Raw genomic sequence first — 143,793 nt, forward strand, 5'->3', positions numbered from 1 at the left:
GCACAGGCTCTGGACGCGCAGGCTCAGTGGCCATGGCTCATGGGCCCAGCCGTTCCGCGGCATGTGGGATCTTCCCGGACCGGGGCACGAACCCGTGTCTCCTGCATCGGCAAGCGGACTCTCAACCACTGCGCCACCAGGGAAGCCCCAGAATGTGGGGCGCCATTTTTAAAGTCTTTATTGAATCTGTTACAATATTGCTTCCGTTTTATGTTTTGTCTTTTTTTGGCTGTGAGGCATGTGGGATATTAGGTCCCCGACCAGGGATCGAACCGGCACCCCCTGCATTGGAAGGTGAAGTCTGAACCACTGGAGTACCAGGGAAGTCCCTAATTTAACTTTTAATTACATTCACTTAACAAGACTATCCAGCTGAGGTTAAAAAAAGTCTGCTTCCCAGATGAAAAAGGCCCTCTCTTTATCTATTTATATCCACTATATACATAACCAGAAACAAATATTTCTTTATGGACCATTAAAGATTTCATGTTTACTTTATAGCCACTTTCTCTGGCAGGGTGTCTAGGTACAATGTCAACATTGTTAATTAAATGAAAAAAAAATTTTTTTTATCACAAAGAAAGATATATATATTTAAAAAGCCACATTTGAACCAGTTGGCAATAGTCCCGATTTGCTGCCCTGGGATGTGTTGCTGGAGCTGGGGGGACATCTCTGGAATTTCATATCACAGGCCCTGTGGTTTGTGTCCAGCTGGGTAGGTAGTTGCTGCCATAAGAGCCCAGCCATGTGGCTGAGCACGGGAGGCTCCAGGATGTTCACTGAACACCTACTGTGTGCCAGGCACTCTCCAGGTGGTTTACACGCTCATACAACTTCAATTCTCCCAGCTATGGTACAGGAGGCAGGGCAGGGTTGGGGGGCGGTATTATCATCAACGAAGCTCTGTGAAGTAGAGCAACCTGCCTGAGGTCACACAGCAGGAGTAGCTGGATGAGGAACCCACATGTGGATCCAGATCAGATTCCCAAACCCAAGCTCTTTCTCCTCCCCACATAGCCCCTGAGAACAAACTCAGGAAGCAGCCTTCTGCCCACTGTGTGTCCGGACTTCTGCTGAGTCATTAGTAACTAAAGGAAATGTCCCAGGTGCCCGCCGGGCGTAAGCATGCAGCTATGCCATCGGGACTGGGTCACTGTTGGGTCCCGAACACCCAGGCTCAGTGGGCTCCCAGCAATCATTCAGGGAGTTTTAAAGTTCATGAGAGTGAGGGCGACTTTCCAGGAGGGCTTGGGTATCCTGGAGTCAAGGAGCAGGGACCCTGAGGTCTGGAGGAGGCCAGTTGCTGCCCAGCACTGATCCCTCCTCTTCACAGCCCTGTCCCTTGGTGGCAGCAGGTAAGGAGTGCCCCTTGCTCTCAGGGGCCCCCTGCCATAGCAGGCCCCTCCCCTCAATCTGGGACACATGGCCCTGGGGTCCAGCTTCACAGCCGGACTCGTGCGTGCTGACCTCGGATGTAGATCCAGGGAGGGCCCCCTAGCTGTCAAGCCCATCCATCGCCCTATCTGAGGGTCCTGGGGATAGAGACAGAACTTCAGGAAGCTGGGTCCTGAAACATCAGTAGTGCCCAGGGCGAGCTCTCAGGGCACCGCCCTCCTGTCCTGGGAAGACTCATAGCTGCCACCAGGGGCCACTGGTCTGCTGTCACCAGGGGCCACTCCTGAGCCCTTTCAGCAGTTCTAGGACTTGGGCCCCGTGCAGTGTCGGTCCAGGCCATGGGCAGCAATGTACCAGCCGTGTCCCTGTGAAGCCAGCCATCCCTGCATGGTTTCCGCATACTGACAAGGCCACTGTTTGACTGGACCTGATGCTCGGATGTGCCCATTGCCCAGGCAATGTCCACTCTGGGTCTCGCCATGGGCTAGACATTCTGGGGAAATGGTTGGGCTTACAGGCTGATGTGGTGGAAGGGGTAACACCTGCTCCTGGGCCCTACCTTACCCTGTTCCAGCTCCAGGTAGGGCCTGGACAAGACCTGTGTGCCCAGAGCCTTCCACCCTGGGCAGGGACCATCCGCCATGCTGGAGGGCAGGTGGCCTTTTCTGAGGGCCCAGAGTGGACTTTGCTGACTTCCCTGTCCCTGTGCTGCATCTGCCTGACCCTCCCCTTCTTAGCTGACCCTTCTGAAACTTGACCTCTTGCCAGGTCTTTCCCTGTAGATCCTTCCCGGGCCCACACGCTTCCCAACCATTCTGGTCACGGTCCTGTCCCCAGAACAGGAAACGGGCAGTCAGGTGGCTGTGTGGTCACGTGTGTGTGTGTGTGGGGGGGGGTGAGTGTGTGTTGGGGGTGGGTGTAAGGGGAGCACAGAGTAGTCATGGAGGGGGCATCTAGGGTGACAGTGCCCCAGGCCCACATGGTGAGGCCCCGCCCAGCCAGGGCCGGAGGACACTAATGACACCACGAGGAGCACTGGGACACTCCAACATCTATCCTGCCACAGCTGTTCAAAGAAGTAGCCCTCGCCACACTCCCCCATTTTTCACTCCAGAGTGCTGTCCCTGCCAGCTGGACTCAGGGGTAAGGCCCTGTTAATTTGAACCAAGGGGGGAAATTAGAGGCAGCAGAAGCTGAGGCCGACAGAAGCCAGCGGCCTTTAATGGGCTTCTCCACCTTCCCCTGGTGATGGCACCTCCCGGGGCAGACTCGGGGAGGTGCTGAGTCGGCACCTGGATGGCAGGGGCCGCCCGAGGTCAGCAGCTGACAGTTGGCTTGGCCGCCTAGGCTTGCTGGTTTCCACCCTCAGTGGCACTGCAGCTCAGGGCCAGTGTCCCTCGCTCTCTCCCTCTCCCTTCCTGCAACGCTCTTTCCCAGGGCCCTGGGAGAGGGAGACCCTGCACATCCCAGGACAGTGGTGCTGCTGGGATTGGCACTAAGTCCAAACCAAACACAAGACTTCCATCTTCTGCTTCGGTGTAGAGCTCCACGCCATGCTTGCTGGGGCCAAGGAGCCCAGCCACCACCCCTGCTGACTCCCCGGCTTCCTCCTGCCTGGGGGGGCCTAGGTCCTGTCACCCAACAAACTCCTGGTCACAGTCCTCTAAGAATGTGGGGAGCTACCTTCCAAAGCCATGAACTACATGGTCCAGAGGAAATGGTCTTGCTGATGGGCCGGCAACGGTGGTCCACCTTTAGCCCTCCCCAGCCCCCCAGGGATACTCCCCTCCCCTCCTGCCTCGACCTCCATTAGCCGCTGAGGTGAGACACATACTAGCTCTGTTCTTTCCTGCAGGGAGGCAGACATGCTCATCTCTGGAGCTCCTATTCCCATAAACTGACCCTCCATTTCTCCTGTGGATCCACTTTAATTACAAAGGTAAATAACAAGAAGAAATATTAAAATAATAAAAAAAAAATCTCTACACAAAGCAAGTTTGCTTGTGCCGGCCACCGGCTCCCAGAGCCAAGGCACAGAGCAAGGATGGCACCACGCCACTCACTAAAAGCATGAGTGTCACTAAATCAATAATTCATTTACTTTAATGAGATAAGTACTTTGAAAACTAATTGCAAACCTGCTCCATTTACTCCGACCCGTTACAGCCCTTAATGTAAATCGCAGAACCATTGCTGCAGGAAGGAGAAAGTCTTTAGGTGGAAGACACCGTGTCATCTTCCCCTCTTTCTTCTAAGGAAGAGAAAGAAGTTCTCAGTGGGGGAGGGAGAAATGTGGGGAACCGATGAACTCCATCTCTCCACCAGCCCAGCAGCGGCCTGCCACCCCCTTCCACCGCCAGAGGGGAAATCACCGGGAAAGCGGATGATAATGATGGACTCCAGGAAGTGACTGTCCTAAGGCCTCCAAAGAATGGATAGTCCTAAGCCTGGGCCCTCAGCCCGCGGGAGCTTCAAGCCGCTTCTCCCCAAACCCCAAGCCGCAGGCAGGACGCTCAGCCCCAGAGAAACCTGTGCAGGGCTGAGCGTCCTCAGGAGAGTTTTCGGTTCATACTTGGCAAGTGAAGTCCCGAAGGGTTCAAGCGGCTTCCCCAGCACAGAAGCGGGGGAGCAGAAAGGTGCTCCGACTAGCAGGTGCTGCCGAGTCAGCTAGCGCAGCCTGTGCCGAGCTGCTCGCACCATTAGCAGAACCCTGAGGTTTATCACCTACGGGGCGGGGTGGGGGGTGGGGTGGGGGGGAGCTGAAGAGCCACAAAGCCCCTGGGGTCGGGAAGAGATACCCAGTTCTCCTCACTGTCCTTTGCTGTTGTTTTGGGCAAAGAAAAGCAATGATGGCATTTTTTTTTTTTCCAGCCTTTTATGTTAGGGGAGTCCCATATCCTTCTCTCTCTTTCTGTTTTCTGGCCTTACTGGAAATCTATTCTAATTCCTCAACATAAGTCCAAGGGTACTTCTTGACATTTTCAGGAAGAGCCCATATAGTTTAGAGATTATGTCTCTAAACGTCTTGGAGAATGCAGAAGAACCTACTTTTGCTTTGTGGCTGGGTGCTGGTCTGGTCCAGCTCTTAGAGCTGACCTGGTGCGGGGAAGCACTGTGCCTGCAGGCAAAGTTGAAGCACTGGAGAGCGGCCTGCAATGACACCCCCAGGCTCGAGGAGGAAGAACCCAAGACTGTGCCCCTGAGTCTCACAGCCCACTCAGCCCTTCTGTACCAGGGCAAGAGCAGAGGATAGAATCTCCATCGTTCGAAACCACTGTACGTACAGCTGCCGATCACCATCAAGGTTGCTGCTGGTATGATTTTTACATTTACTGAGCACCGAGAATGTGCTAGACCAGCCCTGTCTCCCTGGGGTCCCTGGAAATGGAACATAGTTTCCCCAAGCTGCAATGGAGCCAGGAGCACAAATGATACTCGGGGGCAGATCCTGGCAGATTAAAAGGAGCGGTAGGTTCTGGGGGCCGAGGGGGACAAGTGGGAACTCAATTCTTCTCAGCTGTGGCAAAGCAGAAGCTGGGCGGGCCCTTTGGAAGACGAAAGCGTGGTAGCCCAGAGCTATGGGGAGGACCCTGCGGCTTCCCGGTGAAGGCTCACCCCTGGCGGCGTCCCACCTGCTCATCCTCTTGCTCTGCTGGTCGCAAAGAAGGGGCCGATGCCCGAGATATCTTGAACTTGACCAGCTGTCACAACCTACTTGTGTGGGGGAGGGGAGAGCCACCGCTCCAGGTCATGTTCAAAGACACTGTCCCAGAAGGCGTATCCTCAAAGACTCCCTGTATCCTCAGCACTGTGGCCCGAGCAAAGGGCCAGCTCTTTCTAAGTGGCTGCAACTGGTTTTGCAATTCTAGCTCGAAAGTCATTGCTCACAACCAGAAATGTCAGAATTCTTTCCCTTGTAAACTTTGCACATCAGGCTGAACTGTGTGTAGGAGCGGAGAGAGCAGGGTGCGTACCGAATGCTGTTTCTCTGTAGTTGCATTGTCCTCCTCCCCCAAACATTGACCTTACACCCAGAGTGAGCCAGACACAACCTGACATCTACGGACTCTACCCCAGAGGCTGCACTCTCCCTGGGGTGAGGGGGGTGTGGGACATATGGGTGCAGTACTTATCCCAGGCGGAACTGGCCCCGCAGGACCTGCCATCCATACGGTGAGATGTTCTGGGTGCCCAGCCCCTCTGGGTCGAGGGTAGCTGCCCACAATGCAGAGGCTAATGAGAAAGGCCCTGGGGGTGGGGCTACAGAGAAGGGTCATCACCTAGAAAGATCCTCTTCTATTTTTCCCTTCCAGATTGCACATCAGTCTTGCTTGGGGGGCATTGTGTGAGGGGAAGGGCAGGGGATGGGACTTTTGGGGGCCGAGGAAGGACTGCTTTGCAACCCGGGAGGGAAGTGCGCTCAGCTGGCACACGAGGAGTGGGAGGGGCAGCGCAGGGGCTCAGTAGCAGCAGACATACTTCCCTTTGCTGAAGTGGCAATCCTGCGCCCCCTCGGAAGTGAGCGATCCCAAGCCTGGACCATCTGTGTACACTAGCAACTCGGCATTTACACGTAACCCAGCCCGGACGGCTCCACTCATGTCAGTCTGGGCCCTCGGGGGCCCTTCTTGCAGCCTGCCAGCTCTTTCTGAAGCTGCAGCTGCCCTAAGCTGGGGTCCAGGGGTCAACGAGGCAGGTAGCCTGAGTGGCCACAGGCTTTGGGAGGGGAGAGCAAACCTTCCCAGCTGGGCAGTGCTGGGGTCAACCCACAGGGGCCTTGGCTAATGGCTGCCACTCTGAGGAACTCATTAGGAAGAGGAAGGCTGCCAGCTACACACGCAGCTACTGGAGATGGCGAAGGAGCCAGCAGGATTATACCAACCCTTTGGCTGAATTGGGAGTGTCAGTGGCTGGGAGATCTGAGCAAGCAGGTGAGGCAGACCCATCGCCCATCCCATCTTGCCAGTGCCCTGGGGCAGGGTTCATCCCCAGACATCGACCCAGGCCTGCCGCTCAGTGAGGCCTCTGGATAGAACTCTACAGCCCGGAGCTCGAACCCAGGCCCCCCCAACACTGGCTGCACAACCCTGACCAGATAACAGCCTCTCCTGAACATCAGGGCACGTGGCAGCTGTGTGTCCTTGGCACCAGCTGCCATTCTAAGCGCTTTGCCCCTTTCTCTCTCATTCAATCCATGGGGAGGCCCCAAAGGCTGGTCTGGGCTCAGAAATGCTAAGTCAACCGTGAGGAAAAGGAGAGCGTGAAGCCAGGTGGGTGTGCCTCAGCCCCCGCATACCCTGTACCCCAGATGGAACCCCACCGTGAGCTTTTCCCTGAGATAAGCCCCAGAAAGAGCACCCACGGTGGGCGATAAGTAGAGCTACAGGGGCCCACAGGCCACCTCCAAGGGCCAGAGGTCAGCTGCATGGCCGGGCCTGAGACCCTGACTCAGAGGGAATGGCCACCTGCCGTGGCCGGAGGCAGTGCCCCAGGGTCCAGTCCTCTGCCTAGAGAGGCTTGATCAGGCCAGGCTGCAGCCAAGGTGGAGCCAGCATCTGGACCTGAGGGGTGTCCCATGCCCCCTCCACTGGGAAGGGAAGAATTGGCCCGTCAGGAAGTTGAGCAGGGAAAGCCTGGATGTAAGAGAGGATTTTCAGTCTAGATCACAGATTCAAACAAAGTTCTTCCCCGGCTCTGAGGCCCCGCCTGCTCTGGCCTGTCCACTGCCAGAACTCATCACCCTCCTGCTTTCTCTTCAGCGTGCACTGGGCTCCTTGCTGGCTATGGAGCCCTCCAGGAACACTCCACACCAGGGCCTCTGCCCCTGCCCCAGCTGTTCCTCACTCCCCTAGGTCTCTGCTCAAATAAAAGGATTAACATCGTAACCTTCACTCCTGCCCCCACTTCCCATCCCCACTGCATGGCACGTGGCTCTTGCAGGCTCACTGCAACTTCCTTATGAGTACGGTCCCTTGACTGTCCCTCTTCCGCAGCACAACGTAAGCTCCACGAAAGATTCTTATGTGTTTTGTCCGCGATGTAGACACTGACGTGTCTCTACAGTCCAGGACAAGACCTGGCTCAGAAGTGACACTTCATAAATGTGTCTGTGTAAATGAGGGAAGAGGTGTGAGAACCCACGAAATTACACGCACAAAATCCCTTCCTCCCTCCCTTGCTTCCTTTTTCCTTTCCTCCAGCTCCCCCCACCCCCGCCTTCTCTGACAGAGTGGTATCATAGACAGCAGAGAGCAAGGTGGGAAAGGGACTGGAGGCCAGAGGGTGTAGGTGGAGATGCTCCTGCCAGATTCCACAAAGAGTCCATCCAGGACTGTGCGCACACAACTCTACCGGGGAATCTCTTGAAACGGAGATTCGATTCAGCAGGTCTGGGGGGGTGGTGGGAGGGATCAGAGCTGAGAGCCTCTATTTCTCAGGAGGTCCCAGGTGAGACTTAATGGCCCCAGGTGGTGTGGATGCTGCTGGAGCAGGGACCACAGTCTGAGTCAGAGCTCAAACACCAAGCAGGTGGAGAGCAGAGTTCTGTTTCGTTCTGTTCTATGCTAATCCCCACAGCGACCTCAAGGCCTGCACACCCCCAGGCTTCCCCTGCTCATCAAAGACATGCCCAGAGTGGCCCTTCTCTGCCATCAAGGTCTTGCTTTCTGGTGGAGTCTGCCAAGGGGAGGGAGCAGGAGTGGAGGCTGCCCGGGACCAGAGTAACTGTTGGCTTGTTTTTCTGGGACTTGGAGAGGCCAGAGGTATAAGAACACCTATGTTCACCCAGCACAGCTGGGGATTCTGCGCCTCTCACAGCACTCAAAAACTGAGTTATTGACACTCCTTGTCTCTGCCTGGGCTGCATTCTAAACTGGAATAAACACTTCGGAAGGGCTCCTTGTCGTCACGGCATTGTGTGGCGAAGCCAAGAACCCAAGCCTGGAACCCTGCACGCCCAGACCCTGCCCACGCCCCACACCCCTCCCCTCCCCTTGCCTGAGGCGGGGCGCAGCCCCTCGTCTCCAGTCCCTGCTGCAGGGGTGTGCAGGCGTTTACACGTTTCTCTCTGAACTCCACCCCGGCAGTTCTCCGCTGAAGGAAAATCAATGGGAAGATCTCAATTAATAACACAGGGGCCAACTGATCCGGATCCTAAATTAGGTCTGTGCTTCTGCCTGCTCAGAGGCTAGAACCCCTTAATCATCGTTCCATTCTTGAGAGGTGGACCGCAGGCTGAGTGGAACGCCGGAATGGATTCCTATGTGGAACACCAAGGGAACAGGCCAAGCCCGGTACAGAAGAATCAGTCTCTTACCATCGACTAGAAACCAGCGTATACACCTTCAGTCATGAGCGCGGGGGCAGCCCAGACGCGACGATGTGCCTTCTAACCCTTGGCCGTGAGCTTCTCTCTGATCGCCTCCTCTTCTTTCCATTTCGGGTGGCCTGGCTGCTGGAGCTGTGGGAGCACATGCCAGCTGGGCCGATGAGTTCTCCAGGTAGGGCTGGAACAGGTGAGGCGTCAGACTCCACGCCCTGAGATCTTGCCCGTGGCTATTCTGGATGGCTGCCACTTGGCTGAGTGGGCTTGGGGCCTTGAGCTCAGGTGGGGTAACCCCGCCAGGGCTAACGAGGCATTCCAGAGTCCCAAGGGCTCTGAGAAGCTCAGTGAGAGCCCTCCCTCTCTGATCCAAATGGACACTGGAGCCGTCCACTGGCTGGGCTTCATCCTGCCTTGACTCCTCCCGGCTTTGGAAGCATTTATGGCTCTGGAAACACTCAGGCTGGAGTGAGAACCACAGCAAAGGCGACCTTTTGCATGATTTCTTTTCTATTCTCCCAGCCCAGCATTTTGGATGGTGGCCAGCACTTTTAAGGAGCAATCCAAGAGAATGTTGGTATTTTATAGGTACTTTGTAAATTCTGTAGCACTTTAAATTTATGCTATTCGCTCAGAACACTGGAAAGGCACACAAACTTTCTGCTGACACCAATGCCTCCTTCGCTGGTGAGGCGTTACGGGTCGTGGCGGGGCCCTGGGGCCTGGCCGGAGAATCCTGCTCTGGTCTGTGGCTGCCCTGTGAGTAGCCAGGAGAGGAGGTGAGAGGCAGGAGGCCGCTCTGACTCCTCCTGAACGACCCCTTCCTTCTTTCTAGGCTGGTTTGCTGAGATTCACCTGGATGGCAGACCCAATGTGTCAAAGCTACCGTGCCCCTTGACTGGAACCAAAGCTCCAGGAGATCTAGGACATTGTCGGTGGTTGTCCAAATCTCCAGTGCCTGGAACAGTGCCTGGCACACAGCAGAACCTAGCAAGTATTTTTTGGATGAATGCATGCACGCACACCGTAGGGTGAACTGTGTCCCCCGTATGGCTTGGTCCTAACCCCCAGAACCTGTGTGTGATCTCGACACCGAGCCCTGTGGGGCTCCTGGGCACAAAGCCTTTCTGTGTCCCCTATTTCTTTGATTACAGGAAATAGCCTTCAATCAGCCTCAGCGACCTTCTGTGACTTGCAACTGGCAGATTCAAGCAGTTGTTCATTTAGGGAAGGGAGGGGATGCGAGACAAGGGAGAAACAAAGAGAAACAATATTTCAGCCTTGGGGCAAGGTCCTGGTTCCCCATCTACTGGACACACACAGCAATATCTTTGAGCTGTTTTGCAGATACTGAAACCCCCTCCAGGTTGGAAAAGTTAACGATTAACTGATTAACCCTGATTAACCCTCACAAGCATGTCGACCCCAGACCAGTTGGAACCAGAAGGTTGATGATGCTAACTCTCACTTACCTCACCACCAACCAATCAGAAAAATGTCCACGAGCTGATTACGCCTTCTTTGAACCATTACTATAAAAACTTCTCACTACCCTCTCCAAGGGGGGCACAGTTTTTGGAGGTGCTAGCCTGCTGTGTTCCCTATTTGCCTGGCAAAGACGTAAAGCTACTCTTCTTCTTTCCTCCTAACTTCTGTTTCCATATTTCTATTCGGCACCGCTGTACAGAAGCTGAGATGCTGGCAACAATCTTACATGGAGAAAGGGTCTTTGCAGATGTGATTAGGTTAAGTATCTGGAGACGAGCTTATCTTGGGTTTAACGAGGGCCCTAAATCCAATGACATGCGTTTTCACAAGAGAAGGGAGAGAGATTTGGACATAGACGCACAGGGGAGAAGGGCCACATGAAGACGAAGACAGAGATTGGGGTGATGCATCTACATATCACCAAAAAACTCCTGGGGCTGAAAGAGGCAAGGGACATCCCCCCCGCCCCCACAGAGCCTTTGGAGGAAGCACAGCTCAGCTGACACCTTGACTTCAGAGCTCTGGCCCCCAGAACTGAAATAGGAGGGAAGGGGGCAGGGCACAACCGTTAAAAGAATGACATAGCCTGAGGACACAACATAACCTGATTAGAACCAAATGGGTCCAAGATGGCGGACAAGTTGGCTTCCACTAGACCTTGAGCCTCAGTATACGCTCACTGTAACACGTCAGCACGCTAAATGACACACCCACAGGCGCCAGGACAGTTCCAAGACCCACCACAAAGATCAAAAAGTGGGCGGTGGCCCACTTCCTGGAAATCCCCGCCCCTTCCTGAAATAGCTGGAATACTCCTCCCACTCATTAGCCTATGAAATGACCCACCCCTATAAAAACCGACAACCCCCACACCCTGGTGCCTTTCTCACCGTCTGAGACGGTCCACACTCTGTCTGTGGAGTGTGTTTCTAAATGAATCCACTTCTTACCTATCACTTTGTCTCGCACTGAATTCTTTCTGCGATGAGACATCAAGAACCTGAGCTTCATTAAGTCCTGAGACCAGGCGTGTGATCTCAGTTGGAAGACTGTGGGTTTTGGCCGGGTTCGAGTCCCGGCACGTGGGTTCAAGTCCCAATCTGAGGTGCACGGTTTCCGAACTGTTAGACACTTCTATTGTGTAAAGCCACCCAGTTTGTGAACATTTGTTATAGCCGCCACAGGAAACTCGGACACATGCTGTGGTCTGGAGCTTAATTCTGGCAATGTCACCTCTTCCGTGTACCTCGTACACGTATCACGTCTCCCAGCTCATCCCTCCCAGTTCTTTCTGTCTTACCCCCTGCTGCTGGAGGGGGCGCGCTCTGAGGGCGGGCTGGGGTCTGTACCTCCCTGCTTTGTTCCTGTCAGCTGGCCCCAGGAGAAGAATCTGCCCAGGAGGAGGGAGGGAGATTGTCACCTCGGCCTCAGTCCAGAAGGCAGATTTGGGGCCATAAATAACAACAGCTCTGAACCTGCCCAGAAAGCAGCCGGGCAGCACCCTCCAGAGCCGACTCTCCACAAGCTTCTCTGCAGGCCCAGCATCCAGCACTGGGCAATATGGGGGGTGGGGTGGGGTGTGGGGTGTGATCCTTGACCCCCACTTCAAAGGACCAAAAGCAGAAAGCAAACAGTTCTGACAAACAAAACTCGTACTGCTCCTTTGCCTGTAGGAATGCTTTCAGTGAAACTCAGCTTCTTAAGCTCCTATTACATTTTAAAATTTAACAGTGGTCTCCTCCCCAAAGCCAGCCCTGGGGGTCCACAATTATTAACTGTCTTCATGCAGTTCTGGGGAGCAGCTGGCCCCAGGACCCAGAGCCTCTCACTTAACGAGGGTTTAACCTGCAGCGAGACTCTGTCCTCTCTCCCTGGTTCCCCGTCCCTAATCGTCTCTCATGAAGGACTCATCAAAAGCTTTTTGAAACTCAAGTAAATTATGTCCACTGGGCTGCTGGGATGCCTGCCATTTTATTAACTTTTTAGAGTGCTCTGGTGAGTCCAAGAGCCCGCTTTCCTTGTGGATGTGTGGAGCCGTTTGACCTCATTACCTCTGGGCACAGAGGTCTGTAATTTCCAGGGTCTCCCTGGCCAATGTTAGTGACTTTCCAATTTCCAGAAAGGGCTTAGTTTCCGAATCCCTTTCAAGATCACCGCTATTTTAAACTTGCTAATTCCATTAGGTGAATCCGTTCCCATTCCGGAGATTTACTGGGCTGGGATTTCGCAGGTAAGCTTATAAACTGCTTCCCGAGAGCCCGTGGCCGGGGAAGCCTGCCAACCCCCGAGCGGGTCGTGCACACCCAAGGCTCCAGGTGACTCTGGGCAGGTGACTCAGAACTGGCTTAGGGTGGGGACCCCCACGTGGCTTGAGTCAGAAAGGCGCTCAGCAGCCTTGGGCAGCAGGAATTTAAATTCGTTGGTCATACAAACACTGCACAAATCCGTTGGCGCTGTAACGCTCACACCAGCGTGGAGATTCCAACGGGGCTGCTCACCCGTGACTGCAGAGGTGAGGCTGTCTGTGCAGACCTCCGTTGGATGTCCCTGCCCTCCTGCCTGCAGCATCGAACCTCATTTCAACGTGAAGAGCACCCTGGACAGAGCAGCCTGCTGTCGGAGCAGAAACAACCCTGAATAAGGTTAATGAGTTCCCTGTGCTCTGCTGTCCTGGCCTCTGACCCCACCCCCCCTGCCCACCCCCCCGCTGCTGTGGGAGCCTGGACGTGCTGGCTGCCATCTTCTTTTGAGGACCTCACTGTCTTGGTCTGACCAGCACCTTGCCTTGTTGTCCTGGGTTTTACTGACCTGCTAAGTCGGTCTCATCCCGGTGCTTTCTGTGTTTTGGTGTGATTGTTCTGAGTGGATCTCTTCCAGTTCTGTCCTTAAGGGATATTACTTGTCATCTGCACGAATGGAATTGTTTGACTACGTTCACGTTACCTGTGACCAACGGCTTGCCTTGAAGGGGATACTACTGAGCTGGGAGCTTCTGAACCCTCGGAATTTCCTGAGTGATGGGAGGTTCTTTGTTATGCTAATGAGATGACTCAGGGAGAGCCCTGGCTGGCTGCGGAATGGGGGCTGGTAACCAAACTCGGATCAGTCGGTTGGGACGTTGGACCAGCATCTCTAACCTTCTTTCGATTTTCACCCCCCCAGTGACAGAATTCAACATGCACAGGTCAGAAATGCCCTCAGTCTCACCACAAATTCCCCTTTGCTCCAGGTAGTTTTTAATCCCTCTACTCCCCTCTACCCCATCATCCATTTTTCTCTCCCAGTTCTTGAAAAGCCCAGTAAACGCGTTTTCTGGCTGCACGTGAATTACGAACAGCTGAGGTCTCAGCTTCTCTACACCGGCATCCACAGCGGGGCAGATGCTCGGGGTAGGCAGGCTTCTCCAGGCCATCCTGCCCAACCTGCTGCCGACCCCCACATCGCCTTTATCATGACCCGTAGTGCCTCTGGCCCACAAAGCCTCACCTCCCATCCCTTCCAGACTTCTTTTTATTTAGAACTTTTTAAAAATTAATTTATTTTCTTTTATTTATTTTTGGCTGTGTTGGGTCTTTGTTGCTGTGCACAGACTTTCTCTAGTTGTTGCGAGCGGGGGCCGCTCTTCGTTGCGGTGCGCGGGCCTCTCACTGCGGTGGCTTCTTTTGTTGCGGAACACAGGCTCTAGGCGCACGGGCTTCAGTAGTTGTGGCTCGCGGGCTCTAGAGCACAGGCTCAGTAGTTGTGGCGCACGGTCTTAGCTGCTCCGCAGCATGTGGGATCTTCTGGGACCAGGGCTCAAACCCATGTCCCCCACATTGGCAGGTGGATTCTTTTTATTTTTTTTTAATGGCTGTGTTGGGTCTTCGTTGCTGTGCGTGGGCTTTCTCTCTAGTTGCAGCGAGCGGGGGCTGCTCTTCGTTGTGGTGCACGTGCTCCTCATTGTGGTGGCTTCTCTTCTTGCGGAGCACGGGCTCTAGGCACGCGGGCTCAGTAGTTGTGGCTCATGGGCTCTAGAGCACAGGCTCAGTAGTTGTGGTGAATGGGCTTAGTTGCTCCACAGCATGTGGTATCTTCCCGGACCAGGGCTCGAACCCGTGACCCCTGCATTGGCAGGAGGATTCTTAACCACTGTGCCACCAGGGAAGTCCTGGCAGGTAGATTCTTAATCACTGGGCCACCAGGGAAACCCTCAGACTTCTGTTATTAGAAAGTTCTTCCCCAGGAATGACTGACATTTGCCTCTGAAGATTTCCCCATTGGTCCAAGCTCCGCCCTCTGGACCACAAAGGTCAAGTTCTACCCCTTCCTCCAAGACTGACCTCTTATGTTTTGTCCAGCTGGGGGCTGGCTGCTCATCCTCCCACCTCCCTACCCTGCAGGGTCATCCTCTGAGCTCCCTACTCCAGTTTCCATGTCAGGCCTGCTCCACCTTCCTGGGAAAATAAAACCAACCTGCTTCTTTGTGTCCTCAACCACCTGGCTGCGCCCTATTCTACGTCTGCCCCCTCCTGGACACAAGGGCTCACTCGTGGCCTGGCCAACTCTAGCCACTGCGATGACCTGTCAGATGGCCTCCCTCTCCCTCTCTTCACCTCTCCCCAGCAGCCTGTGACCTAGACCCCACCGTGCTGCCACCTTGCCTCCAGGCTACACTCTCCCCTCTTTCCAGCCTTCCTGCTCCCTTCGTCCCACGGGGCATGCTGATCTCCAGCCTCCTTAGGACAGCTTGCCCCCTGAAATTTCTCCTTCTCCCCTCAGGATTCACACCCTGCCTTGTCCAGCTTAGATGCTGCTCTGGGATGAATAATGTCCCCCCAAATTCATGTCCACTGAAAACCTCAGCATGTGCCCTTTTTGGAAATAGGGTCTTTGCAGATGGAATTAGCTAAGACAAGGTCATACTGGATTAGGGTGGGCCCTAAATCCAATGACTGGGGTCCTTGTAAGAAGGGGAAATTTGTAGAGAGATACAGGCACGCAGACACACGGCGGAGACAGCCCCGTGAAGACAGAGCAGAGATCGCAGTGATGCAGCAGCAAGCCAAGCAATGGTGCTTTGTTCCAGGACACAGCACCCAAGGGGGTGTCCAGAGATGTTCCCTTCCGAGGGCAGGGCTGGGGGAGAGTGTTGTTAGGTGGGGACTGAGGAGGCGACCGAGCTGGCTGTGATGGGGCCCAAGGAGGTGGCGGGGAAGCGGAGTTACTTTGACCCATAGAATCTGAGGCAAATCTACAAACTGGAGGCACCAGTGACAATGGCCTTTCTCCACTGGATTGACTGTGAGAGCGGCCTTGCTCTGAGGGTGCCTCATCTTCAGCCCCAGGTTGCCGGTGAGGAAACAAGGCACGAAGTTTAAGTGATTCAGGCAAGGTCACGCAACAAGATGTCAGGCCCGCAATTCAGACCCATGTTTTTTCTGGACTCCAAACCCAAGACCAACTTAGTTTTCGGGGCTCAGTGCAGCCTGAAAATGCAGCCCTTGTTAAAAGAGTACTAAGACTTTCAAGACAGCAACAAAACACCACTAAAGCCAAGTTTGGGAACCTGAAGCCACCCTGCCAGGGCTCAAGCTTGCAATCACTGTCCACACTGTACCTCTCCACGGGCGGGGGCTTCCCTCCTGCCATCGGCTCCATCCCAAAGCCCCCTCCAAGGATGGATGATGCCTGGGCCATGTATCTCCCAACCAAGTCCCTCTCTTAATTTTCCTTCCTCCTACATCATTCTGTCCGAAAGCTCTGAGCCCTGGGCAAACCACCAATCCTCGCCAGAGCCCTGTCTCCTCGTTAAAAACAGTAAGGGTGTGGTCCACCATAGAAAGCGTCACCTGTCTGGTCAAAGAAAAGGGGCGGGCCCACGCCACGACTTCACAGGGAGGCCATGCCAGAGGCTCAGGAGCCCCCCACCCAGCCCCACGCAGGCACTGGGCCCACATCGGCCACCAGCTGGCCGGGCTTGCCGCCTCCAGGCACCCTCAGGCCCTTCACTCCGATATCTCCTTTTGTCCTCAAAAGAGCCCTCCAGGCAGCGGTCAGGATGTCTCCCTTTTCCAGGTGAGAGCACTGAGGCTGAGGTGAAGGAAGCAGCTGGAGCCACCTGGCCTGTGGGCGGGGTGAGCGAGGGGTGGGGGGTGGGGTGGGGGGAGCGCCAGCTCTGGGGGCACGTGGAGCTCCTGCCTGAGAGAATGAACCGGCACAGACTGTGGAAGTGAGCCTTCAGGGTAGCCTCGATGGGCAGCCACAGGTGAAAGGCCCTGTTGATCTCTGGGGGGCTTCGAGTGAGACCCTGGTGTCACATCTGTGGGAGATTTTACCTGGCTGTCCTGTCCCTAGTGATGCCTGCATTGCTCAGCTGAGTTGAGACCTGGATTCCACTGGTAACTATTGGCAATACCATCACTTAATTGAAATCATAAGACAATGAGAATAATCATTAGCATTTTCTCCCAAACAGGTCCCTCTGCCCAGTGTTCTCCTGGGCTGCCCGCCTGAGGTGGAACCTCGGGCCCCACCTGTCCCCCAACCCCAGGGGCCCTCTCCTGAGAGGCAATCCCCTCCCTTCCTCTGCTGGGAGCTGAGAGCAGGTCGCCTCATGCAGAGGCTTTCCTACTATTGATGAAATCGATGCAGTTGGGTATTTTGTTCCGTTCGGGCTCTGCTATAGCAGCTGATTTTGTCACCTGACTTGTCTCTGTTGAAGTTAGTCCCCTGAGCTGTGGGAGAGGCCCTGGCTGTAGGAAATCAGGGTGCACACCCCAGCCCCAGCTCTGCCCTGCCCTCCTGACATCCTTCTCCAGGAAGATTGTCCTTCAGATGAGCTGATCCCCTTCCACCCGCCCCCTTGTCCCCTTCTCCAGACTCACCCCTGAGCCAGGAAACCCCAAGTGCAGTGGCCGCAGAGGAAGTCCTAGCCCAGCCAGAAATGAAAAGTGCTACCAAGTTTCAAGGGGCTCTGCCTCCAAAGGGTAGGAAGAATCAGGACTGACACCCTCAGGGGCTTGGGGCCAAAGAACAGAGAGGTGACCCGAGGGCCGCTGCCCACAGCAGGGCCCCCAACTCACTGGGGCTGCACGGGTGGGCAGGGGTTTCCCTGACTATGAGAGTGGATCTAGAATGTTCTCTGAGCATCCTCTGCTGTGCTTTGGGTCGACCCTTCTACGGCCGGGCTGCAAAGCCACTGGCAGGGACCAGGGGTTGAGGGCCGCCCGCACTTTTGTCCTCTGTCTTGGTCGTAGGGCTGCTTTGGGACCAGGATGAGTCTGTGTTCAGATCACTCTGCCTGAAATCTGGTGGCTCCAGAATCATTCAGAATGCTTGGGCTCTAGGGCCCTGACAGGGGCAGAGAGCATTTTGGTGTTGGAGGGGGATGTGCAAAGGCCCACACAGGGGAGCCTGCCTCGTGCCCTAAATCCCCAAGACTGCCAGTGAACCAGCTAAGCCAGGCTCAGCTTAGGTGCTAAACGGCCTCTGGGCGGGGGAGGGAGTGGGGTTTGGCCTGCGGCCCCGGTCCTGAGGCATGTGGTAGCCTGGGGAAGGGCAGTGGCACCACGTTGCTCAGCCCCGTTGGGACTGACGCTGGTGTGGCACAGGTGCGGGGAACCAGCTTCAGAGCAAAAGTGCTTAGAGCCACAGGCCCAGAAGACAGAAAGAGCCGGGCGGTAGGGGTGCCCCCGCCACGTGACGGGGCAGCACTTGAAGTAGGGAGCGAGACACCTTCTGCCACGGAGGAGCCTGGCCTGGCCCGGCCATGGGGGAGCAGATCCAGGTCTCCTGCTGCACCACAGTCTCTTCCCGGGTTGGCGGCTCAGCACAGGGGTGTCCCCAGATTAGCATCCAGCAACACCGTAGCCACACGAAGAGACAGTCAGGTATCAGTAGGACAGCTGAGCCGGGGCAGGGGTGGGCGCTGACCCCGCACACACAGATGGCCAAATGAAGGCCTCCTGCCCACCTCTCCCAACCCCCTTCCCCACAGCCCCCAATCAGCATCCATCTGCCTGGGCACTGTTACTCCACCTACAAATCCTTCTCAGGTTGTGCCTTTGGGCTGGAGACCCGGGGTCTTGGGTACCAGGATGCTGTGGAGGGTCACTGCCTATGAGGCCAGGGGCAGGCATCTGGAGTTCACTGCCTCAGTTTCCTCATCTGTAAGATGGGGGCAAGTTTGAGTGAAGACCTTTAATACTCAGCATGGGGTCCTCAGTAGACATGAGGCATCACAGCTCTTTCCTCCACCTTTAGAGGGGAGTCGGACCCCGGGAGGTGGGGGATTATCTGGGAGGGAGCAGGTCTGGCCTCTCTCCTCCCTACGGGGAGGCTGCTCCCAGTTGTGGGGCTCAGGGAGCCCCAGTGACACCCTGGAAATGCCCATGTCATCAGCGTGGCTTGGGGGTCTATTTGTTCTCAATAAGCCTGGGGGCATAGTTACAGGTGTCTCCACATGTCTGATTCCCTGGTCTACTTGTCCCCCAGACACCCGTAGCCCAAGAAACGGCCCCACCGTCCTCCCAGTTGCTCAGCTCAGAGCCCAGGAATCTTTCCTAATCCTTCTCCATCTCCCACCGTTCCCCCGGTCTCTCCAATCCAAGCATCAGTGAGTCTCTCAGGGCTTCCTTCAAAACAGGTCTCCATTCCCTCCTCTCCAGGTCCTGCTAGCTTCCGGCCAGGTCCAGGCTTCCATCGTGTCATCCATGCCCTGGGATCCCACCTCGCCCCTGCATGATCTCACAGACCTGAGAGCAAGGGCCGGAATCTCCCGCCTTGCATTCTCAGCTCTGCCTGACTGGCCCTCCTGAGCCAGACCTCCTGTTTCTGTCTCTCTCTGTCTCTCCTTCTCTGCCTCTGCCTCTCCCCTCCTCCCCTCTGGGGGTTTCCTCCCAAAGATCTCATCCCCCCTTCCCAGCTCCTTCCTGCCCTCGGGCCCTCTGTCCAGCACATTTTGTCCCCTGACTCCACCCGGTCAGCTAGATTTCAGAGATGCCCTGACCTCCAGGTTTGAGGTGTGGCCGGGCCTTGTCACAGCTGCCCAGTTCTCTGCATAGCAGGGGTTTCCCCTTTGGTTACTTTATCTGTGGACTAACTCCCCCTCCACCCCGACTCTTGGCTCCGTGAGCTCAGGGGCTGTGTCTGTCTTCCCCTTTGCTCGTCTGCTTCCCAGCTCCTGGACAGTGCTGACCACAGAGTATGTGCTCACTCAAGTGGGCTGAGTGGAGCGAACAGATGAGGTGCGCTGTGCCCCTCACCCCGCCACCGCCGTGGGCGTCCAGCAGGCCCTCTCATGGATGCACAGTCATCTTAGCATTTGCCCAGCCCTTGCCGTGTGCCTAGGTTCGGACGGATGAGCAGATGTAGCATCAGCCACCCTGAAGATAAGCTCTTGTTACGCCCCCACCTCCATCCCCAACACACCCATTAACACCATGCAACCAAGGGACACACCGTGAGTTTGGGTGAGAAGCGATGAGCGCATTGAGAAAGCACTGGGGAGAGCAGTGGGACGGCCATGAAGGAAGTGGCCCTTGGTCCGGCCTGGACCTAGAATAGGAGAGTGAACATTTTCTTTAAGTACAGAGTTAGCACAGGACCTGGGCACTCCACCCTGAGGTGCTGACCCGGGAGAAATGAGAACTGGTACAAATAAGTACCCGTGCACACGTGTTCACGGCAGCGCTGTCCCCAGGAACCAAAAGGTGGAAACAACCCAAGTGTTACAAATGGATGAACAGATAAACACAATGTGGCCCATCTACACAATGGAATATCACTCAGCCACAAACAGGAGTGAAGCGCTGACACCTGCTACAATACGGACGAACCCAGAAAACATTCTGCGGGGTGAAATCAGCTGGACACAAAGGCCATGTCGTGTACGATTCCACTGATGTGAAATGTCCAGAGTAGGTAAATCCATAGAGACGGAAAGATTAGTGGCTGCCTAGGGCTGGGGGGTGTGGGGAAACAGGGCATCACTGGTACTGGGTGCTAGATTTCTTTTGGGGGTGATAACAGTGTTTTGGGGACTTCCCTGGTGGTGCAGTCGTTAAGAATCCGCCTGCCAGTGCAAGGGACACGGGTTTGAGCCCTGCTCTGGGAAGATCCCACATACCGTGGAGCAACTAAGCCCGTGCGCCACAACTACTAAGCTTGCACTCTAGACCCCGAGAGCCACAACTACTGAGCCTGAGCGCCACAACTACTAAAGCCCTCATGCCTAGAGCCCGTGCTCCACAACAAGAGAAGCCACTGCAATGAGAAGCCCGCACACCGCAATGAAGAGTAGCCCCCACTCGCCGCAGCTAGAGAAAGCCTGGGCGCAGCAACGAAGACCTAACGCAGCCAAAAATAAATAAATTTGTTTTTTAAAAAAAGTGTTTTGGAATTGATCATGGTGACGGCTGTATAACTCTGTGAATGCACAAAATATCCTTGTATTGTACACTTAATTTTGGGGGGCATTCAAGATGTTTTTATTTTCAGAGCCTTGTGCCCTTTAAATGGGTGAATTGTATGATATATGAATTGTTATCTCAATAACGCTGCTATTTAAAAAAAAAAAAGAGGTAGTGTTTCTGGAGCCGACACCTGCCAGGCGTGTCCTGAGCACGTGTGTGCAGCGGCACGCCTTGCCCACCATACCCTGTGCCTTGGGGACGGCTGCTGCCTCTCTTACAGATGGGAAACTGAGGCTCAGACAGGGCGCTTGCCCAAGCTCGCAGGGTCTGCTGCGGGTGGTGAGGACTCACACGCAGTGTGTGTGGCTCTAGACCCTGCACACTCAACCACCACCGTGTCCGCCGCTAGCACAAGGTGAGCCCGTGATGAGGTCAGCCATCGCCTTGCACGTGCTCTGGGGGTCGGGACTCTGTTAGGTTGGGCTGAAAGCGATGGTGCTGCCAGCTCAAGCTTTGTCCACAGGACGGGAGGGGGGACACTGGGAAGACTGAGCTTCACATCTTACCAGGGACCAGAGGAAGCCGAGAGTGTGGCCAGGCTGCCCCGCACCCTCCATGCACAGCGCACCTGGCTCTCTGCCTGCCCCCACCTCGAGGCCCCTGAACTTAGGTCTGGTTCTCTCCCCTACACTCTGCTTTGCCCTGCCCAGCTCTGCCCGAACCCTTCAATGCTCTGAGGCCTCCTAGGACTCCATGGCGGTGGTGGGGGGACTGCAGCTCATCCTGTACCTTGTACTGTAAATACAGATACAAGTATTACAATTTGGTTGAATATTTAATATCATTGGGTTAATACGCATTCCAAACTCCATAAATAATCATTAGCTGAGGGTTCTAATTGCGCTGGTGGGATCCGACTTCATGACTAATTTAAAGACCAAAGACATTCCCAGATTCAGCTTCCCGAAACACCATAAATCAACCTGCAGCCCCATCTCTGTAGTTAGAACCACTGGGCTAAGCCGAGGAGAGGGCAGGCTGCTGTGGGCCTTTGCCCAAGCCGTCACAAGCATGCTGCCTGGCTGGGCAGGGGGCTGGCAGGCTGCCACTGTGGGGCTTGGAAGCCCCACAGGTCAAGGGGCAATGTCATCTGCGAGGGTCGCGTCTTGGGAGGGGGCCGGCATGGTGGGGGAGGCAGTGTTGGAGGCTGAAGAAATGATCTGCTTGCAAAGGAAAGTAGAGGATGGTGGGCAAGCCTACTGGAAAATTCTGTGGGCTCAGGGGATGCCGTATACAAATCGAAAAGCCCTGGAACAGTCAACTTGGCAGCCTCCAGGCCCTGCTCACCCCGTGCAGGATGCTCCGGGAGGTGAAAGGTTGTCTCAGCAGTGTTCTGGGTACAGCAACCCATGTGGGCCCTGGGGTTTCTGCCCAAGCAAAACCCTAAGGGCTTCATGCGTGGGGAGTAGGTTTCCCAAGACTACGTACCCCAAATCAGGGCACATAGTCTGGCTAAAGAGTTTTGTTTGGTATGAGAAGGGAGCCTGAAAACGATAGACTGCAAATACATACAAAATCCCACTTTCAGGGTTGTATAGTGATAGTGAGGTGCCACACCTGGAATTGGGATCAGCCCAGAAGATCTAAGACATGGGTTGGCTGTAGGGCAGGCAGCAGCATCCCCTCTCTTGGCCCTCATCCTCGGGATTCCCTCTCCAGCCCTGGGAGGTCGGCAGCACCAGGGGTCCCGATGGCTGTCCCTGGTTCCAGGCTGCCTGCAAAAACAGCATCAGAGGAAAGAGGTCTCCTTCCTCAGGAAAGCCGAGGACCCAGCTGCTGGTACCCCAGTGGAGGGGCGAGACCCCCAATGCTGAGCTGTAGGCGTCACCCCAGTCTTGGGGGGTGGCTCAGGTGTTGCCACATAACACCTGTTTCCAGAAGGTGGGAGCTGACGCCCTTCCTGAGCCTACCTCTTGGCTGTTTCAGGCTGGCAGGAGCCCCCTGACCAGCAGGACCCCACCAGGAAGTTGCCTGTCCAGCAGGCTGGGAACCAGGGGGTGTGCCAGGCCCATCCTGACCTGTGTGCTGCTCACATTCACCCCCGCACTGGTCGGGCCTAAGCCTCAGCCTGGTGCTCTGCCAACTACAGCCTCACACTGAAGGTGCTGCCAGGTTAGCCCTCCTGTCCCTGCTCTGGACGGAGGCTGCAGGGCCCCATGTCTGCTTGGCTGGAGTAACCAGGGTGCATGATACTGGAATGGGAGGAGCCTAAGCCCAGCCCCTCTGGGACAGATGAGGGCATGGAAACCTGGAGAGGACAGGGCTTGCCCGGGTCTCATGGCCAGTAAGTGCAGGGCCGGCATCTGGACCCGCTCCAGACACCATCCCTTCCTGGAGGAAGTGACGCCAACAACAGGTTTTGACCGAGTGCATTCGTGGCACCTGCCTTTGTATTGTCACCTCATCCACTTTCTCATATGCTTCTCTCACAGCTCCCCGAGGTGTGCACCATTTATATGCCCATTTTACAGATGAGGAAGCTGAGGCTTAGAGAGTTTCAGACACCCAATCACTAAGTGGCAGAGCTGGGTCTAAAACTCCACACTGTGATAAGGACGGGGATAGGGGAGAGGGCAGGGGAGGGGCTGGTGATGCCATGAGGCTGGTGTGGAAGGTGGTCCGAGTTCTTGGGAACCAGCAGGAAAAAAGACACAGAATCAGGTTAGCAGGACGTGTGTCTCTACTTCTCTAGGGTGGACATGTAGAGGGTGCTTCATATTTACTGACTTGGCTTGTACATCCCCTCTGATGTTTATAATAGTCCCTCTTTTGGGGACTTCCCTGGTGGTCCAGTGGGTAAGATGCTGCACTCCCAATGCAGGTGGCCCCGTTCAATCCCTGGTCGGGGAACTAGATCCTGCATGCATGCTGCAACTAAAAGTTTGCATGCCACAACTAAGAGTCTGCATGCCACAACTGAAGATCCCACATGCTGCAACTAAGAGCCAGCACAGCCAAAATAAATAAATAAATCATAAATAAATAAATATTTTTTTAAAAGTCCCTTTTTTAACTATCTGTGTTCTGGGACCTCTAATTATGCCAAGATTCTGGCGGGTGGAATGAGTGCCCTATTGCAATAGCCCTGGGCAGCAGGAACTCAGAGTCTGGTGTGCAGTGAGTGCTTGGTAATGAGACTGAATGAAAAACCACATGACACAGTTCAAATAACTCACGGGCAGCACATCTGGCCAGCAGCTCCTTATCACCTTCTCTGTCCAGCTAGTATTTTCTTGATAACTGCAAATGTAGACATTCCCTACAACTAGCAAAGCAGATCTGCTTTGGAGAGATATGAACCTTACCAACTGGGAACTCTGGGCTCTGCCCGCCCACCCTGGCAGGAGACCACCTCCTCTGAAATGGGGATGCAGATTGGTCCTTATCATCAAGAAAGTTAGGAAAAAGGACCAGCATCATCTTGGGGGGAACAGCTGGAGGTCTCAGCGACCAAAAGGGCAAAGACACTGGTCCAGGAGATCTTGGTTAATAGTGGTGTGTAGGGCGGTGAAGGGCAGTGGCGGCGGCGGTGGTGGAGTGATCCCGAAAAGTGACTGTTAGGAACTGAATTTTGTCCCACAAATTCATATGTTGAAGCCTTAACCCCCAACGTGACTGTATTTGGAGATGGGGCCTCCAGGGAGGTAATTAAGATGGAATGAGGTCATCAGGGTGGGGCGCTGATCCGATAAGGGTTAATGTCCTTATAAGAAGAGGAAGAAACACCAAAGATCCCTCTCTCTGTCCCATGTGCACACAGAGGAAAGGCCATGTGAGGACACAGGGAGATGGTGGCTATCTAGCAGCCAGGAAGAAAGCCCTCACCAGAAATCAACCCTGCAGTCACCTTGATCGTGGACTCCCCAGCCTTCAGAACTGCGAGCAATAAATGTCTGTCATTGAAGCTGCCCAGCCCATGGTATTCAGTGTGGCAGCCCCATAAGGCTAATACAGAGGCAAGGCGGCATCTGCTGATGGGAGGGTTCGGCTTGGATGGTGAGGATGATGTTGGTAATGTAAATAATTCCATTTACAGGTGCAACAGAAAGTAAAATGAATGATTTTACTGTCAAATTTTGAGAATTGTGTTCCACCTGTGTTATGTGGCTGCAGATCTTAGGCCCAACACTCAAAAGACTCAGATCTAAGTAGTAGCTGTCTGCTGCCTGGGATGTAGAATTCCAGGTGCCCAGGGCTGGGTGCAGCAAGCCTGCCAGCCAGCTGCAGGACACACTCCCTCAGAGATGCTCTTGCATCTCTGTTGTGAAGCTGGGCAGGCAAAGGAAGGGACCCTGATGCTGTGCTCTTCCTCGCCTCTCTCACCACCCACCAGCCCCCTTGGAACTCATGGGAATGTCTTGGGAATTAAAGCAGCGGTGCATGTCTGCGTGCGTGCGTGCGTGCGTGCATGTGTGTGTGTGTGTGGTGTGTGGTGTTCTTCCCAGAATAACCTAGGGTGGCAATGGGTGGTCCAGAGAAAAGATCACATGTCGCCATCGAGAATATCACCACGTCCACAGAAGACCAAACAGCAGCTGCAGGTATAGATAGAAGTCACAAGCCAACACATGTGCACACACATGTGTACACACAACTGTCTAAGGAAACCATGAATCCATCAAAAAAGGAAGCACGCAGTCCTGGGTGTGATGCATGACAGACTGAAGAAGAAATGAAGGTGTGGTGACGCAGGGACCCGATGGCTGGTTGGGCAAGGACACACACACACACACAGTCCAGGGATACCAGGCCTGCTGTACTTTCCACAGGTACCTTCCAAACCCGCTCTGCAAGCAATTCTAAAGGGGGACTTCATATTCACCTGTCATGTGCGACAGGTTGGTCCTTTGGCATCAGCTTAGTGACACCTTTGGAGGGAATGTACTCCTTTGCCGGGTATGCATTTTAGAGAGTGAATTTAAATTAAGGCTGTAGTTATGTAAATGGATTGAAGGAACACATGGGCTGGGGGCTCTGGAAGGTGAGATCAGACGTCGTGCTGTGTGTACACCCTGTGTCAGAGCAGAAGACAATAAACGGACTTTACTTTTCACACCCCCAGGTACCCCTGCGTACATGCCAGCCTGAGACCAGGGACAGAGCAGAATGCCAGGGCAGGCTGTCTGTGGGTGGGCTCCCCACATTTCCATTACAGAAAAGCTGTGGGCATGTGGGGCATGGCTCTGCCGTCCATCACATATTGCTTAGAACATCCTGGGCAGAACCTTCCATAAATCAAGGGTGGGAGAGGCAGTGAACCAAGCACGTTAGCTAAGGAAGGGCTGCTTGAAAGATGATCTGCTGTCATTCCCAGACTACATGAATCACCTCCGTTGGCAGGTGGGGCAACAGATTTAGCAGGAGCTTCAGAGCCAGACAGACCTGGGTTCCAGTCACAAGCGCAGACCAGCTGTGTGGCCTTGGGGACTTCCTATCATCTTCAAACCTGAGCTCCTTTATTTGTGAAATGAGACCAGCGTTGCAGAGTTGGGGACGGGTAGAGGTGCTGTGCTGGGAATTCTCCAGGTGCCCTGGGCACGGAAGGGCTGGTGTTGGCGTGTGGTCATGCCAAGACGGCCCAACTGCCCTTGGGAGAGTGCACCGGCATCCAGAGCCCAGCCCAGCTCTGGTCCTGCAGTGACCCCGTTGTGGGATATTGCTGAGGTTCACGCCCCATGGTGTATGGATTGAACTGCCATCATCAAGGGCTTGTGTTTTTTTTTTTGCGGTACGCGGGCCTCTCACTGTTGTGGCCTCTCCCGTTGCGGAGCACAGGCTCCGGACGCGCAGGCTCAGCGGCCATGGCTCGCGGGCCCAGCCGCTCCGCGGCATTTGGGGTCTTCCCGGACCGGGGCACAAACCCGTGTCCCCTGCATCGGCAGGCGGACTCTCACCACTGCGCCACCAGGGAAGCCCCCTCAAGGGCTTTTAACACATCAAAAGGTGTTAAAATCGATAAGTGGCCTTGAGGGTTTTGTTTTTAAGTATATCTATGCATAATCTTTCCCTTGGTCAAGCTCATCCGGTGCTGGCTTTGGGTGCTCAGAGATCCTAGTTACATACCAGTCATCAGGGAAATAAACAGCCATTAGGCTGAAAACAGACGCGTCCACATAGGCACAACCCATTAATGTGATCACTGTGGAGCTGGTCCATGGACTTTGCTGAGACAAATGTATCTGGGCGGTGCGGGGTGGGAAGGGGATGACAAGAGAAGAACATTAATTCAGAGGTTGTCGTATTGGGTTGCAGTTTTATTTGCTTCTTGAGATAGTCTGACCAAATGCCCTGCAGCTTATTACTGACCAGGCAGTTCTGGAGTGGGTTTGGGAGAGCAAAGGGACGGGGTCTGGGACACAGGGAGCTGGGGTGGACTCCCCTGCAAATACAAATCAAGGAGAAGTTTGAAAACACAGGCATAAAAGAAGGAGTGCGGGAGTGGGGCTCAGTGGAGGGAGCTGCTGTGCTGGCTGAAGAAAGTTCAGGAAAACTTCCATGTCAAAATGCTTTCCCCCTAAGGGATTCGCTGATGCATTTCCCTTTTAGAAAAGCGTTCTTTTCTGCTCTTGGGAGCTTAATTTCATTCGGAATGAAAAATGACGAGAGTGAATTGGACGAGCGGCTTGGACCCAGCCTGAACCGCTAGCTCAATGCACTTCATGTTTATTTAGCTGAAAGCCTGAGTGGGAAGCAGTTCCCTGCACCAAAGCAGAGGAAAGATGGGCATGGGGTGGGCAGGGAGGGTCAATGCACGGGTGTGTGGGCGTGGGCAGGCTGCTAATTCAGACGGGGTCCTTGAGGTGCCGGGAGAGGGGGCCGAGAGGGAGAGGCCACCTCTGCTGGGGGATCATGCCACACCCTCCCTGGGCCGCCTGGACCCCTCAGGATGTAACTGCACGTGGCAGGCTGTCCTCACTCTCTGAGCATCCCCAGACGTTGGTCAGAACTGTCACCCACACCTCCTCCAAGCCCAGCAGTCGACTGTACAACAGCAGGTCCAAATTGTGAGGGGGGCCAGCTTACCAGCGGGCTGGGCAGGCTCCTGGCTCCAGGGTAGGCTAGAGGAAGAGAAAGCTGGGCCCCTGGAAAGCCAGACTGACCCTCAGTTCTACCCGGCACTCATTAGCACCAACATCTTTGCAGTTCGAGTAGCCCAGTGAACGGTTCTTACTTTAACTGCATGAGAAATAGAACTAAAGGGAAACAGAGGAAACGGCCAGCACCTCGCGCGATCTAAGTGGCCCTGTTTTCAAAGCAGGTGTGGGAAGTTTCCGTTTTCAGGAACGACATCAAGGCAGGGGTGGGAAGGGAGCTTGTGCTGAAGTTGTGGATATCTTGCCACATGGGCCAGGAGGGAGCAGCCACTGGTGGTAGTTTTTGCTTTCTTTCATTGTTTCGTTTTTATAGCTCCTAGAATAAAGGACAGAGACGAAAGTTTCCCCATGGTAAGATAACCTTCCTATTTTTCACGTGAGTGCAGTCTGGGTTTGGAAATGCACCAGATCAAGGTGAGACTGGTCGTATGTGCTGGACCTGGAGAGAGGACTCATGGGGAGGACGTGCTGGCCCCTGGAAGTGCGTTTCTGACGCACGTGTAGTCGAGAGCCCTTCCTGATCCCAGAACCCAAGCCACGGCCGGTCAGGCAGGCATGGGGGGCTCTAGCTTCAGGTTAGCTGTGGCCTCAAACACTGGCTCCAGCTCCTACAACTGAAGATTTCAAAACGAAGATTTTTCCCTTTGTTCATGGAATTGTCCCGTTCCTTTATGTACTTCTGTACTTAGGAGTGGAAACGTATTCTGAAAGCCAGCTGATTTTTATCTGCTGTACGTTCTCATGGGCCTGTGCCTGGCGTGAACAGTCTTGTCTCAAATATAGGGTTGCTTTGGAGAATGGCGTAGAAAGCCTGTGTGCTGTTTGGGGTTTAGAAAAGCTTTTGATAAAGCTTGGGTTATGATATTTAATAACTTGCTTAAATGTTTTGTTTGTTATCCCAAAATTCATAATCCAAATATCTTGTTCATAAATCAACAGCAATAACAAGGAGAATCATAAAAAATGGGGGAGCAAGGCAATCAAGCCGGGACCCTCTTTGGCACTGAAGGCTTACAGTAGTCACGAGGAGATGAACGGCCTTGCACTTGGACAGATGCCTCCTCAGCGCTGTCTGAGAGCACTTTGGGGCCATGAAGGGGCCAGAGAGATGGCAGGCTTGGGGCCCTTCATTCTCGTTCAGCCCTGGTGCTCAGAGGGAAGGGGAGTGGTCCCAGAGAGAGCCTGAGCTTTGTGGACACTCGTGGATTTGAAACCCTGCCCAGATATTTCTGCCTGGGTGACACCAGGGAAATGGTTTCACTTGCTGAGCCTCAGCTTTCTCATTGGCAAAATGGTAGTGGTGGTACCTGCCCCTCAGGGTGTTGGAGGATTACGGAGGTGGTGCTTGACGAAGCAGGCCCTTGGCAAGGAGTAGCCGAACCCTCTTCTGGGGCTGTGAGCTTCTCCCAGCTCCCACAGAAAAGCTGGTGTCCCCCTTTTTCTGTCCCAGACAAGTGGACAGTCAAGACACAGTGAACATGCCTATGGAATTCCCATGGCCTTTTCCTGATCCGTGTGGACGGGATGGTGCCAGTTCACAACCACGCATTCACGTGGGTTCACATGATGAGTTACCCTCATTTCTGACTGTCTCCAATGAGCAGGGCCTCCACAGATTCTAGCATAAAGTTGTTTCTGCCCCAAAGCCACTTCACCAAGTAGCTAATGTTCTGTAGACAAATATTTAAATACACCAGAGAAGCTTGATTTTACAGGGACCCCACTGTGAGTCCTGTGGTGGCCTGAAGACCCATCACAGCACCCCAAACCACCGGTTCCTGTCACTGCTTTAGAAAGGCTGCATTTCTGTGCACTGGGTTCCCTTCAAGTCCCGTGCAGATGCCAATGAACAGGGAGGGCACTAGCGTGAAAACGTGCCTCTGTCGGACCCCCCGTGCGGTGCCCTCCTGGAAGGTGGTGCCGATCCAGAAGTCTGTGGCTGTTGCCGATAAATGGCTGTCTCACCCCTCCGAGCGCTAGCAGGGACTCTCTGATGTCACCGGTGACTACGCTGGATTGGTTCCTGCGCCATAGTGGTCACCTGGAACTTTCTAGAACTTCCTTCCTCTTGGGACAGCCTGGCAGTCCGTGGCTTCTCAGCTCAGTTGAGTGGGGCCCTAGCCCATTCTTTTTTTTAAAAATAAATTTATTTATCTATTTTTGGCTGTGTTGGGTCTTTGTTTCTGTGCGAGGGCTTTCTCTAGTTGCGCGAGTGTGGGCCACTCTTCGTCGCGGTGCGTGGGCCTCTCACTGTCGCGGCCTCTCTTGTTGCGGAGCACAGGCTCCAGACGCGCAGACTCAGTAGTTGTGGCTCACGGGCTTAGTTGCTCCGTGGCATGTGGGATCTTCCCAGACCAGGGCTCGAACCCGCGTCCCCTGCATCGGCAGGCAGATTCTCAACCACTGCGCCACCAGGGAAGCTCTCCAGCCCACTCTTGCAGCCATGTTCCCCATGCCCCCTGCTGCCGCCTGCAGTCCTACCCCGACGGGAGAAAGACTCCCCATCTCCTGCCCCCATCTCAGTTCCCCAGGTCTCCCCTCCTTCCTTGGCTTGTTCCCAAAGGCTGGCAAAGCCTGTCGAACAGAGCATGTTTTAAGGGAGGCACTTAACGCCCTGCACCTGATACTTATTAGCTGTGCAGTGACAGTGTGCACACCCCTGGGCTGCTTTCCTCCTGATATCTGATGGGGCTTAATACGGCTTCCTGCCTTGCCAGCTGCCCCCAGAGAGCCGAATCTCCAAAGCCTTTCTGTAACCACGCCCCCCACCCCACCCCTGCCCCGGGGCTGATTCTGGTTCCTCTCCCTTGGTGTTGAGATAAGCAAAGGGTGGGATGTGAAGAGGATGAATCCAGGCTGTGTGTTAACATGGAAGCTGGATCAGAAAGCCCAGCCCTGCTGACCAGCTGGAGTGAGGGCCGAGGGGCCCAGCAAAGGGACACCCTCTGAGGACTCCCCTTGGTCCTTGTGAGACTGTGTCCTCCACGGGTCCTGCAGGAGCACATCCACTCTCCTCCTTGGAGAGAGAACTGAGAACAAGGAGCTAGGAGCGAGGTTCCCTTCCCCCCCGAAGCTCTGACTCTGGAGCAGGCACTGCAGTGAGTAGAATAGATTTACGTGAATGAGGACAACGCAGTGTTGGGAGACTCTGATGGTGCCTGTTGTAGAGCAAGGGATGCTTTTTCCCAAGCAAACGATGGCCCCCCATTCCCCTGGTCCCTGAGGTCCTGCCTGTGCTAAGGCAGAGGGGTCCCTGCCTGTCAGCCCCCGGGGACGAGGAGGACCATCAAGTGACACTTCCACCTGGAAGGCACCAAGCTCCCCCTCACCAAACACCGAAACAGCATTTCCCCAACCCGCAGAGACCCCGCAGTGTCTGTGCAGAGGGATGGAAATTGGGTTTCAATTGATTCATTTTTCCTCCAGATTAGGTTTGCATTGAGCAGGGGGCAGGTGGGGAGAGACGGATCAGCGTGGGTGCCTGGGACGCCCTTTTTTCACAGCTCAGCATTCTCCCTCTCTGCTCTCATGCTTGGCAAAATCCACAACGTGGGTGCCCCCAACCGGGACCCCAGACAGGGCCAGTCCACTGACAGGAGACCCAGTCAACAGCAGGTACCTGGGCCAGGTGTGTCACCTGGGGTCCCTGATGAGAATCGGCGGTTCTTAGGTGGGCTCTGTGGGTGGGGTGGGTGAGCACAAGAGAAAGAAGGAGCCGCCTTTGCTGGAGGGGCAGGTCCCACAGTGTTCCTCCCAGAGGCTTCCTGGTGTGGGGGCCGTGCTGACCATTGGCTACATCCTGTCTCTCCAACCATGAGCTTCTGGGATGGGAGAAATTGAGGACAGGAGAGGCCTCACATTTTGTTTTCCCACAACACACACACTTGTCGAGGGCATCTTAAAGGGGAGCACTCCTACATGCACACTCATAGCAGCTTATTCCCAACAGCCAAAGCTGGGAACAGCCCAAGTGCCCATCCACAGATGAGTGGATAAACAAAACGGGGTGCGTCCACCCAATGGCAGGTTACTTGGCACAAAGCAGGAATGGGCACTGACACTTGCTATAACACAGTGAACCTTGGAAACACTATGTTGAGTGAGCAAAGCCAGACACAAAAGACCCCATATGGAATGATTCCTTTCATATGGAATGTCCAGAATAGGGAAATCGATTGGGACAAAACACAGATTGGTGGTTGGCCAGGGCTAGGGGAAGGGAGAGCCTGGGGAGTGGCTACCTAATGGGTATGGAATTTCCCGTTCGGGTGATGAACACATCTTGGAACTAGATTGTGAAATACCACTGAATTGTTCACTTTGAAATGGATAATTTTATAGGAGGTGCGAACTACTATGTAAACAATAAGTAAGATACAAGGATATATTGTACAGCACAGGGAATATAGCCAATATTTTGTAATAACTATAAATGGACCATAATCTATAAAAATTTTGACTCATTATGTTGTACATCTGAAACGAATATTGTAAATCAACTATACCTCAATTTTAAAAAAAGTTTAAGAAGTAAAGACAGAAAAAGAAATAAAATGGATAATTTTACATTATGTGAATTTCACTTCAAGAAACTTTTGAAAAAATTAAATTAAAAAAAGAACACTCTAGAAATAAGGGAACTGTATTGGGATACAGAGATGGGGAGGATGGGGCGAGGGTTCTGAGTCAACTGCCTTGCATTTTTCCATCCCTTTAACATTCTTATTTTTGTATCTGGCTACAGAGAATGACAGGGTAACTGGCATTTTTTTGTTTGTTTGTTTTTTGCCTTTGATGGTTTCCCCTCAACTTTCCCCTGCTCGTGGGATTTCAGTAATTTGGATGTGCATCCACTTGTCAACTGTCCTCAGCAGTATCCTTGGTTCTGAGAAATCAGGAGACCCCGGATCCATCTGCAAACATTTAAGTTTTCATGGGCAGGTATCTCCTCCACAATGTGCCAAGAGTAGGAAAATGTCAAGACAAGCGTGACCAAGACGAAGGCAAAGATCTCACCCACGGGCGCCCGCATCCTGTCTCTGACCCTGTCCCTGCCCTCGTCCTGGGCTGTGGGCTATGATGTGGACCAAGGGGTAGGCATGTGGAGGCGCAGCAAGGCTGGAACGGGGAGGAGATGTAAAATGCCGTGATATCAGCATCCTATCAAACTTGTTCAGATCGTTCAACTCGGACTTGGCCTAAGCAATCACATCATTTGATTCCACGATGCCAGCAGGCAACGTAAACTCAGTCTCGTTTCTAAGAATTTTGAGAATCAGACTGGTTTCTATCTTACTCTGTGGCACCCTGGGTCATTCGCGAGGCTAAGCTCCTAAAATCTTGCAGATGTGGGGTAGGGGCAGGGGAGACAGAGAGATGGGAGAGGCCCGTGTAGAAGGAACATTCAGAGAGTTGATGGCCCAACACGCACTCACTCCAAAGCATGCACCAAGCACCCCCAGGTAAGCGCTGCCTGGGCACTACGGATGAACGTCTTTCCCTGGGCAGGTGTGTCCACCTGTCAACTCAACCTTCCCATCTGGACATGTCCCAACGTTAACCCATCCAAAACCAAATCTCCGAGAGCCAACTTGTCCCTATTTCCTTGAGTGACCTCCACTTGCTCAGACCATGACTCTAGGGACAGTTGAAGCTTGTGTCTTTCTCTCACGCCCCACACACGATCCATCAAGCCCAGGGGAGTCCACCCTTGAAACAGCTGGACTTCCACCATTCATCACCTTGGCTGTAGCCAAGCAAAACCTTCCACCTGGTCCAGCTGCTTCACTCTGACCTAGGACACACTGTCTGTTGGCAACATGACAGCCAGTGTGATCAATTTCCAAGTAAGTTGGATGGTGTCATGACCTGGCTGTAAACCCCTCCAATACCCCCATTTCACTCAAAGTAAAGCCAACATTCTCAGAAGGCCCCATCTGGCCTCCCCTTACTGGTTCTCTTCCAGAGTGTCCTCCTCGCTGTTCCACCTTTGGGTCTTTGCTCAGGTGTCCCCTCCTCTGTGAGGCCTGCTCCCCACTTTACTTAGCCTCCAAGCACCCCTCTGAACCCTCCCTCAGTCCCTGGGAGCTCCTGGGGCAGCACTTTTGTGTGTCTTGTTCTCCTCTGAATCCTCAGCCCCCAGAACGGTGCCTGACACGTGTTGGAAAGAAGTGAACTCTCACTGAACATCTGGATGATTGAAAGGAAAATGAAAAAGGCAGTCACAGCCCTCCAGGTGTCCCCAGACCACCCAGGAGGACTGATAGGGGAACAAACACTCACAAGGCAGAGAGAAGTCATGGGTGCAGAGGTCTGCCCCATCTGTTTATCCATCCAAAGAAAGTCCCCCCATGACTCAAGCTATCCCAACCCGCCTTCCCTTTCCAGACCCAACTTCCCAAGAGTGTAACCCCAAAACCACTGCCCCCTTTTATGCTCTCACATTCATCCACATCCTGATGTCTGGTCAAGCTGCTGTGGTGAGACTCCCCAGCTACAAAATGTGACAGATGTTTCTCTCTCCTTATTGACAGCACCTCTCACATGATCAGTTGCTCCCTTATTCCTGACACTCTCTGCCTCTGGTGGCCCCCACACCCCAGCACTGTGTCTGGTTGTTTCTTCTTCCATTTCTGCTTCCCCTGGGCTCTGGCTTCACATCACTGGTCTTCCCAGACCAGCTGCACTCCAATGGGATGAATTATTCACCTCCGTGTTTCAGGTCCCCCTAAATATAATGACCCCCCAAATCGATATGTCTGACCCAGCACCTTCCCTGATTTCAGAGTTCATCAGAGAAATCATGGGGAGAGGTAGAGCATTCTAGACAGAACGAACACCTTGTGAAAAGCACGAGTCCTGAAAGGGAAATAAGTATTGTGAACTTGTATTAGGAACTGGGTTGTTCAGTGTGGATAAAAAATACTGGGAATGAGGAGAGGTGAGCAATGGGTTAGGCCAGGGGAGAGATGCTGGGAGGATGTTGCCTCCATAGGAAATAGTCAGGTGAAATCAATCATGGGCATCTTCCTATTACGTGCACATCTGGGAAATTATGCACCAGAACCTGTAACCTCTGGCCTTCTGCCACCCATCATATCCTCAAAGAAACCCCCTCTAGAGGCAGAGAAAGGGGCACCAGACTTCTCTGATGGGTCTGGCACAGCTCTCTGCCCACTCTCTAGTCTCAAGTCCAACTTGGTGGCAGTCCGTGTGTAGAGAGAGCTATCCTGGGGCCCCCTGGTTGGCCCAAATCTTTGTCCCTTCAAGGTTGAGAAGCTGAAGGCAAAGGGATGGAGAGGAGCATAGAACGTTCTCAAAAACAAGATCTTATGTCTCCCCTGCAGATTAGTGGAGACGCAAGCACCAGTTCTGTTGACCACTCAGCATTGAGATCCTGCGGCCTTGTCTACCCTCAGCAGCCATCGAAGAAGCCAAACACTCAAGCCCCCAGGAACAACCCCCGTCCTTTACCCTTCGCCGTCCAGAGTGAGGCCTCCAAAAGCAGCCCTGTCTTTTCTGTTGAACCCACAGTTCACTGTCTCCTTTCTTTCCAGGCCGGTGACAGCCGATGGGCTGCTCTTTTCCACGTGAGGTTGGAACCCCTGGTCCAGCTTCCTGGCTCAGGGGACAGGCCTCCAGGACCTCACCTTTTGGAGTCACCTTTAAAGCTGCTTCTAGCACTCAAAGCTACCTCTCTGCTCTTAGCCTCTGGTTTGGAGCTTCCCCCAGAAAGTGGTGTATTTTATCTTTATGTGTCAGGATTTATATAAAAAGGGGATAGTTCAACTCTAAATGTAATGAGTTGGAAGAACAGCTCTCTGGTGGCTTTCTCTAGTGAACACGGCATCAATAACATTGATTGCTAAAAATAACTAATAACACGGGGCTAGGGGTGGCCAGGGACTGCTCCAACCCCGCCCCTGAAAGGGATACGAGGAAAGCCAGCTCTTGCCTCTGAACACAGGCTCCTCCAACAGCTGAGTGCCTGGTAGTGTTCAGCCAGAAGAAGGAGAAGAAAAAGCCCAGTGGGTGCTGACGGGGGGAGGGACGGCAGGACCTTCTAAGCCTTGGAGGTCCGGCAGGGGATGAGCCTTGGTTTTCACACCTGGAAAACGGAGATTCATGATTCTTCTTGCTGTGCCAGCATCATAGGTTTCCTGAGGGGATGCAATTACATGGCCCTTGTGCAGGTCTTAGCCTCCTGCCTGGCACATGGGGAGCAGTTCCATACACGCTTGAGGTCGCAATGCTTATTCTCGATACAGTCAAGGGAGGGACTCCAGGCACAAGCAGTTAGCAAGTGGAGTCTGAGATTGAGACAAATGACCCTCAGTAGGGGCCTTCTGTGGTCAGGCCCAAGGGAAATAAATGGTTTTTAGGATTAAGGGTCACCCAACTCAGAGAAGCTATAGTGTTTGACAAGGCAGATGGACAAGCACAGATTATGTGCATCTCATTTACCTCCAGAGGCTTCTTCTCTGGGTTTGACAACTACTGGAGGGAGATGCTCCGCCACACATGCAAAATCAATTCCTGCATGCCCTCAGCTCTGGCCACTCTGCCCTTGACAATGCTGGCTGGCTTATCCCAGCAACAGGCAGCGTGCTTGAATAGGTATCTATGCCGGGGTGAGGGGGGTCTCTTCAGCTGGTGGGTCAGCTCAGCCTGTGTGGTTTCCTGCCTTTCTAGAAGGATTCACTTGCTTGACCTCTCCTCATGCTTCTCACCCCTCTCCTGGGACTTTAGGAGAGGAAATGCAAATAAAAGGTGAGGTGTTAAGGGCTGAGGGAGTGAAGGACCGCAATAAAATGCTAGCCTTCAGTTAAGGAGGAGAGCTATTTGGCTGGCCCCAAACAAGTCTAACTTAATAGAGATGAAATAATGTTTTTTAAAATTAATAGCATAAACGTCAGCTCTGATGGCTGGGGTACTAAGGCATATGGTCGCTGGAGCAATCTTTGTGAGGTTATTTTCTGTCTCATGTTTGCCTTGGGTATGTGGAAAGACCTACGGCTCTCTCTGGAATGCCTCATTTTGGATTCTGGGGTAACTTCATCAGTTGAGTTGGAGTGTGAGAGATGAGAAAGTTGCTGTGGAGTTGCATTCAGTTAGCTCGTCCACATGGATTTGTAATTAAATATAAGAGGTATTTGCAGCACTTCGCTTGAAGTGTGGGAATTTATTGAAGTACCTTGCAAATGCTCCTGGTCGGGGATACTCCTCCTCTGAGCAGTATCATTAGCCCACCCCCTCGAATCCAATAGTCCCTTATTGCATTAGCATCAGGCCTTGCAGGGCTCTGGAATGGCTCACTGCCTGGAAAGCAGGACCAAACACCGAATTATCTCTGAAGTCTCCCTTGATTTCTGTTCTCAGGGACAGGCAGCAGTGTAGGAGAGTCCCTGTACTCATGGAGCACAGAGGGAACACAGCCCTTTCCCCTGACCACTTCCAGAACTTTTCTGGATGGCCCCATGTGGCTCCTCCACGTTCAGTGGGAAGAGAGGGAACTGTCTTTGCAGGCTGGAGCTGCGTGTGACGGTCTGATGTAAAAGTTTTACCATGGAGCAAAACCTTGAATTTCACAATGCTCAGTCTTGCTACTGGGCTGGAGACATGGGTTTGACCATAACCAGCTCCCACAACCTAATGAGATTTTGCAACTTAGAAACCCCAAAGCCAGACCCTGGAGCCCAAACTCCAACTTCGCCCAATGCCTAGTTCTGAGGCTTTCGTGGGTGATCACTGTTTCGGGGTTACTCTAAATTGTTATGAATCTTCAGTCATCATTGCAAAGTAAGAGGGGGTTTGTTTTAAAGTCAAAGGAAGCCACGGACTCCAAGGACACCAGGACACATCAGAGGACAGGACTTAACGAGCATCTACAGGTGGTGACTGGGAGAGAGGCAAGATGAAGACGATCAGTGTGTACCCTTCACAGAGCCAGAAAGTATGGTGGGACCACTCACACCTCCAGTGCAGCATTTATCACACTGCATCTTGATTGCCCTGCCCCACTACCCTGAAAGCAACCAGAGGACCCGAGCCTGGCCCTGAATTGTACCAGTAGCACTGGCACGTAGAAGGTTCTCAATAAATACTGAAGGAATTAAAATGTTAGTCTATAATGATAATATATCTATGCTCACACTTATACTTGGCACTGTACACAAACACACACACCATGTACTGCCCCTAGGGGTGTTCAGTGCTTCAGAGGGTAACGCTGGGCTTCTCTCACTGGATAATGAGAGAACAGCAGTATGCCGAATGCTTAGAACAGATCTTTTTGCTTTCTTTCCTCCGCTCAGTTCTGCCACCAGAGACCTCTGACTATTGTATTCTGATTCCACCAATGTGAAGCCGCATTTGGGGTGGGGGGAGAAATCGTCTGCTCCCTTTATATTAGGCAAGTAAGAAGCAAATAGACTTCATTTTGGAATCTGGCCTTTCTTTTGGGAGTTGGTATAAAAGATAATTCCTCTCTGAAAGCCTTCCTTTGGCTTTATGGGGTTTTAGATTTTCCCTCGTCCTTGATCCCCACCCCTGAAAAGAGGCCCCTGAAGCACTTGCTTGGCTGGAACATCAGAGATGCAGGTCTCAGGAGCCTCTTCTCTTTTACGATGCTGCTATTATTAATGCCTTACATTTACATTACATTCCACAGTTTTCCAAAGCCACTTAAAGGTATTGCCTCATTTAAACCTTCCAACAACCCTGTAAGGTTGGCAGGGAAGGTCCCACCATCTTCATCTAACAGGCAAGGAAACTGAGAGCCTGGGGAGATAGTGACTCACACAAGGTCACACAGGGATCAGCATCAATTGTCCCAGTTCCTTATCTGCTGCTCACACCAAGACACTCTTTGTTTCATTAACCTGCTGCTTCAGGGGGATGATGAATAAGCCAGAGGGCTACTCTGTAGCAATGGTGTGGTCCCCAGATGAGCCAGAGGGATGAGATGAGACACATGGGGAGGGCTGTTAGGGAGGTATCCTCATTAGAATTTCAGCCTCAGCACTGATTCAGGATGCGGAACTGAATCAGGGATGAGAGAGAGAGCCCTCAGCTGGCATGGAGTTGGCTAGAACTTGGGAGGCAACGACACTGTCTCACATATGGTTATCCATCCAGCTGCCAGGACAGGTAAGTATTTATATTGCAGGCCACTAGTGTCTCCAACTGTGACTACATGGCTGCCTCATAGAAAAGCACAGCCAATTGAACTAGCTTTCTACTCCCCTTCAACGGGTCACTGCTTTTTCCTAAGTTTCTCCACATTTGAAACCCCTCGGCAGAATTTTGGACTGGAGGGCCATCTAGAAGATTGGAACAGGCACACCTGTCATCAAATCCCGGCATCAGATAGCTGTACCCTAATTCTGTAGATGCCTTCACTTCCCAGAGAAACAAGGAAAGACACGGGGTGTGAGAGAACAAGAGTTCAGCACCACGGACAGCGACGCAAAGGGGCCTCGGGCTGCCAGCCACCTCCGGAGCTCCAGGCTGGGGGCTGGTGACACGGCCTCCGCTCATCTCTGTCCCATGCCTAGAAGCACATGGCACTCATTTATCACCTGGAAACAGCAGACAGTGCTTATAAAGGCTCATGTCACCACTGATGTGCCTTCAACAAATCTGAAACACGGTTGCTTGTCGCTTGTTTTAATTCATTTCCCCACCAGCCCTCTGTTTGAATAACTTCCTAAAGTTTTGTTCATCAGGAGGAAGAGGTTCTTCCCTGGAGGTAGGTAGACTAAGATTTGCTATGGAATAGATCAATACTCAGTACAAACAGCCTGATTTTCTACTGGATAATGATGTGTGTAAGCTTTGCTCAGAGCCCAGTTCACCTTTCCAACCTCACTTGTTCCATGTCAGAGGCTCCACATGAGAGAGAATGGTCACTATGGGACATGCTCAGATTGGGGGATCTTCTTGGAGGCTACAGTTTTACCTGACACCGGTGGCTGGGGCCCGTGAGACATGCAGCATGCAGATAAATTCTGCCGTGTATGTGCCGCAGGGTCTCAAATGCTAGAAATGCATTTGGAGGAAATCCTGCCTGCCCACAGCAGATTTTCCAGATCCTGGCAACTGGAGCATGTTAAGGATGAGATACAGCTGCCAGGTCTGATTTCTAAAGTCAAGATTCATTTTGTGGGGAGGGCAGGAGGAAAAACTTAATGCACAGCCTGGCAAGGTGAGGGAGGGAGGATGCCTGCCGCCTTGGCCACTTTGTACATTTTGAGTGGGAGCCAATTATCTTCCAGCTTGGGGAAGGGGGAGGGGCTTCCATGAAAATCTGGGATAAGCATTGCCTGACTTCAAAGTCAAAACTGTGGGGTCTGAGATACGGTGCTGAGCGAAGGATCAGAAGTTGTTGGTTTACGTTTTGTGTTATTTGTTCTTCCCTGAGTTTTCAGCCATCCTGCCACTTCACTTGGTTTCCTGACCTGCCCACCCCCAGCCTTCCCCACTGCACACCATGCTATGTCCATCCCATAGGGGACACGTGGGCCAAGCAGCTGCCCAGGGCATGGCTCGGGGAGTGGTCTGGCACCTATGCCCACCCCGGCCGAGAGTGATGGAGATTGTGTGAGAATGGCTAGTGTGTCCATGTGTGAGTGGGTGACAGTGCTTTACGAGAGTGCTGGGAAGTGTGGGATGCATGGGCAGGTTTGGGGGTATCCGTCTGTCTGTGGCAGGGCAATGAGAAAGTGCAGCTATTTGTAAATAATGCCTAATTTTTTTTTTTTTTTTGCGGTACGCAGGCCTCTCACTGTTGTGGCCTCTCCCGCTGTGGAGCACAGGCTCCGGACGCGCAGGCTTAGTGGCCATGGCTCACGGGCCCAGCCGCTCCGTGGCATGTGGGATCTTCCCGGACCGGGTCACGAACCCGCGTTCCCTGCATTGGCAGGCGGACTCTCAACCACTGTGCCACCAGGGAAGCCCAATAATGCCTAATTAATGAGGTTTCACGTAATAGATGTGCCAGCATCGTTCCCAGTAGTGATGGCCATCTCTATTCTTCCACTTTTCAGTTACAGCTTGTGAGGGTCTGGGGGGTCTGGGGTGGGGGAGTTGAGCGAGAAGGGGTTAGAGGAAGGCAGAGACAGAAATGAGGTGAATAGGAGGAACTTTCGTTGCATTTAATATCAATTCATTTTGCAGACTGCTGACACAGCCAGATTCCACAGCTCAGAATTTATGGGGCTCCCTAGTGCACAGACTCAAAAAGAAAATACAAAAGAACTTTTAAAAAAATGACCTGCCATCAGCAAAAAAAGTTTAAAAGTTTTAACCCCCCCAAAAGGTACCAACATCACCACACACACACACACACACACACACACACACACACACACAATCTGATTTTGATTTTCTTATTTGGTTTAGGGCATTTAGTCTCATTATGTAATAATCACATCATTTGCCAGAGTCATGCCATGTTTCATTACTTTATGGCAGACTTTATATTAGATATATACCCCGAAATGATTAGTATAATGAGAATGTCAGGAAAAGGAATACACTGAAGAAAGGGCACAGTCTCCTGACCTGGAGGAGAGTGGTCCTCCATCCGTCCCCTCCCCAGGGAGCTGGGCTCCTGGGAAAGTGCCTGATGGAAGATTCCATGCCCAGACTCAGCCTCATGCTTCTTCCGCAGCCACTTTGCCACGGCTCTCTCCCTCTTCCTTTCTCCTCCACCACCAGCTGTGGTTCTTCCCCCCGATCTTGGCCAGCGTCTCCATTTCTGTGTTTGTTCATTTTCCTAAAGTGCCCTCCAAGGTCCACTGCCTTTCTTCTCTGGGCATGCACAGAGTTCCCTTTTCTCCCCTGAGCAGCCATGCTTGGGTCCCAGGCTTCCCGACCTGGAGGACTAGAGTCACACCAGAGCCAAATGCGAATGGCTCCAGCAGATCTCCAACACCCTGGACTCTCTCTCTCGGGGGCTCCGTGGCTGCACCTTCTACAGCTGCCGTGGGATCCCATTGCCAGCTCATCCCTGGCCAAGGTGTCCTCCACCATCCCGGAGCTGTCCCCTTTGAGGTAAAGGGAAGATGGAATCCATCTCTCCAGGGCCATGTGACCTCCGGGAGCCATCCCCGTGGCATCACTGAGACCCTTCCTAATTATCTCCGGCAACCCCAGGGGGTTCTTGCGAACAGGCTGGGCTATGGCCTCCACGAGAAACAGTGATTGATGTAGGACAAACACATGGAAATCTGGTGGAGCTGTCATCTGTCATGGTGCTGGCCACAGAGCAAGGTGGCCATATGACACAATGGAATGTGTCTTTTCCAGGATGGGATTAGGCCTGAGTTATGTTTTATTTACAGCAGGCAGGGCTGGCCAGACTGACCCGTGTGTAGATTCTGGCCCACCTGGGGTAACCTTCAAAAAGCTGAGCCTTTGGAATCAGGGACCACAGAAGCTGACAGGGTGACTCAGTGGCCCGGGACGCTTCCTTCCACCCACTCTTCAGAATTGTTCTGGACAGACAAGCAGAAAAGCCCATTTGTCCTACTATATACAATGGTCACACCGAAAAAACAAACAAACAATAAGCATACAAATTACAAAGCAAAGCACGTGTCCAGGAAGGCGTAATGGGTGTTATCGTCCCATTCCGGCAGCTTTTCCTGGCGGAGAGCTCGCCACAAGCAGATATAAAATGCATCTGAGTTAGGTCACTTGAGTCAGCAGTGCTGGAGCAAAACGACAGTAGGAGGAAGATGTGGGCAGGCTAAGGCAGTCTGGGAATGTGGAAAACATCTTCTAGGAGTGGACAGTACACCATTGGCAGTACACCACTGAGTGACACCGTGGAGAAAAGGAAAGTGTCTGCATTTCCCCAGCACCAAAAACATGCTGGGCACTGTGCGCATGTTGCGGGGGGGTGGGGTGGACAAAAACAAGTTTGAACAAAATCTGTGTCCAGTTGCTCCCACCCGGGTGGAGAAGACAGGTCAGGAGCCACGGGGTTGTTTCATGATGGGTGAGCATGGAGCCACAGTGACACCTGCAAAGCAGGGAGAAGGGAGGGCGAGTGCCAGGATGGCTTCATGGAGGAGGTGATGTTTGGGTTCAATATCAGGGGACAAGGGGTCTTTGAGGGAGAGAAGGGCATTCCAGGCAAAGGCACAGAGGACAAGCCAACGTTTCATTTGACAGCCAGGGTCGAGAAGACTGTGTCATCCCCAAGTCAGTCCTTGGTGAACATGGCACATCTACAGGGCAAGCTTGGGAGGTATGGAGACCCACCTCTTCTTGTCTCCGCCCCACACTTACACACCCTGAGTATGAGGTGTGCGGGGATGCGGGGGTCAGAGTGGAAGAGGGTGGAGGTCTTCCATGGGGGCTGTAGCACCACACCATCTGATGCAATTGACCTTGATGGCAGGAGAGACAGGAGTAAACAGCCTGTCCCGGGGTGCGGATCGATCGGAGGCGGGGTGGCTGCATCCGAGCACCAGCGCCTGCTGATGGCCAGGCTCAGAGGCAGGAGGGCACTGCCTGTAGTCGGAGAGTTTTGTCTGGATTCAGCACTGTTGAAGTGCTCCCAGCAGCATACGCAGCTGGACTCGGGGAGACGGGGTAGACATAGGAAATGGCCTAATAAATAAGAGGCCGGGTGCAGGGTCCAGGTGGCTGCCACGCAGAGATGCTGAAGAGAGCAGGATGTGTCATTGGGGAGCCATTCCCTGACACAAACTCGGCGGGACAGAGCAATGGCTCACCTGGGTGCGATGCTGGTCAGGGTCAGGCCCTCTTATGGGATGAATTATGTCCCTCAAATTCATACGGTGAAGGTCTAACCCCTAGCTCCTCAAAATTCAAATGTATTGGGCTTCCCTGGTGGCACAGTGATTGAGAGTCCGCCTGCCGATGCAGGGCACACGGGTTTGTGCCCCGGTCCAGGAAGATCCCACATGCCGCAGAGCGGCTGGGCCCGTGAGCCATGGCCGCTGAGCCTGCACGTCCGGAGCCTGTGCTCCGCAACGGGAGAGGCCACAACAGTGAGAGGCCCGCGTACTGCAAAAAAAAAAAAAATTCAAATGTATTTGGAGAGAGGGTCTTTAGAGAGGTGATTAAGTTAAATGATGACATTAGGATGGGCCTTAGTCCAATGTGAGTGGTGTCCTTATAAGACGAGGACGCAGACATGCACAGAGAGGTGACCGTGTGAAAATACAGAGATAAGATGGCCATCTGCAAGCCTGCAGGTGTCCAGCTTCCAGATCTATGAGGAAATATTCAACAGATGTCTGTTGTTTAAGCCTCCCAGTCTGTGGTACTTGGTTATGGCAGCCCCAGCTGACTGACACAGGCCCTGTCAGCTCAGTACTGCTCTGGGAGCACCAAGAATCCAGTAGAGATGGGGAATCAGAAAGAAAAACGGGGACTTCCCTGGTGGTCCAGTGGTTAAGACTCAGCGCTTCCACGGCAGAGGGCACGGGTTCAATCCCTGCGGGGAACTAAGATCCCGCATGTTGTGTGGCGTGGCAAAAATAAAAAAAAGAAAAAGAAAAATGGGTGACATCACTCTAAAATGGGAGCTAGGATCCTGCTAAATTACAGCTCTGAGTTCCAACAAAAATATCTTTTGTTTCTTAATAAAAGTGAAATTAATTACATTTATACTTTGGGCAAAAATTCTGGGGGAGGGGAGAATCCACCTGTAGGTAAAATGAGGCTAAAACATAGATACAGAAAAATCTACCGAACAGAGTCATTTATGGATGAGACGATCAGGACAGTGGGCGCTCTGCCTGGACCGGTGGAGAAAGCACTTCAGCTAAAGCGTGTATTGTTATTGTTGTCGTGTAATTATTATTCTTTTGCGCGGTGATTAACCTCTCAAGGTGTCTTAGTCTCCAAACCAGTGTTTTTAGGCTCTGAGGGAAATACCAGGAACCCCCTTTGACTCAAAGCCAGAGACCCTGGTGATTTAAGGGGGAAGTGATATTGGTTTTTTTTGTTTCCAGAAAAGATAAATAGGCCTCAGGAGAGAACAAACTGACATTTCAGAAATTTCCAACTTATGTGGCTACATTTATAGACAAAATCCCAAACAGAAGACTCACGCATGTTGGGGTGAAGCATGGCCCCTATTTCCTGCAGTTACATGTGGGGAACAAATGCTTTCTTCCTCACCATCAGCTCCCGAAATCCTGTGCCCACCAGACCACACCTTCCCGGCCCCTGCCCATAGGTAGTTTGAACACATGCCCCAACCAGTTGGTTCCGGCTGGAAGACACTCTCTCTCCAGGGTGGACCTGGGAGAACCCTGAGGGAGCACTCTGGGTCCCAGCCCCAAGATCCAGTTCGCATTATGTCAGGACCCATGGATGTGCTCTAAGCCTTTCAATCACTCTGGCCCTTCTGATTCCCCAACTCATCCGTCTCGGCTGTACCTGGACTTGGAATCTAGCTGAGCGAGCAGTTAATAGAAGACAATGTCCCAGGGTGACATATGGCCTCATAAGCCTCGTGCAAAGTGGGGGCAGGGGAGACTGCCTCCATTGGGTACATTTTTTCAAGACCTAGAGACTTAAAAATGCTCCCCAAACAGACGGGTGAAGACAGTCTCCCTCACAAGGCTTCAGCCCGCCATCTAAAGGCCTTTCTTCTGCAGATTGATTTCACAGGCCTGTGTGTGTGTGTGTGTGTGTGTGTGTGTGTGTGTGTGTTTGTCCTTATGTGTAGGAAGGGAGGTAGAGGAGAACCTCTACTGGAAAGTGTTTCCAAGTCAATTTAGTTCCCATCTCGCCAAGACAGATGAATAGAAATGCACACCAGCAGAGAGCAGAGGGACTCACAACGGCCAAGCGGTGGGAACAACCCCAGTGTCCATCGATGGATGAATGGATAAATATAATGTGGATAAACACAATGGAGTCTGACACATGCTACAACATGGATGAACCTTGAGGACATTATGTTCGGTGAAAGAAGTCAGACACAAAACGTCAAATATGGTATGATTCCACGTATATGAGGTCCCTAGAATAGTCATATTCATAGAGACTGAAGGTAGGGTGGTGGGTGCCAGAGGCTGGGGTCAGGGGGATGGGAGCTAGTGTTTAATGGGAATAGAGTTCCAGTTGTGCAAGATGCAGAAGTCCTGGAGACGGATGGTGGTGATGGCTGCACAGCAACATGAATGTACTTAATGCCACTGAACTGTTCATGTAAAAATGGTTAAAATGGTAAATTTTGTTCTGTGTATTTTACAACAATTAAAAATAAATTTTAGGGCTTCCCTGGTGGCGCAGTGTTTGAGAGTCCACCTGCTGATGCAGGGGACGCGAGTTCGTGCCCCGGTCCGGGAAGATCCCACATGCTGTGGAGCGGCTGGGCCGGTGAGCCATGGCCGCTGAGCCTGCGCGTCCGGAGCCTGTGCTCCGCAACAGGAGAGGCCACAGCAGTGAGAGGCCCGCGTACCGCAAAAAAAAAATAAATAAATTTAAAAAAGATTTGTATGTACACTGAGCTCTCACCGTGCGCCAGGCACTGTCCTTGTTCCTTTATATACAATAAGTACCTCTTTTATCTTGTCAACAGTTCTTCTAGAAAGATGGTATTAACCCATTTTATAGACAAGAAACTGAGGTATAGAGATTAAACAAATTGCCCAAGGTCACTGGCTAATAGGAGACAGAGCAAGGGTTCAAACAGGGTGTTTCTAGTACCCGGCAGGCACTCCATAAACAGGCGCTGAAAGAATGAGTGAGTGAATGAATTATGTCAAACCCCAGACTGTTACACTGTTGAACTTGCCCCAGTTTCTCAAGTTTTTGTTTTTAGGAGAGAGGGAGGGAGAGGGTTGTTGGTAGTTGGGGCACCTTTAAAATAAAGTAACTCTAAACATATATATTTTAACAATAAGAGAGATCGTTTCGTTCACTACATGCCAAGTATTGTGCTATAGAGCTAAGCTATCCTCACATATGGTCTAATTTCAACATCAGATTAAACCTATGAAGTTTTTAAAAAATTTCCTTCATTTAATATATGTGAAAATTAAGACTATAGGAGAATGGTAACCAACCCATAGTCATGTAAGCAGTGACTGGCAAACCTTAATTTTGGCTTAATTTTGTATAACTACAGCTAAATTATGCTGCTCTTTTCTTATAAGTTTTCATATGTTCATACCTAAAACTATAAATATTAATCAAAAATATACCTGAGTGAGGGGTTTTACTTTGGGACTATGGAAATGTTTTAGAACTAAATAGAGGTGATGGTTGAATTACACTGTGAGTGTCCTACATGCAGCTAAATTGTTCATTTTAAGACGGTTAATTTTATGTTATGTGAATTTCAACCCAATATATTATTTAAAAATACATATATGATATATATCCATAAACATAAATAAATAAATAAATAAATAAATATATATATATATATAGCCTGAAATTGAATACAAATATACCAGAAGTGTGTTTACTGGTGGCTCATTTGGTATATGGTTGAATAAACACACAACTGCCCCCTGTGGGCACCACTCTCCCATGGCTAGGCCTTGCTCTCTTCTGAATGGTCTAGAGGAAGTGGCGAGCCTGGGGGCATGGCCTGCAGCTGGACTTGTCAGGGCAAAGATGCTCTTAGGGGAGCTTACAACATCACTTCGTAGATGGTGACACCACCATGGACCGCCCCCCACCCCCGCCCTCCATGCTAAGCCTGTGGACACCAGCCTGCAGGCTGGGGATCTGGGGCTTTCAAACCTGGTTTTATTAAAAGTTCCTAAGCATTTTCTCTTCAGAGGCTTGTCTGTCTCATTAAATAATAAGTCACGTGGGCTGGGAGCACTGACCTGCCTCACCTCATCAACATCCATTTCCCTCTATCTTTTAGAGAGAAATGATAATTTATTCCTCAGTAATGGTTGCTGGGAGCAGACCACCTGATAAACAGATGTGATTAGTGATGAATTAAATTAACATCACCTTTCAGCCGACAGCGGGGAAAAGCTTCCAGAATCTGTGTGTAGGTGCACACATGCACGTGCATGAGCGTACGTATGTGTGAGTGTACACACACATGCGTACGTGCATAAGCACGTGTTGTGTGCATGGGTGTGAGCCCGTGTGCACGTGTACGTGTGTGTGCATAGGCACTACTAGTGTGTGTTCACATCCACACACACATCCTGTGGACCTGAGGAGGACATCCATGAGTGAAGGGACATGGATGGGAAGCCAGATGTGGCACCCTCCGTGCAGTCCGGTGTGAATGGGTATTTGATACGTTGTAGCTGCAATAAGACCCTGGAGGAGCCCATTTCTCAAAGACGCTCTTTGGAGGGGATGTTTGCAGACACCTTTACAATGTGAATAATCATCTCCTAATTCCTGTTTGGAAAATTAATCTTCTGCTTTCTTAAAGTGTGGTGCAGGGTTTTAGAAATAGGCTCAGTGGCTAAAGCTGGTTTTAGTCTTTGTAAACCCACCTGAGGAGATTGGTTAAGGAAATTAGGGTACTTCTATACAGTGAAATAATACTCAATCATTAAAAATGAGGTGACTGTCAGCCTAGAAAGAAGTTCCTGAAAGTACTGTCAAGCAACAACAACAATGACAACAAAACCCAGTTACAAAACAATGACTATCGGGTGAAATAAATTTGCGAGCTCTATGTTTGCAAACTATCTGGAAGATAACAAAACACTGAGGTGTAAACAGTGGTTGTTTCTGACAGTTGGATTGTGGGTGTGTGCTCTTCCTTCGTTTTTCTTGTCTGTATTTTCTACAACAAACATCTATTGCTTATGTAATAATGAAAAGGTACTAAGAGATTATTTTAATTTGAAAAGAAAAGAAACGATCCCACTGAAGGTCTTCAGACCCTGACAGCCCCAGGGGAGGAAGGTGAAAGTGGTTTTGGAAGCAAAGACGCGGGAGACAACCAGAGAGCCAGAGCTCTTAGCTCCCACTCTGTGAACCTTCGAAGGTGCTGGTGGCTCTCGTGACGAGGTCTCCCTGAGAGCGGAATCGTGTTCTCAGAGTGACTGTGCTCACAGCCACTAGTGTCTGTGGGAGAACCCAATCCCTCACCCTTTCATTTGGTTCCTGCCTCACACCGTTTCTCTTGATAGGTGACATACTCATTCCTAGGACACCGAGAGAGTCCCCTGAATTGGGGACCAGGCACCGGCCCAAGGTGGCCCCCACCGTCAGCCAGTGCCTACTCAGCAGGGCCGCCCTCCGCCCACCCAGGGGCCGGAGGCACAGTCAGGGCAGGAGGCACTGCTCTGGTGGTTTTTGACCAATCATCAACTCCCCCCCCACGGCCCCACTGCCCAACGGCTGGGGGCTCAGTTCCTGGAAACAAGGCAGACAGAGCACTCAGCCTCTGACCTCACCCACTCACCTTCAGGAGCACAGGGACCCCTGTGAAATTAATTCACACCTCCACCCGTCCGGTCCCAACGGGAGGACCAGGTAGACAGGAGTGCTAGTCACTGAAAGTACCACTTTTACTCTGATGGTAAGTGAAAGTGATACCATGCCTCAAAGGTCCTGAGTGGGATTCAGGAGAGCTGCCTCCATACTTGGCTGAGGGTCTTGGGGCCAGTTATGGGTCTTTCAGACCCCAATCTCCTTCTTGGTCATAAAAGGAGGGAGTTGGACAAGAAGATCCCCGGCTCCCTCCCCACTCAGACATTTGACAGCAACTGGACCACAGCAACACCCTCTTCCTACTTCCTTCATATTTCAGGATTAGGAATAGATTTCTGAGAAAGAAACTCCTTGCCAGCTTGGAGCGTGTCTCTCCCCCTTGCACACACACACACACACACACACACACACACACCCCAGCGCCACAGCACAACTCCATGAAAGGCCTCCAGTGTTGACTCCAAACCAAGGACACAGCAAACTCCGGTGACAACGCCCTCACTCAGCTCCCCAAACACTGGGGCTCCTACCCCGGGGACCCCACTCTGTCCTGCACGAACCGCTGCCCAAGGAGGCCAGTCTGGGGCCGACACGCCCACAGTCAGACAGATGTGTTCCTCCCGAGGCAGTTCATGGCCAAACCACTTCCGCATGGCACACAATGAGTGAGGGATCAGAAGACCCAGAAAATGTGAGTCCCAGTCCCAGCCCCCCACAGGGTCCTCATCTGCAGTGGGGGGTGACGGTTCTGATGGGGCTGGGTGAGGCTCAACCATGGCAGCAGATGTAACCATGCAGAGTCACAAGACTCGTCAGCACGATGCTCTGAACTGGCCTCTCAGGAGAGGTGGAGTGTGTGCCTCCTCACCAGGCCCCTTCCCACGGGTGAACCAGCCTGCTCTGTCCCTTGACCAGGTGCTGCGGGTCCCAGAGCACGGGATGGTGGCAGGGAGGCCTGGCCCAGCCCTGCTGTGATGCCTTTCACAGGGGGAAGGGACTGTGGACCAGCAGTTTGCTCCTGCCTCTGATTTTTTTTTTTTTTTTCCTTTCCACCCACCCCCAAACAGAAACAGATGAGAAACCCTAAAAAATGCCACAAAACGATCAGAAAGGCCAAGGAGATGCAGAGCTGCTCCGACAGGGATGCTCTTTGGTTACAGAAAGACTTTCTGCTTTCCCGGCGCCTCTCTCTCCTAACGAAAGTCCTGTGCCCTTGTCTGCCTGCTCTGGACGGAACATAATTGAAACAGCCTGGGTGTCCACCCCTCCAGCAGGCCTCCAAATTGCCAGAGGGAGGAAGCGTTTGGAAAAGACGTCCGTCAGCGCTTTCTGCCTCCTGGCCTGTCTTCCTCCCACTCAGCCTGCGTGGGCCAGGCAGGCAGCAGGGCGAGCGGCACAGCTCTGAGCTAGACAGACTCCTGAAAGGGCAGGGAGCCTCTGCTGGGCCATTTTTCAGACTTTAATTCCACTGAGTGAAGCTTCAAAAGGCTTTCCGCTCAGTCAAAATTCCCTCACTGCCTTGGGCGAACACTGTCCTCCGAGGAGACGGGCCAGCTGACCGTCTGGAGGCCTGCAGTAGACACCAACATTAGGCTGGGTAGTCCTGTTGTATAGAAGCAGCAACACCCACGGCTCAGCTTTATTACCAACTGACGAAACTGACGGAGTCAAACAGCAAGGCGCAAAGCTTTCTGACGCAGCAGGCTGCTGTGGCCATACACGTAGGAGCTGGTGGCAGTGACCTCCCTGCGCCCTGCTCCAAACCCGAAGGAGCACAGATTCTCGGAGCGTCCCTTACGGCACCGCGTTGAGAACAAACAAGGCAGGGACTGAACTGTTCCCAGCCCCAGGCCCTCAGCAGTGTTCGCTGATACACCCCAGCCTAGGACGCCAGCAGCCAGCCCGCACCTGATGCTCTCGAATTTCAGCTGTGGGCAGACCCTGGGTACACCTGTCCTTGGACAGCTACCCTGTGTCCTCCCTGCTCTGTTTCCTGGGAGTCCATTCTCCCCATACAAATGTTTCTAACTCAGGCTGAACTGTTCTTGCCTCAGACCCCAGGAGTTGGGGACAAGACCAGGAGGGAGGGATCTGGCTCAGTGACCATCCTGAGGGCCTCGTCCCCTTTCTCTTCCACGTATCGATGAGTCGGCATAGAAGGCCAGGAGCAAAATGATGGGGAAGGGGTGCAGGTAGGAGGGGAGGCAGGGAAGCCAAGGGCGCCCTCCCTCTCGGTCTCCTCCTAGATGCCCGGAGGCCACACCTAAGCCCCCTCCTCTGCCCCATGCGGATGGCAGCCTTTCCCACCAGGGCCCCCTCCATCCCAGCTCCGTGGAAACCTGGGAGCACTTCTTCACATTGGTCCTCAGACCCGCCAGCTGCGCACTGGGCCTCTGTAGGGGAGCAGGAAACTGGGGTGAAGGGAACCCCATGCCCTGTCCGGGTTCGGCAGCCACGGCTCTCGGAGAGTCTGGGAGAGAGTTTGGCCCCAGGCCCTCTTTTATATTTATTAACCCACTTTCTCTCTTGGCCTTTGGAGCAACGAGGAAACCTCAGCCAAGGCTATTAATAGGCCGAAGCCGTCCCAGGGGAGAACAATGAGCTCAGACCTACAGAACAGGTGCCAACCATAATAAAGTTTCCCCAGTTGCCTAAATATAGGTTGCAGCCGCACGGGGGCCCTGACCGTGGCCTGTCCATTGCCACCCAGCCCTGCTCCCCAGGCAGAGCTTGCCGTCACCTGTGCCAGACCAGGCCCTGCCTGGAAAGGACCTGCTGTCACCCACGTGTCCACCCCAGGTCGGACCTGGTGGGTGCCGCTAAGGAAGTGGGGGAGGGGTTCGCAAAATGACACGCAGTATAAATGATGCCTGTAAACAGAGCGTTTAATGAAAAGGCGGTGAGGGAATTTATGGGCAACCCGAGGATCATTAAAATTATTTATCTACTTACCTCCCTTGCTGGCTGATCTGTCTATTAATTATCTATCATACAGTCGCTGATTTGCATTTCAGTGAAAGGACAGGATGAGGGCAGGTGAAAAACACAGAGGGGTCCGGGAACCAAGTGGTGGGGACAGGTGTGGACCCTCCTCTCTACTGACCACAGCTCCCCGGTGGACACCCCTCCAGGCCACATTGCCGCCCATGGCTGTGCCCCCCACCCCAGCCCCCCAGGCCTCCGAGATGCTCTGGGTTTGAGAACCAGGTCAGGTGGAGCAGAACGTATGCCGGAAGACGGCATTACAGGAAGGGGGCACGCACCTCTTTGCAGATGGGCAGCTCCTGGGAGAGGGTCCCAGCCGAAGGGGCCTGCAGACTAGCTCGAGGGAAACGTGGGCAGAATCTTCCTCGGGCGGATCTGACTTAACCCTGCATTGAAAAGAGAAAACATGAGAACAAAACCATTTCAATCTCTGAATATCTGGAGTGCATCAGACACATGCTCTCCCGTGCTCTTGATTAAAAATATCACAGGACAGAGTGTCATGGGAACCGCATCCTTTGAACACAGTGAGGAGGAAACATTAGGCTGGGGGGAGTTATAACGGAGTTATAACGAGGCGTCCCCGCTTACCACCTCAAGGCAGCAGATGCTCCCAGCTATGCGGCTCCCCTGTAGTGAGACTCACCATAATGGACGGGTCCCTGGAATGCGAGGAGATGGGGGCAATAGGCCATGGGGTCTGGCTGGCAATGGGCAGACTGATGGTAGCATGGCCCATGTCACCCATTCCCAACTCAGGCCCCAACTCTTTGCTCAGGTCAACAGAGCTGGGTTGGGGATAAATTATCAGCATCACCCCATTGCCAGTTGGGGTTCCCCAGCACCAGGCTAGATTCCAGGTGTGTGGGGCTGACCAGGGGCTGCAGCTGGGGCTGACCTTGCAGTTTATCTAGACATTTAACCTCACTCGTCAAAACCTACAGGGCTCGCCACAACCAGCTTTGGGAGCCAATTCCTTGAAACAAATATCTTTTCTCCCTTCCTTCCTTTCCTCCTCCCTCCCTCCCTTCCTTCATTCCTTCCTTCCTACCTATCTCTACATGATATCTACCATCTATCTATAGCTACAAGATATATCTTCACGTAGCTGTAGATAGATACATACATGCATATGTAGGTAGACAGATACATAGATCATATTGATTCCACTTTTCTGGAGAACGCTGTCTGATTCAGGTCCTTTATCTTGCACTGCAAGAGATTGACCCTGTCCCCTCACAGAACCAGAAATGTCACTGCCTCTGCCCCCATGCTCCACCCAGCAAGCAGTTCCCGCTCTCAGGGAAGGAGCTGTGCCCCTGCAGTGACATCGAAGCAGGAGGGAGAAGGAGGCAGCGAGGGTCTAGCCGTCTGCTTGGGAACGAGCCAGGAACGACCTGGCCCTCGTGAGTCTCTGAAGTGACACCCCAGCCCCAGCCCCTGCTTCTGCCGGGGCCTCAAATCCCATTCCTGCCGTCAGAGCCAGGCTCCCTGCATTTGCAGGACAGTCGTCTCCATGCCCGCCTCCTCTGTGCATCCACCCAGCTGCCCTCTCTTCCCCTGCCTGACGATGGCTTCTCAATTCTGATGATGTATCAATAACTGCAAAGCAAAATGCCACAGTTAGCAGCGCTACTGTACTGTAACTAATCGTTTTTGGAATCGATTCGCAGGGCTGCGTGTGCGCAGCGAGGTGGGCCCACGTCCCCAAGGCCGCTGCAGCCCCCAGGAATTAGGCACACCAGGAAAAGTCCCAAGAGACAAAGAAGAGGGGCGGGAAAGGAAGAGAAGAAGGAGACCAGGAAAAGAGCAGATTTTTCAAAAGATGAGAACTGGACATTCTCAGCTGTAATACAGAGAACAAGGGGCGGCAAGCTGCATCCCGACTCGGGGCTGAGTGAGGACATGGAGGGCGACAAAACCCTTCCTGGGATGGGGACAGACCCCCCCCCCACCCCCAACCCCCGGTCCCACGCAGCCCACAAACCTCAGGCCTGGAAACTCCTCCAAGCATATGAAGACCTCAGGGGTCCCTGGGGCTCATGTACTTAAAAGATTTCATTGGCTTAATAAACTGTGTTGTCGCCTCTGCCAGGTCAGTCTTGGGCCGAGCACAGGAGAGGACTCGGGGGGTGCTCTGGGGCTGCTCCAGCCTCCCCGGGGAGGGGAGATCGGGCAGGAGGGAAGGACAGGGGCTCAGGCAGGGCCATATCTCTGATCATCAAGACTCTCAGAACCTTCTTCCTGCTGTAACACGTGAACCCCTCCTGAGATCCTAGAGGGAAACTGAGGCACGGAACCCTTGAAGAGCTCCTCAGCCCCAACCGCTCAAGGCGCGCGACCTGCATATTGGCACGTCTTGGACTCAAGTGAGCCCAGGGAACCTGGAGCCCGGAGCCTGGCCGGTGACTGCCACGCTGTGCTTTTGCTCTTGCTACGGTGGCCGCCGGGTGACTCGGTTTCCCATCTGCGATGTGAGCTCGCAGCAGTTAAAACAGCTGCCCCCTCTTGCACAGCACCCCTGCCCCACCCCCCCGGGGCAGGACCATCAAAGGAGGCAGGACAAGTGGGGCCACATAACAGGGGCTAGTTTAGGAAAGTGCCAGAGAGGGGACAGGGGCCTCTGTGCACTTCCTAAGCACGAGTCCCAGGATGGAGCATTAGTGGGTCCAGTGCCCTGGGTTCCACGCATCCGTCATTCACTCATTCATTTAGCCATGACACCCTGGTCCTGTTTACCTCACCTCTTCCCACCCCAGATCCCCAGCAAATTCCCAGGCTGGACCCCAGGGGCTCAGGCCAGAGCTGGGCTGTCTGGGTGTGGAAGGGGCAGAGAGCCCCAGGCAGGGGGGTCCCGACAGTGGAAAATGGGAAAGGTCCAGTGACACCCTCAGAGCAGCGAGGGAGGGAGGGCGTGGCGTCTAGTCTCTTCCTGCAGATGAAGTGCCAAAGCCAGGGCAACTTGGCCTGAGGTCTGCTGTTTGCTTCACTTGCCCAGAGACCCTGCTTCCCACTGGCAATCCCTGGGGGCCCCTGTGGCTGCAGCATGTTCCCTGGAGAAGGGGGTGCTTGAGCCCAGGTTTTGAGCCACAAGATGCTCCCTGGACGAGCGGACACCCCTGCCAATTCTCCTACCTCTGGGAGCTACCCTGAGGCCAAATGTAAACATCTCCAGCCTCTGTTCCTCCTCACCTGCATCTCCACCCCTCTCCCGGGATTGCTTTGAGGGTCCGAGGGTCTGTAGTCCGGCCTGCCCGGGCCTGAAGGCTCAGCGGCCAAAGAGACTTAGAGGGCAGGGAGGGGTCAAGGCCCTACACAGGCTGCTCAGCGTTTTGGCCGGGGAGGTCAGGGGTCATGATCACTCCTGAAGTGGGGTGCAGGCATCGGGGGCCTAACAAGGAGTCCAGACATTGGCAAATGGTTTTCTTAACTTTTTTAAATAAGTAGAACAGTTTCAGGTTTTGCCTTAAATCTTTCCGGGGTACAGACTGCTTTCCCAAGTGGGAGAGTAGAGGGTGGAGTAATCCACAGTTCCCCAGGAGTATGCAGAACCCCAAGCCTGCCAATAAACAGGAAAGGTGTGCAAGAATTGGGAGATCCAGAGTAAAGTAAGCTGCCACCTCAGCTCTCATGTGGACAAAAGGAGACGCGACTAGCAATCTCAGTGAGGGTGGAGGAGACGGCTGGGGGAGCACAGGCAGGTCCAGACAGTTGGAGAGCTGTGGGCAGGATCTGGAACATTCTAAGACCAGCCACTCACAGACCACTCACAGGTACCATCTCCAGTGCAAGAGGAGATGTGCACAGAGACCCATGCCGTGGCATCCTCCGCGATAGCAACATTTTCCAAACAACCGGAATGTTCATAAAGGACAGAGTGGATAAAGATGAAGCAGTAAATTCCTAAGACAGATTTCTATGCAACAGATAAAAGGAGTAGATCAGAAACGCACGGAGAAGCTGCAAAAACACAAAGCTGAAAGAAGCAAGTTGCAGAAAGATGTCATGTGCGTGCACTTTAGAAAGACACACAGGGACTTCCCTGGTGGTCCAGTGGTAAAGAATCCGCCTTCCAATGCAGGGGACTCAGGTTCAATCCCTGGTCGGGGAACTAAGATCCCACATGTTGTGGGGCAACTAAGCCCGTGCGCCACAACTACTGAGCTCGCACACCACAACTAGAGAGCCTGCTTGCCACAATTACAGAGCCCATGTGCTCTGGAGCTTGCGCGCCACAACTAGAGAAGTTAAAACTCGCACACCACAACTAGAGAGAAGCCCGAGCGCCACAACTAGAGAGAAAGCTGCACGTTGCAATGAAGACCTATCACAGCTGAAAAAAAAAAAAGACACAGAACTATGATCTATTTATTGTTCACGGTTACATGTATGCAAGTGTGTCTTCAAGGGACAAAAATGATGGACAACAAGCCGACGCTCAGAGCTACCTCTGGGTGTCTGTATGTCGGGGGGATTGAGGCTGGGAATGCAGAGGGGACTTGACCTCCATCTATAATGCTTCATTTCTTTCTTTTTCTTTAAACTATGCAGTATAACTAAATGTTAACCACTGTTAATTGCAGGTAGGAAAATATTATATTTTACCTTAATTATCATATCTCCAAAAAACTTTTGAGACAAGCATAGTTAGATTATAAGCCCCTTGAGAGAGTGAGAGACCCTGATGACGTGTATGGTCACTCAGCCGGTAGCGCGGTGTTTTACACCCTCAGTGACTCAGTAGAATTCCTCGGCCCGGATGGCGGAACAGATGAATGACGCATGTGGCAGTGACTCTGGAAGAGTCAGATCTGCCCTTTCCACTCTCCCTCCATTTAAAGGACAATAAGGTAGTCTAGCGTTGTTTCTTCAACTGCCCACTGAGGTTTTCTTTAGAAACCACCAGCCTAAGTAGGCAGGAAGCAGAAGGTACTGCATTCTAGAGGGTCATGGGTGTGGGGACGTTAAGTCCCCAAATGTTCTGGAGTGTAGACCATCCGTGTTTCCAAGAACTCGAGCTCTCACATTCCTCTCCCCCAAAAATGCAAGGGGAGGGCACAGAGCCTGGGGATCCAGCAGCCGACTTCTGAGCAGAGCTGCCCCACACTGAGAAGGGTGCCATGAGGTCCTGGACGCTCAGAGGGCTTCTCCCACTCCTTGGCAAGCAAACGTCTTCAAGCAGACAAGGAACCCAGAGTGACACAAGAGGGGTCAGCCGGGTGGCTGTTCTGTTATGAGGGGCCAAGTCTGCAAGAGAGCTGGAGACAGGCCAGTCCACGGCCAGAAACCCATTCGAGACGATTTCCCCCAAGAGCTGCCATCTGTCATCCACCGGGCTACACATGCACACTTGCCCGGGTCCTCCTGGTATGCCATGGAGGGCAGGTGTGTACGGGGCTTGAGTGTGCCACGGTGGGCAGATGTGCCCCCGGCTATGGCTTTGATCGAACACGGTTCCACTTTTACATGCAGCTAGTAAAAGCTGCATGATCAAATTCCAGGTCATTACTCAAGGAAGGGACCCCTCTGTGGTCACCAGCGATAGTTTCGAACCAATTAAAATAAGCCTGGCGTTTCTGCGGGCTGCCGCTGTGCCCGCCACCCCCGAGGTTTTGGAGAGCCCATGCTCGCCATGAGCAGATGCACGAAATGTTAATGGAGGCGCTTAAATGCCACGTCGAGGGGATTCTGGTAAATAAGGCCACATGGAAGAGGCTGGGGGAGAAGTCTCCCGAGCTAACCCTGGAGGAAACTTCAATAAAAACGAGATTGGATTGAAAACAATTCACTCTGCAAGGGATGGGTCTGCTGGCAGAGCTGGGAGGGGTCTTCGGGGGAGGAAAACTATTTTATTTCCCATTAGTTCCCCTTTGCACGTGTATGTGACCCCTGCCGACAGCAGCAGAATCTACCAGGGTGACAGCACCAACTGAGCAGCCTGGGAGAACCAGGGTGTAACTTGCCGGGCTGGGGCACAGAGGGGCAGGCAGTGGTTTAGTGAAGGTGGAGGGTTGGGGGGCTGGAAGACAGCTGCAGGGGCGGCGGTGTCTTGGGGCTGAGAAGGCAGAAAGGCTTTACTGAGGCCTTGGCTTGTGCGGGGGTCACACTATCTGGTAGCTGCTCCGAGCTCTGTTGGGTCCTGTTTCAGGAAGATCAAATGTCACCCATGAGACAAATGGATAAGGTTCCAGAGAACATTGCCCAGCACCCAGGTCAGCAAGTAGATGGAGCCTGGTACGCAGCCCAAGCTGGTACTGTGTCGCTCAGTGTAAACTCGGGGTCAGCCCTGAGTCAGGGGCAACCCCATTGGGCCGAGACTTTGGTTGCGTTTCTACCTTGGCTCCCAGCTAAGACTGTCTACTGCTCAAAGTTCCGCCTGATGCAATTGAAGGACCCCCAAAACAAGAAAAGGAAAAGACGTCACCAGGCCAAACAGAGACTCAAGGAGTGCGGGCTGGGGGAAGTGCGCCACACCCCAAGGCCACCATAGTCTCCCTGGCACGCCTGCTTCTGTCAGTCCAGCTTTACAACCAGAATGACAAACCCTGTTCCAGCTAGGGTTGCCAGATTTAGCAAATTAAATTCCTGGACGCCGAGTTAAATTTTAAATTTCAGATAAACAACAAATAATGTATTACACTTTTTTTTAGTATAAGTACGTATGATGCAATATTTGGGACATACTTATACTATCAACCATTCATTGTTTATCTGAAATTAGAATTTAACAAGGTATCCTGTATTTTTAGTTGGAAACACTAGCTTCCAGCTGTCTGACTGTCCAGCCTAAATACACACACACACACACACACACACACACACACACACACACACACTGACATACATGCACACACAGGCACGCACACACATGCACGTGTATACCCGCACATCCTTCAAAAAAAGGAAGGAGCTAACACTTCACAAGGATCAACTGCCTGCCTGGTGCTTCCCCTCTGTTCTCTCCTTGAGCCCTCCTCCCATCCGCCTCCCTACCCCCCCCACAGCTGCCCCATCATTCAGACAAAGAGACTGGGACACTGGGATTGTCACTCGTCCAAGGCCGCATGGTCAGCAGGCAGCGGGGCTGAAACTGCAGACCCTGGCCATTCTCATTCCAAAGTCTGCACTCTTTCCACTAAACCAGACCCAATGCATCATATTTCAGATGTTTATCTCCAAACAAAATGGCCATAAGGAAGTTGCTATTGATTCTGCAGTCAAGCCAATGCACAGCATTTGAGGTCTCGGCTCAGGCCCACGCCAAGCTCTGACATCTGAAGATGCCGTTACAATCCTGGGAGGCCCCTGGTGGGGAACTCACCCAGGACGGGGTGTGGGTGAGCACACCTGGCTTCCTTTCAGAGGGCTGGTGTTTTGGGTCTATCCGGAGAGCTCTGCTGGCAATCCCGGCCCGAGCAAGTATGGAAAGCAACATTGGTGTGTGTGGCACAGCATTCTAGAAAAGAGGATCTCTCCCCTGGATACCGAGGAGGGGACAAAACTTGTGCCTTCCTGGGCTGAAAATATAGACCTGAGACTGTCTGCAAATTGGCAAGGTGTCCCTGAATGCTTGACTTCCCCTTAACAACTAGTTGCTTCCCAGGTAACCAGTAAGTGGTTTTGAACCTTGCTATGTGGTTAGAATTGCAATCCTTTAAAGAAAGAAAAAGAAGAAGAATTGCAATCTTTGATTAGGCCAAGGTGAGTCACAGGGCGGCCCAGGTAGATGAGAGACAGGGAAAGAGATTAGATCTGGCTGACAAATCTTGCCCTTTACAAGACAGTTATCACACCACACACTAACTCCCAAGTCTTAATCACTTGGTTTCATGATAATTTCCTGAGAATGAAAGTTAAGCTTTACCACTTTGTCATATCTAGAAATAATTTTCCCCCCTCCTTCTTTAAAAACAATTGTCTTGTGGATTGGAAAAACCTCCAGCACATCATTAGTCAGTCCCCCTCCTGTGAACTGCTTGCCTACTATTGGCAAAGTTTATGAGAGACAGAAGGTCCTATCTGAGAGCTGTCAGCCAGGTCCTTGTAAGGACTAATTCCTGTCATGAGTGAAAGAAAAGCATTCTGGGCCTGAAGATCTGGGTGGTCCAGGTGTTATTTGCTTACCCAGTGGCCAAGAAGAAACCCAGCATGAGGAGGCCACAAGAAAGAGGAGGAGACCGTCGTGGGTCATCCAAAACTCCAACCCGGAGGACACCACCAATCACATGTTAAAATCCAGAAAACAAAACTGCAAGGGCAAACGAGACAGGCTCTACCTGAAAAGTACAGCCAATGCCTCCTGCTTTCGTATCCACGATTAGCACCTTCACCCCTTCCAGTTTCCCTTCTCAATAATGCAGTCAAGAGGCAGTCAGAGTACTAATATTGTTTTTATTATTTGCCTGATGGAGTTTTATTGGAAAAATTTGTGTCAAGTGTTGCATCTTGAGATTTCCCTTGTAAGGAGGGAAGGTGTAGGGGGTCGGAGGAGGAAGCTGCCACTGGATTTTGGCTCTTCTGGGGACAGCCCCCTGTAAGGAGCTGGTTTAATTATAGGCAGGTGGTTGTTTTTTTACATGACCTACTTCCCAGATGGTTTTCCCTGCATTTCATTTCTACCACAAAGTTTGGGCATACTGGAGCCAGAAAGGAAGAACCGTCAAACCTGTGTTACCCCAAAAAAGGAGGGAACCTGGGAGCCTGGCGGGCCTCAGCAGAAGGCAAGAGATGAAACAGGTAAGAGGCTGGAAGTGAGAGAGGCAGGTGAGGGAGAAAGAGCAACAGGGAGGCTCTTCCTGGCCACTCAGAAGATACACGGCAACCTCCCCGTGCAAAATGCCTGGCTGCCAGAGCAGCGATTACCCAGGAGGCCTCTGCCCGGTTTCTGGGTACAAAGTTGAAGATCAGCTGGTTGGAGGGCCCAGGGCAAATTACTGTCAAGAGCAGCCTGGGCTGGCTGGTATGTCCTGTGGTGCTGGACCATTTAGGTGGCCTGTGGCTCCTGAGATGTGGGAAATTTCCCACAAGGCTGTAGTGGGTTTGCTGTCTGACCACTGCAAATGTGGCCTCTCGGGGGTGGTGGCTGGGATTCACTCCCCCACAGAGCCCTCTTGGTGCTGACTCTGACCCAAAGCCACAAGACAAAGAGGCACTGCTGGCAGCCCAGCCCGTCGGCAGAATCAGGGCCCCATTTGCCCCAGCTGGCAGCAGGACCCCAGATCTTCCTGCTTGGAGAACAGACTTGACAATGCCCATTCAGTCATTCTCCTACCTTCAGGCAGAACCCTCTTTGACTGTCCTCATCATGAGAATTGGTACAATTTTTAAATGCTTCCCAGTAAGGAGCTCCCCACGCCCTGTCTCCCTTGGCAAACCAACCCCACTGCCGGAAAAAGTCCTTCCTCTGATCTATCCCAAATCCTGCACGATGAACCCTGAGTTCACTCCCCACATCTTACCCTTGGTGGGTTTGGAGAGCAGCAGCTTGCCGCTCTCTGCTGAGTTGCCGATAGAGCCTTCGACATGAAAATACTGCACCTCACAGCTGTGAGCTCTGCCTGCCTGTTCTGTGCATATCTGTCTTTCCTCCTAAAATCTTGAAGCGGAATTGCTACTGTTTGCAGCTGGAATGGCTCCGAGGAGCCGCCCCACTTCTCTGTGTCACAGCGTGGCTCTCGCCAGCACTAATAGGTAAGTGGAAAATGGATTCCTCACGGTCCTGGGAAGCCACCTTCTCGGCATGTTCAGGGAATTTGGCACGTTCTGCCAGGAGCCCCCATTACAGCACCATCTGGTCCTAGATGGAACTGGTGACACAGCTGGGGGAGGCCACCTCCAGAGGCACTAGGGTCCCCGGAGAGGAAGCCCTCACAGGCCAGCAGTGCCACGGCCAATATCCAGGTGCCATCAAACACCACGCACAGATTTGATTCATGGCCTTTGTTTTTCAGATTCAAATGAGCTGAAGAAACAGGTGGGCTTAAAACTTATCGTGCTCAAATGAGGTGCTGGAGCTCAGGGCACAGACGGACCCCGTCATCTTCTAAAGGCGCATCCCCACCTACAAAGGTCCAGGGACCTCAGGGGCCCACCTCACGTTCTCCCTGTGTGAAACGCCAACTCAACGTCAGAGAAAGAAAAAGACAAAACCAAGAGGCTCTCTTGCTACTGCAGCAGGTCTTAGGGAGGTCACGGTCACTAAGCCAAAGCTCGGGCCCCTGCCTCCTCTGGACCCTACCCAGACACACCCCCTCAGCCGAGCCAGCACACAAAGGCACTTCAAGGCAAGAGGTAGAAACTTCCGTGCCTACTTTTCCCATGGAGAGCAGGTGAGTAAGTTCTCATCAGAAATGTGCTGTGTGTGGGCCCTGCCTTGGCCCGTGTGCCCACGGAGAAGACACGTCAGGCAGATGGAGGGAGAGAGAGAGGCGAGAAGGAAAAACAGAGTTATGAGTATTTTCCAGGTGCAGAGAACCCAAGTGGTGAAGACTAGAGGATGCCAAAGGCTTTAGGAATCTACGTTCTAATTCAGGAGCCAGAACTTACCTTCGTGACTTACTCAACTTTGTATACGTGTCTACAATTATTAAAAAAATGCAAAAGGTGACACAGAAGAATGTCGGTGTAAGGAAAGAAGAGGTGGGTACAGGTAGAGATACCAGGGAATATGCTGGCGAGGATGGTTTCCAGGTGTGCCTCAGAAGTAATGATAAATACGGGGGAGGAGAAGAGAGGGCACCCGACCAAGAAAACAAGAGGGAGAGGGAGAGCGTTTCCACAGAGCCACCGCCGTGAAGCTAAGGCAGGCAGGTATGGTCTCACCGAGACTGCAACGCTGAAGGGCTGGCGGAACATCAATCCATTCAATGAGCTGGTGCGGGCAGCGTGCCCAGGCACAGTTCCCAGCACAGAGCCTGGCACCCAGCAAGCTCTTAATAAAAGTTAGTTCGCTTTCCCACGTGGAGCGGAACCGACTGGGGGCAGTGGATGGAAGAGCTAAGGACCTGGCTTCTAAGTGAAACTTGTTTTCCCGGGAATGATGAAATGCACGTCACGCTGTGTCGAAAGGCAACGGCAGGTGAGCGTGATGCCCAAGGGTTGGGATGGAAAGGAGACGGGCCCAGGTAAGCACCCACTGAGACGAGCATCCCTAAGCACGGTCCACGGGTCTCAAAGCCCCGAGTGCACCTGTGTACACACATGCATCTTCTGGACAGAGAACATCCAGGGTTGTCTTTGGGTCCTTAGAGGGGGTCTGGGACGCTTTGTGAGTTAACCGGCAGTGCTGTGTTTCCAAAGTCCTTTGCCTGGAAGCCCCCTTCCCAGCTCCAGCAATTGCAAAGCACTCAGGGAAGCATATGAGACTGGCTGGCACTGGGTGTGGACAACTGGCCCCATGCTCACTTGTCGCTCACTTGTCGAAGCCATTAGTTTGAAAGTAAGAAACAAGGTGGGGGGGGGGAGGGGAGGCAGTAGTGTGCCGGAGGGCGGGAAGTTGGGGCTGGGAACCAGGCAAGGCTGAGTTCCATTTCCTGCCCTACCTTCCCTGAATGTGGGGCTCGGGCAAAGCTGTCAGCCTCCCTAAACCACGGGGCCATAGGTGTCAAACGGGGATTCTTGTCATTCCCAACCCATTGTCATTGGGACTGGAAAGAATGTGTGTGAAAGACACAGAACACCGGTGTGTAACAAGAGAAGATGGTGAGATCAAGATCTTCGTAAGAGAAATATTGGACCAGGACTTTTCAAAGAGGCTCCACAGGCATGGAGAGTCGATTCCAGGAGACAGCATTTCTTAGTACTTGGGTTAAGTCATTGCGGCAGCACAAATGAGGGACAGTCCCTCTCCCACTATCACCACTGACCCCAGGGCAGGTTTCCCTGGGATGGAGATCTGAGAGCTGTTTGCTAGGTGTCAACCATATCATCAATTGAGGTTTTAAACCCCTCTCCTAGTCCAGCACGTCGAGTGATGGTGAGGGCAGCACATTTTGCAGCCAAGAAAAGAGCCTGTAATGGCAGCTGCGAGGCCACCAACAGACACTGGCACCCCGTGGCTGCATGTGCCCACCCACCTGGACCCCCTCTCCAAGCCTCCCTGTCCTGGGAGTTCACACCCCATCGTCTTCCTGCGCTTGATGTTGCCAGGATTGCAGACGAAGCAGTGCCCCTACTCAGCGCTCTTCTGCCCTGGCCAGAGACGACTGCTTGCTGAGAGCTGGTGAGAGAGACGCATTCAGCCCGTGGCCGGTGGTGCATGGAATGATGATGCACCAGCGTGAGCCCAAGCCAGGCTTCATTAGTGCACAGATGCATACAGCGAAGGGAGGCCAATTGTTTGGACAGTTTGCTGTGGAGCTGCCGAGGCAGGATGAGAACTCAGCACCTGGCATTTGCAGGCTATTTGCAAATCTTCAGGTGCCCATTTCTAGGAGGAGCTGAATCACCCAAGTGCCTCTGTGGGAGCTGCAGGGAGAGGAAGCCCACTTCTTGCTGAGCCCCTCACAGGCAGGATGCTGCTTGCTGCAGTGACATAGCTGGCCCCTCTGCTGCGTCCTTCTACCTGCCATGCCACCCACGCCATGCCATCCAAGTATGTGGGGCAAGCCCGGGGACTGATGGGTGGTGGGGTCCCTCTCTGGACCTCCCCTTGGCAATTCCCCCTGGCAACCCCCCCCTTCCTGAGAGAAAGGCATGTGTCTCACCTCCTGCCTGCTGGGGGCAGACCCTCTGGTGGTGGGCAGGCAGCTGATGCTGGCAGATATCTGGCCTGTGCCCTCAGCTCTGTGCTCTGAAAGCCTCCCCCCACCCGGAGTTCAGAGGGTCTGGGTGGACGGAGGAAGGGAGGTCCTTGGAGAGAGTCAGGGCTGTGGAGACGGGAGAGCAGGCAGACTTCCTGCTGCCGCGCAGCTATAACGCACCACCTGGCAGAGCGAGTCCGGCACCTGTAGGGGGCAGACGCTCATTCATCACCCTCGCAGCCCAGTCCTGGCTCCTCTGCCTCTGGGCAGGCAGAGAGGAGTGGGGAGGGCTGGGCAGCTGTGAAATGCTGCCCACGGGCCAAGGCAGGGTCACGGTCCCAGGGACTTTCCTCTGTGTGCAGAGAGGACAAGCCCCATAGTGAAGGCTCGTATCAAGGAAGAAGGTCTGTAGGACACGCAGCCGCCACGTTTAGCACATCAGGTACAACTGCTCTTTGTAGACAACAATGAAGGCTTTCAGGAAAGCTGAAGCCTCAGCCGATCCCCCATCCTAGGCAACAGGCAACGGCACTCCTGCCCATTCCTTCTGTTCGAGCTCCGGCACAGGGCGGGAGCAGGCAGGAGACACTGAACAAGAACTGGGTACAGGTGAGCTGCTTCAGGTGAGCCTCCCCAGGGGAGACAGAGTGATGGGCTCATCACTGGGAATTCCACAGGTGAGGCTGGGCAGCCTGTTGGGTTGGGCCTTCCTGGGCCCATGTGTGGTAGGAAGTTCAGGGACAACTTGGGCCATCTCATCAAAAGATACAGCTTTAACCTCAGAGGGACTTATCAGTGAGCCCAGTAAGATTTCAGGGAATCTACTTATCCCTAAATATCAACTACCCAGTCATTTACATTTCCCCCAACCGGACGGCCCCTTGAGCTCAGTCCTCCTCTCGTTCTTGTGATAGGGACAGAGAGGGAGCTCCTTAGAAAGGTCACTCAAGACTGGCCCCTTCCCAGGATATTACCACCTGCTGTCCCTCTAAAATGAAATAAAATAAAATTTAAAAATAAATGAAAAGAACAACAAAAATATAAGTACAGCTGCCTAGGTGCCTTCTTTGCCTCCCTGCTCTGAGCTCCAACCTCTCAGATATTTACTGTTCGTTCCCCCCTAAATCATTCCTGACGGCTGGACTGCTTGCACTCCATCACGAGGAGGGGCTGTGCGGAGCCGCAGTTCCGTTTAGCTTGCAGAAAAAGGAGCCTCCTAGGAAAAACCCACGCGGGAGCTGTCCGGTGCTGAACTCCTGCGTGATGGACGATTATGGACCATCTGCACTTTCAGAGGGCGATAGATTTATAAGCAGGAGAGACAGCTAGAAGAGTGTCCATTACTATACTCACTGCCTCTTCAGAGATATTCTAATCAGGCATCCTTTCCTCTTGCTGAAAGCCCAGGTTAAAAACTGGCAAGAGGGGCTTCCCTGGTGGCGCAGTGGTTGAGAGTCCGCCTGCCGATGCAGGGGACGCGGGTTCGTGCCCCGGTCCGGGCAGATCCCACATGCCGTGGAGCGGCTGGGCCCGTGAGCCATGGCCGCTGAGTCTGCGCGTCCGGAGCCCGTACTCCGCAACGGGAGAGGCCACAACAGTGAGAGGCCCGCGTACCGCAAAAAAAAAAAAAAAAAAAAAAAAGAACTGGCAAGAGGTGAAATCAATTACATATTTCTGGGGTGTTTCCTTCCCAGAGCAAGGCTGTCAAAGGTGCTGGGGGCAAGGGTGTCAGAAGGCTGGGGTGGGGGTGGGGACCGCTGGTGGAGGGACCCTTTGCCTGTCAAAGCTTCCCTGTCGCATTTCCCAGGGCTCCCCGTCTCACCTCGGCTCCTGATTTCTTGCAACTGGTGTTGAAAAGATAGAAGAGGCCAATATGTCTCTCCTTTCTCAGCCCCCGCACGGACCTACTTGAGATTTACTGACAACCAGGAATCATGCATGGTGTAGCAAACACATCTGGATCTTCCTGGTAGACCATGCAGTTTGATATTTATGTGCATAGGGGAAAGGAAAGGAGTACCTCAGTGGAACCCTGGGTCAGGCGCTGAGCTGGATGCCTTCTGTACATTGATTCACAGTAATCTTATTCCTGTTTTACAGGTGAGAGAACTACAGCCCATGGAGGTGCATGACGGGTCCAGGTCTCCTGCCCAGGTCCATCCAACCCTCCCTAGCCTGCTGCCCGAAGGTCCAGACGGCAAGGCAGAGATGCACAGGGAACTTCTCCCTGCCAGAGGCTGCTGGCCCTCTGAGGTCGACCCCACCCCCCAGCGCCCCTCCAGCAGGACAGCACCTAATGCTTCTCCAGTGAGCTCCCACTCCCTCACATAGCCCTGCAATGAGGAAGTGAACTGACCCCCTGGGCCCCAGCTCCCCAGAAAAGACCCTTTTACACAGACAAACAGTCCCCTCATTTCTACTTCAGAGTTCATTTCTTTCTACTTCAGAATTCACAGAGCATATTGACACTTACCTAATCTGACCACAGCTTTTGCATTAGATAAAAACATTTATTTTTAATCCCCATTTTAAAGATGAGGCAGCTAAGGCCCAGAGAGGTTAAGTGGTTTTCTCGAAGCCACACAGCTAACCAGCAGGCAAGCCAGAATCAAGCCCTCATCTCCTGGCTCTGTGTCCAGGGCCTTTCTGGCCTCCGCCTGCCTTCCCAGGAGGCTGCACTGGGCACAGCCACCCTTGAGAATTTCCGTCCATGGGGACCTGCCCTCTTCCAGGCTCTCCCTCTGTAATATCTGAGCTTCTCTGCCGGATCCAACCTGCTCTGGGGAAGGTTAAATCACCCAGCTCACTGGCAGAGCCTTTGAGAACTCACCCTGGGTATAGGCTCTGAGACTCTAAACAAAGACCCTGAATATCAGGCAGTGCCCCCCTCCTGCCAGGACCCTGTCATTCTCTGAGAGGGCAGATCAGGGACCCACGCAATGATGCTCAGCTCAGAAGTATGACCGGCTGCCAAGTGTTCTGGAGTCAGGTCTTAACTGGGATAAAATCAGGCTGCATCTGAGAACAGCAAAAGTTCAGCTTGTTCTTTTGTTGTTTTTATTTATTTATTTTTTTTAACTACAGTTCTACCTGCCTCACCCTGGGAACTCAGCTGTGGCCTTTTCACCTGGAAAAAGTCTTCTGTTCTTGCCAAGCCCCCTCCATCCCAGTCTCTCATTTATTCCATCACTTACACGTCTGTGCAGACATTGAGGGCAGGACCCTACCTCACGCTGGGAAGTCAGGAAAAGCATTTTGCAGGAGGTTGAATGTGAATTGACCTGGATCTTAAAGGGCATGGAAAGTAGTCAGGTGAGGAAGGAGGGTGGGAGGGCTCTGTCTCATGGATGCAATGTGGCAGGAAGCACAGCATGCCATCCGCGTATGGAGCAGACAGGGGATAAGTTCGGATTGGCGAGAAGGGCAAGCACGCCCCCCCTTTTTTTTAAAATATAAAACCTTCCCATAGGCCTCTTGCTCTGTAGAGTTAGCTACTCTCTGCTGAGCATTCAAGGCCCAGGGCTGCCCCCGTGCAGGCCACCCTGTCCATCACAGCACATCTGATGGAGGATCTGCCCCTGGACCAGTATGTCCAATAGTTGGTGCCATCACCGGGATGCTCTGTGGCTGAGACTTCTCGTTTCATAGCCACCACCACATGTGGTTTTTGGGCAATTGAAAGGTGGCCAGTGTGCCTGAGGACCTGAATTTTAAACTATTTCATTTAAATTCATTTAAGTTTAAATGGCCACTGTTTTAAATAGCCCAGCTCTGGAGGGTGAGCTGCTCAGACAGCCTCAGGGTCTCACGCTGCCTGACCCCACTGGCCACTGGCTAAGGGCAGGTGTGGCCAAGACCCTCACGTTCTAAAGCTCTGTTCTGGAGCCTGAGCCATGGGAGGGGCACGTATCTCTTTCCAGCCTGAGACGTTTTGCTTCACCTGCGAAAACAGCACCCCATTGATGAATGGCCAGTGCCTGCACTTTGTGAAATTAAATTCTTTGCTTGGACAGAACAGCATGGGGATAACCATGGCTGCCCAGGGACAGGGACAGGGCACCAGGGTGCTAGGCAGCAAAGGGCTCAGGATCCTGGCCCTGGTGGTTGCCACATGAGGGCCAGGGGGAGGGCAAGGTGGGCAGACAGCTGCATCAGCAGGTGCCCCAGGCAGTGGCTGGAGGGGAGCAGGGAAGAAGTTAGGAACGCTAGCGCAAGAAAGGAGCCACGCAGCAGGGAGGGACAGTACCCACGCCTGCCCATGGTAACCTAGACCCTGACCCCCAGGCACTGTCACCGCAGGTCTCTTCAGGGCACGTTCACACCAGCTCTGACCTTCCCACCCAGCTCCTCCTGCCTCAGACACAGGAGAATTTATGGGCCCCTGTTGTTTCCAGCTCAGCTGTGCTCTCCATGGAAACCAATTCCCCTCCTGCTTCATTATTATTATCATTATCTTCATTAATGCTTGACAGAATGCAGCATCCTCTATGGCCATCCTGAGGACTCCCATAAAGGGCCACTTCCCCAAGCCCACCCTCCACCCCAGCCAAACTCCTGCAGGCGATTCCTCCCTCAGTGGCGGGGGGAGGGCAGTTGGGGTGATTAAAGTGCCTCATCCTTCGTGCCTCTTCTCACACAGTAAAAATTACTGCCAGTGATATTATATGGTCATGCCGTAAACCCAAATCACCCCTGAGAACTTGCTTCATTACGACCCTCACTGTATAATCCTGCAGTTACTCCAAACCTGGTGTCCTCTCTTCCTTCTCCCTGCAAGGAGGTTTACAGAACCCCTGGGGGCTCTAAAGAGCCGCCCCTGGTCCCTGACTCTCACTCACAAAGCCAGGGAAGCCAGAGGCCACCCTGGCCCAATGGCCATCTCCTGGGTGCATCTTTGGGAAATGCAGAGAATCAGAACGAAAACTCAAGTGCCCCTGCCCACTTTTGCTCTAGATTCACTCCTTGTTCATCCCAGAAGGCTCCATCTATGCTCTCCCACCCCTGTTCCTCCTTTAAAGAAGTGGCAGGTGTGTTACCAGCCTCTCTGCCCACACCCCTAAGTCAGAGCCAGAAGAACACCCCTACCACACCTGCCCCCACTCAGAGGGTTGTGGGCCTCTGACTCTCCTCTCCATTTACAGCTAAGGAGTCAGGCTGTCCTGAAAAATGGGCCTTCAGATGAACCGCAGAAACTCTCTGTGTGTGCGTATGTGTATATGTGTGTTCACGTGTGTCTATGTGTGTGTTCACTGCCCACCTGAGGTCAACTCCACCTTGGGATGGACCATTGCCTTCCCTTTCTCCCGTCTCACCTCCCCGCCCCCCATCCCTGCCCTCGGTATCCCATAGAGGGGCCAAGTGGTTGACCCTCATTTAGACGAAAGTAAAGCGTTTATTTAGGGTGTCAGGCTGGTTTTGCTGCTGGGCTGGGGTTTCACCGCTTGCCCTGGATCGTTCTGGAATTGTCCTAAGACCATCCAGAAGTCCCCTTGGCTCGGCCTGGTTTTCCCCACACAGACCCCAACTGTCATTGCTAAAACCCCCTCTGTGTGCACAGAGATGCCCCCTGCTGTGGTTTCCTTTGAACTCCACAGAATCTTGGATCGTCCCCATAGATTCTTTAAATTGACAGGGTGATGGTGTTTCAGGGGATGTTCAGGTTTGATGTCCTCCTCCATCTTTCACAGGTGGGATTTTCAGGGTGGAAGGAGGGGTCAGCCATCTCTCTAGCCCCCTAACTCTCACCAGTTCTTGGTTCTCAGACGGGGAAAGCCCAGCCCACAAGGAGGTGGCTGCCGTGCAGTTTTTGGGTCATGAAGTTGCGTGGCAGCTTTGTGCCCAGGGAGTCTTCTCTGGGCTTGAAGGTCCTGCGGTGCCCCCTGCCCACTGTGGCCCCTTTCTGAGCCCATTGTCTCACAGCTGGTACTGTCACTGGTCACTTTGTCTTGTGTTCACTCATGCTATCTCTTGGGTCCCTGGGTTATTTCAATCTAGTGTTTGGTTGGTTTTTTTCTTTCCATGAGTGTGTGTCTTGTCTCATTAACCTGTCTACTTATACTTTTTAAAAAACTTTCAAAGAAATGTTTTTATACCTCACATCTGTATTACCCAGGCTCTAAGCCTCTATTTCCCAATATATACGGGGCGTGTCCACCCGATGGCCTCTTGACACCCCTTCCCAGGGAACCCAGCTCATCATATGTGAAAAGCAAGAGCTGCGTGCAGAGCTCCTGTTTCTGCCACATGGACTCCCATTCATCTCCTCCTGAGTTCAGCCTCAAAGTCTTTTCTTTGCATTTTCACTTTCCTCTTCAATTCCACCTCCTTCCTCACAATTGGACCCTGGTCCCCATAGCGGCCCTGCCTCTGCCCATGCCATTCTGTCCCCATCATCCCGCATCAGCAAGCTCTCCCTGCCCCAGAGCCTGGAGGGCTTCACTGCTTGGAGTCAGAGGGTGCGTGTCTCACCCCCATCGGCCCATGCAAACATTTCCCCTGTCCCTTTCCTCCTGTCTGCAGCTTGGGGTTTCACCACGCACCCGCTCAGCTTATGACTAGACGTTTTCACAAACCGCAGACTCCTGATCCCCAGAGATATTGGAAGCCCCCAGAAGACATGTATGGCGCCACAGGCTTTCCGAATTGAGTTCGTGTTGCTGCCTGTCCGCCATTCCCATGGCTCCCCGGTGTCTATCTGCTGGAGACCATACACATTTTAGCTGTGGTCCTTTGTGGGCATTGCAGGGACGATCACAGAATCCCATTTCCCTTCAACCATAGTTCCTAATGTCCATGTGACGGAGGAGGGCCCAGACAACAGTATGGAGAGTCCCGAGGGGCTCCCGGGCTGGTCCTCCCCAGCCTGGCCTGGTCCCCTCCATAGTGACATCCACCCCCTGACTGACAGTCACTCCCTGCTGTCTTAGACTATTCTGTTTTCAATTCTGTCTCAGGTCTGAGCAATCCTGTGTCCAGACAGGGTTGTAGGCTTCATGAGATGCCCACCACTCACGCGCAGCTCCAGAAGCAGGCTCAGGGCTTCTGGGAAAGTCAGCTCTGACCCCTGGCCCCAGAGGGCGAGGGAGTAGATGGTTCCCCGAAGCCCAGAGCAGGGGGAGACCAGCACCCTCAGTGGCCTGTCCCCACCACCCTTCACCAGCCCCCTGGGCCACCCCCTCATCCTCACCTGCTGCCATCTAGGTTTGAATTCTGTCTCCAAACTGGGAATCCTCCAGCCATTCAGGACTGGAATGAACCATCTGTAGCTCTTTTATTTTTGTATGCTGCTCAGCAAAGCAGGGGTCAGGCTGAGCACAGCTGTTGGGAGGTGTTTTGTGATAAATCAATACAGAGCCCAAGGTGGGGAGCAAAGGGGATGAACTGGGAGTCCAGGGCACTGGGGACAAAGGCCAGGTACAGGCCCGAGGCCAGCACCTGAGTTCATAAGTTAAAATGAGGAAGAAGTAGGGGGAGGGCGTGGGGGAGGGAAGGGAGAGTCAGAGAGACAGAGACAGAGAGACAGAAGGAGACAGAGACAGAGAGGCAGAGGGACAAAGACACAGAGACAGAGGAGGGCGGTGGGTTGCAAACCCTATCGTGGAGGAGAATGACCCTCAGAAACCCCATTAAGACGCGGCTGATCATCTCACAGCCTCAGTAAGGGCACTGTCTATCATCAAGGAGTTGGGAAGAATGTTTTCTCTTCTCCAAAAGTGTTTTCTTTTTCTAAGAAGTTGCCATCCTGGCTCTTCTCATCGAGAAGCCCACGCTGGCCTCCCCAGGCATTGTGAGCTGCAATGATTTCAATTTCTTTTGTTCCAGAGACACAGAACTGTTTAACTCTCATCCCTTAAATCAATACCTGATGTCATGTCATCCAAAGCCATTATTTTTATACCAGAAAAAAAAAAAAAATGGAGACTGAGTACAGTCTAAAGAAGAGAGAGAGAAGGCAAAAAACCACTGCTTGGGAGGCTGCAAGCAAAACTCCTGCTCAGAACCACCCAACCTTAGCATCACCCAACTGGCTCTGCGACAAAAGTGCCTGGAGGGGAGGCAGAATGAGAAGAGGAAAGATCCTTGGGAAAAGAACGTGCCATGACCCCAGAGGGTTTGTCTGATAGCAAACGACTTCACCCCGAAGACCACACCGACCGTCAGCCCACACACATGAGAGTTCTACCAGGACAAAGTCCTCCACACCTTCTCTGACCCTCTCTCCCGTCTCCCCGTCCCTCTCGCCCTTCCTGTTCCCTGGATCCTTCCCTCGACCTGCAGGCACAATCAACCTCCACATCCTCAGAGGAATCCTTTCTAGGACCTTCCCTCAACGGGAAGCCATCTGTAAATCCCTCGGTTTAAGGGTCTGCAGGGCTGAGACAGCTCTCCAGGGAGGCATCAAGGACCATCACAGTCTGTCCCCAACACATCTTCCCAGTCTCAGTTTCCTTATCTTTAAAATGAGAGCAGTGACAGACCCACCTCAGAGGGTGTGTGTGAGCCTGAAGATGCACGTGTGTAAACCATGTAGAGCTGTGCCCCACACAGAGCCCATGTCTTGTTCCTGACCAGTCACGCCAACTCGTCTTACGCAGACACGCTGGCTTTCCTCAATGGGCTGGGCTCCTTTGAACCAGTGAACCTTGGGCGTTCCATTCTGTCTGCCTAGAATATGCTCTGCTGGAGAACTGTCACTTGTCCTCCAAAACCCAGCTCAGATGTCACCTCCTCTCTGATACCTTCCTGGCCTCCAAGGCTGTCAGCCAGCCCCTCCTCAAGGCTCCTCGAGTTATTGGTGACGTACAGTGTCTGCCCTGTGCCCAGGAGCTGTACGGGAGGGCTGTGTTCAGTGGACTGGGCTCCGAGGGATGGGGCAGCTGTGTACTGGTTCTCACCTCGCTGGTGTCCAGGACAGGTATTCAGTTTATGAACAAAGCACATGGAGCTCTGTTTGTGACCCAGGGGAGGTGCCTGGGACAGAGTCTGGGAGAACCGCTGCACGTGACTTCTCTCTTTCACCTGCCGGGGGCCTAGATATAAACTATCTAGAAAGAGAAACAGGCCGACTGTTTCTGTCGTCAGATGCACGGTTTATTATTCACCTTAACAAACGCCCGGCCCTGGGCCAAGAACAGCGCCTGTATTATCTCATTTGATCCTCACTCCAACCCCCTCAGCAGACGTTATAATCATCACCCTTGTCTCACGGTGGAGGAGACTGGGGCTCTGAGAGGTTAAACACCAGCCATCCCTGATGCCAGACCCCCCTGCACTGTCCGTGTGCGCAGGCCCCTGTCTGCACTCCCAGGCACAGCGCTCCAGCCTCCTAGGCCTGGCCCCTGCTTCCTGCTGTGGCGTTACCTCCAGTGACGTCAAGGACCGAGACTGCTGTTCCCCAGTGCCCCTGGCCTGTGCTTGTGCTCACAGGCACCGCGGTCATCCTGGAAGCGCCTCCTTCCTGTTTGCTCCGTCTGCTCTTCCTCCAGGTCTCAGGTCCCCCAAGCCTTCCCCGAGCCCCCCAGACCCCAGTAAGATTGCCTTCCCTGAATTCCATGCTGCCTGCAGCACATATCTGGAACTTAGAGTCTCCTGTCCAGTATTGGGATTTTCCAGAAATCCTGCCCCGGTTCTTGTTGTTATACTATTCAACTGGTTCTTACAGAAAAAGCAAGGCTTGCTATCTCTCACACCTGCCGATCGACCGGCACCATATCACAGTGACGCATTTCTCCTCGTCACTCTTACCTGTGAGCTCAGACAGATTCGCCTGCATTTCTTCATTTGCCCTGTAACAGCCCCTTCCGTTGTTCTTTTAAATCCCAGTTTCTCAGATGGGACAACTGAAGTCCCAAGAGCTGATGCCCTGTGACCAGCAGCCCATGTAAACAGGACAGTCAGGGCAAGGGGCTTCACGCTCCGGTGTCCAGGCTCCCAGGAGCAGACTCTCTTCTGTGGAGGTGAACCTCCAGCCCCATCCTCTCTCCTCTGAGTCGGCCCTTCAACTTCACCCTGTCACACAGAACAGTCTGGCCTTTGGGTGCACCGCAAGCCTCTACCACCCAGCCCAGCTCTGCAGGAAATGGGCTCCCAGGGGCAGCTCATTCACCAGGACATCCAGAGGGACATGGCTCTGAACAAGGAAATGCACATAATGAATAACAATGGAGAATTCTCTGGGGCTTTGGGGCTATATCGGTGGCTGCTGGCCTTCAGGAGGCAATTAAAAAGGCACAATAAAAAAGTGAAGTGTTACTATTTCAACAGTCCTGACTCTCACACTGTGGGGAAGATCTGCGTCATCCCAGCGTCTCCTAAGATCAGGTTCAGGGCTAGAACTTTTCCAAGGAGAGACTGTGCTTACTTGTGGGATAGAGCCATAGGTGCTAACAAGCTTCCCTTCATATCCCTAGCACCATCTGTATCTCCGGAACCCCTTCTCAGGGCCCAAGGTGAGGATCCTTGACAGTCTCACTGCATCGGGGCATCTGCACCCTTGCATGTGAATTGCATGCATAACTTCACACGTTCCTGTGTACATATGCATGTTCAAGAAAAACGCGTTCATAAGTCAGATTAAGAAAATGCACTTGTATTTACTGTACACATTCTCTCTCTCTCTCTCACACACACACACACACACACACACACACACACACACTTCTTACTCACATCCTGCCTCTGAAAAGCAAAGAAACTGGCAAATATGTATATTCCTTGCTACGTGTTCACACCTCTCCCGTGTGTTTGCTGGCACGCCCCTCCAGATACCCTGCAATGGAGTGGAAGGAAATGGGGTTTCATCTTGATCAGCCCAGTCATCCCCTACAATGGTAGCAGCAAGGAACTAGGAAGGTGGTTGTGTAGCTATCCACGACGCTGCAGTGAGCAGAGAATATTTATTAAAGTATTGTGACACTTCTATTACTGTAGTCTGTGAAATTTCTCTTCTTCCGTGGAATTTCAGGGAGATTGGGGTGAGATGGAGAACAGTTCCTGCGAACAGCTTTTCCAGAATTGCATTTGGAGCCGTCGTAACTCACGTCCCTTGAGCCCTACCCCCACCATTATTATCCCAAGAACTTCATTTATGTAAAAGGTGCTCTCCATCTGCATCCATTTTCAGCAGTCTATACTCACAGAGAGGCTGAAATACACCACCTAGTAGTGGGATCCATGAGTATAGACTTCACCATCCTTTCTGGAATTAAAATTGCTACGTGGGTCCCCAAGCATTTCATTACCACAGAGGGAAAATTCCTGTGTGACAGATGCTTTTCCCATGAGCCCTGGATACCAAAAAGGAGCTAGCTACAACTCGCTTTGCTGCTTTTTTCTCTTCTTCACCCGTGGGCTATTATACGATTCTGGCTGTTTGGTTTCTGGAACATTTGGAAAACCATTGGGCTAGGGCAGTGGTTCTCAAAGTGAGGTCTCCGGACCAGCAGCATACGCGTAACCTGGAGGGAAGGTCGAGCCGCAGACTACTGGGCCTGTCCCGGAGTTTCTGATTCAGTAGGTCTGGGGTGGGGTCTGAGAATTTGTATTTTTAACAAGTTTCCATGTGATTCTGATGCTGCTAGCCTGGGCACCACAGCGTAAGGAGCACTGACCCAGGGGGACTCAGCCTATGATAGCACAGCCCGTGTTGGCTTGAAAGTTGGGGTCTGGGTCCTAGTTTGGCCCTAACCTGTGTGACCTCAGGTAAGTCGCTTGGGTGTCTTCTTCAATTGAGTCACATTTTTTATCATGAGTGAAATGAGCGGATTGGGTTGGATGACCATGAGGGTCCTTTCAACCCCTATGTTCTACGGTTCTAGGCACTGATGAAACACAGCAGTAACCAGTACCCGGGGTACTAGGGGTGACACCGAGCCTGTTTTACTGTCCCCCATCCTTCTACCTGCTCTTATACCCCCTTCTCCCCCCACCTCCTGAAGCTAAACTCGAGCACAGTAGAATCTGTTTTGGGAAAGAGGCAGCCGGCAGCTGCCCTGCACGAGCCCAGCTTCCCAGAAATTAAATCTCAGGCTTGTTTCTTTCCACATGGGGAAGGCCTCAGAGGGCTGGGTCCCAAGCTGCCCTCGACACCCTGACCTTCAGAGTCAGTATAAAGATGACATGTGGTCCCCCTCAGGTCTCCCCTGCCGTACGGGGCAGTGTGACTTTACAGCATGTCCCAGCACATCTCAAAAGTGACCCAATCTGGGGTGATTAGAGGGAACCCACACGATGACGAGGGTGTCATCATTGGTGCTTCCCGACATCGGCCTGGCACTCAGAAACCAAGAGACGGAAAAAGCTTGCAGTTTTCCATGACAGCCTGAATTTATGAGATGAACGAAAAAAAAAAAAGGAAAAGAAAAAGATGAAAACATCTGTAATGAACATCTGGATTCTGTTGCTAACCATGAAAGCAAATTCCCTCAGAGTCAGCATGTTGGAGAGGGCTGGGAAAGGGTGTATTTATAAACAACTGCAATATTTAAATGGGAAAAAAAATGCCCCAGCACCACAACTTCCTGTTTTAAACCCTTTCAGGATGGCGAGGCATTGAGTTCAGTTCTGTATCTGAGCCACAAGGGAGATGGTTATACCCACAAGTCAAGCTCTGGACTCAAACTGGCATGATTACAGCCTCTAGATTTTCGCAGTTGGTTCCCCAAAACAGTCATTTGAACAAAGTGCTAAATGCACCTGTGTGTGTTTGTGGGTGTGCCTTCATGCACTCGGGTGGCTGGGTGTGCACAGTCATTCACACAAGTCCGCGTGTGGGTGTGTGTAGTCATGCTCACAGGCGTGTGTACACGTGCGTCTGGGGGCCTGTGCACAATTCCACACAGGTGTGTGTCTGTGTCAGTGTGTGCATGTGAGTGTACATGCACAGAAATGTCCAAATAGAAAAGTTTACATATTTGCAGGCTACTCTTTTTTTTTGCAGCTTCCTTTTTTTATCTCCTCACGCTTTTCAACAGCAAGACCCCCTCCACGCCTTCCCATAACTAACAAATCTGTCTCTGAGTTGTGCCCTCCTCAGGTGTAACTAATGTGACTTTAGAGGCGTCGTCCCTGGGCGACCAGAGACTGGGGCGAAGCATCAGGGAGGGGAGGTGTGAACAGTCACCTCCGCCCTGTCCTCACTGCCTGTCTCTTGGGCCACCTGAGCTGTGCACACAGGGCATTAAGGATCCATTTCTCAGCCCGAGAAGCAGCTCCTGTCCCTCAGCGCATCAGGGACAGAGCCCGGGATGTATCATCTTCAATCCTTCTCCGGGTTCTGGGCTCTTTGCATAATAGTCTTCATAGGGAGAGGAGTGGAGGGCCTGTCTGCTCTCATGAGCGACGCTCCCTGAAAATCCCTAGCCAGGGCCGTGGGAAAAACGATTTGCTGCTGGTGGCTCCTAATGTATGGAAATCTCTCTCTCAGTGGATGCAGGTGACGTCCTAATACGAAAGAGCTGAAAGAAATGGAATCCATTTGGAAAATTTCACGTTTGGCCCCCGGGAGCTGGGGCGAGAGGGTGTCCTCGGTGGTCTGCCCCCTCCTCCGGGTCCTGGCGAGTGGGCGGTTTGCCAAACCGGTCACCTGGCATTAGAGGCAATGAAAACCACACAATTCCTAACCTTGTTGTGTGGTTCGTGTTTAGGGCTCTTGCTTTATCAGTTTTTATTTCGTGTAATATTCATCACACTGGTTTATTTATGGGGCCTTCGTTGGGAAGTTATTTTTCAGGCCTGGTGAATAAAACATTAGCCTTTGCGGCTCGTCAGGGTGACTGCAGCTCCTCTGATGTCAAGCTGACGAACTGCCTTTTCTTTTTCCTAACGACTGCACTTTTAAAGAAATTTATTTGTATTTTGTTGGGCGTTTGTTCTTTTCTCTTTTGGCCGGTGGATGTTGGTCTGAGTCGGGTTCTTTTCTGTTCTGATGAAATGCTAAAGCCTTCACTTGCTGAGAAAGGCAACACGTCGAGCAGGAGGGATGAGAACTGAAGTCCTGGGCTGGAGGAGAAACACCCTGAGAATCCCACCCCTCAGCGGGCGCCACACTCTCCCAAAGCACATGTTGATGAATGAGGGACTTTTCAGTCATGCGGATAAAGGGCCAGAGCCCCACCCAGAGGAACCATGGGGATGCTGACCCAACTTCATCTGTAAGGCACTGGGGGCAGGGGTGTGGAGTCCAAAGTCCCAATGAGAGTCACAGAGAAAACAATCTCAGTACGTTAAAAAAAAAAAAAAAAAGCTAAATGTGGCTTTAAGCAAACTCCAAATAAGGAAATCCACATCTACAATAAAGAAAACTAGGGTGAGAAGATTCACTTTACAATTGGATTGTCATAGTATTTCTCCAGTAATTCTTCTAAGTCCATTTGAAATGTGGATTACTTTACATGACTTTTCAAGTTTCATTATGAGGAAGGAAGGAAGGAAGGAAAGTAGGAAGGAAGGAAGGAAGGAAGGAAGGAAGGAAGAATCTGGCAAGGTAATGCTGTATTTCACATTAAAGAGTGCCAAGCTTTTCTTTTTCTTTCTTTCCAGAAAACAAGATAGGGGCTTAGAAGACCTCAATCAATAAAAACCCAGCCAGATGCTGGTGATTCACTAGAGCTTGTCTTTTGGCAGAGGCCTGGCCTGGCCATCTCTTAACTGAGATCAAACTGGTCATCCTCACCAACAGCACAGACGCTCAGCGGCTCTTTCGAAACCGAAGGAGGAAAATGTGCCTTAACTTCTTGGGCAAGACCACCATTGGACCAAAGACATCTGCTTCCCTCCTTGGTTCCTCCACGGGATCCAGGGTCACTTGGGCTGGATGCAGATGGATAATAAAGGCTGCCATCTGTGGGGTGTGGACTACACATATGCTAGGCAGTAATCATCCCCACAACCCCACGAGATAGGCACTATCAACCAATCTCACAGATGAGGACGCTGAGGCTCGGGAAGGTCACACAGAGGAGAAAGCGGAGAGGATGTGGACACAGAGCCTGCACTCCTAGCTACTGCACTGGTGAGGCTTCCCGCTCACAATGTTGCCACCCTGAGCAGGACCAAGGGATTGACCCTGCTCCTCTGCTTTCGGGTAGTGATGTGAGATGCCAGGAAGATACCTGTGACTGGTTCATTTCTATAGAGAAGGAAAACACTAGAAATGGAAAGTCAGATCTCTAAGAAGTTTTTAAAAATTGGTTTAGAGAGCTACACGGTCCAATTCAGAGGTGCAGGCAGAAAACGAGGATGCTTACGCACATCAGGGCTCTGTGCTCAGGGACTTGAGGCCAACACCCCCTCCTCCAGATTTCCAGGGCTCAGAGCCTAATGGAGAAATGCACATGCATTAAAAAAAAATTCCTTGAATCTTAGAGTCTTAGGTATTCTCAGCTGGCTAGTTTGAGTCTGGGTAAATGAAAAACATCTCGAGTGCCGGTGAGTGCATCCTTAGAAGAGTCCACCATGCCCAGCAGCTTTCAAACAAGCTCCAGGGACTCCTGTCTCAAAGCATCCATTAAAGCAAGGATGACCAAGAGTCTGTCAACTCCTCTCATGTGCTGGAGCTGCTGCCCTCTCTCTATTCTCCTTCCTAGCCCAGTGTCTCAGTAGCTTGTCTACATAGGATTTACCCACTTTGTCACCTTCCATTCAACTCTTCAACCCACTCCAATCTGGCTTCTGTCCTCACCATTCACTCCATCAAAACACTCTTGCCAAAGTCACCTTGACCTCCTAACATTGTGAAATGTTGAAGTCACAGTCACTTGTTGTCCTCAGACCCTATTTCACCACCCCCACCCTCCTTCTGGAACAATTTCTTTTTTGGGGTTTTGTGACATGATGCTTGCTGGTTGTACCTTGGCTCTAGGACTGATCCTTCTTTGCTTTTTCTACCTGGCTCTAAATGCTGGAGTCCCTCAGAGCTCCAGTCCAACTGCTTTCCTTCTTTAATCACGGTATTCCTCTGGATCCTTTTGTTTCTTGAGGAGTCGGTCTATTTCTTCTAAGTTGTAGGATTTATTGATACATGCAAAGGGTTGTTTGTAGTATTTCCAGATTATCCTTTTAATGGCTGCAGGGTCTATAGTGATATCCCCTTTTTCATTCCTGATATTGGTAATTTGTGTCTTTTCTCTTTTAATCTCTGCCAGTCTTGCTAAAGGTTTATCAATTTTATTGCTCTGCTCAAAGAATCCGCTTTTTGTTTCATTGGTTTTTCTCTACAGCTTTCCTGTTTCAATTTCATCCATTTCTTCTCTTTACTATTTCCTTTCTTCTGCTTGCTTTGATTTTTTTTTTTTTTTTACTTTTCTTTTTCTAGTTTCTTAAGGTAGGGCTTAGATTATTGATTTGAGAATTTTTTTTCAAATATAAGCATTTAGTGCTATAAAATTCCCTCTCAGTGCTGCTTTAACTACATCCCACAACATTTGATATGCTGTATTTTCATTTTAATTCAGCTTTAAGTATCTTTTAGTTTTCCTTGGAGACTTCCTCTTTGATCCGTGAATCTAGAAGTGCCTTCAAAAACTTTCCAAATGTTTGGAGATTTTCCTGTGATCTTTCAGTTATTGATGTCTAGTTTGATTCCATTAAAAACAAAGAACATATTCAGCATGATTTCAATTTTCTTACATTTGTTGAGGTTTGTTTTATGACCTTGGGTATGGTCTACCTTGGTGAATGTTTCCATTTGGAAAGAATGTGCATTCTATTGTTGTTGGGATTAAATGTTTTATAAGCAACTATTAGATCTGTTGGTTGATGGTATTGTTTGGTTCTTTTGTATCCTAGTTTACTTTCCAACTAGTAGTTTTATCACATGCTGAGAGTGGGATAGTGAAGTCTTTAACTGTAACTGTGGATCTGGCTATTTCTCCTTACACTTTTATCATGTTTTGCTTCATGTATTTTGAAACTCTGTGCTTGGTGCACATATATTTGGGATTGTTATATCTTCATACTGTATTGACCCTTTTACCGTTATGTGGTGTTTCCTTTTGTCCCTGGTAATTCACTTTACTCTGAAGGCTAATTTATGTGATAATAATATTGCCACTCTTGTGTTTTAAAATTAATGTTTGAATCTTTTCCCACCTATTTACTTTCAACCTACCTATATCATTATCTTTGAAGTGAGTTTCTTGTAGCTGCATGTAGTTGGGTCATTAAAAAAAAAAAAATCCACTCTGCCAACCTGTCTTCTAAAAATTCTCATTGTTTTAAACTTTATAAAAATAGTACAATGCTCAGAGTAGTATTTGGGAGCTTATTGTTTTGTTTTTCAAACTTATTATGTAGCTCAGATTCATCCATATTGTTGCATGTTGCTGTAGTTCAGCCGTCTTGATTTCTACATAATATTTCATTGAATGAAAAGACCACTGTAGGACTTCCTGGTGGCACAGTGGTTAAGAATTCGCCTGCCAATGCAGGGGACACGGGTTCGAGCCCTGCTCCCAGAGGATCCCACATGCCGCGGAACAACAAAGCCTGTGCACCACAACTACTGAGCCTGTGCTCTACAGCCCGTGAGCCACAACTACCAAGCCCTCATGCCACAACTACTGAAGCCTGTGCACCTAGAGCCCGTGCTCCGCAACAAGAGAAGCCACCGCAATGAGAAGCCCACGCAGGGCATCAAAGAGTAGCCCTCGCTTGTCGCAACTAATGAAAGCCCACGTGCAGCAATGAGACCCAACGCAGCCAAAAATAAATAAATTTATAAAAAAAAATAAGAAAAGACCACTCTCTCATTCATGGGCATTTTGGTTGTTTCTAGGTTTTTGTTATTATGAGTAGTAATTCTACAAACACTCTTGTACATGCCTCTTACTGTTAGACGTATGCAAATATTTCTCTTGAGTGTAGATGGAGGAGTAGGATTGCTGAATCATAGGGTATGGGAATGTTCAAATTTGAGAGATAATGCCAAACTTTCTTCTAAAGGGCCTGAACCAACTTATGCTTTCCTGCAATGAATAAAAAGCCTAATGATGCTCATCCTTTCTGACATTTGGATCTGTCAGACTTTTTAATTTTTGCCAATCAAATGGGGGTTAAATTCTTCTCACTGAGGACATGATTTACATTTCCCAACTCCCTTATGAGGCTGAACATCTCTGTTTATCTTCATTTGTCGTATATTTCCTTTTGTGTAAAATTTTTGTCTTCTGCCTTTTTCTCTAATGGGATGTTTTGTACTTTTCTTCTTGATTTGTATTGGTTCTTTCAGTGTTCTTGATACTAATCTTTTGTCAACTGTATGGACAGCTAATATTTTCTTCTAATTTGTAAATAACCCAAGATCCACCTATATTTTCCTCTAAGAGATTTTTGACATTTAACTTCTTGTTTCAACCTGAATTGATTTTCAAAATATGATGTGAGGTAGTGATCCAGTTTCATAATTTTTATAGAGTAATGACACTATTTTTTCCAGCTCATTTTATTAAACAATGCTTCCTTTAACCAATGATTTGAAATGCTATGTCTATCATAAACCAAAATTCCATGCATCTGTTTCTGGGAATTGGGGGAATTGATCAATCTTTGTGACAGCATCACATTGTCTTAATTACTAGAACTTTGTAATGAGCCTTGATATGTGGTAGGAAAAGTACCCACTCTGCACTCTTCTCTTTAGAAGGGTACTGGCTATTCTTGGTCCTCTACTTTACTGTATAATCATCTTGCCAAGTTCCATGAAAAGTTCTGTTTCGATGTGGACCAGAATTGCATTGGCTATAGTCAGGATAGATCAATATGGGGAAAATGATATTTTAATGATATAAAGTCTCTCTTTCCTTTATTAGAACCCCTTTACTTACACTTAGTAAAGGTTTATAATTTTACCTTTATAAGTCTTAAACATTTATTTTTAATAAAAAAATAAACATTTTTATTTACAAATGTACTTGACATTTTCTGATACTATTATAAATGATATTTTCTCATTAACTGTGTTTCCTAGTCTGGGTTTTTTATTTGCTGCTGGTATATAGAGTATAACTTATTTTCATATACTAATCTTACATCAGCCAACTTGCTAAACTCTCCAATTTCTAAAAGATTTTATGTAGATTCTTTGGGACTTTCTATGTAAACAACCATATCATCTGAAACTAATAACAATTTTTTCCTTCCTTTCCAATCCTTATATCTCTAGTTTCTTTTTCTTCTTCTATTGCACTGTCTAGGACAATGTTTAATGGGAAATTTTGTTATGACTTCACATTTGGATGACAATTTGGTGGCATATAAAATTCTATGTTCTAAGTTCTTTTTCTTTTGTACTTTGAAAATATCACCCCATTGTCTTCTTGCATCTGGTGTTGCTGTTGAAAATCCTGAAATCCCTATGATTCTGGTTCTTTGTATGTGATCTTTTCTTCCTCTCTGGAAAACTTTTAGATCTTTATCTTTTTTGCTCTTAAATTCATTGTAAGTGTGTAGGTTTGATTCCCCACCCCACCTCCGCCCCACCCCCCATCTTTCCTTTTTGGCAATTTAATAAGATCTTTTCAATCTAGGACCATTCATCCATTGTTTTTAATCCCAGAGATTTTATCTTCACATTTTCTTCAAATATATCCTCTGCTATATTTTTCTTTTTCTTTTTTTGTGGGACTTCCATTACTCGGATGTTAGTACTTTAACTTCTTTCTTTCTTGGGTTATAGCTTTTAAAAAACATTTTCTTTGTGCTTTTCTTCTTTTTTGGGGGGCAGATATATCAAGCTGGTCCTTCATTTCACTAATTCATTCTTCAGCTGTACTTAGTATTTATCCCCTGCACTGCTCTTTTTTTTTTTTTTTTCCTTCGGTACGCGGGCCTCCCACCGCTGCGGCCTCTCCCGTTGCGGAACACAGGCTCCGGACACGCAGGCTCAGCGGCCACGGCTCACGGGGCCAGCCGCTCCGCGGCATGTGGGATCTTCCCGGACCGGGGCACGGACCTGTGTCCCCGGCATGGGCAGGCGGACTCCCAACCACTGCGCCACCAGGGAAGCCCTGCACTGCTCTTTAACTAAAACATTTCAATACTTACACTTCTGCTTGGTTATTTTGTATATTTTCTTGTTCTTGTTTCACTTTGCTTATAACGTCTTCTATCTCTTTTAGTATGTTTATTAAGCTGAATTTTAAAATTGGTCTCTCTGTTCTAGTATTTCTGCTTCTGATGGAATCTGGAATGATCTGTAACACAGTCTGTTGCCTTTTTTTTTTTTTTTAATGCATGTGCTTCTCAAATGTCTTGTTATTTTGCCTGTGAGCTCATTTCCCTCTGGTGGAAATCTGCTACTCTGCCCTGCAGTGCCTCTGGAGGAAAGCCAGCCCAGGGAACCCATGTGACCTTAGGGGTGGTGGTGGATGCTCTGTCACCAGAGAGGCTCCAGAAGATCATATCAATCACCCTTCACTCCACCAGATTTCCCCTTAGGTCAGAGCTGCACCTTCCCCCCCCTCCAGAGAGAAGCAGCATTAGGATGAGCCCCCCTCCACCCCCACTGCCTTAGCCTGCAGTAGTATGATCTCCAGGTAGTCTGCAAGGAGAGTGGTGGGAAGTGACTGCTGAGGTCAGGTGGTCCACACCTGTTTTGCTTGGCTCCCCATGAGCACAGGGCTCTTTGCTGTTCTGATGTTAGGCCACCTGCATGTGAACTCTGCATGGCCACAGGTGTGGGGTGTGGCCACAGGTGTGGGGCAGGTCCTGTTTGTCCCAAGGCAATGGTAGCAGGACCTGGGATAAACTAGAGCAGATCTCCAACAGTCCCCTTCACTCTGCGTTCTCCCGCAGCTCTGCTCAGCTACCTCCTGCCCCCAGCCACAACCCCAGCCTCACGCACATCGATTTGAAACCCGTCTAACCCCCATCTCATCAATTTCCCTCTGTTGTTCCCCGGGGGTGATTTTGGCATAAGGAGTCAGTGGTTTTGCTAGTTAAGCATCAGAACCAACGCCAGGCTTCAAAAGTGACGTGTCCAAAGCAGAACTCTTGACCTCCCCGCTGTCCAGGAACTTCTGCTCCTCCCTCTTGTCCTCATCCAAGTAAACAACCCTTCCAGGCAGCTGGCTGGTCACCTCGAATGGAAGGCCAGCCTTGCCCGGTCCCTTTCCCTCTTCCTCTGCATCCAATTCACCAGCAAGTCTGGTAGCTTCCACCTCCAAAATGTCCCACCACGTACTCCATCATCACCTCAGCATCTGAGGCTTGGTCTTCTCTGCCCTGGCTGCTGCCTGTTTCCTGACTACAATCCCTGCTTCCCCCTCACCTCTTCCAACGGACGCTCACAGGGTAGCCAAGCTGATCTTTTATTTAATAAGTTTATTTATTTATTTATTTTTGGCTGTGTTGGGTCTTCGTTGTTGTACGCAGTCTTTCTCTAGTTGTGGTGAGCGGGGGCTACTCTTTGTTGCGGTGTGCGGGCTTCTCATTGTGGTGGCTTCTCTTGTTGCAAAGCACTGGCTCTAGGCGTGCGGGCTTCAGTAGTTGTGGCACACGGGCTCAGTAGTTGTGGCTCATGAGCTCCAGAGTACAGGCTCAGTAGTTGTGGAGCACGGGCTTAGCTGCTCCGCGGCATGTGGGATCTTCCCGGACCAGGGCTCGAACCCATGTCCCCTGCATTGGCAGGCAGATTCTTAACCACTGCACCACTAGGGACGCCCCCAAGCTGATCTTTTAAAACACAGACCAGCCCTGTCATTCCCTGCTCAGCCCCTGCACATGCCTTCCACGGCACTGGGGCTGCAGGGCCAGGCACTGTCTTGCCTATGTCCCCTACTGCCCATCTCACGCGGCACTCTGCTCCCTGTCTACCCGGCCACATGGGGCCTTTAGTTCCTCTAACTGTTGAGCTCCCTGTTGCCTTGAGGCCAGTTTCTACTTCTTCGCGCTGTCCTGTCCCCACCCCTTCACCCAACTCCTACCCACCCATCAGGTGCCTACTGAAATTTCCCTTTCTCAGTAAAGCCACCCCTGACCCCCAACCCAGGCACATCCCCATGACACCCCCGAGCACCTGCACCCTTCTTTGACCACGTTTACCACTCTGTGGGATTTCTATTTATTCGTGTGACCGTTTGTCTGATGCCTGTCCATCCCACCTTTCCTGCTGTTGTCCAGTGTCCAGCACAGCCCTGAAATACAGGGTTGTCCATGTCCATCTGGGTCACACTGCCCAGGGAAACTGAGAAAACCAGGACAGAGTGGCCCAGGCTACGGGGCCCACGTCTGCCGTGGTTGCCCTCTGCCCCAGGTGCAGTCATCTCCTGTCCTTGGGGGAAGTGTCCTTACTCCATCCTTGGTGTAGAGGGAACCACGCCTGCCGGGAGCCTTGGCCCCCAGTTTCCAGATGGGAGGCCAATGGAGGCACAGGCCTGGGGCGCTGGAGAGAGATGCGGCATCGTCCCCTGTCTACAGCATTGCTCTGGTAGCTGCATCCTCCTGCCCCAACTCCACCACACAGCCCTTCCTACTCGGCACTTCTGATGGGTTACTGCTCCGGTGACCCACTCCCCACCCCACTGCCTCTGCAGCCCTAGGATTTGAGGTGCTGTCTCATTGTCTGTGTGTGTGTGTGTTTAGTAGACTTCATTTTTTAGAGCTATTTTACGTTCACAGCAAAACTGAGCAGAAGGTACAGAGATTTCCTGTAGAGGTCCTGCCTCCTGTCTCCACACACAGCCTCCCCCATTATGAAAACCCCACACCAGAGTGGGGCATTTGTTACAAACAATGAACCTACACTGACTCGCAATCCTCACCCGGAGTCCACAGTTTACATCAGGGTTCACTCTTGCTGCTGTACATTCTGCGGGGCCACCAAACACGGAATGTCATGAGTCCATCCTTACAGTAGCCTACAGAGCAGTTTCACTGCCCTAAAATTCTCCGTGCTCCACCGTCATCCCTCCCTCCCTGTGAAGCCCTGGCAACCACTGATCCTTTTACTGTCTCCATAGTTTTGCCTTTTCGCTCTTGGTGTTTTGAAAGTTCTCCTCAGAGAGAACCTTATTTATGAGTTCTTAGCAGACTCACAGCACAGGGATAGAGGAAAGAGAGGCCGGTGTGCGGAGGTCATCGGAAGACGACGGAAATAAGGGCAACAAAGCAGACAGCAAATTCAGGGCAAGGGACAGTCCCATCTCCTCTGCTTCCAGCCTGTGAGGAGAAGCCTCCTCCAAGACGCTTCTCCCGGAGGTGAGCAAGTGCACGACGCTTAGGACCCTCACCCCTTCCCCTCCTCTCGCACAGGGGTTAATTTCCACATTGCACTGTTAATCGTTATTATAATTATTTTTCTTTCCATAGCACTGAAAGTAGCTTGACACGCTCTGCATTTTTGCAAGGTATCCATGATCCTTTGAAAGTAAAATTAAAGGATATAATTAGCTCATTTAATAGAGATTGCACTGAGTTCGCCACCACCTAATGGCCTGCCCCCTTCCCCTGCTGCACGGTTATTAATGGGTGTTCCTGCTAACAGCCCGCCCCTTTGATGAGGGCTCATCCCACCGGCCTCGCCTCTTCATGTCCCCACATGAGGTCATTCTGCTTCATGCATTCCACCTCCTCACGCACTTCCACACAGTTTAACACAGGACCCTGAAATGGACGTGGTGTACTTTTCAGGTGGAAACATACAAAGTAATAACTCAGGAAACACCTGGGGTGGGGGGCGGTAGGGAAGGAAGTGTGGGCAGGGGAGGGAAGGGCCCCCGGATTGGAGCCGACTCTTCCCAATGATAAAGTGGCCCCACGAGGGAAGACATGAGGAGTTGGACTCTGAACAAGCATGTGCATTTCTTCAGCTGCATCAAGCCCTTTGGAGAGGCATGTCGTCTGCCAGGGGGATTGAGTTCTGTTTGCAGGCCCCCAGGCAGGAGTCCTATTGACTTCACCAGGCAAGCACTTCCTCTCTGCTTGGGGTGCCCACCGCCTTGTCCTGTGCTTGAATGGAAACCCAGGGGCCCCAGTGACTGCAGAGGAGGCCGCTCTCCAGGTACTGCTGGCTGAGGAGACATAGGCCCCTGGACCACTGATTTCAAGTCACAATGGAAACTAAAAAGCTGAATATGCCCAAGTCCGTTGATGAACTGTTTTTTGTTTAAATTACGTTTCTTGTAAGTGCAAGGAAAATTCCATCTCTGTTAAATGTCTTACAGGAGGCAGAACAAAATTATCTAATATGTGGTTTAAGAGATTTCCTGCAGTGGGACATCCTGGCTTGCTGCCAACTCCAAATATTACTGAGTCTTTACAAACTCCTCCCTCCCACCCGGAACTTGAGTGTAAACTTGGGGATACAGCTTTGGGGCATTCACCCCAACTGAATCTGAAACTCAAGCGTCTTCGGTTCTTGACTTTCTGCAAGAACTTAAACAAGAGACCTGTCCCATCTGTGGTCCAAGCGTTTCTGTCTTCGAAACTGAGAGATGTGTTCTTCCAGAAACAGGAAATGCTAGCAGACCTACGGACTGGGTGGGAAAGAGATGTGTGCCCCAGGGATCCCACTTGGGCACTGCTGAGGGGTGCCTCTCTCGAAGGGCACGTGCTTGTCCACTTTGAAATGAGAAAGTTCCTATTATTTTTATGCCACTATGAAAAGACATGATATAGCGGCAGGTTTGAACAACCATTCAGAAAAAATCAGTTTATTTCCTGGAATGTGATCAGAGACGAAGATTAGAAAACAGACCAAAAGTAAGAACTGGTTGGGAATTGTAGGGAAAAGTTCAGTTCTCGGGACTTCCCTGGCGGTCGAGTGGTTAAGACTTCACCTTCCAAAGCAGGGGGTGTGGGTTCGATCCCTGGTCGGGGAGCTAAGATCCCACATGCTTCACGGCCAAAAAACCAAAACATAAAATAGAAGCAATACCGTAACAAATTCAATAAAGACTAAAAATGGTCCACATCAAAAAAATCTTTGGAAAAAAAGTCAGTTCTCACTTCCCAGTTAAAAAGTGTTACAAGGGCAGACCAAGTCCTTTTCAGCCAGGCCCCCGAGGCCTGAGCACCAGGCCTGGTGCAGCTGCCCCCTCCTTCCTCAGCTAGCTCCTGTCTGGCTAAGGGGCTCCCAACTGCGCACAGATGGGACCCCTCGGCTACTTGCCTCTTGCTCGAGACGCTATTTTCTAAAGGGTTCACCTGAGTGCTCAAAACAGAGACTTGGCAACTGTACCTTGGGAGCAGGTTCTCCCCCCAGTGACATTCCTGCTCTGATCCAGCCCCACCTTGGCCCCAGCCCCCGGACACTTCCACACCTGCCGGCCACAAACACATCCTCCCCAGGTGCTGTAGCTGCTGCTCTGGAAAACGTGTGCACATTTCCTAAAACGCAAATGCAAGCAGGCTATAAATATACGTAGTGGTTTGTCTCTTTTGGGCAGCACCTGGCTGGGTGCATCTGTCAACACATCATTTAATCCTCTCAACAACTTTATTTTATGAGTGTGGAAGTCAAGATTCTGATATGTTAGGTGGACTTAAATTTACCCTAAATTTACCTCTGTAAAGGTGGTCCCAAGAGGCTCAGGGCAAGAGGGGAGGGGTGACTTGGTGGATGAACAGTACCTCCCTGCTAGGGCCGCCAGATTTAGCAAACAGAAATGCAGGATGCCCAGTTACATTTGAATTTCAAATTAACAAGTAATTTTTAGTATAAGTATTAGTATAAGTATGTCCCAAATATTACACAGGACATATTTATGCTAAAAAAATTTTTTTTTGTTTATCTGAAATTCAAGCTCAACTAGGCATCCTGTATTTTATCTGGGACCTACTCTCCCCATCCTCCCCCCTAAATTTCAAAGAGCGTATTTTTGTTGAAGGTGAGGCGTTAACCCCTGCAGGATGGGAATGGTACTCATCGCTGGCTGCTAAACTCTACACAAGCGGGACTGTTATACTTGAACAGTCCGGTCGACATTTTTTGACAGAGGGAGAAAAATAACCTCTCCATACAGACAAGGTTGGCCTGACAAGACTGAGCTGAGGCAGGGCCCGTTCTGCCATGTCTACGCATCTACCGCATCTGGTTCTTTGGGTCATTCTTATTTCTTTATATATTTTTTTCATGTTGGCAGCCAGTGTCTAGGTGACTTGGGCTTTCTGATCTTAATGCACCTTAACTAATAAACCATTTTAAGCACACTGAACCAAAGAAGAAAAATATTTAAGGATACTGGGAATTTCAAAGGGGCATGTAGACACACTTTCAAAAGCCCTAGGCACTATGTAGCAAGAGCAAAACAAGGATGACTGCAGTGAGCTTGGAAGCTAAGAGAATGGCTGGTCAGCCTCCGTAGGCAGGGAACCCTGAGCCTGGCAGGGAGCATGGGTCAGACGGCCACCCGAACCTCACCAGCCCAGTCCAGGGCCAAGCCCTGGGGCTCCCCCCTCAGCCAGGTTCTACAAGGGTGCTGGACCAGGATGTGAACAGTTCTCTTGATTCTGCATCTTCATTGAACTAAAACCCAGGCAATCAGCTTCAGAGATGATGAAGTAGGAAAAGCTCTCATCAGTGCCAGATGAGTGGTTCCTGGCTTGGACTCAAAACCCCTATTACAAAATCATACCATTACAAAATCGCAAGGAAGAAGCCAGGAGATTTCCCTCCACCATCTGTTAATTTATAGGGTTATTGGTGTCAGCAATTTCGGAGAAGGTAAATCATATCACAGCCTCACTCAGAACTCTGCCGTGGAAGATCAGAAATGTAATCACAAATTTTAATTGAGAAAAATTGCTCTGGATCAAATTCCTTGTGTGTGTGTGTGTGTGTGTGTGTGTGTGTGTGTGTATATAAGAACCAGATTAAATTATGTGTTTTGGGGGTGGGGGAGAGGAGTGACAATATGAGTTTTAAATTAGTTGTGATAAAATCGAGGTAAGATTGTAAACCGATTTGTGTATTGTGTATCGTGAGCGATTACTGGGAGCAGACGTCTTGTCTGGGTTGTTCCCGCTGAACACAGGAAAATGTCAGCTTTTGGTCACAGGGGGACGAATTCCCCACACACACATTAGAAAAGACCCACATTTGGCCCCTAAGGTTTGGAAGACGGTGACTGACAGCCGTTCCCCAGTCCACCATCCAGACGCCCCCACCCCGTGGACGGCGGTTTTTCCCACACAGTTTACCACCTCCACCGTTTCCTTGTCCCCAGGTGACAGTTTCTGTCAGTCTCTATACTGACCCACCTGCCAAGGGGGTGACCTATGACCAATCCATGGCTCCATTCAGTTCACACAGGCCAACATTTCCCCTCTGCCTTCGGCATACAGAAATTTCCACCTCCTTCCCGATCAAACATCCCTACGGTAATTAGGAGACTCCCTCTCAGGGCCCCTTCTTGGTCAATGGAGCCGTGAGGATTCCCAGGCCCTCCAAGCCCCACACAGCCCCACCTCCTGCCCCCAGAGCCCACGTGTCCTCTGGGCCCCAGCTCCTGGTGCAGGGCTGGCCACCAACCGTGCACAGCGCGGCTGCCGGGACTTCCGTCCAGGGTGGTTCCTTCCTCTCCTCCTCCCTACTTCCTCCCTCTTTCATTCTTCCCCCTCCCACCCTTTCCCATTTGCCTGCATTTCTTAGTCTCTGGGCTGAGGCTATGTGTGTGTGCACACGTGCGTGCCCGTCGGCGGGTGAAGCTGTGAGCACTTGCTTATTTATTTTGAGAAGCAGAGGAAGTTGAGGTGTTGCTGGTTCTTGCCATTTCATCTTGATTTAGTCATTTTTATATGGCTCGCAAGGCACATGCAGATTTCTGTTTCTTTATTTGTTCATTAAAACTTCAATAAAAACGTTATAAAAATGTCTTATTTTGGTAGTTAATTGCCATTTCCATTTTAATATGCATATGCATGCAGTGTCTGCTCTCCTCCGAGATTCCCCGAGCTTCTCTAAATAATACAGCTGCTGTGGATGGATGAATGTTCCCTGCCTCTGCGTATCTACTCAGTCGTCAGAGCCTGAGGACCTGCCCCATCACTTGCTCGCTCCTCAGGCCAGTCGGGCGATGGCTAACCGTTCAAATCCTGCCATACTTGGGGGTCTTTCAGCCCAAGGCGGGGCAGCCCGAGGAACTTCCTTTGGTTCTCAGATATTCTCTCACTTTCGGGAAAATGCACCTTGCCCTCTGCATTTTTCTGAAGTCAGAATTGTCAGCTCATCACTACTTTAAATGAGGCGCTCCGGGACGTGGCTGAGATCCCCAGCCCGAGTCCAACGAGGACAGTGGGGAAGGCAGCGTCTCCAAGAGCTGAACAGGCCCCGAGCTCCCAGCGCAGGGAGAGGATGGCCACCAGGGGACGGGGAGGGGCGGGCATGGGTAGCACCTGCACTGGGCCTGGAGCTGGGCTGCAGGGACGGTGCCAGGCTGCAGGCGAGCGTGCTGATGCCAGCTGGACATTCAAGGGGGAACAGGAGCCTTTTATGTTCTGTGTGCGGAGGTGCCCAGAGGCCGCTTTTCCAGGCTTGAGATACCAGATATGCCTGGAATATGAGCGCCGGCCCGCTGGGTGATTGCTCCCTGTGACCGAGCAAGCTGCTGGCGCCACATCCCCTGCACCAGCCCTGACATGAAGAAAAGGTGACTCAGAAGCTCTGCCACCTGCCCAATGCCGCCGATCTGGTGTTTGTTGCCCCGGCGTATGGGATAGGGGCCTAAATGCCCCCTTTCGTGTCCCATTAGCTCAGAGGAGGTGTCTTTGGCTAATGCAGAAGCATCAGAGAATCCTCAACGCCTGCCTCTGGGTGTGGAAACGCTTCTACCCTCTGAGACCCCACAGAGTCCAGGGGACCCGCTGGAGAGAGGCTGCATGCTGTGCACATCTCACAGGGCAGAGTATCATCGGCACTCAGGGGAAATTGAGAACCACGTGTAATTAAAGACGCAGAGGAGTGATGTTCATACAGGCTGTGGGGTGCGTGGCAGAGACTTGAAGTCACGTAGCAGCAGGTCCTGCCTCTGAGGAGGCATCTTGTCCTTCTGAGAGTGACCAAGGGTCCTGCAGCCCAGAGAAGGGTGAGTGACGTTTGGTTCGATGTGCCAAGAACTGAGGGACTCGTGAAAGGGCAGATGCGCTGTGGACAGAGACTCCCGGAATACTCGAGGATACGCAAGGGATTCCTGCAACGTGCAGGCAGATGTGGTCTGTCCCGTGCAAGTGGACGGGGAAGGCAACCTCAGCCAGGCTCTCCAGATGCTAGTGCCTCTGAAAGGTTGTTCCCAGCCACGACCCCACCAACTGCCCCAATGCCTGTCTTCCAGGCTCTTGCATCTGGCTACCTTTCTGGCATCTCCTGAAAACCCCACAGGAGTCTCAAACCCAATGTGTTCAGAATATGACTCCATCTCCCCTGCCCGGTTCCTGCCCAGGCTCCCTCAGGGGTCCCCGTAAACAGCACCCCACTCACCCAGTGGCTTAAGCCAAAAATCTGGGAGTCCTGATTTTCTTGGTGCTTTCAGGTGATCTCAGAGCCCTTGGACCTGGCTGCCCCACTCACCCAGCAGCCTGGGTCCACTTTAGAAAGGTAGTCAGGTCTCATCACAGCGGCTCCAGTGGCCCTGACCTCCTCTTACACCTCCCTGGTGCCCACTCTGTTTTGGCCACTCTGCACATCAACTCAGAGCCTCTGCTCGGCCATTCCTGCTGCCCTACTGTGCACTTCCGCCTTCACACGGCCGCTCCTCTCCACGCCCCCCTCCAAGCCCCAGCTCAGACGCCACAGCCTCAGAGATCCCGTCCCCTAGGAAATGGCCCCAGCCCCCCACCCTCTTGGATTCTTGGGACAACATGTGATCTCTGGGGTCCTTCACTTGTTTGTTTAAATGATCCCGTGTCTAGAGGTGAGCTCTGGGAGAGCAGGTGTAGTCCTCTGCTCCATCCCGTGCCCGGGGCAGGCCCGGCACAAAATCAGCACCGGTTACCTACTGGCTGATGGGATGAATAAATCCCAACTCTCCAGTTCCTGTCTGGGCAGCTGTTGGCCCAAAGCTCAGAAAGGCTGCCCAGGGCTGGGAGGCAGGTGCTCCCTGCCTCAGGACGGGATGGCTGGGCTGCAGAGAGCCAGAGTGAGGACAAGGGGAGGTCTGGAGGGGCAGAGAGTGGGAAGCAGGGCTCTGAACATAAAAGAAGAGAAAACAAGCTTCCATCAGTCCTGGCTGTATCCAGTAGACCTGGGAGTGGGGAGGCTTGTCTCCTGATTTTTGCCGAGCCTAGATGAAGCCCACTCACGCCGAATATTTTAATTTCCACTCTGAACACACAGTATTTCTGGGAAAAATTCTCAGCTCCTTGCTCTTTTTAGCTCCTTTTAAAGAATCACTTTGGTTTTCTCCAGTTTCATTTTCCTCCAAACAAAATACTCACTCCAGCAGAACCTAAAGGGACAGCTGTAACTATGGGGGAAATACAGCACCCTCTCTGACGTTAAGGAACACAACAAACTCCCAACCGAAAGTCCACTGAGAAAAACGAAAATAGGAGGCTGCCTGGGCGTCAAAAAATCACAAAATGAAACTGTTAAAGGATAAAATCATTAAACGCCTGTGATAACACTTCATTTTAATGGTACACTTAATTCATACTTAATTCCAGTGGTGCCCCAGCAGCAGCCCCCTCGCTCCCATACGAATGCCAGATAAATGGATTACGGCGAGCGGAGAGACAATGAGGGCTTTGCCGAAGCCAGCTCCCGGCAGGTGAAGAAGGTTGTAACAGAATATATTTCCTATACATGAATCACCAGCACATTTGATAACACCTTCTGAAAAAATAAAACTGAAGGAGTATATCTTCCTCACACTGACAACGTAGATTAAACAGTTTTGCCCCATATTCTATACTTACAGCTGCTATCTGATTTAGAGCTCATGAAACCCTCCGGGTAAGGAGGGCATGGTCAGAACCCAGCAGAGGCCACAGGGATGGGGCAGGGAGGCTTGCCAGGAGCACAGCTGCCACACCTCCATGTGGCCCGTATCCATGGAGACAGGTCCTCTCCTGGGTACCACCCTCTTGCACCAAAGAGGACGTCAGCATCAACTGCAGAAGTTCTGCCACAGCACAGCTCTGATCAGGACCCATAAGGCAAGAAGGACCGCACTCAGGGACACTCCTGCCCACCGTGACACACACAAGAGGGGTTTGCCATGGCTGCTAGCTGACTTGCACTTTAGAGGAACCACCTGCAACTTGGGATCCCTGTGCCGAAACCAGCAGTATGGAAAGCAAGGAGGTGTGAGTTTGCAGGCAACAGAGCAAGAGTGAAGCATCCCAGTCTCTAGTAGAACTAACTAGATGGCTGACAGAGGCAACCCCAGGACCACCCTGCAGTCCAAGCAGTGACCAGGCACTGTGCTGGCCTCCCTGACAGGTGGGCCAGCCACCTCTCAGGCACCGTCGTCAGTAAAGCCGACACTTCACACGTGTGAAACTGACAGCACGACGGGCCATTGGCATCGTGGGTTGTGGCTCTATCTTCCCCAAGCTTTATTTTTTCTTGCAAGTATTTAATTGTAAAGGAATGGGTGGGCTCCAGCGGCTTATGCCTGCTCAGGAAGTGAGCTGTTACTTTATGGTATATTGTGCTGGCGCCACATCTCGATCTATCAAAGTCAGTCTCCCCAGAGCCCGAGAAATCAAAACACCATGAATAGAGTGCCACTCTCCAGCTCCCACTGTCTGCCAGTGTGCGAGCCGTCCTCCCAACACGCAGCATTTTATTGATGCCTCCATCGCACGCAGTCAATGCTGGCCTGCTTCACCGCCAGCCCAGCATCTGCTCAATTAGAGGAGGACAAATGCAGGGATGCACTGGCATGTGGAGAATATGTACATGGAGCTGGAAGGCTTCTGACCCCAGGAACCAGCCGGGCCGACCATCCACACTGGTCCTCCCTAGTGGGCACCCCCTCTTCCCTCACCTCCTCTCCCTCCTCCTCTTCTCCCTCCTGTCCTCCTCTCCCTCCTCTGGTGCCCTGATCTTTGCCCACTGCCCGATTCTTACTCAAAATGCTAATCACGTTGGGCAGATCCACGTGTTTGTCACCCAGCATTACTGACCACCAAATGTGGGCCCTGGGCTGCAGGTGCCGGGAGGGAGAGAGAGGAGAAGACAGTAAATAGAAGGGAGCCCCTCCCTGGCTTGGAGCTCAGGTGGTGTAGGCAAGCTGTACTTGAGTGAACAACTCGAAACGATCCCTCCAGCAACCTTGCCCGGGGTCCGGGGGAGGAGAGGATGGAGGCACCGTGCACCTGTGTGGAGAAGCAGAGGGAGGCATGGCTGGTGTGCACCGAGGCAGGCGGGCAGGGGGCTCTGCAGGCCACAGGAGACGAACCAGAGCTACCCCAAGGACGCCTGCAGCCCGCAAACACTTTTAACCATCGTGCTGGGAGCGGGCACTGAGACGGCCCACAGGCAAACGTTCGCCGTGACAGGGTCTTCTGCCTCCACGTCTGTGACGCCCTGGGCACATCTCTGTGTGCATTCAGGGAGGGGAATTAGCTCCAGCCCAAGACAAACAGCAGTGAAGATGCACGGACTCCTGAAATCCTCACAGGAGGTTCTCAGCACATGGGAAGAGGAGTTTCAGTGTGATTTGTGTTCATTTCCTACTAATGAGATGGGAGGTGTGGGGACAAAGGTTCTCGTTGATACTATCCTCTATCACGCGTGAACTGTCTCTCCTTCTGGGGCCCCACTATGTGGGTTCTCTTTCAGGACAACTTTCCTTCTTTCTACACCCACACTCACCTGTTCTCTGGAAGGATCAAGCCTCACATAAAGCAATGGGAGCATGAAGCTAGAGGGGGCCGCCACCCTCCCAGCCCAGGTACTAGCAGCGCCACAGCCTCTGGGATGAGGATCAGAAAGCCAGCAATCTTTGGAGTAGTTTGGCCTCCCCAGCCCCATTACCCAATGGGGAGGGGCTCAGAGGGGAGGTCCACTCATTGGGCATCTGCCACGTGCCAGCACTGACGCTGACACTTGACCAACAGTCACCCTCGCCCTGCACGGCCCCTCTCCCCAAACTCCAGATGTGCACTCTGGGGGCACAGCCAATGTCACAGTAATTAGTGTTCAAAGCTATTTCACATGCAGCATGCCCACCACCACCGTCTGGGTTCATTCTGCCCCCGGCAGTGACTGTTAGAGCTCAGGTGTGTCCCCGCTGCTGACACACCTGTACCGTCTCCCCTTCCTGAGAGAGCCTTTGGCCAAAGGCTCCTGTGTTCTCCTGTGTTCCAGCCCAGGGGTCTTCTTTTGTGGCCCTGGGTGACCGTGTCTGACCCTGAAGGATGCAGTTTGGGTCAACAGCATTGGAATGAGCATCTATCTTTGTCTCCTGGCCTCGTCCCTCCTGCCCCTCTTCCCCTCCCACAGGAAGCCCGCGCAGAGGGAGGATCCACAGCATTAGAGGAGGTGGTCTTGGACATCAACGAGTGGGCCCTCCAGGACCGACAGACGTTCCCTTCACTTGGATGAAGTCCGGGGTCCCCCCACAAGAGAAGGCTCTTGATCCAGGAGAGAATCTCACATCCAGGGCCTCCCTGGGCTGTACAGGTGAGGGGGCAGCCGAGGTCAAGCCCCTTTCCTGGTGCCCCCTGCTCCTTGGTCACACGTGATGCTCACCCCCACAAGGTGTCTCGTCAGGAGCAGAGCTAGGAGGGTTTGAGAGGGAAGCAGCAGCAAAGATGGCGTGTGTACATCTGAGGGAATCTTCCAGACAGCCTTCCCGTGGAACCGAAGTTTGGGAAGTCACCGCCATGTGGTGCCCCCTCATTTCCCTGGGACGTCAGAACCCCTTGCTGGTGCCTCAATTCCTGCTTATGGGGCTGGCCTGCTGCCGCCCAAATAGCGGTGGCCAGTGTGCAGAGCCCACCCACCTTTCACAGGACCACTCACGGACACACACCCTCCTGTTCACACTCACACATCCAGGACGAATTCATGCACTCCCACACTCACACAGGTACAGTCACACACTCTCACCCAATTCTTTTGGAAAAGCTTGAGGAAATGATTCAGGTTCTCAGTTCTCAGTACCAAGCACTCTCCGTGCAGAATCTGATGGCACAGGTTAAGCCGAGACAAGCACACTGGGCTCCTGGACTGGGACGGCATCTGCCCTCCCCTCACCATGTGAGTGTGGAGAGGGATGGGCATGGGAGCTCAGGGATGGAGGGCCGGCGGGGGCCTGCCTGGCCGGCTGGCACCTCTCCTCCTGCTCTGCACAGGGGCCCCGACTTGCACGTCTGCCATGAGGGGCAGCCATGGGCCCCGCGACCCCGCTGGGCAGATAGGCCCACGTCACTCTGCCTGGTTTGGAGGCAGCTGTTAGGTTCTGAAGGGCTCTGAATACCCTGTAGCTTCAAGGGAAATAAGGAGGCCTCCCTCTGATTTCGTTCCAGGGGAACTCAGGGCCTCCCTTATTCCTCAACACAACGCCGCTCCCCGCCGGGCCGAGATGCTCTGAGCCAGAGCCGGCCTTCACCTCCACACTCCGTAGTCCCCTAGCCAATCAATTAAGTGTTTGATCCCAGAAGGCACCCCTTGCGGGGCCGAGACACTGGATATGAAAGGGGAAATGGAAACAGCGGAGCCCACGTGCTCATCACCCTCCCAGGCGCCCAGCGGCCTTCAGGCATGGGGGGCACTGAAATATGGTGGGGGATGTGTGACACCTCCAGGCCAGCCCGAGGGACCCCCGTGCTCTCTCTTCTCACAAATGTGGACATCATGTCAGATTCCACAAAATGGAGGGAACTGGGGCTCAGAATCCCCAGCGGGAGCAGAGGCCCCCGGTCAGGAACGCTCTTTGGGAGTTTCATGTGACGAGTAAACTTCTGTTGCATTACGCCACCAAGATTTGGGGGGTTTGCTGCCCCAGAAGAAAGCATTTCCCCAATTAATACAGAAACAATGATAAAATAATTGAAGGTGTTAAGTGGGCCGAGGAGACCCGTGCATCAACCAAAACCCACAGGCAAGGTTCAGGGAGACGTTCCTCAAGACGCTTTGCTCGGGGCTGGCACAGAGCACGTGCTCACCAAATACCAGTGACCATTATTATTAATTATTATTATTATACCCTTTCAGCAAGTATTCCTCCCTCTGTTGTAAAAGGCTACTTCAGGGCTTCCCTGGTGGCGCAGTGGTTGAGAGTCCGCCTGCCGATGCAGGGGACGCGGGTTTGTGCCCCGGTCTGGGAAGATCCCACGTGCCACGGAGCGGCTGGGCCCGTGAGCCATGGCCGTTGAGCCTGCGCGTCCGGAGCCTGTGCTCCGCAACGGGAGAGGCCACAACAGTGAGAGGCCCGCATACCGCAAAAAAAAAAAAAAAAAAAAAAGGCTGCTTCACCATAGGTTGCCCCTCCAAACAGTGACACTTTCTCCCAGATTCTGTTCATTGCCCCATGCAGCACAGACCCTATGGTCCCCCCTCTAGTGTCTAGGTCCCCCTAGGTCCTATGGCTCCTCCTGGCCCTATTGTTTTGCCTCTGTGCGAAGGGTGCTCCACAGGCCAGGCCTGGCGCAAGCTCCCATTCATGGGATCCTCCGGCCCGTGCCCCATGTCAGGATGAAATCCTACAGGAGCTGCCCCAGGACCCCAGGCCCAGCCACGTTTTCCTGGGGACGTGCTTCCACCCACAGGGGCTGGGAAGGAATGGAGGAGACCAGACACACTGCTCCAAATCCCACCCCTAACCCAGAGAAAGGGAGCGCTGGGCAAGGGGCATTTGCCCACCCTCAGTAGGCATCAGGAGGGACCAGAGGACAGCTGAGTGTGGGCGCTGGCCTGGCCATGGATACAGTGAGAGCAGGTGTGATGGTCTGAGTGTTTTTCATCCCCACCCCCAAATTCATTTGTTGAAACCCAACCCCCAAGGCAGTGATACCAGGGTATGGGGCCTTTGGGAGGTGCTCAGGTCATGAGGCTGGAGTCCCAGGAATGGGCTAAGCACCCTCATAAAAGAGGCCCCCAGGAGATCCCAGCGCCTCCGCCACGTGACCAGGGTATCCCAGGAGAGAAGCCGTCCCCCGACCATGCCGGCTCCCTGGTCTCAAGACTCCAGCCTCCAGAGCCGTGAGCTATAAATGCCTGTTGTTGATAAGCCCCCTGTCGGTGATATTTTGTCATTGCAGCCTGAATAGACTAAGAAAGCTAACCTAAGTTAACATGAGTCTGTTCCTACATTTTCTTCTGGTCAGAGTGTGGGAAGTTGGATGAGAGTGAATCAGTGATGCAGAGACTCAGGGTAGAGAAGGTGCGGGGTGCCGGCTGCAGGGGTGGGGCTCAAGGGGTGAAGAAGATGGAGGGGCCGGTGGGGCCTGGAGCCCCTCTGCCATGGCGAGAGCCCAGCCCCTGGAGAAGATGGGGTAGGCTCGCCTGGACTTTTATTTGCTCGTTCGAAGGGGAAGCTTAGTGTGAACTCTTGTCAGGCAGATCAGAGGCCTGGTCTCCAAAGCTCAAAGCTTCCTAGTTTTGGGGGGTGGGGTCACCGCAGGGTTTGCACCCTATTTCCATGTGTTGTTTATTGATGCATTGGCCCATCCAGCTGTGTTCCCAGGTGTAGCCTACATCGACTCACAGCCCTCCCCATTCTCCCCCCTCCATGGCCCCCATACTCTCTCACAAGCGGCCCCCTAAAAGCCTAGCCAATCCCCACTTCCATTTGGAGGAAAACCCCCGAGAGAGGAGGGGACTGGCCATGGACCCAGCCCACCTGCTTGCCCTGCCTGCCGAGGGCATTCTGGAATATCCATGGAAGGAAATAATTTGCCCAAAGCCTCTGAATGACAGACAGCAAAGCCAGCCGCAACCCCACCTCACTGCATCCTGAGCTCTTGAAATAGTTTCTTCTAAGTTTATGCAAAATGGGTCGCAGGGGCCAAAAGGGTGCTTGTTGGCATAGGCCTTTGGGGCTGAGCAAATACTCCACCGGAGGACTTGACAACACAGGGCTGGCCTGACCGTGCCCAGGCCATTCACAGCCTGAACAGGAGGCTCTGCAATGGGGTTGGTGTCTCCCCACAACCCCAAAACGAGGCCCGCCTGGAAGGACACATGTGGGACGACGGCCCACCGGCCCCTCCTCCCTCCAGATGAACCGGCTCCTCCCTGCCTCTGTTCCGTGATGGGTTTTAAGCTCACGGTGGGTCTGCCTCCTCCACACCAGGCGGGTCCCAGGAAGACGGGGCTCTGGAGAGGGAGCGTGAGGGGCTGTGGGCAGGTGGCAGCGATGAAGTGGAGAAGGCCGGGCCTCCTGATGCCGGGCTCCACCTGCTCCTGAGCTGGGGCAGGGTGGGGTGGTGAGTAGGGAGGGGCTGGTGCGCCGGGCGAGAGGGGACAGGGGGCTCTGCGTGCCAAGTGCCAAGACCCTCTCCTTTGGAAAGGACGTGTTTCCATGCAGAAACATGGTTTGCTAACAGCCGAGAATTAAGAAAACTCATTAAGCTAATTAGTTGCTGCAGAAGACTTAGGCCAGCAAATAAAACCTGGAAGGAAGGGCTTTCAAACATTTGCTTTAATTTGAATTGCACTGAGTAATGAGAAAATGCCCTCACTGGCTGCACCCAGGCACATGTGAGGGAGGGTTTGCACACACTGACACACACACACATGCATGCAGCCTTTTTTTCACATTTGCAGGATTTGGGGGGGGGTTGCTATTTAGGTGTGCCCTGCTTTAAGAACACCCCATATGAAAACACATGAATTCAATAAAGAATGATGCTTTGCATCAAGCAGAAGCATTGTTTTTTGGAAAAGACTTCTGGCGAGGTTTCTTTACAGACTTAGCTTCCCTCAGTGCATTGAAAATATGATTTGATTTAAAGGAACTCTATTTACATACAACATCCCATAGATCCTCCACCTGCTTCCTGGAGAGCCACCGGCCCCCTCAGCCCAGGGCTTCCTTCTCTGAACAGCTGCAGGCTGCTGCTTCCTCCTCCCTCCTGCCTGCCACAGCTATACCTGGCTCCCTTCCCCTAGTTCCTATCTCAGGCCCCTGCAGCTCTGCCAGCCAATGCCCTGCTCGTGTCTCTCTGACCGCCACCTACTTTCACAGCCAGGCCCCCAGCCCCAGGGGGCTCCCCTCCAGCCGTGGAATCACCTCCGTGCCATTGAGAGACACTCTGTGTTCCCAGAGTAATGTGACATCCCGGGGACTGGGGACACAGCCCTCCAACCCATCCCTAGTCATTTGGTCAAGACAAGGTTTTCCCAGGAGAGTATGGAGATGGTGCAGGGAAATCGTTTTCCACACATTGATTATAGATCAACCCACTCTGTGACTTGTGGAGGGGCAGGGTGAGAAGGGGATGGGAGGGGGGGATTTGGCCCCTGTCTCTGAGAAGCTGCTGGCCCAGTTGGGAGATAGAAAACACACACTTGTACATCACACACACACACACACACACACTCACACACTGAACACAAAGCTGTCTCCTGATGGCTGGGCAAGTGGGTAAAGTGATCACAGGGTGGGTAGGCAGGGGCTCTTGACAAAATGCCTGGGCTTGGAGGGCTGTGTCCCCAGCCCCCAGGGATGTCACATTACTCTGGGCACACAGGGTACCTCTCAATGGCACGGAGATGGTTCGACGGCTCAGAGGGAGCCCCAGGGGGCTGGGGCCCTGGCTGGGAGAGGAGGCAGCAATCAGAGAGAGTGAGGGGGACTGTGGGGCAGAGCTGCAGCTCCCAGGGCCACACTCCTGCCCAGAAGAGGGTCACAGAATCCCTTAAGCTGCTCCAGGTGAAACATCTGGTCCCGTGACAAAACTCGGCTTCTGGGGCATCACAGTGGTTACGAGCCCAGACTCGGCATCCAGATGCCTGGGTTCCAAACCTGCCCCTGCCCTGTACCAGCCGTGTGACCTCCAGCAAGTTACTTAACCTCTCCGGGCCTTCATTTTCTCGGCTGTAAATTGGGGTAATGGTTATGTGTCGCTCACAGTGTGGACGAGGATTTAGTGAGTTATTCCGTGTAAACCCTTAGAATTGTATCCGGAAGAGAGTGAGTACTCAATACATGTTAACAGCAATTATTATCCTGATCATTCCTGGATGTGGAGTCCAAATGCACCACAGCCCTGCCCTCTCCCCGACGCAGGGTGGTCCTTTCTCAACTGGGCAGACACGCCTTCCTTCTTTGCTCTCATAGCCCCAGGGCCAGGAGCACACCTTCCCTGGCTTGGTCTCCACCCCATAGTCCTGGCTGGAAAGGATGCCTGATCCCCACATTTTATTTTGGGAGGACAGAAAGATCAAGTTTCCATGCCTAGAGCTGCCTTTCTAGCCACTGTGGCACCAGCAAGCCCGGGAGGATTTGGATGAAACAGGCGAGGAGGTGGAGGGGTGGGAGCGGCAGGGACCTGCCAGGACCAGCGCCAGGACCAGCAGGACCCTCTCTTGGCTCAGACTGGGGAGACCGGAGCTGCTGAGATGGAAAGACGCCGGGGCTCAATAGGAAGGAACACCCTGCCCCCAATGCACACATAAAGCCAAGAGTTCAGCTGAATTCCTTTTCAAAATATTGTAAGAGAAGTAATATTCCACTGTGAGCAAACCAGCTCAATTAAATTACCAGTGGCCTCCCTGGCCTCCTACTGCCACCTCACCCCACTGAGCAGACAGCCAGGCCCTGGGGCAGGAGACGGAGCTACTGCACAGGGGAGGGGCTGGCAGGTGAGCATGTCATCTTCAGCAGGTGGGGAGGGGCAGCAGGACAGGGCCGTGGAGATCTGTTTCCTCTGTTCTATTTCTCTGCCACCCCTCTGCCGCGGGTCAGCCTGAGCACAAAGACAGTAAAGATGCTACTCCTTTGCACATTTGCCTGCAGGTCCATTTCCACATCCCGCGACCCCGGAGGACAGGGAGCTTTCTTGTGAATGTGACACCCTGGCACCCCACATCGTCTTCTCTGTGGTCTGGGCCGTCCCCAAACCTGGGGCCCAGACACTGCCCCCCACCCCAACCCTGGCTTCAGTGATGGTGAAACTCACGGTACTTTCTACCAGGTTGTTTGTTGAGTTTGGGGCTTTTTGGGTTGTTTTCCTAATAGTTTTTAAAGAAACTGCAGGGGAGAAAAAATATCCCTGATCAAGCATAAAATATTCCCCTCCTTGTAAAAACCCATTTCCCTAATTTGGCTATTTCTGTGGCAATGCTCCAGACCTCCACCACCTGGCTGGTTCTGCCTGTGTGTGTACAGGGACACACACAGATACAGGTGCATGGGGGCACACACATACATGGAGACAAAGAGACACAACTACACAGAAACAAGCACAGAGACACACATATATACACAGACACACATGCTCACACACATACACACACACACACAAACACACCAAGTTATGGCCTTTTTCTAGACATTAAGTTGCAATGAAATACCCTGTCATTGACAGTGTGACCCACCAGAAAGAAGACCAGAAAATCCGAAACTGGGAAATCACTGTTTTTTCTCAAAGATGTTAAGACTCAAGCTGGGATAATCATGGTTACCGTGCCCTGGGTCCCTGCCCTGCACACACACACACACACACACACACACGTGTTCAGCAATTGCTTCTCTGAGTGATGTGACATTCTTACCAAGGCTCTATCATGCCCATTTTATGGGTAAGAAAGCTGAGGCTCAGGGAGGCCAAGTTGTTTCCTAAGAAACAGAGCTGGACTTGGAAGGCAGGTCTGTCCACTTAGATTCAAGCCTTTCAACTGCTCCAAACTAAGCAGGAAGCTCCAAACTGGGCAGTAACTGGGAGAGGGAGGATGAAGGGGGAGGGGACATCCAGCTTCTGTGTGTCTGCATTGAAATGGAAGGGATCTTGGCGTCCTGTAGTTCCTCCATCTGTCCATCTGCTCTCAACCCCCTGGGGAACTCTGTAGGAGAAGCTTGAGGCCTCCCGGGGTGTGCGTGGCCTTAGGAAGTCAATGGACCCAACCTTCTCACCCTGAGCCGTGCAAACTCGCCCTCCAGAGTTCCCCGCTGTGCTCTTGGCCACTGCCCTGGTGGACAGTGGCTGTTGGGCAATGACTTGGAGATCTGAGGACGCTGGGCTGTGCTAATCTCCAGTGCCCCAGCGTGAGAGCAGGCCACTCCTCCATTAGCCAGACCCAGGAGGCACGGTGCCAGGGCCCACGAAAATGTTTTACTTTCTCTTAAAACCAGAATAAATAAATGAACTTTTAGATTGAGGACAATGTTTCGACATATCATATTAATATATTCATCTTACACCAATGCAGTCATAAAATATAACTTTTAATATTTTTTTATGGAGGAAGGAGCCGGAGCAAAAGCAGGAGCATCCAGGGCCCAGGAGTTCTAACGTGGCCCCTGTGAGCACACGGCTGGGAGGAAGCGTCCGGGGCCCCCTCCACAAGCCGGAGCCCTGGAGAGCACCGTGCCTCCCCTTAGCGGCTCAGCTTCCATCACCACCCAGAGCACAAAGACTGAACTCCATCCTGCAGGCCCAGGGAGATGAGAGTGGGGCCTGAGGGGGGCTGGGGGGTGATGGGTGGCTGGCTCCCTTCCCGGAGCGTTGCCAGAGTGAGAGAAGCAGGCGTAGGACCCACGGAGGAGATTTCACGTGGGTAATTCACGAGTCGGATGTAGGCCTGCCCCAGACCATAATTTTTCTCCTAAGAACCAGTGGAGGAGATATTAAAATAATATGACAGAGAGCATTTTAAAAAATACCGCATTTGCCAAGGCATGAGACTCACTGGGACACAACCTTTGGCCACCCCTCTGGGTTGGTTCTAGCCTTGGACTAGCATTTTTCACGCTTCGGGGTCTGACAGCCTGGACCAAACTTTGCCAGGCACCAGTGCCAGAGGCCAGCAGGGAGACAGGGAAGACAGGGCTCCCTCCTGTAATCCCCGCCTCCACCAGCCCCTCCCTCTCCAGGCCGCGTTGCTGTGTTAATGCCTCTCTTTTACGCAGTTAGCCCGAGTTTTTCAGAGCTGGCCTGATAGATAACATCTGCTAGCTGCAACATGCTGATTCGTGCTCTAGGTAACCCTGAGTGAGAAGAGCCTGGATCCTCTCCCGCAGGAGCTCAGCGCCCACTCACCCCTGTGGGCTGTTGGCCTCTGCTCCCTGCCCCCAGAGCAAAGGGCCCTGTCCAGGCTGCCCAAGACTCAGAAAGAGCTCTGGACCTGACCGTCCCCGGCCCTTCATACGGGAGCATGAAACTGCAGGGATGGGGTGGGGGGGTGTGCTTCTCACCAGCATCTACCCCAAACTGACCTCTTTCCTCGACCACCATCGTGTGACAACTGCCCCAGGGCATGCTTCTCTGCGGTCGAAGATTCACTGATTCGCTTGTGGCCTTCAGCCCCAGGGGGGTGGGGATTACCTGTTTTGTTCATGGATGTGCCCCTGATGCTAAGCACAGGCTGGTGGGCCGCAGCCAGGACGCCATCTCCTCTCCTGGCCTCAGGACAAACACTGGGGGTGGGGGGATAAGCTGAAGTGGAGAAAGGCATGAGTTCTAATTCTACTTTGTGTTTATTATGTCTTTAATCCTCACAAGTCACTTAAGGGAGCTTCAGGTTTCTCCATCTTTATTTACACTTTTCTCAATTTTCCTCAAGAAGCACGGGTTATTTTTTAAAGCAAACACCACTATCATTTTTTTTTTTTTTTTTTTTTTTTTTTTGCGGTACACGGGCCTCTCACTGTTCTGGCCTCTCCCGTTGTGGAGCACAGGCTCCGGACGCGCAGGCTCAGCAGCCATGGCTCACAGACCCGGCCGCTCCGTGGCACATGGGATCTTCCCGGACCGGGGCACAAACCCGCGTCCCCTGCATCGGCAGGCGGACTCTCAACCACTGCGCCACCAGGGAAGCCCAACCACTATAATTTTAACTGAAGAAAATAACACCCTTGCTTTTAGATGGATGAATAAAAATGTGGGTGTGTGAGCAGGGGCCCTGTCTGGGATGGGAGATTAGGAGCTGGACACTGGTTCCATTGCTGCCCTGGGGGCACCCTCGGGGGCTGGGGGCCACACGGCTCAGACCCTTAAATCGCCAATGGACCTTCTTGCTTCCCTCTAAGATAGATTTCCAGATCCAGACCCAACTCCAGGAGATTTCCTGATTTCAGGCCACCAAGAAGCCTCCTGGTTCCCACTCATGACCAAGCTTGTCACACGCCTGAGGACTACAGATTAGTTCCTTGAGCCTTGAGTCGTGGCCTCCCCCTCCTTCCTCTTGGTAAAGCTCCCCTCTGTCCCCTCCCCCGTACCCCTGGCTCTGTCACCTGTTTCTCTTCTCAAACTCTCCCCTCATTCTCTGAGTCCCTCTGCCGGCTGGGCTCCCTCCACCTGCCGCAGCTCTCCCCTTCCTCCCAGGACCCCACTGCCATCATTTCTGTCTTTCTCCCAAATCTTCAGCATCAGTAACCCACCCCCCACAGCTTGCTACCCCCACCTAACGATTCTTAGCAACACCCCTCATCTCCCAACGCCCCTCCCCCAGCTGCCAAGCCCATCTCCCGCACTTGGGGCAGATCTTACAGCAGAATTTAATTGCATGTCAAAATTAAATCTCTTTTGATGACGAACGATTCAACGACGGCTCTGCCTAATCAAATTAACAAAGTCTTTTTTGATTTTCAATTATCTTCTTCATGGGCACACTTTTTCCAAGGCTCCCGAGATGGCACCGACAAGCTGTGCATACACAATGAGGACCCCTCACCTGGTCATGCTGACCACGGCCCCAAGCTGCTCCCCTCCCCACCTGGGAGGGAGCTGCATGGCCTCCCAGGACTGCTCAGAGCCTCCAGGACCACCCTGAAGCCTTTCAGTGCCATGCAGCCTGCAATCCTGGGGCCTGGGGCCGCTCTAAGCAGGGGGTGACGCATTACCCCAGCGATGGACCACAGTTGTCCGACAAGCTTTCTGCAGAGCCAGTTGTGTCCATGCACCCTCCAGGCAACCCTGTACCTGCCACACTTTCTGTCCACCTCAATTAACACTTGTGTCTTTTAGTCTCATTCTACTAGGATCTACAGCCATCAACAGTCCTGTGTGCCTCTGCCGGTGAAGCAGCACTGCCCGGTGGACATATAACACAAGCCACAGATGTAACCTTACATGTTCTAGAAGTCATGTTGAAAAGGTAAAAAGAAACAGGTGAAATTAACATTAATAATTTATTTCATTCAAGCCAAGCTTTTGAAAAGGCAGATGAGGAAAGAAGGCTCCAAAGCTGGCCCAAGAGTGCGTCGGGGTAACAAAACCAACCCTGATTTCACCGTCACCACTAAACATACTCAGTGTCAAGCCTCGGTGCACAGATCACTTCTCTCCAGCGGACCCTGTTATCACCTCTACAGGTGAGCTGTCAAATGGCAACACCCAACACATCCTCCCCAAGGATCCAGAAAGATCGCCGTGCACACACACATTGGGACCCAACAAAACACAAGCCCTCACTGGGCTTTAAATATATTCCCTGTGTTGCTCTGGACCCACCTTGCCACCAGACTTGGTTCCTCTGAGGCAGTTGTGCTGCCAGTGACTGAAGCAATAGGGGCAAACGCTGTGCAGTGGGCACTCAGATATTTGATGCTGACGGAAGACAGGGGGGCTTTTGACCACATAAGACTGGCGGCTCAGGCTTCCTGCTTGTGTCCCACCAATCATGTTACAGAACAGCCTGAATCTTGCCATGACAGTGGCAAAAAAATGTGTGTTTTCCCAGAGGCACACAGACTTGCTTGGGTTTGCTTGGTTCCAAATGAGCTTGCTGAGGAACCAAACCCCGTGCAGCCACCAGCATTCCTTTCTCCTCACTAAAGACCTTTCCAAATTGGCCCAAACCACAGTTTCACATGCTTTTCTGAGGCTTCAGAGCTGGCACCCTTTCAAACAGCTTCCAAAGCCATCCACCCGAAGCAGTCCCCGGCAGCCCCTGCCATGAGCATCTCCCCCTGGGCTCCGTGAGACCTGATGCCAAGGGAACTGGGGTGCCTGAATCCCGCCACCGTTTCTCGAGCATTTGAGGGTGGAGTCCAGGCAGAAAGGAGCAGGGGAGCCCAGGAGAGGTGGTCTCAGTTTCTCTGAGCTGGTACTGAGGTTTGAAGGTGCACAGGCCAGGATGGCTAATCTGAATGGCTGGTTTCAATGATCTTAATGATTGATTTGAGCTGTTGGGACTGTATTTTGGGGCTGTGTGCACACATTTCTAAAGCATTCACCCTCAGCCCCTCAAACACGCGCGCACACACACACACTCAGAGTGTAGAATCAACACCACTCTTCACCAGCGCCCTGACCTCCAGTATCTGATTACTGTTCATCCTGAGACCACTGCACAGGGGAAGATGGGAACGGGGCAGAGGTACCAAGTCCCAGAGTCTCCCGGGGCCTCCAGCCCCGTCCTCCCCCCGTCCCCTCTCTAAAGCCCAGTCCCCAGCTTCCTCCCCAGGGTAGCAGTGGCCTAGGAGACCTAGCGTCTCTGGCCACGTGGCGGCCCCCTCCCCAAGTGGCCTGGAAGCAGGGAGGGCACCCCCGCCTCCTGCCCCTCCCGGCAGCCACACGCCAGGAAAGTAGTTAACTGCACCCAGCCTCCAGCACACAGACTTGTTTGATCAAAGATTCACTTGGTTTTCCTCCCCCTTCTGGCCCAAATTCGTGGGCTCTCTTGACAGAGAGATGAAATTTCATCGCTGAAGGAACACACCCCCCCGGAGGAATCCCACCCAGATGGCTGATTCCTGCTCCAACTCGTAAAAAGTGCTCCTTGTAGAATCAGAGCAAAAACAGCCCCGGAGGTTCCTGGGCACTTTCCCGGTGCCCACCAGGAAAGGACTGGAATTTGGGGTTTAGAATTGGATGGGTGTCCAGAGCCTTGTCAGCTGCAAGGCCCAGGGGCTCAGCACCACCCGCTCCTCCGTCCTCGGGGCGGCGCACACCGGCCTGGGGAAGCTCCCCGAAGGGCCTGGAGGCCTCAGCAGCCACCTCGGGTCTCCCAGGCCACGCGTGGGCGGAGCCGTTGCTGGGCCACAATGGCACGAGGGCCGAGGAATGGAGGTCTCAAACGCGCTCAGGCGCGACCTCGGCAGAAGAGGAGGCTAGGACCAGAGGCTTCAGGGAAGGACACTCCCCCAACTCATGGAGCCTGTTCCTGTTTCTTCAAAAACATATTGGAAGAGTTTCCAGCTGCGTCCAGATGCTCTATCTGCAGGCTCCTTTCCTTCCTCACCCGGGCCAGGCATTATTCAAAGAGAAGATGAGAAAGCTGGTGGGGGATTAAGTGCTCTGGCTGCAGCCACACTGCCCCCGATGGCCATGGCCAGCCACATCCCCGCAGGGAGGCAGGTGGCAGTTCCCCAGGGGCACCTCTTGCCATGCCCCCTCCTGCCTGGGCCCCCCTCCCCGCCAAGGCCTCTGAGCCTCACAGGCAGCTGGTCCGTGACCCCTCCTACCCCCACCCACCCTCCAACCGCCACCTCCAGCCTTGATCCCCTTCTCTTCGCAGGCAAGGAGTTCCCTAACTCTTCCCCACCCGGTCCTCTAATCCCTTTAGTGTAGGGGCCTCACTGCCCTGAGCTTCCTTTGCCTTTTGCAATAAGCATTTCAGAGGGAGCCCCCAGCCCGTGGGCGGGCGTGTTGCACAAGTGTGTGTGAGGGGCGTCCCACACCAGCAGGGGCAAAAGGGCCTGCAGGCTCCCGGCCTCCTCCAGGGATGAGGTCAGGATGCCCTGGGTGGGTGAGTGTTCACACTTGCCTGGCAATAAGCATCCCCGGAGGTGGAGGGCGCAGTCCCACCCCTGCCTGGGAAATGGTGACCATGATCCTCCACAAGTCCTGGCAGTAATCCCTCCCAGCGCTGGGCTCCAGGCTGGTCCCCACCCGGCCCATCTGAACTGCAAGGCAGACGCCCAGTTTGGAGGCAGCTCCACGCTTGGCCACCCGCCTCCTCCGGTCTCCTTCCCACTTTCCCGGAAGGAGGGGAGAAGGAGGCAAGGACCGGGAAGACAGCACGGTCTGCAGCACTGTCGGCCCCTTCTCTTTCTCTCTGTCTCATATGTGAGACATCAGGGCTGCTGGGGGCAGTAAGAGGCGGGGAGGGCTGTGACTCCAGGAGGGAAAAGCAGGCCCAGAGCCCTAGGAGCAGACAGAACACACAGACGGAACAAGGGCTAGCGCAGCCACCCTGCGACTTGCCACTTGCTGCCACGTGTGGCTGGCCCCCACCTGCACTCCGGCCCCTGATATCGTGGGCCTGCCCCTGGTCCAGCCCTCATCCTCCAGCCGGTGGACTTTCCCACCATCACACTCAAAATTCTCAGCTGAGGGCCACTTACGTGCCACCCATCAAATCAGAATGTTTCCGCCTAAAGTTCACTCCAAGGGGGGATAAGATGGCCCAGGTGAGGGGAGTGGGAGTCTTCTGGATTCTGACCCCATCTGCCTTCGTCTGTCGGGTGGGGGCAGAGGGTATGGCCCCCCGTCTCTGCAAGTCCACTCTCTACACCCATCATGGTCACAGGTGCTGTGACCGTGGGGTGCGTACCGAGGGGAGGAATTAATTTGGAAGGTCGGGGTCCCCTTCCTCCCCCTCCGTTGCTCCTCCAGGGGAGCACGAACAAGAGGAGAGAGGTGGTTGGGTTGATCAAGTCATGGGTGGCGGGGTCCAGTGAGGGTCGGTGGGTACGGGACAGACACATGGAGAAACTGGGGGTGGAAACACGAAGGTTTGAGTACCCCCGGGATGAGGTCTCAAACAAGCGATGGCCAGGTCTCCTCCAGGACGCAGCCCCCCAGGACCCCTCCCTGGACTGCACTGGGGCCGAATTCTCCTCCCAGTGGTCTTTGGGGTTATTTTTAATTTCCCCCTGTCACAGTGTGCTGGAGCTAGTTCACGCTTTTCAGGAACTATCTGAGCCGACTGACAGCAGGTGGGTCGCCTGAAACCAGTCAGCCGTGGTGGGAGTATTTACACTGTGGGAATCAGCAAATGCTACAAATCAAGGCAATCTTTTTTCCCTTTGGAAGAGCCTGTTGTTAAACCTTTACTCTCACACCGCTGCCCCTGACTCGGAACCATCATCGGTATCACAGGAGGGCTGTTAAGCCACAGGCGAGCTCGCAGGGTCCACTCCCAGCGGGTGGCATTCTGTAGGCCTGGGTGGGGCAGGTGGTTTGCATGTCTAATGAGTTCCTGCTGGGGCTGATGCTGCTGGTCTGAGGACCACACTTGGGGAAGCGCTGTTCAAGTTCAGCGTGGGCTCATTTACTCAACGGCACCAAAGCAAACAGCTCTGAAAGAGAGGAGACACAGGGGCAGGAGGCCATCTCCAAACACCGAAGGGCTGGAAACACAAGTTCTCTATGTGTTTCCAAATCAGAGCAGCTTTCAGCTTAAGAGAAGGAGGTCTTGGAACAGATGGAGCCAGCCCTCCACCTATCAGCTGCTGCAGACAATGAGCTCCCTGTCTCCTCAAAGAACCCGCCAAGGATCTGGCTGCTGGAGGGGAGACCCAGCGTCAGGAAGGAGTCTAGAATATCCTAAGTCTCATCCAGCCTACAGGAATCTGTGCCAAATCTAGACCCTGGAAAGTGCCCCAGAGCCCCTCCAATGCCGAGTCCGTCTCCTCCCCCATCTTGTTCCCCGTGGACACGTCAACACCACCATCCCAGGTGGATTCATTTCAGTGCTGCACTTAACTTGGTTTGGCCTGAAACATCGCCCAGACCGCTGCTCTCACTGTGAATGCCGCGCCAAGGCCAGGAGGTGGGTTGAATCTCCTCTGCGGCTCAGCCTGAGAATCTAAGGACGCCTACCCACACTGGCTCCAGGAAGATGCCCTGCGGAGCCCAGGCAGGTGGACGAGCCCTCAGCGCACCACCCATTCTAAATTAGCCCGGAGGCAGTGGGGCTGCTTGTTTCCGTCAAGACGCCTCAGAATGAGTCTCTGGCGTGAGCCGCCTCTTACCCCAGGACCAGCTGTGGGGGGGAGGCCGCTGAACCTCTGGGACCCCGTCTCTCCTTCCTCCCTTTGCCTAGCCCTTCCTGTCTCCACAGCTCCCAAGTCCTGCAGGGTCTTCTTCGAAAGTCTCTCTCACTTTCTCTTCAGATCCTCTCCCCCAGGAGATCCCAATCCCATTGGAGCCTCCACACCTCGCATTGGGGGGTCTTTAACTGCTCCTAGGCAGGGCCCCAACACCTGGCTCTCTTTTCTCAGACATGCCCTGATTCATTTCCCTAAAACTGTCGCTGTCATCACATTGCCCTCCTCCTCTCTGCCTTGAGTGGCTCTCCCACTGCTGCAGGAAGAAACCCCAGTTCCTCAGGCCGGCCACTGAGGTCGACCCCCGACCCCCATCTCAGCTCCGAGGACTTCTCACCTGACACCAGACGACAAACAATACCTGAAGGAGAACTGGGGCAGGTTCCCTGACTCTTCTGAGCCTCCGTTTCCTCATCTTAATAATGGGTGTTCTAATAACACCTCCGCTGTGTTATTACTTAAAATGTCAAGTGTGTGGCTTCTCTGACTGCAGCATTGCCACCTCTTTAAACTGGGCTCAATGCGAACCACACAGGGCTGGGATGAGTTCAGAAATGGAGCCCAGACAATGAGGCATGTGTGTGCATCTGTGTGTGTGTGTGAGTTGGATTGGGGAGGGCTTTGGGAACACTGTGGTCACTGGGCCCTGTGTGACAACCGCAGTGCACGTGTTTGGGGCAGCACACCTCATTTATGGACCTAAGTTCCTCTGGAAAAGAAGGGGCTGGACGGAAGCCCCTTGGGTCCCCCCTCTTCTTGGATCCCAAGTGTACTTGTCAGGTGGCAAGAGGTTTGCGAGATGACATGTGCTGCCACCTGGTGGAAGAAACTTGCACAGCAAGCTCCCCACCAGGGCTTCCTGCCGCCCGAGGCAACACTTGCGGTGTGAGCCCCGGGGTAGCAACACCGCCTGGAACTTCATGCCTCTGCGTGGCCTTACTCTCCCGTAGACTCAGCATCTTCGTCTGTGAAATGGAGCTAATAATCGTGCATCGTGTGGAGTTGTTCTGAGTGTGAACTGGTATCACACATGAAAAGCACTTAGGTCGTTGCTGTGTCTGCAGTAAATACCCAACACGGGAAAACGACTGTTATTTTCTGAGATTTCGAGGAGAGAAACAAAGAGATGTTCTTTAAGCCCCATGACTCTGTCGGCCTCTGGGTTTGTCTGTTGGCTTCATCCTCTTTCTTTTTAATATTCCTCCTCTGTCTGATTTTTAACCTTCTTCTCCATCAGTCACTGCAGTCCTTGTGAGAACAAGGAGGGGTGCATATGATGGGTAAATCGAGGTGACTGAGGCTTCTCCTCTCGCTGGCCATTCATCGCCATTTCCCAAGTGCAAACTCAGAGAAGCTGGCTGGGTGCACAGACTGTCGCCACGAGGCTCGGCCGCTTACCAGCTGTGCGATCCTGAGCAAATTCTCTCATCCCTATGCGTCAAGGAGCTGTGAGGGTTTATGAGTTAGTTCTTGTGAGCTGCTGAGAACGGGGCCTGGAAGATCACAGGTTCACGTGAAGTCAGTTGTGAGGCGCTTCTCGGTGGTCCCTGGGGCTGCTCGTATCTCCTGGCTCAGGGTTGGGTTGCCCACCCCACATCGCCGCGGGACTTGCTTGCCAATGAAGCGGCAGATGAGGGGGCCACTTCCGGTGGAAGTGTTCAGGGCCACCACACTTCCTTTTCCAGCAATCAGGAGGCGGTCACTGTGTGAGCCTGGGTCCTGGAATGTGGTGCCACGAATGCAGAAGAACCACCCAGCTGACCCGCAATGCAGTGTGAGTCAGAAACAGCCTGTTAACTTTGATTTGCATCATTTGTTACTGAGCATAACCCAGCTTATGTCGACCGACACACTTTTGTTCCTCCAGAGTTTCTGAGAAGAAATTATTTCCTCTCATTTACCTTAACATAGGCTCATTAAATATGAATAAATATAAATGAATGAACACACATCTTTCCTTTCCCATAACTTAGAATACCAAGCAATAGTACCAGTGAAATTTGCAATTCAAAGTACATCATGAACTATGACATGAGCAAGAGATGAAACAAAACAAGAGTTTCACAGTGTTTTTTTCTGAAAAGGCCAAAAATCCTTTACAGAGAATTGATTTGGGGTTTCAGACCTGGTACCCACCTATGAGATCCCCTGCCAACAGCAGAGACAAAAGCCTAGGGGCACCTCTTCCCGCCCCCCCCCCCCACCTAACTTATTTATTTGAAGACAGGTGGCTACCACCTATCAGGAGGGAGAAGCTGAGTAAATACAGCTGGTGAGAGCCCCACGATGTGCTCTCCCTTTGCTGTGGTCCCTGGCGCCACCTAGTGGCTCTGGTCAGCACTGCCTGGAGCCCGCGGCCGCCTGCTCCTGCCAGGGCCAGAGCGCGCTGCATGCGACCATCCCACACATCTGACTCCCCTGGACACATGAAGGGAAAGGACAAAAGGCTCAGGATGGAAAAACAGGATGTGGCCTGAGGATGGCACCAGCCCGGAATGGAAAGGAGGTCACCACCTGTTCTCTGCCGCGAGTCACTCAGACACCCCTGCAATGCAGAGGGGACCCTGAGGCCGAAGCCAGGCAGAGCCCGTCTCCACCACTGGGACGGAGGGCTCACAGGCCCACCGAGTTCTAGCCCCACCAAGTGCAGGTGGGGTTCGTGTGGCTTCCTAGAACAGAGCCCACTGCGAAGCCCCCCAGGATCTCACCTCGGTGCTGGGCTGAGAAAGGAGCAGCCAGCAGCACGGGCCCATCCTCTGCTGTCCACTTGGGGTCGCCAGACAGGGAACATCACAGGCCTCTCTGGAAGGAGACAAGTGGAACCGTGTCCACAGCATAAACAGATGGCCTTGCCTGAAAGGCCCGGGTCACACAGGTCTTCTTTCTCCAAGTCCTGCACATCGTGGCTCCAAACAATGGAGCCCCACTTCCTCAACTAGACACAGGCCACCTGGGGCGGCAGCCATATCCCCCAGGCCCCTGATACCGAGGAGTCCCTGACACAGGGTCCTGCTCGCTGAACGAGTGGCCGATGGAGGGAGAGGGATGGGAGAAGAGCCACGACGGGGGGCACAGGGGCATGATCGCCTGGAGGGTGGGTGGGCAAATGGGGAGGACTCCAAATGTCCTGAAGAGGACCAGGGCCAAGTACAGCATCCCAGCACATCCTTAGTGAGGGACAAACCGTCCCAGTAGCACCGTGGCCGCCATTCACTGGGCTGTCAATGCAACGTCTCATTCGACCCTCACGTCACCCGCACGCAGGGGATCCAGGCTACACAGTTTTATTTCCAACCCTCATAGAAGACACCAGCCACCGTCGAGGGTTGACACAGAGCGGGCCAGCCCAGAGAGTCCTAATGGTGTCCGGCTGAGGGGTGAGCTGCAGCAGCCTCTGTCTTGGGCAAACCACGTGGCTCCTGGCCTCAAAGGGCCACTTACTTCAAGGGACAGGTCATTCAATGCCCGGAAGGAACAACACAAGCCAGCCCACCCTTAGGATTCCCACTTCCCGGGAACTTGCTATGTCCCTGGATTCCTGCTCGATAGTCCACCTGTCACATCTGTGAGCGATTCACAGCACTCTCCCACCTTTTACAGGTCAGATTCATCCTGGGATCCACCGTCCGGAGTCAGCCTAGGCACCTGAGCGAGAGCCTGGCCCCGGTTCACAGGGGAGAACAGGGCCCTTCACAACTGACACTGGCAGCTGACACTTATGTCACCACTAGTCATGTGGGCACTGGTCCAAATGCGGTCTGTGGGTTCACTCCCCCAACCCCAAGGGGTAGGACCACTGTTCTCCCATTTCAGAGAGGGGGACAGGGCAGGAGTGCTTTGCCCAAGGTCAGCAGCACTAAGTGGTCGATGAGATCACAGGAGCCGGTGGCCCGGCCTGGGTCTCGGCTGCCCCTCTAAAGTGAGGCAGGGAAGTACAAGAATCCCCCCTTCTAGCTGCTTCGTGAACCGCAGGGGCCGTCCAGACCCTCACCTGCGATCCTGCCAGGCCGTGGCTAGGGCTCAGCAGTGCCAAAGTCCCGGCACCATCAGACCTGGGGGTAGAGTCACTAAGGAGGTACTGGGGGCTTTGCCAGCCACGGGCTTCCTGCTCCAGCATCAGGGTCCAGCACAAGCAAGATGACGACAGACAGACTCCCAGGCTCTGGGGAGCGAGTTCAGAACCCAAGCCCTGTCCAGGACCGTCAGCACCTCTTCCCAAACCCGCCTCCACCTTCTTGGCACAGCTGCCAGCCACCTAGACCGCTGGGGGAAAGGAAAACACCCTTTCTGGGGAAGTTGAGCCTGTACTGGAGGCGGGGGTGCCGCTGGCATTTAGTAAGCAGAGGCCAGGACAGCCCCCTACCAAGAATGGCCCGGCCCTAGGTGTCAGTCGTGCTAAGGCTGAGAAATGTAAGCCACCCAGAGAAATGCTAGTACAGATAATAACAAGAACAGCAATAATCAGTACAGCTGACACAGTGTTTCCTAAGGTCCAGAGACGATGCCAGGCATTTCCCACACGTGAACTCATTAACCACAATTTGTGAGGTGGATGTTATAGGTTGAATTGTGTCCCCTCGAAAGATACGTTGAAGTTTCAGCCCCCTGGTACCTGGTGAATGTGATGTTATTTGGAAATAGGGTTTTTGCGGATGGAATCTGGTTAAGATGAGGTCATTAGGGTGGGCCCTAATCCAATATGACCACCGACCTTAAAAGAAGAGGGAAAACACCGTGTGAAGACAGAGACACAGGGAGAAGACGGCCAGTGATGACAGAGGCAGAGATTGGAGCGATGTGCCCATAGGTCAAGGATTGCCAGCAGCCACCAGAACTGGGAAGCCAGGGAGGATTCTACCCAGAGTCTCAGAGGGAGCGTGGTCCCATGACACCTTGATTTCAGATTTCTGTTGTTCAAGTGTGCCAGTTTGTGGGACTTCGTTAAGGCAGTCCCAGGACACTAATACAGTGGATAATCTTACCCCCATTTTACACAAAGGCAAACAGGCACAGAGAGATTCAGGGTAGTTCTCGCGCTCCCTCGGCTGGGAACTCCTCACTTTAGCCTCTCCGACTGCTCACATTTCTGATCAGAACATGAGCGTTTGCATTTAGGTTTTGTAGGGGGTTCAAGTTATGATTGCGATGGCTTCATGTGGAGGGTTGTGTTGGGTTTTATCATTTTGTTGCTGTCGTGCAGGAAGAGCCCTGAACGTCGGGGATCATTAAATGGGGCAAAAATCCCACGTGGTGGCCCTGCAAGTGCCTAGTGGACAGAAAGGACAAAGGAAGAAATCTCCCTTTAATTTTGTGGGAATAATGCTGTTAACATGCTAAGTGACATCCCTGATGACAACCTGTTCTCTTGTGTCCTCATTGTGTTTCCACTTTGCTTTCTCAGGGGCACATAAGCCAGGGCTCATCCCTGGAGAACAACCGGCCCAGCTGGTACAAGGAATCTTCATTTTCCTTTAAGTGAAGTTTTCCTTTCTCTCTAATGTAGGACAACCCAACTCCAGCTCCCGGACCACAGAGAGAGTTCACCAGTGCTTAGAAAAAGTCCGAGACCTCCAGACCCACCCGCCCCTCGGCTTGACCCGCAGATGTGACAGAGGAAGTAACAAGGAACAGCCGTGGATTCCGGGCCTCCGGCCACACTCAGTGTCACCAGTGAGATAAGGACTGGAGTCCCTGGGAAAAGGGTGTGGAGCGGGGAAAAGTCTGACACTGAAGATACGAACCAAGGGATCTTAAAAGTCAGGCTCGTTGACTTTAGGGCTCCCCATAGTGTGGATGGAGGCGAGTGGTTGGCACCAGGACGGAAGAAGGAATAAAGGACCCCAGAAGGCAGGGACAGACTGAGGGAAGTATAGGCATCCCTCAGTATCCACAGGGGACTGGTTCTAGGAGCCCTGCAGACACCAAAATACACGGATGCTCAAGTCCCTATATAAAATGGCGTAGCATTTGCATATAGCCCACGTATACCCTCCCGTATACTTCAAATCATCTCTAGATTACTTATAATACCAGATACAATGTAATACTATGTAAACAGTTGCCAGTGCAAAGCCAACTCAAGTTTGCCTTTTAGAACTTTCCAGAACCTTTTTTTCCCCAAATATTTTCCGTCTGAAGTTGGTTGAATCCGCAGATGTGGAACCCGCAGATAAAGAGGGCCCTGACTGTAGAGTGCGCCCAGAGGGACTAGGCAGATGTTGTGGAAAGCGGGGTGTCCCCATGTCTCCACGTGGAGTAGTGATCCCCTCTCAACAGGGCCATTTCACAGGTAAGCAGTCCCTGGCTGTAGCAGCTACTACCCAGACACCTGTTGACTGGGGCAGGGCCTCTTCCAGAACCCCTGCCAGCTCCTGACCCACCCTGACCTCAGAGGGTCTCTACATTGGAGCCAAGCCACCTCAGAAGCCAAAATTAAAGCCCACTGCCTATGCTCCTGACCTGGGCCAGACCCCCCAAAAGCCGCCCCCAGATGCTGCCACGTGGGGAGGGCACAGTCTCCTTGACACCAAGAAAACCTCCTCCGGACGAAAACAAAACAAAAACACATTTTAAAAACCTGTCCTTCCAAAACAGAGAAAACTGGGTGCACTCATTTTTACATCTGCAGCCATGAAGCCTCTTGAAATGCTGCTTCCATAATAGCTGGCCAGATTGGGTCCGCCCCAGGGTCTGGTTCTAGAATGACAACGATTCGGCAGGCTGATGAATTCATACCCAACGTTCAAACAGGAAGATAAAACCTTAGGAACTCTGTCCTCCGGGCTGGTGGCTAGCCTGCACCACCAGGTGGCGGAACATGGGTACTACTGCCCGGAACAGGTAGTTTTCAACCAAAACAAGGAGAAAAGAAAGGCAAGAAAACCAGTCAGTCCCAAAGGAAAGACTCCTTCGTGAACCATGGGCACATGCAATCAATCAGTCAGTCAGTCAGTCAGTCAATAAATCAATCAATCAAGAACACCTTTAGAGGGTCAACAAAATGCAGCAATTTTTTCGAGTTTATTAATGGTGTGATTTGGGGCCTCTGCCTGAAAAAGGCATGCTCACAGAGCTTCCTTCCTTGCACAGGTGTCCTGGAGTCTCCTGCCAGCCTGGCTTCTTTAGGGAGCGAGGCTCAGGCCACCAGGTGTGGCCTCTCATCTCTGGAGGGTTCCCCAGATCTTAGCCACCCAGAGGGCCCTTGGAGCATCCTATGTGTGTTCCCATCGGAGACCTTGTGTTGGGGGAAGAGGGAGGGGGTGAAAATGAGAGGAGGTGACCTAGATTCCTTTTCTGTCCCTTCTAAAGCAGAGGACACCCAATACGGTCCCCAGCTCCCCAGCCCATCTTCAACCCGCCTTCCAATCCCAGTGCTGGTGTCCGAGCACTGCTGACCTTGCTCCGTGATCGTGAGCTTCTGGATGGGGTGTCAGTCTATGAGCCCCAGGGCACCTGGCCCAGTGGGTTATGGGCAGTGCCCACTCAGACACTGTCATGGGACTGAAAGCCAGCCTCAGATGCGGTGGCTTGACACACCAGCCCCAGGCCCCCAAAACTGCTGGCCTGCCTGTCCTGAGATGGAATTTGTCTGGGAAAAGGGGCCAGACTGCTGGGTGTATACAGATGAAGAATCTCCTGGGACCCTGGCAGTGTCCAGGTGTGGGAGCACCTGGGGAACACAACAACCTGAAGGGTGGAACCCATAGTGGATTGAACTGTCTCCCATCCCTCTTCCCAAAGGATATGTCCATGTCCTAACCCCCAGGACCTCTAAACTGGATCTTATTTGGAAATAGAGTCTTTGCAGGATGTAATTAAGGTAAGGATCTCCAGATGAGATCATACTGGATTAGGGTGGACCATAAGCCCAATGACAGGGACAGAGAAAGGAAAGGGATACTTGACACCAGGGAGAGGGTCATGTGATGACACGGGCAGAGATGGAGTGACGGGTCTACCAGCCAAAGAACGCCAAGGATAGCCGGCAACCCCAGAAGCTGGAAGAGGCAGGAAGGATCCACCTCTAAAGTTCAGGTGACACCTTGATTTCAGACTTCTGGCCTCCAGAACTGTGAGATGATATATTACTGTAGTCTTCAGCCACCCAGTTTGGGGTAATTAGTTACGGCAGCCCCAGGAAACTCAAACAGGTCTCATTCAGGTGACACCCTCCAGGTCACCTGGATAGTGGCCACCTGGGAGTCAGGTGCCTGAGAAAGAGCAGAAGCAGGTGACTTGGTGGCCTGCCACCTGCAGCCCAGGGTAGAGGCCCTGGGAGAGCCTTGTGCCCTCAGAGGCTGCTATGCCAGCAGCACTGCTCAAGGAGAAAGCGGGGTCTCTGGGGAGGGATGAGAGGGAAGGGGGTGAGGGGATGGGGATCCACTTGGCAGCTGTTCACATTTAGTCTGCACCTCCTTCGTCAGTGCAGGGGGAACAAACGACCTGCGAACTGAGTGAGAAATGGTGATTCATTACCCCTGATGTGTGATGATGGCTTAATTATTTTTCTAACTGGGGAGAGCCGCTTTCTGACAGCAGGTGCAAATGAATTCTCCACTGCTCTAAGGAGTGACTGGCCCAGGACAGGCAGAAAACTGGAAAACCTAATTAAATTGGGAGGCTTGTGAAATAAATGGAGCGGGGAGTTTGTTTCCTTTCTGCTGACGGGTATTAACGATTCCCGGAGAGGCTGTGAGGGCTCCTGCCGGAGGGGGCGTGGGGGACATGGAGGGAGGAGGAGCCCCATGGGGCAACAGGACCCCGGCTGCACAGGAAAAGGTCGGGGGGCCTGAATGCTAGAATGCGGGGATATTTTGGCCATGAGTGGGAGTCCCCTTTGACTCAGTTTCCTCGTCTGTAAAACAGGAGGCTGGACAATTGGAGGAGGCAGGGGTGGATGAGTGTCGGTGGTGGGACAGAACCTGGGTGCACCTGGCATCTGACTCCAGAGCACGGCCCAGCGCTGGGGTCTGACAGTGGTCCAGATCCAATACCTCTCCCCTCTGACCTGGGTCCAGTTTTTTCAGCCTCTCTGAGCCTCAGCTTCCTCATCTCTACTACGGAGCACCCATGGTGCCTGCCCCTGCTCCAGGATGGCTCCAGGCTGTCGTGAGCTGACGCATGCAGAGCTCTCGGCAGAGGTAACTGCACTGGACGTGCTCAGCCAAGGGAGCTGAGCCACCCACCAGTCCTCATGCAAATCGGAGGGGGGCAGCCCCTCCCAGGGGCTCAGGCTTCCCCACCTTTCAGGTGCCCTCTGCATGGGTCCCTCTGTGAGTGTCCAACCTCCCCACTGACCTCCTGGTCACTCACCCCTACACCCCATCTCTGTCTCCAGCCGATGAGAGGCCTGCCTGGCTGTAGTGGAGACATCTTGACAAGAACTTTAATAGTTGTGGGCTTCTCTCTTTCCTGACTTCTGGGTAGGGCCTGTCCATCCCCCTCATGCCCCCTCTCCCCGTCGCCTGCCCTCTGGCGTCATTTAGAGGCAGAAGCTGCCCAAATCCCCTCTCTTTCAGCACTGGCTCTTGTGTACAATTTCAGGATGTTACTGTTTCCAGAGTCCTCTCCTCTAACAATCCTCCTGCCAGGTGAGTCCCCCTCCCGACCCCCGACCCCTGCCCCCCTACACAGATGAAGGACCACAGGAGACTTAGGAAGGAGTGAGGGGAGAGAGGAAAGATTCAGAGCTGAGACTGGGGTCCACTCTGGGCAGCTGGCTGGGTGGGACACGGAGGTGGGAGCCCTCACTGCCCCTCCAGCCTGAGGGGACTCTGCTTGGGGCAGGAGGGATGCTCAGAGCCCTGGAGCCTCAGCCTGAGTCCTGGAGGCCTTAGCGACCTTGGTGAAGACAGACATCGCCAGGTTGCATCCCCTCCCCTGCTTGCCGCAAAGCCCTCTGGGCCCAGGCATATTGCTGGAGGCCAGCCTGTGAGGGGCCAGGAAGGAATCCGTGTGGGTCCAGACCTAAGCCCTGGGTCCTCTCACTCCACCCCCATCCAGGCCACCAGCTTCTCCCACCACCCGGCTGGTTCCTCTAACCACTCCCTGTGCCTAGGTCTGCTCCCCTGCTTAAGAACCATCCATGGCTCCCCGTGGTCCGGTATTTTGAGATTCACCCAGCCCTGACTTTCAGAGACTTTTAAAATCTGCCTGCAACCTATGGAACCCCTAGTTCCCCCCTCTGTTTTATCCAGCCTTGGTCTCCCCACACACCCCACACTGACTCCGTTCTTGTAGCCCTTGTATAGGGACACCCTGCCCCCTCCTTGCCATCCCACAGCCTCCAGCCACCTTATCTGGCTGGTCTAGCCCCCCCTTCACTTTTCCATCTCCGGAGCCCAGCAGCATTCCTACCAAACACCAAATTTGGGTCAATTAACTCTTCCTTGTATGGCTATTTTGACCTCCCACCTAGACTGTAAAATCCCCAAAGACAAGAATCATGGGAATTCAAAGAAGTAGATTGTCTCAACCCCCATATCAGGACCTGACACTTGGTCTAGACCCATAGACATACAAGTAGCATTTGTCTCAGAAACTTGAGGACCTGCCGGCATCATCCCACCCATGGCGCCCATCATGGAGCCGGGACTCCAGAAACATGTGTGCATCCAAGTGCTCATCACAGTGAAGCAAGTTCCTCCCAATTTCCCCCAAAACAGCCCTTTACACACTTATTTTGCAACTGACTTTTCCAACATTTTATCGTAAACGTTTTCAAACATAGGGAAAAGCTGAAGGAGTTCGTAGTGAACACCTATGTACCCACTGCCTTGAGTCTACCACGAGCATTCTTCTACACTTGCTCTATCACGTATCCATCCATCTCCCCATCCCTCGGACCATCCATCAACATATTTTATTATTTTTGATGCCTTGAAAATAAGCTGCAGACATCCATATACTGCCCCCCACACACTTCAGCATGTTTATTTGCTCACAATTTTATATTTATAACTATAGTTTAATTTGCTTACAATTCTTTTTTTTCTCTTAGGATTAAAATCTACACACAGGGCTTCCCTGGTGGCGCAGCGGTTGAGAGTCCGCCTGCTGATGCAGGGGACACAGTGTTCATGCCCCGGTCCGGGAAGATCCCACGTGCCGCAGAGCGGCTGGGCCCGTGAGCCATGGCCTCTGAGCCTGCGTGTCCAGAGCCTGTGCTCCGCAACGGGAGAGGCCACAGCAGTGAGAAGCCCGTGTACCGCAAAAAAAAAAAAAAAAAAAAAAAATCCACACACAAATGAAATGCACAAATCTCAACTGTCCCATTGGATTGTAACCGAGCAGGACCGTATAGGGCCTTCCTGGGACAGATACCCCTCCACGACCTCTGCCTGCCTCTAAAGTTTGTAGAAAAACTTTAGTCTCCTAGGCCTTCCCTGAGTTCCAAAGAATAAATTCAATAAGAGAAGTAAGAAAATGCAGAAGCAAAGGAAAAGTCAAGTAAGACAAAATAATAATAGTTTAGCCATTAAACAAAGCCAAGGACTATTAGTTTCTCCTTAAGGGCTATAGATAATATTCTGAACCATAACCTTTGAGCTGTTCTGCAGATACTGAAATCCCACCAGGTGGAAGAAGTTAACTGTGTGCTGCCCACAAGCATGGAGACCCCGGAACAGCTGGAACCAGAAAGTTGATGATGTTGACTCCCAATTACCTCACCTCCAACCAATCAGAAGAATGTCCACAAGCTGATCACACACCCCACAACCCACCTCCCTCACCCTGTCTTTAAAAACCTTTCCCTGAAAGCCTTCAGGGAGTTTGGGCCTGTTATGCACTAGCTGTCTGGACTCCTTGCTTGGCTCCTGCAATGAACACTGCACTTTCCTTCACTACAACCTGGTGTCAGTAGATGGGCTTTCCTGTGAGCAGGCCAACCGACTCAAGCTTGGTTTGGAAACGGGATGAGTTTGCCAAATGCACATGCCTGTGGAACCCTCACCTGCCAAGATGCTGATCATGACCCACCCCCCAGGAAATCTCCTCACTCCCTCCTAGTCGCTCCGGCTCCTGCCCTCAAGGGGGAAACACTGTTTTAACTTTTTCCCACCACTGATTAGTTTAGTTGGTTCTAGAACTTCATATAAATGGAATCATGCTCTTTTGTGTCTGGCTCTTTTCATTCTACAAAGTGTTTTTAGGCTCATCCATGTTTTTATGTGTCTGAAGAGTCACTTGCTCCTTTTCACTGCTGCATAATATTCCCTGAAGGACTGTCCCAGAGTTAATTCGTTTTTGTCCCTATGATGGACATGTTACCATGCCTGGGTTCTTATAAATAGAGCTTCTATGAACATCCTTGGTTACCATCCCTTCCTTGAGAAATTTTCTCATTCCTTCCTTCCCACCTCTGTTTCTCCAGTGGATGTAAACAGATGGAGAAAGCAAACTCCCCTCCCACTCTTTCCCCTGGCTGCTGACGTCTCTAGGGAAAGGATTAGGCCACAGGCTCTGGGGCCACAGCTCCTCCACTGTGGGGCCCTGACTCTGCCCCACATCATTCTCCACTTCTTAGGGCTGGAAGTTTCTGATTGCTCCCCCTGAGACACCCCTATTTTGTGTGTCCAGGAAGGACAGCCAACCTCCTCTTCCCAGGGCCAGTGAAGACCAGGCCTCTCAATTGCCCTGTTTCTCCCACCAGAAAACCTCCACTTTACTTCCAATCACAGGGAACTGTGGAAAGGGAGAGGTGTCCCAGGATCTACGTAAGGATGGTGCCCTCATTTCCTTTCATGCCTACACATGTCCTGTGATCATCACGGTTAACTTCCTGCTTCACATCTCCTGAAGGCCATGACCGAACTTCAGAGAATTGTCTCCACCGAGTGATAAGATTTGATTCACAGGTTCCTGGGACCACTACACACTTGCTTGTGTAGGTGGCTTGTCCCCTCAATGGAAGAGTTGATGCCAATGCTACAGACTGAATATCTGAACGACTGTGTTGTCTCCTGCCCAATGTATATGTTGAAATCTTAACCCCCAATGTGATAATATCTGGAGGTAGGACCTTTGGGAGGTGATTAGGTTTAGGTGAGGTCATGAGGGTGGGGTCCCTGTGATGGGATTAATGTCCTTATAGAAAAAGATCAAAGCTCTCTGCCTTGTCAGGACACAGCAATAGCAGAGGTTCACAAGGCAGGAAGAGGCTCTCTCCAGAGACCAAATCAGTCAGTGCCTTGATCTAGACCTGCCAGCCTCCAGAGCTGTGAGAAATAAATGTCTGCTGTTTAAGCCGCCCAGGCTGTGGTGTTTTGTGACAGCAGCCCGAGCAGATAAGAAAACCAAACAATTGTGAATGTTTACTGAGGACCTACTATGTGCAGGGCAACATTCCGAGCATTGTGGGAAATACAAAGAAATACGAGATGCAGACTCTGTTTTCCAGAAGCCTATGCGCTAACAAGGTAGAGCTGCATGAACTTCCACACGAGGCTGTGCGGAGCCACTGTTGAGTGACAAAAGTGAGTTGTGGCTCCATTACACTCACCTACGTCCATGTGTGTCTGCCTGTATTTAGGAAAAATAACAGCACACACCTCTTGAATTAACAAGTCAATCAGCCCTGCTGTTCAAAGAGGTTCCTCCCAAGGGGAGGATGGGAAGGAACTGGGGGCTTTCCCTCTTTATGTGGTGTGCGTCTGGACTGTTGAAATGGTCAGTGAGCTCCTCCTACCTTCTTTTAAAGAAGGATGTAATTTCACTAGAGGTGGAAATACACAGTCGTCACAATGCAAGACATGGATCAGGGCCCACGTTTGGCTTGGATTCACACCAGAAGGCGAGAGTGGTTTGGGGGATAGAAGTGTCCCCTGGGATTGGGGGCCATGGAGGAGGGAGGACTTTGCAGAATCACAAAGGAGGAGGGAGAGTGAGATGAGAATTCCCTGGGGTGGGAGACCTCCAAGAGGGTTTTGTAGAAGGAGCCCTGGGCACAGGGTCTTATTTGCCGAGAATTGAAGAAATGGGGAATCATTCCTTTATTCACTGACCCTATATGAATACCTACTACGTGCCAGGCACTGGGCTGGGGGGTCAGAATGCAACAGTAAAAAGATAGTTCCTTCTCGTGGAGTTGACTAGTGGGAGATGCAGGTATTGATCTGTTTACGGCCCGGGCTCTGGCTGCCAGCACGCTAGCGGCACCAGCCCTCAGCGAGGGGGTTTGTTCTCAAGGCCTCCGTTGTTCATCTGTGAAGCGGGGGTGGTGGGAGTACTGGCCCCGGGGCCATCGTGGGGATTAACTCCGAGGCTCCCTGAGTGCCAAGCAGGTGCCTGGGCTGGGTGAGCGCTCAGTGGAAGCGGCTATTAATGGTCTCTCCTGTTGAGTAATACTTTTTAAATTTTATTTGAGGTGAGATTCACATAACACAAAATTAACCATTTTAAAGTGAACAATTCAGTGGCATTTAGTACTTTCACAATGTTGCATAACCGCCGCATCTACCTAATTCCAAAATGTTTCCATCATTCCAGAAAAAAATCCCTTATCCTTTTTCTGCAGTTTCTCCCCATTACCTCCCCACCCTCCAGCCCCCAGCCCCCAGCCCCCAGCCCCTGGCAAACACTAATCTACTTTCTGTCTATGGATTTGCCTATTCTGGACATTTCCTATCAAGGGAATCACACAACATGTGATGTATCGTGTCTATCTTCTTTTGCTTAGCGTAATGTTTTCAAGGTTCATCTGTGTTGTAACAAGACCTTTATTCCTTTTTATGGCTGAATAATATCCCATGGTGTGGACAGACCACAATTTGTTTATTCATTCATCTGTCCACAGACATGTGGGTTGTTTCCACCTTTCAGCATTTGTGAATAGTGCTCCTACAAACATGTGTGTTTCAGTTTTGACGGGTGTATATCTATCAATAGGAGCGGAATTGCTGGGTCATATCGTGTTCCTATGTTTAATCTTTTGAGGAACCACCATATTGTTTTCCATGGCTGCGCCATTTTACGTTCCCACCAGCAAAGTGTAAAGCTTCCAATTTCTCCACATCCTCCCAACCCTGATATTATGTTTGTTTTTATTCTGGTGGCACATGAAGTGCCTGCCACTTTACCTACTTGACCTACTGAAATCCATAAGTGATATGCAGGGGGTAGCTGGCACGATGCCTCTTGCCCATATGGAAAATTCTAAGCAAGAAGTGAAGAGCATGGGCAGGCAGCTGGTGAGTCTAAAACCCCAGAGCAGGTGGGCCCGAGACCTGGGCAGCTGGGGTTCAGCATTCTCCGCAGACTGGACAGGCAGGCCCTGGACACCAATCTTGTGCTGTCAGCCTGGGACTTGTGCACTGGTGAGGGCGGGCAAGTGGCCTGCTCTGGTGTCCCTGTGTCTGCCGCCTTCCTCTTCCAGCTCAACCTGCGTTTGGGATGCCGGACAAAGGCAGCTTCTGAACGCTGAGCCCTCCGGGGCCAGGCTGCCTCCGGGTCAAGGTCCTCCAAGATCTGGGTCCACCCTCTCCCCACAGTCTTAGGCTATCCCGACCCAGTGGTGTCCGCCTGCCCCACTGAGAACACTACATGCTCACTCCTGCCACAGTGCATCGTTCCTGGCAGCATCCCAAAAGGCCCCCAAGGTTCTGGGCCCCTGGAATCCTCGAATCTTCTCCAAGTTATTCAACCAAACACAAATCAAGGTGCTTCTGTGAGGGGATTTTGCAGGTATAATGAAGGTCAACTCAGCCTGCAGGTCCCAGCTCCAGGGTGTCTGACCTCCCTCCCAGGTCTGCATTAGGTCTTCCTCCTTAGGGCCCCCCCCAACCCCTGACTTCCCCTCACCTGGCCCCCCTTCCTCTGTCCTGTAATCACTGCTTGCCTGTTTGCAAGTCTGTTGCCTTCCCCATCCCACCCACCCAGTGAGGCTGTAAATCAATGAGGGCAGGAGCAGAGTTGGATTCTCTTGTGTATCTCCAGTCTCCTGTGGTACCTGACATGGAGCTTTTGTTCATTCAAACATCCATTCATTCACTCATTCATTCAGGCAACAAGTAGTTCTTGAGTACCTACTATGGGCTAGACCCATGAATAAGCCAAACCCAGGCCTCCCAGAGCCCTGAGGGAGCCCTCAGGGGCTGTTGCTGAACAGATGAATGAATGAGCCCTCACAGTGGGGCCAATTAAATGAGAAGCATGTGTGTGTATGTGTGTGGGTACTGCTGAGTGTGTATATATATGTAATGCAAGAGTGTACCTGGTGTGTATTTATATATGTACTATGTACGAATGTGTGTATTTGTGTGAGTCTGTGGTGTGTATGAATGTGTGTGATGTGCACGTGTGTGTCGTGTGGTTCATGCCGACAGTACGGTGGAACCCCCAAGCCCCTGTGCACCCCAACCTCTGGCCTCCCCATCAATCAGACTTTCATAATCACACTCACCGAAGCCAGAGAAAAAGCCACCTCTGCCCCATCTTTCTTCCACTCCCAGGAAAAGGGAAATTTGGACTTTTTTCCCAAAAGGCTCTGCCAGTTAAAAAAAAAACAGGGGAGGGGGAGCTGCCTGGAAATGTCACTTGCAGATGGAATACAAAAAAGAGAGAGACCAAAACCAAAACCAAAACCAACCCAGACCACCAGACCCTCCCTATAAGGAGAGGCTGCCGGCATGGTTCTCAGCAGGACGGATTTCGTGCAAGGTGCCTTCTTACCCAAGCTGAGGACTGAGGGGTGTGCTCTCTCAATTCCCGGGACCTAGAATCCAAATTCCCCAAAAGGAAGGGTGCTGAACCTCTTGGGGGGAAGACCAGCCATTGATCTGGCTATCCCTCAAGAACCCAAAAGGCACTCAAAAATCTTGGTGAGATATGGGGTGTGGTGAGGGACTGCACACAAAATGATGCCCCATCACTGGGGGTCCACAGACAGGAACATGTAGGAAGCTACCAAACGCCCCATCTCCCATCCAGGGGTAAGAACAGCAAGCCCCATCGTCTCCACATGGCCGGATCACACATGGGAAGCAAGTTTTCATCTAGAGTAACGGAAGAAGGCTCTCAGTGCTGGCAGAGCCATGACAATAGAGATAGAGGACCAGCTTCTTTCCCCTTTTCGGGTCCACACCTGGCGGTGGGTGGGAAGCAGGAGGATGCTAGGCAGCCGGCAAGAAGCCCACTTGGGCCCCTAGCCCGGAAGCACTGGCGCCTGCAGGCCCGCCTGCACCGTCCCGCGGCGGCCTGGCCAGCAGCCACTCACATTGGCTTCCACAGGGCACACAGCTGCCGCGCCATCTGCAGCACAGCCGGCAGCCCCGGGCCCTGTGCCCTCAGCGAGTGGCCCTTGCCAGCCTTGCGCGGGCTGGAGGTGGAGTCGCTGGGACACGCCCAGCTGCCCTGAGCAGGTGGCTGGGGGGCTCTGGGGAGCCGGTGCGGCGGACACAGCGGCGCTGTGAAGCTGTGGGTGGGGCAGGCGAGGCAGTGCCCTCTCGGCAGGGACTGCACGAGGCGGGGCACAGAGGGGAATGCAGGCTGAGTCTGAGCGACTGGAAGGAAGCATCCACAGCCCCTGCCTGCCTCAGCCATGCAGTTCCGCCCAGGGCCTGCTGAACCCCGCAAATGCTCAGACGCCCTCCCAAGCCCCCTCAGGGCCCCACTCCTGTCCACACCAGGGACTTGCCAGCAGTACCTTCTAATGAAATGCAAATCGGCAATTGCCTTGTTGAAGTACAGGAGGAAAAAAAATCACTGTAAACAAAATCTCTGTCGCCATGGAGATCATTAACAAGAGCCTGCCCACCCTCCCTTCTCCTTTCCCAGTAATGTACAGCTGAGCTCCTTCACACCACATTATTATTACTTTTTAATTATGAATAATTTCCTCCTTTCCATAGGAAGATGGATTCATGCACGGAACTTTCCAAGCGAAGCCCCCCTTTAGGATGTATTTCAATACACAAATGAGTTTATGTCACACTTAACCCCTTCTGTCCCACTTGCTCTCCCCATCTGTCTCTGCCTGTCTGCTCTGGGGTCATGCCGTGGATTCCAAGAATGCAAAGGCAGGTCTAGGAGAAGCCAGGCCAGGCTCAGGGACTGCTGCTGGGGGAAGCAGACCCCCAGAGAGGGCAGGCACCACAGAAGAGGTGTGTCCGGGGAAAGGACCACACACCACGGGTTCCCTCCTGCTGGAGAACAGCAGCCTCTGGTCCCAGCTCACGGGTGCAATGATGAGACGTGACGTCGGTCCATTTTGCCCAGGCAGCTCCTAAATACCCAGGGCTAGGATAAGCTACTGTGCAAGACCTGGCAGTGGGGTTTGGACGGAGCCAGGGAAGCAGGAGAGGCCGGCACGGTCCCACCCTCTGTCCCCAGAGGGCTCCCAAGCCACTGCTGCCCCCAGCTGCCAACACACAGGAAGCCCCTGCAGCCACCGCCATCTAGGAGAGTGAGTAAAAACCACACCACAGTCACAGCTGCCAGGTTGCAATTTCACCTGCAAGGACCTGAGTCCGGGGCGCACAGGCTACTTCCAACGCCACTCAGAAACTCGGGCCGCACCGTGCCACCTGCGAGGACTGCTGAGCTGGGGTCCCAGGGCTGAAGCCCTGCAAATTGGGACAGAACCTTTGAATTATTTAAAGCCCAGATAGGTTCCCAAGAGGCAAACCTCTGGCATGCAGAATTCCACCCACTGTGGGGCAGGATGCAGAGTCTGGCGTGAGTGACTAAGAGTGTTTCCTCTTAGGGCAGTCTGTGTGTGCCGGGGGGAGGAGAGGAGGACCACGGGGTCTCTGAGCACGCTGCAGACCCCAGGAGGAGCCCCCTTATGCTGGAGCCAGCTCCTGCCACCTGCCAAGTGCAGATGCCCCCCACCCCCAGGGGTCTTTGCTCCCCAGGGCTCCCAGAGGGGCCTGTGCCTCCTTCTAGCCCCTTCTCCTCCTTGCCCTGGGAGAGGAGAGAAGCGCCATGAACTCACCTGCAGGCGTCACCCGCCCAGCTCAGGGGGAGAGGAGGGATCTGACCGAGGGGAGGTGCTCCTCGTTGCCTGATTAAACCACCACCACCAGCAAAGTCTTCCATGCCCCTTGACGCCTCCCTGGCCAGCACCCCTGGCCAGCTGTGCAGTCTTTCCTGAGGACTCCAGAGAGGACACTCAGTCCTGTCACAATCCCCTCCAGAGACCAGCAGTAGCGCAGCCTGCTAGGTGTTGAAAAGTAGGCATCCCCACAGCCTTTCTCAGAGAATCGTACTCAGCCAGGGCAGTCCAGACTCAAAATCAATGGGCCACCTCACATCATTAGGGTGGCTGTCATCAAAACACAGAAAAGAACAAGTATTGGCAAGGATGTGGAGAAGTTGCAACCCTTGTGTACTACTGGTGGGCACATAAAAGGGTGCAGCCACTGTGGAGAACAGTATGGCAGTTCCTCAAAAAATTAAACATAGAATTACCGTATGATCCAGGATTCCTCTTTTGGGTACATAACCCCAAAAAGTGAAAGTAGGGACTTGAATAGATGTGTGTACACTGGTATTTATAGCAGCGTTATTCACGATAGTCAAAAGGTAGAAGCAACCCAAGTGTCCATTGACAGATGAATGGATAAGAACATCCATACAATGGAATATTATTCAGCCTTAAAAAGGAAGGAGATTCTGACACCTGCTACAACATGGATAGACCTTGAGGACATTATGCTACATGAAATAAGTCCATCACAAAAGGACAAATCCTGTATGATTCCACTTATATTAGGTACCTGAGATAGTCAAACTCACAGAGAGAAAGTAGGATGGGGGTACCAGGGGCTGGCAGAAGGCATGGCACGGTCCCACCCTCTGAACCCAGAGGGTGGGGAGTTAGTATTTAATGGGGACAGACTTTCAGTTTGGGATGATGAAAAGAGTTCTGGAGACGGATGGTGGGGATGGTTGCACACCAATGTGAAAATACTTAATGCCACTGAAGTGCACCCCTGAAAATAGTTAAAAGTTTAGTTAACAGTTTTATGTTCTTTATATGTTGTTTTACCACAATTTTCTTAAGCTAAAAAGAAGTCTCTGGGATGCCCCATGCTTCCTCCACTGCTGACTCTCCCCTCTTACACACACCCACCCACACGCACGTGCTTCCCAAGCTAAAAGTCAGCCAAGGTCTTTCTACAACAAAAGAAAGTACCTGTCCTCCTCCATTCTTTCTCCATCGGAAGTCCCCTAAAGCAACTTTGCAAAGAAGGATCCAAGCTGGGCCCAGCTGATCTTGTGACAGAAGGCACTCTGGTGGGAAAGCTGCTCATTGCTGCTCCCCTGGTCTGATCAAGTGACACACAGTGTGTGTCAGCCCAGTGCCTGGTTTTTGTGGTTGAAAGCAAGAAGGACACACCCACAGACCTCCACGTACGTCAGGGAGTGGCCAGACGTGTGGCTCAGTCCCCACCAGCATCTCAGCTCTGGGCTGCTTCTTAGCGAGGAAGACCAAGCGAGAACCTCAGAGGGGGACAGAGGGGGACAGAGGGGGACAGAGGGACAAGATGCTGCCAAGTGCCCACAGTGTCCTGAAGTCTGGGTGGCAGTCCACTCCGCTCAGACCACTTAAGAAGCCCTTGGGAGAGGGGCTGCTGCCCACAGAGTGAGCGAGGAGATTGCACAGGTGGGGTGAGACCTGGCTCTTTTGGATACAGGTCGGCCTTGGGGGTGGGGGCTTTAGCTGGGCCAGAGCGCCAGGTTCCAAGGCCATGGAACCCCTCTCTGCACTAACTCAGATCGGGTCACCACCCCGCTACGAACGCATCATCCTTCTTTAATCTACAGCAATCCTACTCACATTCTGCTAGACAGCTATGTTTCACGAGCCCTCGGTTCAGTGTGGGTGACATGGTCGCTGGTGTCGGAGGCCTGGGCTGCCCAAGCTCCAGAGGAACAGCAGCATTCCGCGTCTTCCGAACACCGTGATTCACAGGAACGTCCATGGCAGCCAAGCAACTACCTGCCTTCATTTCCCCTCACGACACCTCCCTGCGTCTGTGGGCTGCTCCGCCACACATGCGCACACATGTATGTACATGCAATCCTGTGTTTCAGGCACACGCTGCTGTGAATGGCTCTTCTGTCACCTCAGCTGCTCACTAAGATTTATTTTTCCCCTTGGGAAGCCGCTCCCTGTGTCAGGATGCAGCTCTGTCTACACTTGAACCATCCCCAGTGAGCGCAGATGCTGCGTGCACCCCCAGGAGTGCAGAATTACAGCCACCAACCTCCCCCTCCACCCTATGCCAGTCCTCCGCCTGCAAACGGCCATCAGAGGGATGTCCCAGAAAGCTGAGGACACACAGAGCCCCACCGTGGCCAAGACCTGTGTTTGCAGGTTTCATGCAAATGTAGGAGCTCAGACCAGGACTTCAGAAAATGCACAGCAAGCAACAGGTGTTCTCCAGCTACTAACAGCAGACACGTGTGTGCTTGTGCATGCACGTGTACGTATGTGTGTGTGTGTGCGCGCACGTATGTGCGCCCGTGTGAAATCCAGAGGCACTCGGGGCCTGTCAGCACACAATGCTGTACTGCCTCTTTTAAACAACACAATCTTGGAGAAGCCTCTTAATCTCTTACCCACAACGTCTTCATCTCCACTTGGGGGAAGGCGACTTACCTCCCTCCCACCTGTGAGCCCCCTCACGGAGTGACTGCCGGGGTTCAGACTTGACGTCACACATGAAAGCACTTTGGAAAGCACCAAGGAATTCGAAGATGTGGTTACGTTTGTGCGAGTTCTGGATGCCCCTCACATCCCCGCTTCCTTTCTTCCTTCTAGTGGGACCATTAGAGATACAAGATTAACAGGCGTGTTGCTTTTAGGCAAAGCTGATGTTTAAAAAACACAAAGTGGCTGATGATTCACTTCACAAAAGGTTCCTCGTGGAAATGGAACAGTCGCGAGCGCATTTGAAATACACTGCCATATTTTATCTATAGGGTTTTCAGAACATATGTACAGCACAAAGTCAGGGACTCCCAATCAGGATACCTCCACCCAGCTCCGAGCCGTGGGAAGGAAAGCAGGAGTCGGCAGCCCCAGGACAGGCTCGGCGGGGTCCCCTGGCAGGTGTGGCAGCTCCCTTGGACTTCTCCACCCTGGGCCCTCTCCAGGCCCTCTCCTGCCTCTCTGGGAAGGGTGACGGGGGCCTGTCCACATACCCGGAGGAAGGTTTTGGGGTTCTCCACAGCAATTAGCCGGGAAAGCAAAGCTGAAGCCCCACATTTCCTACTTTCCTGTACTTGGCCCCCTGTGCCTCTTCTACTGGTTGACTTTAACTGGTATACTTTGGCTGTAATAAACCATAACTGTGAGTATAACCACTTTTCTGAGTTCTGTGAGTCCTTCTAGTGAATTATTGAACCTGAGGGTGGTTTTGGAAGCCCCGAACTTGAAGTTGATGTCAGAAGGGTGGGTGGTGTAGTGTGGCTACTGGCTGTAATGGGATGGGGCCCCTCAGTTCCTGCAGACAGGAACTGGGGGCTTGCATGCAGGATGTCACCCCATTGGCCGAGCCACGGGACCCCTCCAGGCCCATGGGCTACACCCACCACGTGACATCACTGCCCAGCCCCTCAGCTCTGAATAAAGCACGATGTAAACAGTCCAAAATGGGAGGGGTGCGCACGCATCCCTTGGACATGAAGCCATAGACACAAACCGAGAATGGCTGGTCCTGGGTACCAGGCAAGGCCACAGAGGTTGAGGGCACAAGGAATGTGGGCTCATTGCCCCAGCACAGGGACCCCAAGGACTTCTAAACCCTGTGCATCTGACATGCATACCAAATGACCAAGCAAGACAACATGGCCTGAGGCAGCAGCCAGCAACATTTCCTCCTCCTCCTGTGGGTGGTGGTGGGGGGGGGGTGGTCTCCTTTGAGGCCAGAGGAAGAGGAGGATGGAGAGACAGGGAAGTGAGAAGACCAGGGAGGTAAAGCTGTGGAAGACCCCAGTGAAGATGGCCCCTGAAGCCCGGCAGCTTGAAAGAAACCACGCCCAGTTTCCCGAGTTTCTCCATCACCCCACAGCTCACCCGCCCTTGGGAGCCACCCCACATCTGCACACGGTCCTCTTACACAATTTTAGATCCTCTCTCAGAATCACAGGAGCCTCTTTCTCACTCCCAAGGCAGAACTGGAATAATGAAAAAAATGAAAAAGCAGAGGGAAAATTCCCCAGTTTTCAAACTGGTGTGGCAAAGTCCAAATCGTGTAATCTCAGCTCATGAGGGCTTGTTATCCAGGACCCCAAGCAGAGGGCTCTTCTGTGAGCCCCTCGTTCCCCTGTGAGGCTCCCCACCCACCCTCCAGGGGCTTTTGGGGGGTGCTGTCGAGACGCCATTTCTGCCAAGAGTTCAATTGTCGTGTATCCATCAAAGGCCAGGCCACCATCAGGGGCTGAGTGATGTACGGAGCCAGCTGTGCTGAGGGCTTTATGAAAATCCCACCCAGATGCGATTAGGAGAAGCGTGTCACACTTTAGCTCGTGTTCTGTTATGGGCAGAGGCAGGACTTGGAGTCTTTGGGAGCCCCAGGGAGAAGGGGATGGGCCGGGAGAGAGAGGAGAGGTCAGGAGAAGCCCCTCTGGAGACATTCTGGAGAGACAGTCGAGGCAGCGAAGCAGAGGGAAGCCATGTGCGGAGCAGCTGGGATTAGGCTGGGTGCACGCAGACTCAAGGCTCTCCCAGCAGCGTGACATGTGCTTTCCTTAAAAACCACCTGGCCCGAGGGCTTCCCTGGTGGCGCAGTGGTTGAGAGTCCGCCTGCCAATGCAGGGGACACGGGTTCGAGCTCTGGTCTGGGAGGATCCCACATGCCGCGGAGCAACTGGGCCCATGAGCCACAACTACTGAGCCTGCGCGTCTGGAGCCTGTGCTCCGCAACAAGAGAGGCCGTGACAGTGAGAGGCCCGCGCACCGCGATGAAGAGTGGCCCCCGCTCGCTGCAACTAGAGAAAGCCCGCGCACAGAAACGAAGACCCAACACAGCCAAAAATAAATTAAAAAAAAAAATCACCTGGCCCTCCTCGCAGCCCTCCCCAACTGGGATATGTCTGACCCTCCATCACACCACCTCTCCCTGTATCCGTGCACATGGCTCCTCCCTGCTGAGTGTGCAGAGGGGCGGCCCTCACATGGGTGATGCCTCCAGGAAGTGGGGTTCACACTCCCACCCTCGCCTCCCCAGGGTTTCCTGCCCAGGCTGCCTCCCCTCTGCCCCTTCTCCACATAGTTTTGGTTCCCGTGTAGCTGATGGGTAGAAGTGCAACCCTGGGAAGGGTCCCCAGAGCCCACCAGAGTCAGGGCTGGGCCAGGCCAGGTGGGGCAGACGTTGGAGTCTTGGCCTGTTTCAGAGTTGCATATGGTGCCCCATGCTGGCCCCAACCTGTCTGCATGCCCGAGCTGGGAACCTGGGGCTCTCCCTGGCTCCTGTTTCTCCATCGTGATCTGCCATGATCGTGTCCCCGCAAAATTAGTATGTTGAAGCCCATCCCCCAATGTGACTACTTGGAGATGGGACTCTAAGGAGGGAATTAAGGTGAAATGAGGTCATAAGGGTGGGGCCTTGACTGATAGGATTAGTGTCCTTATAAGAACAGACAGCAGAGAGCACTCCAGCATAACCCTCACACAGGTGCACCGAGGACAGAGGACACATTCCCTCCCACTCATTCCTACACGCCACATGGGTACACGCTCACACACAGGCACACACTTCCTTGAGGCTGCTTTGCCTCCCAACTGCTATTTCCACAAAGGCAGCTAATGGCAGGGTCACACGGCCCAGGACGTGGTGCCAGGCCTGCTGCCCAAGGCAGACACTTCACCCGATGTGGCTGCCACTAAAAACACTGTGTCTGCGAGGCCTCTGATGGCCGGGCATCCCAGCCTCTCCTTCCTCTGAGAGTGAGTCCAGGTTACCTCTCCCACTCAGCCTTAAGAAAGGCAGCCACAGAGCAGCCACCACCACATGCCTCTGCCTCCTAAACTGTCCTTCTCTCTGTCTCTCTCTCTCTTCTTCCCTCTAACTCAGCCCCTGCAGGTGTCTTGTCCCCCTCGAGGTCCCAGAGTGGCACCCCCAAACAATCCCATCCCCACAGTCATACCTGGGAGCTCTGGTTTATGCTGAAGCCTCTGCGGACGTGGAGGGGCCACCTGGGGGACACTCATCACCAACTGAGGCAAGGGAGGGACGTACGCCATGACAAAGCCTCAGGAACCAGCCGCTCCCCTTCAGAGCCCACCCCTGGCCGCCCTCCAGGCCTATGGCCACCCATGCCCCACCTCTCACATCCAGCCAGCCACCAGGCCCTCCCAGACTGGTGTCAACCATCAACTTGTCCCTCACACAGGGCTTCCCCCAACACCACTCACCCATGCCCTTTCTCCTGCCAAGAGGCCTGTCCACTTTCCTCTGTTTATCTAAGTCTCCCCTTCTTTAAAAAAAGACCTGCTCGCAAAAGCTTCTCAGACAGCCTCAGTGGTCAGGGACCACATTCTCCTCCACATTCAGGGGCACAATCATCCACCTGCCCCCTGACGTGACCCATGACTGTGGAGCCCACGACACGTCAGATCCATGGGGGGAGACGACATTCTCACCTGTTCCAGCTGGCTTTCCCCAAACGAGCAAACCCTCAGACATCCAGAGTTCCCACCTGGCTCTCCTCTCTGCTCCCCGCCTCCTGCCTCCCAGCAGCTCTCCCCCCAGAGACCCCCCCTCCCACTGTTGATACCAATAGCACCTCTGCAAAAGCAGCCAGTGGGTGCGTGTGCACGTACACCATGCGTGCACACACGAGTGGACGTGCACGTGTATGCACACACACACACAAGCTCATACACACGCGCACACACACTCACTCACAACTACTGAGGGAGCCCTCCTAGCAGCATGGCTCTTGCACGGACACCAGAGAGGGGCTGGTGTTCAGGCACCAGTGAAGGTCCTCCTTGGCCCTCGGTCGTTCCAGGGATGGCGGCAGTGACCGCTCTGCCTCCACAGGAAGCTCTGATCCATGCCGAGGGCTCTAGGACGGTCAGCAGTCCCATCCCTACCCTTGGGCCATCCCCTGAGGGGGAGACGGGCAGCGGGAAATGGGGAGAGCAGCCTGGTAAGCAGAGGGAGCAGCAGGTAGGGAAGGTCAGAAAGAGAGAGGATGCAGAAGTCTGGGGCTGCAGGATGAAGACCACGCTATGGAATTGGCCAGATTTTCTATCGATTGTCACTTCTCATCTGGTCCTGCAGGCAGCGGCGACTTTACTAAGAAGCACAGCGTGGGGCAGGCTGCCTGGAGCTGTGAGGCCGGATCCCCACGAGCAGAGCCTGAGGTGCAGGCCTGGACCAGGGAGCAGATGGCCTTCCCGGTTCACCCCCCAACATCATCGTTGTCTGCGCCCCACATGACAACCTCCTTCCCAGGTACCTGCTCTGAGCCAGGTTGAGATGCTGACCCTCATTTCAACGGTTCTGCCACGGAGAATCAGCAGCTCCATTTTACAGATGACAAAACTGAGGCTGGCAGAGAGTGGTCTCACTGGGGTCACACATTTTGTGAGTGGGAGCCAGGATTTGACTCCAGCTCTGTCAGGTTCCAGAACCTGTGATCCCTGCATTTTTTTTTTTTCTTTCAGGAGGAAAGGGAGGGTTTAAAAATCAAACACAGCCTTTCATCTAGGTACCCACGCTTCTACTTAACCCAGGCCCTGTGCATGAATACTTGACCTCGACCTGGGAGCTGGGGTCTGTGAATCTAGAAGGGAAAGTGGTGGGAAGTGGGGGAAACACAAGGATGTGGGCCTCCAGCACCCCACACCCCACCAGATGGTGCAAACAGGAGGTGCCCAGTGATGGGATCCTGGCACTTAACCAGCTCCCCTGGAGACACACGACCAGCAGGGTTTCCCCAGCTTTATATCAGGACAGTAGGGGCAGCTTCTGGCTTTGGAAGTGTTTGATTCCAACAATGGTCCAGGCTCTGGGAGAGTCACCGACGGCAGGAGGAAAGAATCTTAGGAGACTGAGCCTGCCTGAAACATCTTTGAAGGGAAAAAAAACCATGTAAGAAAAAAGTGGAAAATAAAGATTCAAACCTATGCCTAAAACCTTCCAACACACCGATAAATGGAAAACCACGCCTACACTTAAGGAGTCTCTCCAACCCACAGTTTATTTAACTGTCCTTTTCAAGGGACTCTTAATCAAAGGTGATTTCAAAATCAAATATACTTGTGAAAGTACTTTTGTTCCAAGTAAAGTATAAATATGATTTATCCTATACTATGCTCAATAAATGCTATTTCTCATCTGCCAACAGACTCCTTCGTAAGAACACGGGGCACGGGGTCAGGGCTGACGTGCCAACACACGCACGAAGCACTGAATTCCGATGTTGCCTGCAGACGTCAGCCTAGCGACTCACGTTTGCCAGAAACACGGTGGCAAGGGGTCAAAGACTGGAAATTAGCTGGTATCTGCAGCCAGAAGGACAGCCTGGAATTTCCCAGATCAGATCAGAGAATCACTCTTTACAGCAAAGTATAAAAACTTTAAGTCAGGCCTGAGACCATACTCGTAAGTGTTAGCTCACGCAAAGAGTGGAGGAACCCAGGGCCGAGATGACAAAACACTGAGTGTGAAATAGAACATGTATAAACATACGGGCGATTCTCATTATTCCTGGACTGATGTTCTATAAAGTTGCCACCAACTCTTAATTAGTGAACACGAAACCATTGCTCCTGGGGGGTTGCCTTCCTGCGATCCTCTGGCCATGACATCTTTGTCAGCCCATCAATACATGATCATCTGAGCCATTTTAAGCGGACAATTCAGTGGTGTTAAGTACATTCAAATCCGGGTGTAGCCATCACCACCATCCAACTCCAGACCTATTTTTACCTTGTAAAACTGAAACTCTGTGCCCCCTAATCACTAACTCCCCCTTCCCCCTCCCCCAGCCCCTGGCACCCACCATCTACTGTCTGTCTTTGTGAACCTGGCTCCTCCAGGTCCCTCACGTGAGCGGAATCAGCGTATTTGTCCTTCTGGGACTAGCTGATTTCATTCAGCATAATGTCCTCAAGCTTCCTCCATGTCGTAGTGTGTGTCAGAATTTCCTTCCTTTTTAAGACTGAATAATATTCCATTGTGTGGATGGGCCACAGTCTGTTTATTCACGCATCCGTCGATGGACACTTTGGTCGCTTCTACCTTTTGACAATTGTGAGTAACGCTGCTATGAATATGGGTGTGCAAATATCTCTTCAAGACCCTGCTTTCAATTCTTTTGCAGAAGTGCTGTTGCTGGTGGAGTGCTTTTCGTTTGTTTTTCATAGAAGAACACACATGGAGCTTTGCTTCATGGGCCAGGCCACAGAAGCCAGCTTGGCTCGTAGAGGAGTCTGACAGATATCAGACTTCCAGGATGGTGGGGAGTCTGTGTTTGTTTCCTGGAGGCACACATTCATTTTTAAATGGTCACTAATGGCCCTTTATTCCAGCACAACCTGTTCAGCTCAAAATATTACCTTATCTGTTTGAAGTGGAAACAAAGGACAATTGATTAATTTGTTAATTATTCTTCCCTCCTTCCCACGCACACCAGTATCAAAGGCCCCACATCCCAGAGGTGAAGGGAACAGATTCATTTACTGATGAGGAACCAGGGAGATGCCCTGAGGCAGGGGAAGGAAAAAAATAAAAAAGAAAACATGGGACACGGTTTCGAAAGGAGAACTAATTGGAATGATCCTAGACGATCCACCGGCTCCTCTTCTCGGTGAGACAAATAGGTCTGTAGGACAAACCCCACAATTTGCAAGGCTGGCTCACTACAGATCTGTACTCTACGCTTAGCTTGGTAAATGCATACAAGGTGTCCTTAAGGAAAACATCCACAACACATAGCTTTGGGGATTTCCTCTCTTGCTCCCCCACCCTCTCACTGATTAACCAGTCTCATCCGGCTCCCTCCCAGCCCACCCTCCAGGTCACCCTACAGGAGATAGGCACCTTCCACTGGTCGGTACTGGTGAGGACGGCAAGCTGGCCTGTTGGAGCAGTGCTTCTGCAGAGACAGCAGGACACTCAGGTGCAAACAGGGACACGGTGAGCAGCTGCTCTTCTGTCCCCTGCCTCTCGGCCAGGATCCTTCTTCTGCATCCCCACCTTCACCCCAGTGACCCAGGTCTCAGGTCAGTCGACCTGGACATCCTCCCTGGGCAGTGTCCAGGGGTGGCCCCAATTGTTCATGCCCCCTGCCATGTGACTTTGGAGTGCCTTCCGTAGATGTGGAGTGCACTTCCCAACCCTGGACCTTGGGCTTGGCCAAGTGACCTGCTTTGACCAGTGGGAGGTGAGCTGATGTGATGCAAGAAGAGGCTATAAAGGTGTTTGTGGGTTGGTTCGTGCCTCCGCCATGGCCAGCAGAACTCCCCTGGGAGCTGCTGTCCTTCGGCCAGCACCCAGAATGAACCCACACAAGCAGGCCTGAGCCCCCCTCAGAGCAAGGAGCCCACAGCTTGAGCAGAAGCACCCCGCCAAGCCCAGCCCAGCCCAGCCCAGATCAGCCGGCATCCAGCCAATGTGCAAGAATGGCGTGACAAGAATACAGATGGTTCTTGTTATTCGTGGAGTTCAGTCTAGAAAGTCATGGCTAACCCTTGGTCCTAGGGGAAACACAGGACCCTGCTCACAATGTTTTCATCAACCTATCAATACACAAGCCTATTTTATGTATGTTTCTGTTTAAAGATGCCTTATCTAACACAGGTTGTTGACTCATTACATCAAGTTGAGGGCCAACAGCACCGTTACATGCTTGAACAAAGCTTATCTAAGGCGTGTTTTCTCCGTAGGGCAC

The sequence above is a fragment of the Phocoena phocoena genome, chromosome 19 (genome assembly GCF_963924675.1).
Source record: "Phocoena phocoena chromosome 19, mPhoPho1.1, whole genome shotgun sequence".
Lineage (NCBI taxonomy): Eukaryota > Metazoa > Chordata > Mammalia > Artiodactyla > Phocoenidae > Phocoena > Phocoena phocoena.